Source organism: Centruroides vittatus, unplaced genomic scaffold, assembly GCF_030686945.1.
Source record: "Centruroides vittatus isolate TY-2023 unplaced genomic scaffold, ASM3068694v2 contig_150, whole genome shotgun sequence".
In the NCBI taxonomy this organism is placed as follows: Eukaryota; Metazoa; Arthropoda; class Arachnida; order Scorpiones; family Buthidae; genus Centruroides; species Centruroides vittatus.
Genome location: NW_027120928.1, coordinates 831,108 through 940,720, shown reverse-complemented (window position 1 = coordinate 940,720; position 109,613 = coordinate 831,108). Strand labels below are relative to the sequence as shown.

Sequence of the window (109,613 nt, the reverse complement as noted above, 5' to 3'; positions counted from 1 at the left end):
GTCGTCGTCGTATATCTAGCGTGACGGACTAATAGCCGGAAACGACGGTCGTTTTCTCGCTTTAGACTCTCCGTCTCGCGCCCGCCGAGAGGAACTTTTTTCTACGCCGGTCGGGTGGCGAAGGACGGGCCCGGGCGCGTCCGCGAAAAATTTCCCGGGGTTTTTCGACTTTTTAGTCGGGATTCGATTCCGGTCCCCCGCGGCGGTACGCCGTCCCGGGTCGCTCGGCCCCCCGACCGCTCTACGTTCGTTCGGGTAAAAATATTTCGTGGCGAATTGTAAACGGAAACTATTCGGTTTTAATCGTTTTTCGCGTCGAACGTAGGTTCGTCGACATTTACCACGCGGCCGGACGACCGCGGCTAATTTAATAGAGTAACTACGTGCCGATACAAAACTTTATCGAATTATAATAAAAGAAGTGCGCGAAATCGCCTACGGCGTACGGGAACGCCTCGCTCGGCGCGATATCGTTTAGCGCGGGATTGGCCGTAGCGCATTTTATAATACGCGCCGGAGAACCGCGTAATGCGGAACGATATATTACGGCGCGGTCGTCGCCGGCCTAATACGTACTAGAATTTATTATTCCGTTTTTTGCTAAAACGTAGTATAAAAATGTATAAAAACGGCTAGGGACCCTGGCCGGCGGCATTTTCGAAACTGCGGGCGTCGTCCTTCGCCCCGGTTTCCTATTCTTCGTGGCCGCCACGGGGGGTAGGTAAGGGCTCCGAACGCGGTGTTTAGCGGCATTTTCGATCCCGTCGAACTTCGAGCGTGGCGGTATAAAAACGATAAAAGGTGGTAACGGCGCGTTTAAAACGGACTATTTATCTTATAAATTTTTTAAAATAAAAATTTGGGTATTCTTTCGGAAAAGTCGAGAGAAATTCGCGCGAATACCGAGTCGAGAATTGGCAAAACCGCTAGCATAACTCGCGAGTTAGTCCGATGGCTGGCCCCGTTACCTTTCGTCTCGCGCGATTCGGGCATTTTTTTAAACGTACTTTTAAAACTTCCGCTTCCGTTATATTTTTAAATAACCAACGGTAACGAGCGATTCGATCGATCGGAGCTTCGAGCGGAAAAGGAGGAGCGAGTCCTAACATTTTACTAAAAGAGAAAAATTATCCGAACGTTTAAAACTTTCGCCGCAAAATTAAAGTAATAAACATTTAGATTTAATAGCGCGTTTTTATTTCTTCCTCTCGTCGCTTTCTGCGGATTTTACCACCCGTTATTAAGTCGGATCTGATCGTTTTTTAGTAGGCGAAACCGAGTACCTTTTCGAACAAATAGTCATTTTCCTATTACTACCGTTAGTAGCGATTACTATTAAAAATTACCGTACTACTTACGGTAGTACGGTAATTTTCTGAAATGTATTCGCTGCGTTAACGGGATATTTCTGTAAAATGTAGTCGTTATCGATACTTATAGTAATTATTATACATTGTAATATTTTTGCTTTTGCCGAATGAAAAATTACGGAGTGTACTTTTTTTAGATTCGGTGTTTTTGCGATATTTGAGCTTAATCGAATACGACGATATCGATTATTCGATCTTAGCACCGCCGTACAATTTTGAATTTAGATTAAAACCTAATAACGTTAAATAGACGTAATATCGATGCGCAGGTGACGAGCGGTTAATTAAGTAAACCCACGGCGTAAGCTATTTTACGTAAAACCCACCGCTTCGTTAGTTTAGTTAATATTGCGGAATCGTATAATTAATTGTTACGCGCAAAATTGCTTTATCCGTAACACTTAGACAAATAAGTTTTGTCGGTCGATCGATTCGATAATATTTTTAAGCATTGTAACGTACGTAAACGGAATTTTTGTGACGAAGTTTATAAATTGACGTTTTATTAACTTCGAACTTTATAAAATATGTCATTTCGTGCCTGTTTTTTATTCGGTCGCGTTTGTCGCATTTCTCGTACGATAATAGTTATTTAATTATAGCCGTATCGAAAACAATTTTAAAAATTTGAAACGAATCATTCGTTTATAGTTAATCCCGGCATAGGCCGGACGGCCGAGCGGTCGAGGTGCCGGCCTACCGCTCCGGGGGACCCGGGATCGAATCCGAACGGGTCGAAAAATCCCCGGGAATCTTTCGGGGGGTGGTCCGTTCGGACGCGTCGGGCCCCGTCCCTCGCCACCCGGTCGCCCCGTTGCGGGCCCGGCCGAACCCGTAATGGGCCTACTAAAAGAGGCCCTCTTAGTGCCCGCGGGGCGGAAAGAGTTAAAAAAAAAAAGTTAATCCTGGCAATTTATAGTCTTGAATTTTATTTAAATTTTATTACGCCGCAATCATTTTATCGAAAGGACATAAGATAAAGTATTAAGTATAGTACTTACGGCCCATAAAATATTTCGAGTTATGCGAAACCCGAGAAGTCGATTTTATATCGGGTAAAAGTGTTCTGTTCGATCGAGATTCTTAATCGCGTTATATTTTGGTAAAACGATTAATTCTAAGAATATATTTCGCTAGAATGGCGAGATCGTAAGCTAATGAATTAAAATTTTCATTAAAGTCGACGTGGTAGTTACCGCCCTGATTTAAAGCCAGTGAAAATCTACATTTTATCGCGTAAGGACGTGTGAAATAATTTGACGACGCGCTTCCGAGTACGAACGAGAGTAAAAGGAAGCATTTAAGATTCTTCGATATTTTTGTTCGGTTTATAGGGCTACGAGTACCGGCCTCGTCGTCGTACAATCGCTACTACCCGGAAACGTTTCGTCTATGTGCGGGACCGGATTAACCCACTTTGGGGCCCTAGACATTTTCTTCTTACCGGGCCCCCTCCCTCTCCCACAAGAAATAGAGTGCGCAAAAAATATAAAACAATAAATAATACGGTTATAATATAATAGAAAGATTACGAGTACGAAATAATCTAATAATAATCTTAACCTTTGTTGTCGTTTTTTGCCCGGGCAACGCCGGGCTCGTCGTCTCGTAGTTAATATTATTTTTATCGCTATAAAAAAAAATTCTAAATTATCGGAAGAATTACTTTTAATAATAAGAAACGTAAGAATATATTTTCTTTATATTTTAGAATTCACGATAACCGTATAAAAAGCAATATGTTTTTGTTTATTATATGCGGTCGTCCGACAGAAAAGTAAACTATCTTATTTACAAATCTTTTCAAAATAGAGTTTGACCGGGCCCTTGACATTTGTATCGTTGGTCTGCGCCATGATCCGGCCCCGTCTACGCGCTAAATCGTATCTTTATGCGTTTGACACTCGTGATGGCGATAACGAAAGATTTACATCGGCCAATAATAGTTATTTCGAAGATCGGAGTCTTCGAATAAACTGTACGACAAATAATTCGAGGCTGGAAGCGAAAGACTCTAAAATAGAATACTCTCCATTCGACATCTACTACGTGGCTTTCTTCGGACCGCAATATACCGAAAAAAATAGCGTACGATAGACTCTATTAAAGTTGCTCGTAATTAATAAGTCACATTCGGTGCCGGATTAAGCCTCCGGAGGGGCCCGAACAAAATTTAAATTAGGGCACCATTTAAATACGTTGCTTCCGAAGAAATCTAAAATAACGTCGCTTAAAATTGTTATTAATAATAGAGAATACAAACACCGATACAATAATAATCGTATAATAAAAGAGTTTCTGGTATAAAGAAAATATATACAATCGAGTCTGCGTAAGTCGACATCCCATAGAGAAGCGAAAATGCGTCGAGTTATCCGATACGACGACTAAAGCGAAGTTGAAAATACCGTACTACAATTAGGAAAATACGGGTGCGCGATGTACTGTACCTCTCCGACCATCTATCGCCGGCACTAAAGTTGGTTTCTACTCCGAGTACCCCAGCAATTTCCATCGCCTTTTGTTTCGAATCGGTCCCGAAACGGGAAGATTCGACGAACGAATTTGCTTTAGCCAACGTACGAGAGCGTCTTCGACATCGTCGTACGGCGACTTTCTCCGGAGTTTTCGAGACAGCCGCGACGAAGATCCGAGAAAAGATTTCTTAGTTTCCTCTTTTTCTTCGGGATTCCCACCAAAAACCTTCTCAAAAACTAAGGCATTTTTATTTATATATATATAATATCTTATATATAAAATTCTCGTGTCACAATGTTAGTTACCGTACTCCTCCGAAACGGCTTTACCGATTTTTACCAAATTTTATATGCATATTCAGTAGGTCTGAGAATCGGCTACTATCTATTTTTCATACCCCTACACCATTTCCCCTCCTTTCAAAAATATATTTATATATGAATTAAGGCTTTTATGTCCAACAGATGGCGCTAACTTCCGACGACCTAAGTTTGCTTTTCTGTGAGAATGGACTGAAGCAGATCATTTTCTATCTATCTATATAAATAAAATATAACGTTCGTTTGTTCCACCGATTCCTTTGAAATTTTGACACAACGTTGCATTCGAATACGCACGTGTTTTTATATAATATACATGTCGAAATTCCCCCCAGTGGGGGGAGATGGACGGGATTAAGGCTTACCGTGAAGAACTCGGCTTCTATTATACTATTTTACATGCGGTTTTTTGCGTTTTTAATTGCTTTTTAATACGTTATGTCAACAGAATATACACTAAAAAGGGATTTTTCGATATTCCCCAGCGGGAAAAGTGACGGGATTAAGGCTTACTGTGAAGAACTCGGCTTCTATTTATACTATTTTAGATGCGTTTTTGATTGCGTTTTAATAGGGTACGTCAAGAGAATGCACACTAAGAAGGGATTTTTGAAATTCCCCCCACGGGGGAAGTGTTATACATTTATAATAGATACATTTTGAGCCACAACAACGCGTGGCCGGGTCAGCTAGTAATAATATATATATAAGTCGACTCCCCTCCTGAAAAAAATGAGTTCACACTGCACTCATTTTTTTTCAGGAGGAGAGTCGACTTATCAGACGTCTAAACGAGGGTGGGACGGCAAGAGTGTGTCGATTTATCCAGTGGTGTCGAGTAAACCGGAGTTTTTTAACATTAATGCCTATGTAAGTCTGCCGGGACCACAGAAAACTGACTACTTAACCGACGGTGTCGAGTTATGCCTATGACGACTTATGCGGACTCGACTGTAAATGTAGTCGTTAATCAGCCTTTAAAAAATTAAAATTTTTCGTTTTCGGAGTTTTATTTCAGAAAATTCGACAATAATATTTTCGCAATCTAACCGTTCGAGAGTATCTTTTTTTTATAGCAAGCGTTGCTAAAAACCTTAGTCTTTCCTGCCCTATTGAATTTCTTAAACAATTTTTAAGTTATTTTAAACAGAGAAAGATTCTGTACTGAAGTCGGGCCCCTCCAAATTACGGGCCCTAGACATTTGTCTACTGGTTAATCCGGCACCGGTCACATTAACCGAGGACTATTATTATTTCGATTCATTTTAAGTATCGCTCTTACAAGTACAACAATTAATAAATTAAAATGTTTCGATAGACGATTACTTTTTTTACTCCGCGCCTTAAAGGCACTTATATAATCACGCGTATTATGGGTTCGCCAGGCCCAGAATACGGATGATCGACCCGGTGAAGAATGGAGCCCATATATACCCGGGATAGGTTTTTTGACCCGGATTCGAACTCTGATCTCTCGGAATATTGAGTTGACTTTTTTAGCGCAATGACCTTCTGGCAGTCTGATCAATGATTAAATAATTGAGGATTGAAGTTGGCTGTCGTTTCCTTACTTGTCATTTTGTCCTTGATTATTGCTTAGATGACGAATTTATTGCTTCCGTTTCATTTATTTAAACCTTTAATACTAAATATAAATAATATGTAGTCATTAAATAAACGTTGTATGTATATAATTTTTGCTCTCGGTATTTTAAACATGTTTGTAAATTGGTATACATTTTTCTATTTAATTCGAAGTCGTTTGTTTTTGAGGGAAATTTGTACTTTCGTCCTTTTTGTTTTGGAGAGGCAATCAATTGTCTGCAGACAAAAAAATAATTTTTAATAGTGTTATGATGTCTATAGACAAGTGATACTATTAAATACTATGATATATAATACTGCATACTGTTAAATACTGATATATCCAAATACTATTAAAAATTAATTTTTAATAGTATTTGGAACAGTTGATTTTTTTCTTAATTTTAGTCTTCTTTGTCTGATAAACATAAATAGTTAATTATATCATACGATATAAAAAAGTTAATAGTTATATCTACTCTACTGTGCAGCGTGAGTGTGTGTGGGAAGCGACCACACATCGTATTAATCATTTTCTGTACAAAAAACTTTAAGACATGCTCGGTACTTTCACGTAAGGTTTTTAGTTCAACTTAATTTAGATTAAATTTTTGCTTTTCAATTGTTTTGTAACAAAGAATATAATGTTCTGCTAGTATAAGATGGTTGTAATAAAACAGACCATATTCAGAGCTTTCTGGGATAGGTTCCAGTGGACGTACAGTACGTCCACGATACTTGTTGTACAAGTGCAGCCGAGAACTAGGAAAAAATCTCATTTGTTTGTCTGACTTCCTGAAAATATCAATGGCAATGCACCGGAACAGAATTAAAAATATAGAGCGCTAATTGACGTATTTACTGTACTTTAAAAACTTATTAAAGAAGCCAACTAAGTAAATTATTTATTTAGTTGTACATTGTAATGAATAAATTTTAAATATGTGATCCGAAAATGCCGCCTGAGGAGCCGGCCCCGAATCGATCGCATCGTATTACATTCCAACAAGTAATTGAGGCATATTTAACAGATGGTAACGTTTAAAAACGATGATAAAGTAACGTTTTGCTCTACTGTTTTATGGCAATTCGAGAATAAAACTCATGTTCTGCCTAGTGGCGAAAAATTAAATGTTTGTTTAGCAGAAATTAATCGTACTGTGAATAACACCAAGTATCACGAGCATAATTATAACCATTTAATTTAACATTTATTTTGTATACTAGTACTTTCTATATATTAACAGGACTTATACTGGAAAATAGGAATGCAGATATTTCGTCTTAGTATATTTAGTTCACAGGTGAACTAAATAAAGAACATTATTTTTGATCTGTAAGACTAAATATCTGCATTCCTATTTTCCAGTATAAGTCCTGTTAATATATAGAAAGTACTAGTATACAGAATAAATTTTAAATTAAGTTAAAAAAAGGACACAAAGGCATAATAATTAATAATTATAACCACCCCGCTGATCTGATCTGTAGTTGGAGAGAGATATAGGCCATTAAAAGTTACGTTCATAAATATCCGTTGTTGCTTTACGTTATTTATACGTTAGGCCAGGAACACACATGCGTAAAAATCGGCGTAAAATCTAGCATAAAACAGAAAACGTAAAATTTTTCTGAAATTTTGGCTGAAACAGAACTGAAAAAAGAGTAGAGTGTGTCTCTACTTTTTACGCCGTAAAATTTTTACGTCAAAATTCCTCCAATAAAGAGGTATTTTTTGTGACGTCAAAGTAGCACGTGGTTTTTATTCTAACAACGGCGGCAATGAGGGTCAACTCTATAATTGTGACGGTCTCGAAAAAACGAAAAATAAATGAAATGGAGGGGTTTATCGAATCCGTTCGACCACATCAGTGTCATGTATAAAGAAAGACACTGCATTTAAACAACGTTTATAGATGGCTATAGGTGCAAAATTTCAAACAACAGGTAGGTCTAGTAGAATCGATATATAGGCCTAGTATTTAGATCACACGTTCTTTATTTGAATTCGGAATACAAGTGTATTAATTTAAATTTTCTATATTATAGCAGAGGAAGAGGAGAAAAAATGGAAGGTACAAAGAAATAGATATACGAGAGGAAAAAAATTAATAAAATTAGCACTATTAGTGGCAATGGTGTTTCCTATTCGGCCAGAATTTTTACGTACTGTACGTGTGTTCTGGCATAAAAGCGTAAAACAGAAATTAAACTGAAAGCTGATTTCTGATTCAGTTTTCTGCCAAACAATTTTACGCATGTGTGTTCCTGGCCTTAGGCCGGAAACACACGCGTAAAATTGTATGGCAGAAAACTGAATCAGAAATCAGCTTTCAGTTTAATTTCTGTTTTACGCTTTTATGCCAGAACACACGTACGTAAAAATTCTGGCCGAATAGGAAACGGAAATGTAACATCATCATATGTAGTTTAGTAAAATGGCGCCGTCCGTATCTGATGTTATTTGTTGGTGGTCGTATAACACCCAATCATCGATGATCTTAAGAAATGATTTTAGTAAAAAACGCCAAAAGAGACGCTGGTGGGTTAGGAAGCTATTTCGAGAGCGTGATTTACACGGATTTAATATTAATAATTCGTTGATTCCGGAATTACAATTTAACGATCGAGAATGCCACTATCAATAAGTGCATTTTATTAATTTTTTTTCTCTTACATATCTGTATCCCTTTGTACCTTCTATTTTTTCTCCGCTCCCTCTGCTATAATATAGAAAATTTAAATTAATAGACTTGTATTTCGAACTGAAATAAAGAACGTGTGATCTAAATACTATATTCTACTAGACCTACCTGTTATTCGAAATTTAGCACCTACGGCCGTCCATACACTTTGTCTAAATACGGCGACACTTTTTTGTCATAAAGACACTGATGTGGTCGAACGGATTGGATAAACTCCTCTATTTCATTTATTTTTCGTTTTTTCGAGACCGTCACAATTATACAGTTAACCCTCATTGCCGCCATTATTACAATAAAAACCGCGTATCTACTTTGACGTCACAAAAAAGACCTCTTTATTGGAAGAATTTTGGCGTAAAAAGTAGAGACACGCTCTACTCTTTTACCAGTTACGTTTCAGCCAAAATTTCAGAAAAATTTTTACGCTTTCTGTTTTATGCTAGATTTTACGCCGAATTTTACGCATGTGTGTTCCTGGCCTTATTCATACGGACGCTAACTTTGTTTGAATTTCAGTTAAATCTTAATAAAAATACTTCTTATAAAATATTATATCATTAGAAAATATCCAATTTATCGTTCATTTTTATAACATACAACTAGAGTTACAAATAATTGTGCGATTTATAGAATTCTTGTCCAATATTAATACATGGCAATAAAAAATAAAATAAAAGTCGTGTACTCTTCGTACTAGTCATTTCTATGAGCAAATATAACAGACTAAAGTGAGTTTTGTTCTCTATGCAACACTGCATAAATTTTTACCCTGTATATAATACGTGAACGAAAAGTAAAATACACCCATACCTCGCTTTACGGCCTAGATACGTTCCACGAAACTTGGCCGCAAAGCGAAAAGCCGTATAAGGAATCAATTATTCTAATACAAATTCATACAAATTCAATGGGATCGGTTCCAAATTTGTTAAATATATAACATGGTTTATCATTCAAAATGCATTTTATCTTTTTATTTCATTTAAATCAAAAATACATACATAACAAGTACATACATTTGTACATAAAATAATAACAGACTCCAAAAACCAACAATAATCTATAAACAAAAATGAAACAACTTCATGTTACATAAAATATGTGTATGTTTACATACATATTTTTTTAAAAAATGGCTTTAATCTGAAGACGATGAAGAAATGGTAACCTGCAGATCACTGTCGTCGTCATTTTTCGCTGGTAAGGATGGGCCTGGCTTACAAAAATTGTCCAACGTTGTTTGTCTTGCCTTCTTGTCTATTTCGTTCTTCAGTGATTTATAACAGCTAATGGCTGAATTAATTCCTCGAGAAACTTTAGCGCTACGTTCGACGTCAGGATCGTTTTCAAGGAGGATGTTTATTCCTTGTTCGAAACTGGAAAAAGCTTTCGACAAATTTTTTGATGTTAGCTGTTTGGATACAACAGGCTCTGTCTCTTCATCAAATGCCGGTTCTGCTTGCAACTGAATGAGTTCCTCATATAAAAGGGGTTCCCTATCAGCTTCAAGTAGATCAAGCACATCACGTTCGTTCAAACCTTCAAAGCCGAGATCATGTGCTAGATTAAAAATTTTTAATTTGTACTTACATACATATGTACAGTACTTACGTACCAAAAATGTCCCTAATTGTTTCCAATTTTTCCAGTTAATGTGTAACAATCAGTAATAAATATGTATATAAAACACTCACAGACAAGTCTAAACCAGCCGCTTTATGAGCACACACTGAATAAGGCTCGTAAACAAGAGGAAATAGCAAAGAGTGTGCATCGAGATTGCGCTTGCGCAAGATTGGCAACATGTAGATATATCGACATCGAAAAAAAGTTTTTTTGCCGTTATAGCGAAACATTTTAGGCCGTAAATCGAAAACGTGCCTTAATTGAAGAGGGCCGTTATAGCGAAATGCCGTATAAAGAGCGGCCGTATAGCGAGGTATGGGTGTACTGTGTATTTTTCTTAATGTAATTTATAAATTAAATATGGTATAATACTGGTATATATCGAAATTTTCATTGTACAGTAAAATTAAAATAAAGTTAAAAAATAGTTAACTTGAGCAAAAGCACTTGGCCTCTTGTGTGAGAAAGGCTTGAAAAAATTCTTAGAAATGAACGTCACACTTTACATTTAATGGTTTCCAGATAAGAAGAAACATTGTCCCCTTCTCCCTACCAGTTTTAATGGATGAAAGGGACAGTTCGGTCAGGACCATGACTCCCTGCCGTCTAATGTATACGCTATTTCTTTTGGAATCATTTTAAGGTATTTTTAAAACGAATATAATCTATTGTATACAGGACGAATCCTGATACTGTATACAGCGGGCGAATCCTGACCAAAATTTTTGGGCATGCCGAAAGTTATAATAAGAATAATAGACAGAAACGTTATTTGGTGCGAATAAAAAAGTATGAACTATTATAAAGCCCATTATATTTAAACACGAAATACATGACATATATTATAATGAAGAAGTGTTAAAAATTTATGATGATAATTCAATTTTTGTGGACCCTTGACACTGCGGGCCCAGAGCTTAAGCCTTATTATTCCCTATGTAGACACAATACATGTATGCTGACTGAGTACCGCGAGCTTTCGATACAATCTGGCCGTGTTAAATGCTTCGAATGACGTCACGCGCGCGCACTTGTTTGCCGCGGCAAACCTCCACACGAGCGAGCGATCGAATTTCCGTAAGCATGGCACCGACTTAAAACGGCTAGCCGCTAGCTGCCATGTAAAAGCAAACACAAATGATAATAGAGTTTACACGTTAGAATAAATTACTATTGGAATATTTGTTCTCATATAAAAAGTATATTGTCAGTCAAAACTTTCTCTTAGGCATGGGGCGACGCTAAGCAAGCCAAGAGAATTTACCCGACTGTGTATCGGATGATAATCAATATTATATATTATAAAAGTAAGTGTACAATGTGCGTGCTGCTAAAACTCAAAAATGAGTCCCGGAACGATCGAGGGAGTTATATGATGTGGTAGCCCTCTATCCCCATCCATGAAGAAGGTTCCCGTTTTTATCCGAAGGGTGTGCTGTTGAAGATATAAGGGCTAGAAGTTTCGCCCTCTAGAAATTTCCCACTGACCAGTTTTCCAGTAGTCCTAAGCGTTGGGAAGCATGCCAACGCTTAGAACTACTGGGAATTAACACTACAAGAAGCCTCAATCACAGCCTCGGCTGAACAAATCAGAGACTTATTCGCCATAATTCTAACAACATGTAACCCATCGAATCCAAAACAGCTACGGGACTCCTTCAAAGAGAGTATGAGTGATGACATACCGTACCGAATCCGACGAGCTCATCCAGAACTGGCCATAGAATTCAACGACGACATCTTCAATGAAACACCCATTCGCCTACAACAGGGACGGCCAACACGTAGACCGCCAAAGGTTTTGAAAGTAGCCCGCGAAGCTAAAGTTGAACAATTTGCTTTCACTTAAATTAATGTTTAAAAATCTTAATTCTAATTGATAATTTATTCTTACAATAATAGACTGTCTGTGCAACGTACCCATACTGTTTGTATTTATCCCGATGAACAATGCAAATGAATGTTAACTTTTAAATTAATTGTAGTCGCAACGCATGCGCATATAAATGGCAATCGCATAAAATGGCGCAAAATCATGTGTCAGACAGTAACGTGATAGCCCCTGGCTTCAATCCACTCGTTACTCCTTGTTTGTGCACTTGTATTTACTTTCAATTTGAGTTTTTTTATTTATTCATACAGCGAACAGAAGCAGGTATGTTAGTTTATTAATTATTGTTTTAAATGTTATTAATATTTAACCCTATTATTTTAGAATAAATAAACCAAGTACAGGCCGGAAAAAAATAAAAACTTATCATTATTTATTTATCATTATTAATTATTTATTAAAATATCTATGAAAAATTTGAAAAATCCTAAAATTGTTTGCCCATATTCATAGTCGTCTGCAGACTATATTTTACCGAAAAAGTAGCCCCTAAGGGATAAAAGTTTGGCCACACCTGGCCTAGAAGATAAGTGTTTAGCAATAAAAACCAGACCTTAGTACAACTTGGGATGCCAGCACCACGAAAAGATGCTTTCAGTGCGCTAAACTTCGAAATTACAAAGGAAAAAAGCTACAACATCAACGAACTACTTCAATACATTGCTCACAACAAACCACCCCTCAATGACAATCAAAAAAATTTACAACGTTATCGTGGACCGGATCGACAACAACACTGGCGGAATTATTTACTTGGACGCACCAGGCGGCACCGGAAAAACGTTTCTAATAAATCTATTGCTGGCAGAAATACGTGCTAAACAACACATCGCGCTTGCACCGGCATCATCCGGCATTGCAGCCACACTTACGGAAGGAGGACGAACTGCCCATTCGGCCCTACAACTACCGTTGAATATAGCCGAAGAACAATTCCCGGTATGTAAAATCTCAAGAGGATCTGGACGGGGTAAACCAAAACAAGCTAAAATTATCTTCTGGGACGAATGCGCGATGGCACATAAAAAAATCACTCGAAGCCATGGACAGAACATTACAAGACTCGCGAGGAAACTCCGAAGTGATGGGAGGCGCTCTACTCATACTCTCGGGAGATTTTCGACAAACACTTCCAGTTATCCCCAATTCAACACCAGCGGACGAAATCAGTGCGTGCTTAAAAAAATCACAACTCTGGCCACACATACAAATACCGCGACTAACAAAAAATATGAGAGTTGAACTCTCGAAAGACCAAACAACAGAACATTTTGCTCAAAAACTTTTACAAATAGGCGAAGGCACACATCCCACCGACCGGACGACCGGCCCGATCGAACTCGACGGTGATTTTTGCAACATAGCCACTACCGAAAACGAACTCGTCGACCAAATTTATCCAAACATTGTTCACAACTATACCAATCCGGAGCGGCTATTTCAAAGGGCAATTTGGCAACTAAAACGCGAAAACGTGTACGTCGAACGTTGGGCGCCGCTTTCCCGTAAGCCTGGAGGTTTGATAATGGCGTTTGAAATGTCGAGCGTAATTACAACCGATATTCCAAACGCCATTGTCAAACTTCTAGGCTTACGGGAAAGCGGCGCCCAACGTTCGACGTACACGTTTTCGCGTTTAAAACTTCGGCCTCGACCCGGCTACTGATCACAAATCTTAATTAATTTTATTTTAACAATAAAGCAAAGTTTCTGTATTAATTATTAAATGTTTTAATATTCGAGAAAATTAAACTACGACAATTTATGAAATAATATAACACCAAAATGAGATTATTTTTGAAATTATTTAATCTATAAATGTTAAAAGTAAAAACAGTTTATTTTATTTAAGCTTTTCCAGTTTTTTCATTCACTTCATCTAAAACACGACGCATTTCTGCAAGTAAGCGGAGTATTAAATTTTGGTGATTGTTGAATATTCCCGGTCTATTTTCTGATATTTTAAAACGTAACACCGAGAAAGCCGATTTTGGAAGTCGTCAATAAATTGCTGGTCAAGTATTCGGTAACGAGAAACAAAATTCCAGTTCAGATAGTCTTTTAATACGCGTAAAGTCAGTTTTTAATCGTTGGTATTTTTAAATTTTTCTAATATCAAACTTACGTACGTATCGCCTAATAAAATTATCCGAAAATCCTGATCAAACAATTAATTTCAGACGTCGATTAAATTAAGACTACAAATAACTTCTTGTGTTTAATTTTAAATTAATTTTTCGGATTATAAATTATTTTCAGATCAAAAATTTCTCGGGTAATTTTAATATTTAGAAAACTTCGATTCGTTTTTTTAGTTTTCATAAAACATCTTGTAACAATAAGACAAAGTTGAATACACTCTTTCTAATTATTAAATTAATTCGCAATAATAATTTTTACAATTTGTTCTCATATCCGAGTGAATTAAAACACGATAACTTAAACTATTTCCCTATATTACTTTGTCTTATTTTTATAATAATATTTTAAGTTGTATTTTAATTTAGAACATATTGGATATTAGAACAAATTGTAAAAATTATTATCGCGAATTAATTTAATAATTAGAAAGAATATATTAAACTTTGCCTTATTGTTAAAATAAAATTAATTTAATTAACATTTTAATTAGAAAATTAATTTTGTGATCGAAGCTTCCCAAACCACTACTCGTACGGATCGCTCTTAATAGGTAGAATTGTATAGCCTTTTAACCTTTAATAAGTGAATATTTTGCGTAAGAAAAATTTTAAATATGTACCGAAACATCTCGATTTCAACACTTAGAATATATAAAAAAATTAAACACGCTGTTTTATCAGTGCAAATAATGTAAACGTGGATTTGGTTCAAGGGTGAAAGTTTCGAAATCTGTTTCGTATTTAAAAATAAACAAAAGTTTTAAACTTTAATTTAATTAAAAAGATTTTGTTTTTCGAGGTTTCGAAAATTAACGCGACTGCGTTTAATATTAGAAAACTGAATTTGAAAGTTATTTTATTATCGTAGATTCCAAAATTTATAAAATAATAATTCATTAAGAGAAATTAATAGAATTAAATTAATTTACAAGCGAATTTCGTACGATTTTGATTATACGGATAAAAATAGAGCAATTCTCCTTCGAACGAAAATTTGATCTACGTAACACGAACTAAATTAAGATTTTAAATAGATTAAAATAAAAGTGGATTAAAGCACGAAATGCTTTCGAAAAAAATTAACACTTCTGTCTAATTGATATTCATTTATTATAACTTTTCTTTTGTTTACTCAACTTCGTCGTCTCTCTTGACATTTCAAATACTGAAGACAGAAAACGATTTAGAACCGAGCACCTTCCTTAACTAGTAAATTTCGTGTTACGTTCGAAACGCGTGTAAGACGATAAAAAGTATGCTTTACAACCAGGGGCGGATCTAGGTTTTTCGGAGCCTAGGGCTTCTCCAAGTCCCATTTTTTGTTAATTAATATCTTTACATTGATAATATATAGCATTATTTGTTTTATTGTTGTCATTATTACTATTATATTATTAATATTAATTATATTTTACTATACGATAAGTGCTCGTTGTTAACGAAAGTATTAAAAATTTATGATGATAATTCAATTTTTGAGCGCCTTTGAACACTCGGGGGCCCGGGGCTTAAGCCCCGTTAGTCCCTATGTAGATCCGCCCGTTTACGACGACATTATTTTCCAAAGTAATTTCGTAGGATAAATTTCGCCAAGAAACAATACTTTATATTTATATAATATATATGTTACAGTCAAAACCCGTCTTTAGTTAAAACGCGTTCTAACTAAAAACGGGTTTTGACTGTAACATATATATGAATTTATAATTTACGGTTTCGGTAAATAAAAACAAATAATTATTATGCCTTAAAAACAGAAGATTTTGTTTGTATAATTTTACATTCCACCGTGTGCGGAAACTGTTTTTAATTTGTTAAAATTATTCCCAGTGAAGAACTAGAGATATACTAACTTAAAAATGTCAAAATAGAATAAATAAGACAAATAATAAAGTTGCCTTATATTTACGGGATGGCTAATAAATACGGGGTGTCCCAAAAAGATGTACTCACTCTTTGATAGACGATTAATAATATGTTTTTTAAATTTAGTAATAGGTTTTAAATTAATGTATTTATTTATTTGTTTATTGATTTAACTTCTTAGGACTGTGTGTTTGTCAAGACACGTCTATTTACAAAAAAATATTTATATATTTGACAATCAAAGAGTGAGTACATCTTTTTGGGACACCCCGTATATGTAAACCGATTATAGTCCTTAAAAGACAAATGTAGGCATTTTTTTATTGTCTCCAATTTAACAATATTCTTTTATAAATTATCAAAATGCATTTCGGCTTTATCAAATTTAAGCCATTTTCAATTAACAAGTGTATAGCAATATTGTCATTGACATTAAAACTATAATATTTATCCAATTTCTTAATCTTCTTAAATATTATAGTTTTAATGTCAATGACAATATTGCTATACACTTGTTAATTGAAAATGGCTTAAATTTGATAAAGCCGAAATGCATTTTGATAATTTATAAAAGAAAATATTGTTAAATATAGGCATTTTTCTAGTCTCCAATTTGTTTTATTGTCCTCGGATAGACAGTGGTAATTGATTCGTACGACAGGATAATTTACATATATTTAATATGACAAATGTCAAAAGTCTTACTTGGCCGAAGTATTATAATTTTTTAAAGTTTTTTTAATGATTCATTCCAGACTAACTAAACAGGGAAAATTTAAAAGGGATTTTTTATAAATAGAAGCTAGTCCCTTAAATAAAAATGCAAATACTTATAAATAACTTCAAAAAATTTCATAAAAACAAGATTTACTAATAATTGAAGACACGAGTCGATTAGACAGACGATAAAGGTGTTAGTGTTGTTATAAAATCAGTTTTAAAATTTTGAACATCAATTCACTTACTATTTCGTGGATATGTTTACAGCGAAATAATTAAAGTGTGTCGCAGAGAATATTAAGCTTGCCGCACACTACATCGTTTTGTAACCCATTTTACGAACAAAGACGAATTTTGTCTGCGCGTTAGGGTCGGAGGTATTGATGATTATTATTATTTATGATTTCCATTTAGTTTCATAGATTTCTTACCACGCACTCTCTTTTCTGACAATGTCATAATAATAATAATAATAATAATAATAGTGTGAAAGGTCAAATTTATTGACAGTACCCAGTTATTTATTAACTTCTCCTCGTCAGTCATTTTGAATGAAAACAAAAACAAGCACGTGTTTGCAACGAATGATGCAATAAAAAGGAAGTTATCGGCATTTCCATTTCGGAACAAGTCAAAATATTCTCTAGAAATTGATTCCGATCGGAATTAATGCGAGGATTCCATTTAACGCCTGTTATAAAAAGAATTCTGATTCGACGTAATGCGAGGCAAGCTTTACATTGTTTAATTTCCCAAATCTTTGATGGCGAATTGCATCGTTCGTGCAGGACAATGGGATTTCGAATGGCTAACATAACACCGTCCATTGAAATGATTTAATGTTAGTAGAAGTATCCATATTGGTAAAATTCTTAGATATAAGCACGTTCGGCTACTATTATCACTTTTTTCCGTTAGTTTAAATTATTAAATAGTATTATTTCTATGCAATTTTTTCCGACTATGCAAAAGACTATATTATTTTATACAAAAAACTTTTAAATTGTGTTTATAAATATTTAAGTAATTTAAAAGTTTAGAAAATATTTATGAAAATGGGGCTGTTGTTAAATTATCGGATTAATATAACAATAAATAAACACAAAGTAAAATTAGTCTTCCCAGCACAAGAATAACATTAGGGGAAACTCGCTTAATTCTTACTTGGCTTATATCTCGACTCCGGTAATAGCTATTAGTGCCTTTAGTGACAAAAAAAAGTAAACAACAGTCGGCCGTATTACCGTCCGACAGACAACGCGCCGTTACGCCGCTTCCGACAAAAATATTGAAAAGGTAAGTTTTTTCAACTTTTTCTGTAATATTTTTGCACATTTCGTAAGAACGTTCTTCAAATTGGATCGCGTATAAGTTTTTTAACTATCCGCGACGTATTAATGCGTATTTTTGCGATTTCACCCGACCTAACGATATACGAGTATTTGTTGTCAAATTTCTTGGAGGCGAATGTAAAACTCGTTCGACTCTCGCGCCTATTTCGTACTCCGGGCAAGTTCTTAAAACGTACCGGTACGATTTAGGAAAACCATTTTAGACGAATGTCGCGATAAGCTATTACCGATTCGTAAACTGTTATTTTTTTACTAAGTTACCGATTTCAAAAATAACCGCAAAAGTTCGAAACAAATTAAAACTAAATTGTCTTTAATTTTAGAACAACGTGCCAAAAAGAAATAAATTCTGGAAAAGAAAATGGAAGAAGCGATTAAAAAATATAATGACGGTTTATAAGCTTTCTAAAATTTTGGCTCAAAACACCGGGAAAAGGGAAACACCGGGTTTGAGCCGTCACTAGTAGCGAACGCGCTATCGACACCACACGCATCCGCTGTACGAACGCTGCTGGAGAATTCGTGCCACCCGTGCTCGTACGTAAACGTAAAAGCATGGCAGACGACTTAAAGCGTGGAGGACCACCGAATACGTCGTACGGTTGTTCGGAAATCGGACGGATTCCGAGTACATTATTTGTCGAATGGCTTAAACATTTTATAAAGTGTCCGAGACTGCGAACATCGCGAGACGGTCGAGTTCTTCTCATCTTGGACGGTCATTCGACGCGCACGAAGAACGTCGATGCCATTTATCTCGCGAGGGACTATGGAATAATCACGCTCTCTCCGCCAGCGCATACCACACACAAGTCGCGTTCTTGTTCTTATAGAAAGTCCTTATAAAAAAGAGCTCGAGAATAAAATAGGAGAATTCGAGAACAAAAACGTATCGAAGAATCTCGGTGCGAAGAAAAGTAAAACTAATAAAATATCACAAAAGGAGAATAAAAAAAGAAATAAGAAAAAAATGAAAACAACAGTTGGTACTGTAAATTATGCCGAGAAGACGTAAAAGAAAGTATGATCGAACGCACGCGATGCGAGATACGGGTATACGAACTCTGCGCAGGAACCAATAAAAAGCAACGGATTACAACTGCGACGACTGCCAAGAATTGGCCGAGACCGTCGGCCGAATCTACGCGCGTATTAATACATTATCGATTAAGATTTTGATTCTTAAGACGCAAACCGATGATAGGATCTCAAAGTACGATTTAAGACGAATGGTCCTAAATCGTACTTTTTTAAATTGTTTATTTCTCAGAAGTTTATAAGATCTATGCTAAATTTGATTACGGCAGTAATAAAATATTTCTCAAATAAAAGTTACTTAAAATAAAAAATAATGTGTGTTTATTAATTTCGATAATACGATGGTTTTTCCTTAAGGGGTACGAATTAGGCAAGTTTCCCCTACGTCAGATTATCGTTCTGTTCGCCGCGAAGTACGATCACAAAGGCTTTCTCTGCCGAGAAACTGAACGTATTTCATATAAATATGGCCTGCTAAAGATCTATTCATTAATTACATTATAATCTTTCAATCGTCGTTTGATTTGATGATAACTTATCTCGTGGAGTGCGTAGCTAGGTCAAAAGTCGATAACCCGTTAAAACGACGGTTTATCTTGCGGATTCGCTCGATAGGTTAAGTTGTGAAAACTGATAAACGTCTGATACGAAGGATGTGTTTGTATTACAAAAGTTGATGATAAAAATATACATCGAGCAATAATTCTAAGAAAATAAAGCTATATTAACAAGCTATCCGAAAGTCTTTATTTAGAACGTGGTAAAAAGGAATCGCGCAAAAGACAATCTGAATTTGAATCGGGTGTTACTAGGTCGTCCGAAATCGAATCGGAGATGTTAACGCGATACTCTTTAAATTTGAATCCGATTCGATGTTTACCAAGATTTAACATTATAAATTAGTTAGATCGATAAGGATGGCAAGAATAATGGTAGACAAACAGAAATAACTAGAACGTAATTTCGAAATAGGCCTAGGAAATGGAGCAGAGTTGTAAGAGCTTTATCTGTAGATCTACCGAAAATTAGGATTGTCGCTATTATTATTTTTAAAAATCTAGCAACGAGTCGCTTAACTTTTCCGACTGTATAACATCTTATTTTAAAAAACTGTTTTATTAGGAAGAAAAATAAAATTGCGTGGGGTGCCATCTGTTTGAAATTTTTTTTACAAACTCTCATATTTTTAATTACTATACAATAGCAAAATTCTTAATTTTTAGCGTAGGGATGAATCTTAATAATGAATAAAATTTTCATTAACGTTTATACATTTCTATAAGTCCTATCCGTGGCGAGACGAGGGATGTCTGTCCCCTACCTCTTCACCTTCTCGACCTTTTTACCACCAAAATTTGCTAACGTTAATGCCCCCTCACATATAAACCACCGTGCCAAATTTTGTTCCTTAATCTTTAGCCCATCCCGAGATATTAAGCGAAACGATGCCAATACACGCGCGGAATTTCCTTGGCGTTTTTGGATTCGGGTGGTGTCAAAACGGAGATTTGCAAAATCTCGGAGGGTCAAATTTGACACGATTCAAATACTTTCCCACGTTACGTATACGTAACAGCCGGGAAAGTAAAACGTTTTCATAGTTTTAAACTAAATATCACTTATCGATAGCGAGAACGATCAAATAAAAACATTTAAAATCTACGATGTATATAATGCAATTCTCTCTTAACTGTCAAAACTAATTAGATACAGAAGAAACGGTACAAAAGCTTTCGGTGTTTCCAAAATTACTTTAAAATATATTACCGTACTAATGTGTGAATAAACAATATCCAGTAATATTTGCATAAGTATACAATAATCCGATATCGTTGTAATATTATTGAAAAATATATAGCGTATAAGACGACTTTTTAACCCAGGAAAATCTTCTCAAAAGTCGGGGGTCGTCTTATAGGGCGGGTGCCGCAGTCGGCCGGGACGCCCGGGGTACGGATAGAGATAGAAGCGGCGCTGTGCCCAGAAAAACACGCATCTTTCACTCGTCCGGCCCGCCCTTGTACGTATCCTATTACCGTACCTCTTTCTCCGCCTCTCGGACCTCGCTCGCGAGGACTGCAGTGAAGCGGCGCAGGCGCGCATGCGCGAGATCTGAGAAACAGAGGAGGAGGTGCGGTAATAGGAAACAAGGGCGAACCGGTATGTCGCGACATCTCGCTTCAAAATCGGGCTAGAATCGATCTTTTTCTCGAAATAAAAAAGAAAATTATTGGGAGAAAAGAATTGATAGCGAAAAAGATGATCGCGATCGACGATAGCGATTATCGCGAGTGTGTTTTTCCGCCGAATTTTTCCTGTTTGATGACAAACAGCCTTATGTTTATAAGTGACACGCGGGTACTTATGACAGTTTACCTGCTAAGTATTTGAATTAAAATTACCATATTGAAATCAAATCTGATTTTTTTTACTTTTCGTTGGTGCGCGTTGGAAGAGGGGTAGTCTTATACGGCGAGTATACCCCAAACTCTATACTTTAACTGTAAAAATCGGGGGTCGTCTTATACGCCGGAATATGCGGTACGTTTCCATTTGCATTGAAAAAAATGTGAAATTTAATTGCAGTAGAGCAGTGGTTCCCAACCTTTTCTAGGATGCGGAACACTTTTGCGAGCAATTTTCTTTAGCGGAACACTTACTTAAGTTAATATGAAATACATAAGCTTGTCATCAGTTATTTTATTAGAATTGAGCAGTTATAATTCAAAATCTCTACTCGTATTATTAACGCCAATTCCAAGACAAAAAAAAATATACCTAAATAACTTTAATGGGAAACTTGTGCCCGATGTTTTTTACATATTTCATTCAGTTTTTATCATTGCCTTTATCTTATTCGAAACAGTAGTACACTCCATAAGTACAGTCGTACATAAATATATAAGTTTATGAAAATTTTATCATTTTAATTTTTTAATATTCGGCGGCTCGAATACGATTGTACACTTTCCGATTTGCGACTAAATCTGCGGAACACTCGGGAGATGCTTACGGAACACCGGTTGGGAACCACTGCAGTAGAGCGTCGTTTATCCGAAAGCGTTCCAGTCGGACTGTCTCGTGCCGAATGGAACGTTTTTGATAAAAAAAATTATACTTTAGAAGTTAATCTAGTATCTTTTTCAATATATTTATTTTGTTCATACAAAATAAAGAAATAATTTGTAACGATACAATAGCCACGATTATTATTATAAAAAATTTACGTTAGGCTTAATATCGACAAAAACTGAACGCCTAGCGACACGCGACGGAGAAAAATTTCGGGGATACTATAGAGTGCATCCTATGGAATTTCGAGACTGAGTATATATTTGAACTCGGGGGACCGAGACGAGTTCGGCGGTGCCCTACTTTTGGACCGGAGGCGAAAAATAAGAAAGTCGTCGTACTTTTTTACGGCGATCGCGTCGCTCTCTTCACTAAGCCTATCGCGTGTTTAAAATCGCTCACCTCATTACCACGTCTAAATCAAAACCATCGATAACTGGACCTAGTGAATTACGAGATCGGATACATCGGTGCTTCGAACAGGATTCGCCCGGAGTGTAAGTATAAGTTTAAGCCTATGAGAAACTATAGTCCCGCGGCTGGCCGCTTCGGCTGCGAAAGGCAGCGTCTCCTCGGCGGTCGGCACTCGCGTGCTCGCCCTCCTCGTCGTCGCTGCTTCATCGTTCGGAATACACGAGGAACATCACCTAGGTTACGAACGTAAAGGACGAATCACTAACCTCCGGGAGGTCCGTCGGGAGCACGAACAGTCTTGCCTTCCACAGTGCTATTTTTAATGGTTTGCAGACTTTACCGCAAGATGGCGGTACTAGCAACTACGGTGCCGTCTGCGCCGTAGCATTAGAAAAGTATGATAAGAAAGTCGTAATACTTTTTAAGTTATTTTTCGTCTCCGGTCCAAAAGTAGGGTATCGTTGAACTCGTCTCGGTCCCCCGAGTTCAAATATATACTCAGTCTCGATAATTCCATAGGGTGCAGTCTATAGTACAGCCAAAATGGAATAGGTTAATTTATTTTTTCGTACATACCGTATTTTACGGACTATAAGACGCACTTTAATTTTTAAGCAATTTAAAAAAAAATACCTATAAGACGATACGGACTATAAGACGCACCTGAATTTTGGAGGCAATTTTTCGAAGAAAAAAGTGCGTCTTATAGTCCGTAAAATACGGTAATTGTTATCCGAACAACCCCAGTCCCCGATTGATTCGGATAAACGACGCTCTACTGTAGTTGAAAAGCGCGTGTGTATATTACGTACAGCAGAGGTGGGAAACGCGGGCCACCGAGAAAGGCTGGTATATGTGGCAAGTATTTTGTGGATCAATTCTTAGTAAAATTCAATGACACTATCTACGGCCAATTAGTGCAGCTTTGCGCGTGATAGATGGAATGCATTTTAAAAACTAATACATATTTAACACGAGTTAGCTTAAAATAAATAAGTAAAACGGCAAGGCCGTATTTGGGACAAGACTCACTACTAAGCGGGACGATTTCGACGCTCGAGGCGGGTCTCGTTTTCATTTTTCTTCGGTATCGCTGGTGTTCGGCGCGATCGTTCACACTTCGTCGGCCACGTCCACGATGCATTTTCGGTGAAATTTCTCTCCGTTGTCTGTCGCCCCGGGTGGAGAGTTCCAAAATACTAGAATGACTGCTACAAAAATTGTTCCCGAGTTTTTGTCAATTTTGTGCGGAATAATTTATTTCTTGGTGAAGTATTGAATCCAAAGACGGCCGGATGGCCGAGCGGTCGAGGTGGCAGCCTACCGCTCTGGGGGACCCGGGATCGAATCCGAACGGGTCGAATAATCCCCAGGAATTTTTCGGGGGATGGTCCGTTCGGATATGTCGGGCCCCGTCCCTCGCCACCCGGTTGCCCCATTGTGGGCCTGGCCGAACCCATAATGGGCCTACTAAAAGAGGCCCTCTTAGTGCCCACAGGGCGGAAAGAGTAAAAAAAAAAAGTATTGAATCCGGAAGTGATCCCGAATCGAAGGATACCAGTTTTATAGGGGTGCGTCGCAAATACTCGGAGTAATCCCCGATTTGACGACAGAATTCTTCGGATCTATTTTCCGGAAAGGACGACGGAGTCATCGGCGGTGTGACGGTGGGTACCGACAAAAGCGCCGCTAAGCTGTTTGAGCGCCCGTGTGCAATACCGATTATGCCGCCCGTTTAACTACTACCACCTACGCCGAGCTTGCCAGCAATACCAATTTGCCGCCCCTGGACGTGCCGCCCACGTGCGGTGCACGCCCGCTTACGGCGGGCCTGAGTACCGACCAAAAATGTCGGAGTCCTACGACCGTTAATTTTTAAATTATCGACGACTTCCGGTCATTTTTCGGCGGACCGTAGCGGGCTTCCGATGGGAAAGTCCCCCAAAAAATTTAACACTATCGTCTAGTGCAGCGTTTCTCAAAGTGGGCGATAACGCCCCCTCGTGGGCGGTGAGTAAATCTAGGGGCGCTGGAGGCAAGGTACTGAACGGTGACCAAAGGCAAAAGTTTGGGTCACTGACAGCCGTTCCCTTTCCTCTGTTAAGTGGATAAGAGGAAACATTGCATTTAATGGTTTCCAGATGTTGAGAACAATGTACGGTAAGGGCACAAAGTGTGAGATTCATAGAAAAGTTTTCCTAAGAATATTTCCAATCCTTTCTCACACAAGAGAAAATGGGTTAGGGGCGTTGGGTTAGCTTTATGGAACAAGGGGCATTGAATCGAAAAAGTTTGAGAATCACTGGTCTAGTGGTTTCATATTATCAACATGGAAATTTTGGTGACATTATGTACAACAGTTTTGAATTATGGGAATTCGAATAAAATTTCCAACTGCCCACATTACTGTTCTATGGCATCGCCATGGTTATGGTAATTGACCTTTCGGAAGAGTTTCGAAATATCAACGGAGTGTGTCTTTCCTGCTGCTGTTGTCATAATTACCTGTATAAAACTATATACTTTTGGAATCGTAGTACGAAGAGGAAGAAAGAAATTATTTTCGAGACAATCGAACGATTATATTGAAAGAGAATTAAAGATATTCCTCTGTACTCTATCACTACGAACGATATTATAAGTTATATAGCTATAAGAAATTGCTAGTATTGTATACAATTATAAACAAATTATGTAATACATTTAATTTTATAGGGTATTTTTACTCTTACGCTGTTACTTTAAATTTTATTATTTATATCTTATTATAATTATACACTATAGTATGGCTCGGGATAGAATTACAAGATTTTTGGATGAATCCTTACTTATCATAGATGAGGTAAGGGAATATTTTAATAACAATCCACACAGGCGCTTCGATGGCAAAGACTATATAAAATGTATTACAGGGCAAATTGCTAAAATTATTAGTATGGCTGAATCAACCTTAAGAGAACAGTTTATCACACACACAATTAATAAAGGACTGGCTCTTCTTCCTTCCAAGTATTATATAGAAGCACAAATATCTAATTTAGCAACACAAGAAGATATAAAACGTTGCGGAGGCCACATACAAAATCGGACAGGAAGTTAATAACATCAACGATACAATTAAAACTACAGTACTTCTAGCTGGACAACACGTAAAGTTCTTCAACTAGTTGTTGGGGCAAACAACAGATTAGAACAGGAAATAAGGCTAATGCAAAAACTCCTCTCTATAATACTTCTGAATCGACTGATGGTAAGCTATTATACAGCGAAACTGAAATGCAATGGCATCAATAAAAATACTAAAAAGGCCTCCTGTCATACCCTATTGGTCTACTCTAAAGACAATAATGTCGGATCTGAAGGCTCCAAATGGCGCATTAAAGAAAAGACTGATCCAACACAACAAAAGGTTGTGTTGGGATTAGAGGGATGAGGAAAATCGATAAAGGAGGTATTGCAATAGATGTGTCTACCCTAGACGAATTAAATATAATCAGGACTACAATACAGGAAAGAGCACCAATCTTAACACAAGTGTGCCAACAAACGAAGATCGAAGGTGTTACTAAAACAAGTGCCCAAAGACTTATCGAAGTGATCGTAGTGATTGTATATATCAGACATGGGCAAATGTGGCTCTTTTTTGAGTTACATACGGTTCTTGCTGAAAGTATTTATTTCTGCTTATTATTATTATTTTTACTATTTTATTTCCACAATTTTGTGAAAATACGTTTATTAAAAAAATTCAATATTTGTTTTATATAATATAATAAAATGGCGGTACGGAACTGCGGTACAGAATAAAAAAAATACAGAACTGCGGCTCCCATGCATTTTCAAAAACCTACATTTCCGCTCCCACTGAACTCTTGCTTGCCCACCCCTGGTATATATGATCAGAATGATGCTATACAGACCCACTTCACAAGGATACAATTTGATAACGAATTTCAACTGAGATTTGCTATTCGAGGAAGAGGCAGCAGTTCGATAACATGGATTGCAGATGTGTCGCCTGGCATGTTAAAGATTTTCACAAAATTAAGAAAGATCAACGTTGAATGGGTCCACTGTGGGATCGAAAACCATTTTTCCATCTTGCAATGTTACAAATGTTGCAAGTTTGGACATACTAGTAAAACATGCCAGGAAGAAAAAAACATGTAGCCAGTGTTCTGGCAACCATAGTTTTAAAAATTGCCCAGGCAGAAACAAACATCCGACCTGTACAAACTGCCACACACATAAGGAGGGAAAAGGTAAGCACAATTCGTTTGATAAAGAATATCCAATTTATAAGCACCTCAAAACTCTGATAATCTCACATACAGATTATGGAGAGTAACTCTAAGAATTAATTTTCTGCAAATCAATATGCAAAGGTCCATCAGTGCAATATCCGCCCTCTGCAGCATTACCACAAAATATGACAGTTATGGTACAGGAACCATATTGCTCCGGAGGCAAAGTATCCTGTGTTCCTTTCAGACATCTAGTGATACAGGATACGAGAGACAGTTATTATACCGAATAATACCATCGCCGTATTTCACCACAGGCAATTTACGAAAAATATTGCATGTATTGACCACACAACACAACACACAAAGCTGGTCATTGTTAGGGTCTACACATCAAAGAGGGAAGATATACATCAGGAATTGCAGATCCTGCAGAACATCCAAGATTTCTTCCACAAACACCATATAATTATTGCGGGAGATTTTAATGCCTTTTCACCAACTTGGGGCAGTGAGACTTTGGATCAAAGGGGGCAGGCCATTGAAGAATTTATGGCAGATAACAACCTCATTATTATTAACGATCCGGATTCTCCCCAACTTTTGAAGCCTAATGGGTCTTCTCGAATTGATATCTCCTGTGTTTTGTCGAAAAATTTGCTTGACGAAATTCAAAATTGAAGGGTATTAACAGATGATAGTCTATCCGATCATAACTATATCTCATTCAGGTTATATAATGAACATGGAGTTTGAGGTTCATCAAAAAATTTATAACACTAACAACGCTAATTGGGAACAGTTTTTTAGCTACCTGGGTAGTTACATCATCCCACAGTCTGACTTGAAGGACAGGGATGCAGCAGTTGATTTTATCAACCGGCAAATACCATCGGTAACGCCTGCGACTGCACCTTTTCTATTCGCAAGCCAAATAAAAAGGGAGTTCCTTGGTGAAATGAGTTGGCAGACATGAGATTAAAGAACAACAGAAACAGAAGACGATTTCAACGCTGCAAAACTCCCGAGAGAGCTTTATTAAAAACTCAATACCTTGAGTGTCAAGCAAATTATAAGCCAAGGTTCAATCCTGGCGTGAATTCTGCTCATCTGATCCTTGGGGGTTTGTTTATAAGTACTGTGCTTCGAAACTTAAAACGCCCACCTGTCTTACAGGATTTACAGAAGGCGTTGACGGCAGTATGGAAAACACGGTTGAACATTTGATGGACGTTTTGTGTCCGAAAGATAATCCCCTAAACGATTCTGAATTTTATCAACATATAAGAAATCAAACAGCTACTTGTCCGCTGGTCTCCTCCTCTACTCCTCCTCAGCAAAAACTGACGCACGCTCAATTTTAGCTGGCTCTTTTTTTTTTTTTTTTTAACTTTTTCCACCCTGTGGGCACTAAGAGGGCCTCTTTTAGTAGGCCCATTATGGGTTCGGCCAGGCCCACAATGGGGCGACCGGGTGGTGAGGGACGAGGCTTGACATATCCGAACGGACCACCCCCCGAAAAATTCCTGGGGATTTTTCGACCCGTTCGGATTCGATCCCGGGTCCCCCAGAGCGGTAGGCTGCCACCTCGACCGCTCGGCCATCCGGCCGTCTTAGCTGGCTCTTATAAACTCGGTACTAAAACGGGTATTTTAAAACAATTGAATGCAAAATCCGAATGCGGTGTTTGTAGAGAGATTTTTAACGGAAGATGATGTCCCCGCAGTAGAAATATCTTTACGTCAAACATCAATAAAGCAATACCTCGGTACCGGGCAGGATTTCAGAAAATGTGACTGCAAATCTAAATGTACTGTACCACAAATAGGCGTGCTTGTGGCAAAAAACAATTGCTACGTAACTCGGTGTCACCAATCTTTAGATTGCACTAATGAGTAAGCACAATTTTATCATATGTTTTGCAAATTCATTTCCCTAATTGTGATAATATTTTAAACCGTTTGATTTTTTGCATTACAGTTTTTTAATTGATCGATAATTGATTCTATCGATTAATTTGTTGATTGTATTAACTCGATTCTTTAGATATGGAAAATTAAATAAATAACATTATGTTAATTTAAGCGTACAGAAACGTTGCCGTTGTTCTGGCACAGATCTTATTTTCACTTTACCGAGTGCCCAGTAAGTAATGTGCGAATTACCTAGGTAATTTGAGAAATGGAACAATTTTCGAAACTAACGGATCACCCTAGTTAATCTTCAGATTAGCTAGGTAATGTAGTACACATTAGGGGTGCGACCAGTGGTGATATTCAGCGGGTTCGCACAGGTTCGGCCGAACCCGTTGTTAAAATTTTCAGTTTTCCGAACCTTGTTAAACACACAGAACATTTCTCAGTGGTTTTGTTTTTTTTAAAAAATATATTAAAATATACGTATTATACTCTGTAACACTACTAAACTAGAGCCTTGTACCCCGTTCGTACCGAGCATTTAAATCTAGATTGTGAGCAAGGTCGGGGACTATGTCTTGGCGCGATCTCTCTCTCGACCGTTTCAATCTCGACCGAAACGAGGTTTAATCGCGATCGATTGGAGTTCTCGAAACTAGATCCACTGAGATCCACCATCATCCCATAAGAGAGATCCCACAATCCCACGCGCGCGAGATAATACACGATGGCTATGGAACACGTGTCGGGCTATGGACAGCAAAATAAAAAGGATATTGTATTTCGAGAGATGATAACATTTGTCTATTCGCTTGTGCCAACGATAGATCCGACACCTAGCGGTATTAGCGCGAACTACATAATGGCGGCTGCTATGGGTATAAAGTAGTTTGTTAGAATAGAAAGTGTTCATCCTATCTAATATAGGCCATCGTCAGGTTTAATGTTATAAATGTTCCAAAATGGAACGTACCGTTTTAGAATATTTTACATATTTAAAATTTAAAAAAATAATTTAACTTTAAAATAAATTGAAAGAAGTGTGTATATTAAATAAACAAACAAACAGAAAACAGAAAACAAAGCTAAGTAGAAAGAAATGATTTAAAGGTTTTCAAGTGTCATTCTTTTATCTATTATATATTTCCACGCTGTTGGAAGCGCATTAGCATCCATAGCATTTAGGCAACGGTGTTTCATTTTACTTTTATAAATTTCCACCTTTTCCATCTCCAACGCAATGGACGGAGAGTGCACCGTTTAAATGACTTTAGCCTCTTCCCATTTTACAATCGTTCCTTCAGTCTGTGCTATAATTGATAATATTATGTTGTTGTGTCGTTTGTCAATGTTGTATCAAATGCTCTTTTTCTTATAAAAATCGAGAATGATCTATAAAAGAGCACCTAACATCTGTAGCTTGCTACGGAACGATAAAGACAGCGTAAAAAGGAAGGTAAAGCTGGGGTATATAAAATTCCATTTGAAAATCAACAGTTAGGAATCGAAAAAGATTATGTGGGTGTGACTAGAAGAAACCTGGCGGTACGTCTGCGAGAACACACATACAATTTTGACAAAGGACACGACAGTATTAGCAATTATGGCACAAACTGAAGGAGCGATTGTAAAACGGGAAGAGGCTAAAGTCATTTAAACAGTGCACTCTCCATCCATTGCGTTGGAGATGGAAAAGGTGGAAATTTATAAAAGTAAAATGAAACACCGTTGCCTAAATGCTATGGATGCTAATGCGCTTCCAACAGCGTGGAAATATATAATAGATAAAAGAATGACACTTGAAAACCTTTAAATCATTTCTTTCTACTTAGCTTTGTTTTCTGTTTTCTGTTTGTTTGTTTATTTAATATACACACTTCTTTCAATTTATTTTAAAGTTAAATTATTTTTTTAAATTTTAAATATGTAAAATATTCTAAAACAGTACGTTCCATTTTGGAATATTTATAACATGAAACCTGACGATGGCCTATATTAGATAGAGTGAAAACATTTGTATAAAAGAATTTTAAACTCAGTAAAATTAGTTGTGATGAAACTGAAGTGAATTGTTTGCTGAGAAAGAGCTGGATAGATGTGAAGTCATCAGTTTTAGTATTTCCTCTCCTTCTGTAAGACATCTTTTTCGATCGGCCACATATTCTAAAATGTCACAAAGTGTAATCATCGTGACTTAAACAACTACGAAATCAACTAGGATTAATGTCGGATACAAATGCGAATAAAACGTTTTGACTACAGAGAGAAAAGTTATTAAAAAGACAACACACAAGTAACTCTCGTACGTTGTCAAGCATGCTATACCCTTCGTGGCAGCCATTTTGGTCGACTTATACGCCACCTATATTTAGTGGCACAAGCGAATTATCAGCAGTGCCATATGTTCCAAATACACCACTGATTATTAGATATATCGCAAGAAAAGGTATTGTATTTATTTCTAGCCAAAACTTCCATTTCGTTTGTCGGTGATTGTCAGGGAAAAATTTTCTGCTAGCGAACCCTTTGTTAACTATTTCGAATATCACCACTGGGTGCGACTATGCAGATGCGAGCGAGTGAGAATATGTGGCGAGAAGAGGCGAGACGCGATAAATATCAAAACCTGTTGGATATGTGCCAGAACCAGAAATTCGCTCTCGCCAGAGTTATTTCTTGGTTCTCGCTTGTGCATGGTTTTCTTTTGCGAAAACTAAACCGCTCGCAACCTCTCGCTCGCTCTAAATTCGCTTCTGCATAGTCGCACTCTAACGGCTTCCGAGCTTTAGTGGTAACGGATATACTGATGGCAACTTAGCGCATGCGCAGTTGGTCAATTCTCCGTATCCCTACCGTAAAAGTTTGATCGATCCAAACTTTTCTTACGGAATGCGGTACGGCCATACGGATACGATACGGAGTTTATAACTCGGCCCTTAGATCCACAGATCATCCCCCTCCGGCACTTCCCAATTATCTCCCAGGCCACAAAGGGTTCAACTTAATTACTCTCAAGTATAGTAAAATTACTTCGGGATGAAGGGATTGTTTATTTTAGGGGGAAAATTATCCTCAGTATTCACTAAGTGCAATCTTTCGTCGTGCCAACTATATACAGTACTCACCACTGAACTTAGACCAGGCCGCAGTTAACGTGTTATCCAATAAATAGGTTTTTTTTTTTAAAAAAAGAACCTAAGTAGCTTCGATTCATCGAATGTTTTTTATACTGTAATTTAAAACAAATAAACAGTAATGAATCTTTATTTTTGCTAAATATCAACTTGATATCTTGGAAGTTTTACAAAATTGAGCCAGTCAAAGTTGAGTCACAAGCATCAAAAACCATACACCGCTGCATCACCCCCATCAATGAACATACACCAGCCGATAATTTGCATTTAAATAATGTAACAATTGCACTATTTCTGAAACAACTGATTACTTTAGCCTGCAGTAATCCTTTGAATGACATATAAGGTACAGTACCTTTTTAGTTTTATTTACAAACTTTTCCATTTTGTCTACAATAGCCAGCGGAAAAGCTGTTTAACAATGATAGCATTCCTTAAATCTTCTGAAAGTCGTGGCATGTCAGATCTATTAGAAAAGAGCTGATGCTAAGCGAGACAACAGTCCACCAGATTGTTTATACACTAACCACGACCATGTTATACCTAACAAATCTGCTGGACATCTATCATCAACTTTTGAAGTTTTTCGCTGGAGTTTTAAAAGAATCGTAAAAAACAACCGCCGTGCCACAGCTATTGAATGTAACTATAATATGAAATGATACAACTGGAAAGAACGTATCTAATTCGACAACACGCGGGAGACTGCAAGAAATGCATTTCCAGTGCTATGCAGCGCGTGAAAAACCTTTGCTAACAACACATCGAAAGAAGAAATGGGTACAGTAAGCCAAAGAACATCTTTCCTAGTCTCGACAAAAGTGGCACGAAATTCTGTGGTCTGATAAATCAAACTTTGAATTATCAGCAACGGACAAAAGCAAACGTGTCATTCGATCTGCCAACGAAGCTAATGATCCATCGTTGTTAAACTGCTCAGTGAAGTTTCCTGCCAGCGTCATTGTTTCGAGGGAGTACGAGTGCCAGTAGTATGGGTCAGTTGACATTTGTTGATGGAACACTCACTTCAGAGCAATACATTAACATTCTACAACAGAGTGTACTTCCGTCCATAGCAAATCTATATTCAAATAGAACCTTCATTTTCCAGCAGGATGGGGCCGCATACGATACGAGCGGAAAAACAAAATAGTGGCTGACAGAAAAGAACTTAGTTCTTCCTTGGCCATCCAACAGCCCAGATCTTTCACCAATTGAGAATGTATGAAACATTATGAAGAGACGTCTGCGAAAAACATGCCCTGGGACAGTTGAAGGACTAAAAGCTTCCATCCTATCTGGAATTCCATAACGACAAATGAATGCGAACACCTAGTCAACAGCATGCCGAAACGTATGGAAGGTGTTTTGACCGCAAAGGTGATGCAACAAAATGTAAAACGCGCAGTGGTCTATGTTTATTGCATGGGTGACGCGGCGGTCTGTCTTTTTTTTTTTTTTTATGCCTGTGACTCAAGTTTGACTGGCTCAGTCGTGTTAAAACTGCAAGATATCAAGTTGATATTTAGCAAAAATAAAGATTAATTACCGTAGATTTGTTTTAAATTATGAAAAACATTCGTGCAATGAATCGAAGCTACTTTTTTTTAAAACCTATTTATTGGATGACACGTTAACTGAGGCCTGGTCTAAGTTCAGTGGTGACTACTGTAGTATATTAGTTTGTGAATTGTAATTTAAATTACATAAAGTGAAGTCCTTGAATTCGGTGAATCCAAAAATAACGTATCATCAGAAACTAAATCTATAAGGAGCAAGATCTAGCTTTATTGCTATTCCTCGCATGTATTTTCATTTTTAACAGTCCTGTGGGTACTAGGCTGATTTTTCCATATCCGTAATGGGTTTGGTCAGGCCCACAACTGTGTGACAGTGGTGATGGATGGGACTCAACCTTTCCAGGATAAATCGCCCGTGAAAAACTTCTGGAAAGTCATTTGCCCGGATTCGACCCAAAGTGCCTCAAAAGCAGGATGATGCGTTAACAGTAACGACCACGGAACGTCGAGTAATGATTGCTATATCTACTTAATTTTTTTAAAATAAATTGGTTCACATTAATTTCCAGTATACAAATTCACAATTGTTTTAACTATGCATAGAGGACCCATCGAGATTTCAGTCAAACCTACAATGCGGCCAGACTAATGAAGAGCGAGACATCATCCCACATGAAAATGTGAGTGAACTCCAATTCCAGTTTCTCTTCACGGTCGGATATCCGTGGCGGTAGATTCAAATCGTGTCTCAGAGTGGCAAGTGTGTGAAACCAACAATTTTTCAGAGCATTCTTTTTCAAATGTGTCGGGACCCGACTGCACTCGTGAAAGTCACAAAAAACATTCATCATTCTTCGATATCTGCAGCTTGTGGTGACAACAAATCTTGATAGCATCCAATGTTTCCCCAAAACAAGTTTAGATATTAAAGGTCATGAATTTTTATGGTGAAATCCTCTTTTACGTGTCTGGTGTCAAATCAAATTTGTTTAATATTAATTTTGCATTCAAACAGAAAAACATTTCAACTTTAGAGAACGGTTTTTACGAAAGACGCGTGGTATTTACGCAAAAAAGGAATTTATAATGCACAACGTTTTACGTCATCGTTTTCTATTTTTTAAGTGGCTGAGACGAGTTTTGGAATAAACGCAGTTTGAAATGACACTCGCTTAATTTTCTACATTAAATTTTTATGCTATAAGCCTGTTTTTGAACAATAAAAGCATTTTATGATAGTTCTTTACACTTGGAATCAGATAAAACATTACAAAAATTTTAAAAAGTGGCTAAGAGGAAGCTTGGAACGACTGACCAGCACCTAGTTGTTCGCATCCTCACACGTAAGATTCATTTGGTCTCTGATCTGGAAAAGTTATTGAAATAACGTGGCTCAGTTAGGAAAGCTTTCGCCAATGATTTTTCTTTTAGGTATCAGGCGATTCCTGAAAAGCCATCTGACGTTGAGACAATGGAAATTGTTCAAAACAGCAGCTACATCAGCGATCTCGTGCTGTGGGTGGGAATGACAAAGGGAAAAATGATTGTGAAATCAAAAGGAGAAAGACTGGAAATTGATTCCAGTTTTTTGCCAAGCAAACTATACAACTCCAAATAAGGTATTCTGGCAGACCATACATTTGTAGGTGATGGTGGAATATGAATTGCTCAATAAAGAGTGCAACTGTGGAACTCCTCGCAAGAAAATCATCATTAAAATACTCTTTTCCATCAGTTAATAGTTTCCTAAACCCAGTGGATAACAAGTGACTGGCACAGGCTGTGTACATTTGGAATAGAAAATGGTTTCACCACGGCAAAGTCAGAAAAGCAAACAAATCATTTAAATCTGACAAAACGGAAGATAGTAACGAAATCAACTTAAAATGTTAAAAATCTTAAATGATGGAACACGAGTTATCTGGTTATTCGAGTTAACCGGGATAGCTTGGGTTTCCGAGACGTCAAAACAATGGTAGACGTGGGTTATAATATATATGTTTGAGAGGAAAATCCTCTGTCGGACATTCTCGGCATAGACTTTTCCACGTAAACCGAGCAAAGTGCTTAGAACGGATATGTAAAGTTAAGGCTTCGTTGCGGGACGAACGGTGCGGTTTTTGCCCTAGCAAAACCACAATGGACCAAATCCACGTTCTCCGACTAATCTAAGAAATAATTGTAAAAGCCCTACTGTCCTTTCATTCTAATATTATTGTTAATTGTCTACTTGGACTTTACTTATTAATAGGACTTTATACTGGTGTTTAAGGATTGGCACAATAATGAGAATATTAATTACTACTACAGGTGATATAATAAAGAAATTTTGTTCTTTCCTGAACTAACTCTCATTACTGTGCCAATCCTTAAACACCAGTATAAAGTCCTATTAGTAAGTAAATTCCAAGTAGACAATTAACAATAATCTAAGAAATAATGGGAATATGCAAAAATGGCTAAACTTGTTTCAAAAATTTTGAGAAGACTTTATATATATAGAAAATGTAGGAATTTGAAATTAATGGCTAGGCTTTTAGCAGCCATTAAGTCTCTATGCTCAGAAGTATGTTCATATAAATGGCATGAGGTCAAAATCATTCAGTGTGCTTCTTGGACTGTCACCCCTGCTGTTCCTTTTTGCATGGACTAGCCCGATACTGTTCATTTCGGCTCGTGCATTCTTGGAGACTAAGTCAACTGCTATTTGCCGACGGCCTGCTTCTGCTCGGTCACTTGCAGAGCAATCTTTGGGATGCATCACGGTCTCGTGTTTGAGAATCGTAGAAAATTATAAAACACGGTTTTGGAAAATCGAGAAATAAATAATCGTCGATTCTGGCGAAACCGTGTTGTATACAGTAAGAACAGTACGTCGAAAAAAACTACAAATTTGTTAATATTGTAAAATTTATATACATTTTGTAATTATTATTTCAGAAATAAATTATGTATGTTTTATTAGAATATTTTAGCAAATTTATCATAAACCTGCACTGATCTGTTTAAAAATTTTACTTTTTATAAAGCTATTAATGAAAAGTTTGAAATATAATTATTGTAAAAGCAGACTTGAAAATTTTAAATATGAAAACTCAAACTGATTTGTAAATAAGTTTTCTTAGTAACAAACTTTAAAAATTTTTATTATAAAAATAAAAATCACTACGACAAAGAAAAAAGTTCATAAGCAGAAAATTATTCTAATTTTAACAAATTCTAATAATTATAAAAAAACTTTTATAAGTTTTAATTCATTACCTTTATATATACATTATTTATAATCATGCTTTTTCTTTAAGCTTCTATCAATTTGGAAAGTTATATTCAAATAAATAGTTTCGTAAGACCTAGAAAACTTCAAAAATTTAATTTAAAAATTACATTTATTACTCTTTATATCAATATCAAAATATTTGCAATATATAAATGGTAAATAATAAATATGTTGCAATCTTTGTTACCAATTTTTTGACAAATGTTTTGAAAATTAATATATAAATGACTAATGTGTATTTATATACATCGATTGCTTAAAAACAAAAATTATATTTGGGTAAAAAAAATAGTCTTTATTTTTATTACAACTTGACGACGAATTAAAATATGACAAACTTTCTTGATTTTTTCCCCTACTTTCTGGCATTCTTTCTAAAATGAACACATTTATTCAATTTAAATCTTAAAAAATTACTATAAAACTTTAAAATAAATTAAAGCATTTAAAAAAATAAAATCAAATTTTAGATTTAAAAAATCATTCATTTCACACATTTAATTCAATTCTTTAGGAGAAAATTATTTTAAAATGTATTACTTCAGTTAATAATTACCTTTGAAAGTATTTTTAATTTTGTTACATTATTATTATTAAGAGATTAAATATAAATTTTTTCTCGTTAAAATTAAAACTTTTTACTGTTTAATTTAGAAATATTAAATTACTGCATTTATGTTATAAATAAAAAGCAAGTCGTAGAACTGGGAACAAACTTTATTGCCATGAACAGAATGTTTTAAGTACATTCGTGAAGTAATGCTTTAACAGTATACTGTTTGACATTTTTTGTTCGGAAGCATTTTTCAAAACCTGCCACATTTATGATTTATACAACAAAGATGAGGATGTCTTGAAATTTTAATGTTTTTTTACACATTTGTATTATGGACGGCAATTCGAGTTTTCTTTACGTGAACAAATGATTATACGTACATTGCAACTTTTTTGTGGCAGGCATTAAGTACAAAACATCACAACGGCAAAACTCTAATATGTTAGAGTCTCTGGGCACAACCGATAAGACAAAGAACAACATGGTTCAGAACACATTGCACATGGCATTTTTGCCTTGTCCACGGCTGATAAAATACCATGTCTTCTCTCTACATCTTTAAATCAGATCTATTTGTTGGCAAAAGTAAGTGCCAAACTATCCTAAAAGCCAGCATTTCTAACAATCGTCGATATATATATATATTTATATATAACACAAACAACATGTTCGTGTAACAACATTATTATAGTCACTGTAATAGTTTATGTAGACACACTGAAAAATAGAGTATTCAATTTCATTTTTGACAGAGGTTTAATAATGAAATGAAGCTGGAATGGATATTGACTTACAGTCTAAATATTAATGGAAATTTGGCACTAAAATTTAACCAGGGCACATTGTTAAGTGTGACCAAGCCACTGGTTTTTATCTTAACTAAAAACATGGCACACATCTGCTGTTCAGATAGTGCTAACTTTGTCAGAAAGGCTGGCTTAGAAAAAAAACAGAATTTCCATAACCAAAAGATAGAGTCCAACAAAGAGACTGTCGGAATTTGACATAAAAATAATAATAATAATAATAATAATAATATAATAATAATAATAATAATAATAATATAATATAATAATAATAATAATAATAAGTACAACAAACATTCTAACACTGAGATTCAATAACTGAGAGACATCTAAAAACTGTAATCACTTTGCACCCTGTAGAATGTGAAGGGCATACAACAACAATAATTGGACAAGCAATATTGAGGTTTTACAACTGCAGTTACAAGCCAAATTTTGCATTTTCAAATTTAAGTATTTATTCAATTATGACCACACTTGCACTGCAGCAAAATAAGAATTGTAAATGATTCGTTACTGATTCAAAAGCTACAATCAGTATTATTTGAAATCAATTTAAAATTACATTAAGTACCAAGAGCTGCCCTGACAGAAATACCATCACACCACATTACATGCTTAGTTCTAACCCATAAACACATACAAGATTGCAAAAATCACTCAAGAATTTAAATTACTTTAACTATTGATAGATTTATCAAATACATTTCATTTTGGCATGATGGAATGTTCCAAACAAAAAAAAAACAAATGTAACATTTACTTGTTAAAATGGCAGCTGCCTTATTGCACCAGCATAGATAAATGTTAGTTAAGAATTCTACCCATTTCCAAGTAACAATAATTGGTTAGATTAGAACATCTTTGTTATTTCTATTATCAAGTAGGGAAAAAGTTAAATTATACCCTAAAAAACCACAGAGAAAATGATGACATTACCACAGTTTTTCAGCTGGTAAAGCACACCACTATTCATTTGACCACCTTCTAGTTAGTTGTTTATCTTGGCAACGAAGGGTAGAGAGCACTAACGGCTGCTTTGCGTGGCCAGCTTGGTGTAGCTAAGACACACGAGCATCAGTAGGAATCACAGCGGGTGGGTTAGTAGCCTCAGCTGTCATGTTGGTGTTGGTGGTATGATGAAGGCTGGGGTTAAATATGAACAAGAGAAAAAAGAACTTGTTAGTTTAGTCTGAAACAGAAGCTAGGATTTCAGTTTGTTATTAAAAATGATTAGGTAATATAAGTTAACAAGATTTTAATTATTTCTTTTCTAATAATCCCGAAGAATGCATAAATGCAAAATAAATCACAGCTGTTTTAAAATTAAATACATATATATATATTTATATATTTACCTAAAATTGGTAAATATTTTGGTCAAATTTTTTTCTAGAAAGCATTAGATATCAGCAGCATAGAAAGACACTGACAGAAAAAGCATCCTTTGTAAATTATAGGGCTTTAACCATTATACCTGTTTATGATATTTTTCTTAAAAAGCTTCTGAATTAGTCAACACAACCAACTTTTTTTCCAGCAATTAGCAAATTTTATATTATAAATATCTGGTTGCGTTGCACTTTGCAACTTGAAACTTCTTTGGACTTAACCTGTAGCCTTAAGAGTACAACATTTCAATATTTACAAACTATTATACATTTTCTCAAAAGGCTACTACATATAGATACGTTACATTATTATAATCATTATACATATATATATTATATATGTTTATATAACATATATATATATATGGAGAAAGATGATGATATATTGAGCAACACTTTTTGGCAACTGTTGAGCATGAGAATTTTCTATTTTAAAATTTATAAACCAATGATAGGAAAATTTAGTTTGCAAAACTGAATTATAAGCATTATTATTACTATGAACACTGTTTCAGATGTAAAATGATATTAAATGTATGTGTGAAAAAAGGACATAATATATCAGTAATAATAAAGTTTCTGTATATTTGGCAAGTTTTTAGACCTGTAAATGGCACATAGTATTGTACGGCAGGCTGACCCTTTCCCATTGTATTGCGAAGTATAGAAGATAACTAATATCAAAATAAAAATCAGGCTATTTCATTATTGCAAAATAATTTGAAAATTTGATAAAAACACAATCTATAGTGTAATAGTCAGTCCTTGGCAATTTTTTCCTACATTGTTTTAATAAAAAATATAATAAGACATACACAAAAGATATATATATATATATATCTAATCTTATCTCAAATTAACTCAAGCAAAGACAATTAAGGAAAAAAAAGTGTGTGTAGTGACTACTCAAACAATTATGCAACATGCAACCAACCTTGGTCTACATTATGACAGAGATCCAGCTCTCTGGTAGGGATGTTCTCGTAAATTCAAATGTCTTCTCTGCTTTAGTACAGCACCTAAATATATACAGGAAGGATAGAAAAATTGAATGCAAAACATATCTTTATGCTGATCAAATGACTCGTAAACTAGTCACTTCAATCTTCTTGTTAAAAAAAATTTTTTTTTAATTACTTTTATTCCTACCTATAAAAATAAGAAGTTTACTCATGATCATATTAATTCCTATAATATAGAACTATAAGTATAATCATAAAAGCAATTTTATCAAAATTCTTATTTATTAAATATGGATGCACTGCATGCAATTTATTTTCTTTTGATAGAAGTTTATATTAAGGACTTTTTAAAGCATAATATATTAATTTATTATTAACAAATGGTCCCAAATTAATTGGGATTAGTTATTATTGAAAATTTTGCAAATCATTAATTTTAATATGGCACTCACAAATTACATCATTATTATTCACAGCATAAAGAGAAATAATTCTCCAAGAAATTAATTGCTAAGGACTGACCTGGTCATTCCCACCTGGTCCACTAACAAACACACTATGGAATGAATTCATCAGAAAATAATACAAAGCAATAGTAACTTCAATGACTTAAAACAATGCTAAGAAAATGAAGCCATAGCATTAAGCTGTCTCTCACAGCTCTCTAATGCACCATGAAATATAAGCAAAAATAAAAAAAAATATCAAAACACAACAAAGTTCATGACTGTTCAAATAGGGCCAGCCACCCAAGTCACAAACTGCAGAATATTCTGCAAAATTTCCGGGACACATTTTCACACATTGGCCCCATTTCCCGTTTTTCCATAATGAAATTTCTTAAATATGCACATAATATAATATATATAATCAAAACATTTACACCTCAAATATATTCTATATCGAAATGTCACAATGCTTATGAGGGAATATACCTTGTGACTTACAAATTTAGAAGTCACTCTTAAATAACTTCAAAACTTAATGCTAAAAACAAAACAAAAAACATACCTCTGTAATAGAAATAATGAATGCCCTTTCTCAAAAAGATTATAAATAAATGATGTCCACCCACAATTTTTTTCTTCTAATCTCTGCAGTTTCCAGGAGTGGATTTGACCAGGCAAGTTTTTGTTGCAGAACAGTAAAAAAATAAAATACATAATAAAAATGGCATGAGGTAATCTAATGTCAGAAAAATTATCTGCAACTTTGTACTGCAGAATATAGAACATACATCCCTGAGATAATACAAGACGTGCAAGCAATTACACAGATTTCAGACATGCATTGTATATTGTAACTTTAAAATCAAGACTATTTAACAAAAAGAAAAATAAACTGGTATTCTTTTCAATAAAAAAATTTCAGAGGATATAAATTATTAAATCACATGATTGCCGATTCTAAAGAGATTGGTCGCACCAAGAGATGGCATAAAGCTTTATATTACGGAAAACAATGCATGTTTGTATATTCTTTATGACACACACAAAAATCTAACAGCAACAAATGGACATCCTTGTGGGGAGTCAATTTATGTATCACAGTCCTTTATAAATATATGGGCAATGACATATTGCAACAATGACAATGAATATATAAATTTTTACTGTGATATTTACTAAATGTTTTAATGCAATTTATCAAGCAGATCTGATAATTCTAAACTTGGTCTCAAAGAAAAAAAGTACATATGTATATATATTTATATATAATTCTCATAACTCTACCGTCCAAATAACCCACCAGCTGCAGTATGTTCAGTTGGATATTCAGCCAATAATGGGGATGCTAAGGCAGCATATTGATGATAATCTGCATATGTTGTGTAAAGTAGCCCAGCTTCAGTGGGTGTGATAAGAGGTGGTGGTGCACTTCCATTTAATAAAGCTGCTGTCGTTGGCACTGGTATACGAGGAGATAGTATTAGCGGGGCTCCTAAAGGAGTGGCTTGTGCACGAAGAGGACTCGAAATAGCCATTGGTGGTGCAATAAGACGAGGTGGTTCTGCCTCTAAAAATTAATAAAGCAGTCAATTTGTAATTAAAAATGTTTTTATAATTTTATAATAATAAAAAATAATGTAAAATATTTTAAAGCATAAACATGATAATATTAGGTATGTTTAATTTAAATTTTATTTACATAATTTTATTATATTAATATAAATATTTAAAAATACAATTTTCTAATATTTACAATTTTTAGTATATAAATTCTAAATTGATAAAAAAAATATTAAAAAATCCACACTAAAAATTACAAATTAGAATCTTGGACTATACTCTAATGAAAGTCTAACTAATGAATTTAATAATTCTAATGATATCAAAATTGGATTATTATAAACTTAAATGGATAACTGACAACTTTTAAGTTTGTAAAACTTAATGATTAAAAAAGACTTTACCAATTATTAAGGATCACAAAGATCATTCACAAATCTCATTACTGAAATAACTATCAAAATGAAATATCAAAATTATTTGAAATTTTTTCAGAGGTTAAACAACTATTAGAAGGAAATACAAATATATGAAATGTTAAAAAAAATAAGTAATAATTAATGTGAAATATTTCTCTTATCAAATATCATATTATCTTAGCTATAATTGCAAAATTATTGAAACAATCCAACATCTGATAGATGCTGGTTAATTATTAATCATCGAAATTCCCCGTATAAAAAATTATTTACTTTTTTTATTATAAAAATATTTGTATAATAAAAAAGTTAAATTTACACAAATACTTTTAGTATTCTATATTAAAAAAGGTATAAAATATTTTCTACTAACTTTTATATATTGTTATAATGGATACTGAATCATAAAATTGCAATGTCAAAAAATTTTTTCTAACAGAATACAAATAATACATTACGTTAGAATTTAATTTTACAAAAAAAATTTCATTAAAAAGAAATTAAAATATTCCTGAAGATTTCAGTAAACAAATTACATTTTCTAGATTCAATTTTTCCAATTATGAGCAGCTCAAAAAACAGTTGTCAAATATGTGAATAAAAAATCTTAAAAATTACAGGAGGTCCAGATCATATTAGAACATGAATCATTCAGTCAAGCAGATTGAGTTATTAATTCACAAGATTTATTTTAATTAAAAGAGAATTAAAACCTGAACCATCTTAATATCGTTTAAGTAGCATTTTTTTAAGTCTACAAGAAAAAAGCAGTTATTTAGTATATAAATTTCTTTGTGAACTGCTTAATAAAGTTCCATAATTCAAAAAATATGTTAAACATGCAAATTTTTGCAAAACTTTCAAATACCATCAAGAAATATTTTAATACTTTAATTGGTAATACTTACCAAGAGTCTAAAACTAATAGTTTGAAACTATCAGTGTTTCTTAGAATACAGAAAAATAAAAAGATATCCATCTTACTATTGGTCTGCCTGTGAAACTTTTAAACATTAATTTACATAAAAACAGAAAACAAGAAACCTGTAAGAAAAGACTAATGCCACCAACAAATTTCCACTGATTATTCAATGCTTTTTATTACTGCTTTGTTTTTTCCTATTTTTTTTAAATCTATATTTATATTTTTGTGCCAACTAGAAAACAGTTTTAAAAGTGCAAAATAAAAAATATAGTCAAAAAACTGAAATATGAAAATACAGATATTAAGATTAATCAATCATCACAATTATGCTCTTAGCTTTTACAAATATTTTAATGAGTTATGTAACTGATTAAAATTTTCCTGAAAATTGCAAAACTAATGTTCCATTTTCATTAACTTACTAAATTTTCAAATATAACTAGTAACAGTACTAGAGTAGAGCGTCGTTTATCCGAATCAATTGGGGACTGGGGTTGTTCGGATAACTGATTTTTCGGATAACCGATTATGTACAAAAAATATATTAACCTGTCCGATGTTGAAATTTTTCTCCGTCGCATGTCGCTTCGTGTCGAATTTTCGTCGATTTTAAGCCTAACGAAAATTTTTATAATAATAATCGACGCTATTGTATCGTTAAAAATTATTTCTTTATTTTGTACAGTACAAACAAAATAAATATATTGAAAAATATAAAAACTGTACTTTAGAAGTTAAACTAGTATCAAAAACGTTTGATTCGGCACGACACAGTCTGTCTGGAAAGCTTTCGGTTAACCGGCTTTCGGATAAACGACGCTCTACTGTATATTGTTATAACTTGTTTTCAGCGTGAGCTAGTGTATTTTTATGTACTGTACATACATACATCACAGGCATGACATTCTGTTACTCTTAAACTAACAATAATACTCCTTAATTGTTCTACTAACAACAAGAAACTAAGAGATCTATTTTATAATTTAATTGTATATACATTTAATGAACTATTGAAAATAAATTTGTTAATATAAACAGTGAAGTAAAATGTTTATTAGTAAAAATTTTAATTAATAATTAAATATAAAAATACTTTATTATAATCACTTTCAAATGATAATTTAAGACATTCTAAAACTACTGGCTGTGACTAAAACCAATAGAACTGGCAATTTCATTCGTGTATTTAAAAATTTAGCAGATCTTGATAATAAAAATATAAATTTAACACTGAAAACAATTTGCCTTTTAAACCACCAACATAATGTACAAAATAATTTAGGTTATTAGAAATGATAAATTTAATATTTTAAAATGCAATTTTAAAAACTTCTTTAATATTAAAATCAAAAAATTCTTCTGCATTACTAAAGTAATAGTGAAGCATTTGTTTTTTTTTCCAGATAATACATTAGTCTATTACACAATTGAAATCCAGTTCTTGCTGTTTTATGTAGCACCCCATATATATATATATATATATATATATATTTAGTATTATAGATTTTATATCTATTTAAATGATACATACTGCTGCTATCTCTATAAGTTCCATTTATAATGGCCAATTCCATTAGCTGCCTCTTTTTTAATTCATCTTCCCCTTCAGTCTACAAATTCAGAATTTATATATTAATTTAGCAATTTGTAAGCATGCAATTTCATTTTAATATCCTACCTATCATATATTATATTACGTTAAATTACATATTGATTAAGTAAATGTCTCTTCAATCCGAAAAATTCTTCGGTAGACTACCTCACGGCCAATTCAGGCTATAAAACTCCATCGTTTTTTACAGATGCATTTCGAGCTAGGCTACCTTTCTATCTCCTCTTCAGTGCTATAAATTTCAATTATTAAATTGACAAAAAACAACGCGAGTAGATAATGCTTACAAAACAATAAAAACACATTTCATAATACCCTAAGAATCTCCACAGGTTTCACAATGGCTTATTTTTCACACTTACATGGTACTTCTAGTTCCATTAACAATATTTTCATAATCTTAAAAATTACTTTAAGGACATATATCGTGTTACATCAAAAAAATGTTCACCATGCTACACAAGTAATTATAATTTTTTCGATGTAACACAATATACGCCCTTAAAGTAATTTTAAAATTATGAAAATATTGTAAATGGAACTAGAAGTACCATGTAGGTGTGAAAAATAAGCCATTGTGAAACCTGTGGAGATTCTTAGGGTATTATGAAATGTGTTTTTATTGTTTTGTAAGCATTATCTACTCGCGTTGTTTTTTGTCAATTTAATAATTGAAATTTATAGCACTGAAGAGGAGATAGAAAGGTAGCCTAGCTCGAAATGCATCTGTAAAAAACGATGGAGTTTTATAGCCTGAATTGGCCGTGAGGTAGTCTACCGAAGAATTTTTCGGATTGAAGAGACATTTAATAGATAAAACAGCTACTATTAGAAAAATTCATTTAAATTATATACAGTCAAACCTATTTTTTATGCGGTCTTTTTTTGTGCGATTTTTTATTTGTGCGGTATAGTTGGCAACTAGTCTAGTGCGATTCGTCATGTCTCACGTTGACTTATTATAGCTAAATAAAATTATTATAGCATAAATGCACTTATTATAGTAATATTATTGCATGAATATGCGAAAAATGAAATAATTTACTTTTTAAGTCAACAAAACACCACCTGGACAAAAATATGTAAAACAGACGATAGACCAGACGATGCAGTCAAGTTGACATCTGTTGTCAATAAATTCTATTTCGTACGGTTTTGAGTTATTTTCTATGTGAGACTTTTTTTATGCGGTCCCTGTTGACCGCATAAAAAAATATTTTTTTAATTGTGTTGCGAAAACTATTTTTTACAGCCATTCGTGAAGTTTCGTGCAATTTTTTTATGCGTTTTTTTAATGCGGTCCCTAACCACTGCATAAAAACAGGTTTGACTGTACTTAAAAGTCAAAAATCATAATTTTCAAATATCAAACAAACAGCCAAATTTCTTTACTGGGCTATTAAGGCTAAATAATTACTAAGTAATTTGGTAGGAGATAATAAGAGATGGCATCTTAACTGCCTAAGCTGAGTAATTATAAATAAATTTTCTTCCAGAATATTCTAAAAATTTAAGTAAAAATTGGCTCATAGCAAGACTCAAACCCACAATTCAACTCCTGCTTACAATGTAGATGTGATAAGCAGGAGTTGAGTTGTGGTTTAGAGTCCTAATTGATCTTTTCTTCTAGAATATAAATAAATTTACTTTTAGAATAATAAGCCTAACTGCCTACCTCCTACTAAATTACTTAATTATTTAACCTTAATAACCTGGTAAAGAAATTCGACTGTTCGTTTAATATACGACAACGTCAAAATATGTACATAAATTACATTCTATTTGTTTGAAAAATTTGGTAACAAGAATGCAAATATTTCATACATATACATAATTACTGATATTGAAAGAATTTATTTTATACATAATTTTTGGAGAAAAAATTAATATTTACTTGTTAACTCACTTCTATAAGCTATTAAAAAGAATTACTTTAATGTAAGAGTTTAAAAACAAAATTATTATATATGGTGACTAAATATGTAATTAGCAATTTTCCTATTGAAAACAACAACATTAGATTATTAAAGATTATAACATCTTTAAAATTGAATTTATATCTTTATTGAACTGATTAAATGAAAGTCTGATAATTTAAAATGAAAGAAGGGGAAAAAAATCTAAATTACTACAATTTGCTAAATTACAAAAACAAACAAAAAGTAAATAAACACCATCTTTAACCATCCAGCAAATTATTTAATAAATAAAAATGTTTTCAACCGTTTTAAACGGTCTTCTTCAATGTAGATGCAGCGTTTGGAGAAAAGGATCAAAGAACACAAATACTTAGTTAGTAGAAACACGGACACTACGGTTTTAGCATCATTCGCCGAACAACAAGAAATTAACGTATTGTGGGATCAGGCTTCCATTATCAGAGCTAAGATCAAAAAACATACGATCAGGCACCGAGAGAAACTAGAGATATATAAAGCGCAGATGAGAACAGGATGCATTAATCACAGAAATGCAGATACTTTTGTCAACTGCATGGAAATCTTTTTACAGTAACATGCATTAATAACATGTAGTTATCCAGTGTTATTCCTTTTGCGGCCATGTTTTTATTATTATATATTTTTGTTATTTTACCATATGTTATTTTAGTTTATTTATGGATAGTCTTCACATGCATCTTAATTGTATTTAGGCAAGTGCAATTCCTGTTTTTCATATTTAATTCTTTGCATTCTATTTTTAATGTTATTTTGGTTAACTGAAGAAGACTTAAAAATGGTTGAAAATGTTTTTTTGTTAAATAATTTGCTGGAGGGTTAAAGGTGGTGTTTATTTAGTTATTCTAATTCCAGTAGACTTTAGTAGTATTATTTTTGCACAAACAAAAAGGCAACTTTAGTTCATAAATTCAAATTGCTAATTTTTTGGGAAATCTTTCTGGATTCAAAAATGTAATTTGTTTATTACTATCAGATATATCCATTATCATCTTAATATTATATGCTATAGCAGAGGTGGGCAAGCAAGAGTTCAGTAAGAGCCAAAATGTAGGTTTTGCAAAATGCATGGGAGCCACAGTCCTGCACTGTGGTGGCGGATAGTATGGTAAGGCAGGGAAGGATACGGCGTGTCCCCCATCCGGGTCGAGAACTTGTTTTAAAAGAATAGATTTGAAATGTCAATTTAATTTATTGCACCAACTTGGAAATAAATTCATAAATATTACATATATAATATAATGTAATATTTATGAATTTATTTATATAGTAATTATATATATTAATTAATACATATTTTCACAAAATTGTGGAAATAAAATTGTAAAAATAATAGTAAAAAGCAGAAATGAACACTTTCGGCTCTTGCCGAAAGTGTTCATTTCTGCTTTTTACTATTAGAGAATTATTACTTATCATAGAGAATTATTATAAAGCATAGAGAATTATTAGAAAGCAATAATATACAACTCAAAAAGAGCCGCACTTGCCCACGTCTGTACTATAGAATACAATCAAATTAGTAATACAGAAAGCCGTGCACTTCAATATGTTGCAATGAAATATTTTAAAAGTCATTAAATCACCAATTTCAAATTTTAACAGATTAAAAAAACTCTCCTTCAAAGATTAATAGTTCCAATCTGCTAGCAGAATTTTCTTCTTTACATTTTTGATGACAATGTATACTTCAATAAGTACATTCTTAGTGCAATTATTAGCTTTTATGTGAAGATTTCAATTATATTTGGACATATATCATAGTACTCACAAAATTTTACGTAATTAAAATGAACTTACAACTGGTATAAGAAGTTTTTTAATTTCTTCAACAGCTCTCTGTAATTTCACAGCTGATCGATTTGCTGTATCTTCAACAGTGATCAAAACATGTAATTCATCATTTAAATGTTCCCAGTTAGGTTTTCCTCTGTTTTGTTCTTCCTTTTACATAAAAAAAAAAAAAAGCATTTCTAAACAATTAGTAATTCATAAATAAGTATTTAAAAATTTATTCCTATTATATTATATAAAACTGAAAATACAATTACCATATGATTATATTTTACTATTACTTACAGATTACATTTCCAAATGCTGCATATAAAGCATAGAGAATTATTAGAAAGCAATAATATACATTATCATCTTTACATTATTGTCTTTAAATACATAATTTAAATTTTAAATTTAAAATAAAAAATTATTAATTCCAGAACTCTTCTAGATAAACATTCTTGCTAATTCTTTTTGTAGATTTGGTATCTCGAGCACAGGGCCATCAAGAGGGGGAGTGGGATTTTTTCCCCGGCCCAGAGAGAACTTAGGGCCTGTAATGGTTTAACCTCTATAAATTAATGTTATTTTTAGTAACAAAAATAAAATCTGAGACCACTATTTATTAATAAAAGAAACATGCTATGTATTTCATCTGTTAGAAAATGGTCTGCTCTACCCCAAACCTCATCCATGCTTTAGACAGCCTGCTTAAGCATTAAATATATTCTTTACAGTATGTTCTATGCTAAATGCATTCTAAATTTATTTAATATGCAAATCTAAAATTTATCATCATTAACAGTAGTAATGAATTTGTTCTAAATGTGGCAGATAATGCTTAAATATCTTCAAATTTATTACCATAATACATCAAATATAGAGTAGTTTAAAACAAAACAGAAAAAAATCTGTTCATAGAGAGAGAGAAAGTGTAAAATTAAATTATTTTTGTTTTACAAGCACAACAATTTTTAAAATCACAAGTTTTTAACTTGTCATAATGACAATGTTGGCTCCCCGAAACAAGCAATATATTGAAACAAACATTTTTGAACAAAATCTGGTCATTTTCAGCTTGAAATCTTGCAACAGTTTAGAATAATGCAGTATAGATTACACTCAAACCTGTTTTTGTGTAGTCTTTTTTTGTGCAATTTGTTTTGTGCAATTTTTTTGTGCAGTATACCAATTTGATTGAAATTCATATACCACACAAAACAAATCACACAAATAAAAAATTGCACAAAAAAAGACCACACAAAAACAGGTTTGAGTGTACATACACTAGAACAAAATTAAATATTCAAAATTAACACATAACAGAATTGAATTTTTATATAATATTAAAAAGAAAAACAAAAGAATATATGAAATAAATCAAAATTAAAAAATTAGCTAAAAATATGAAGAAAAAAAAATTTTTTGTACTAGTTTAAGATCAAACAATTATAAATTTGATAGATAGCAAAATTTACCTGTCTTGTGCAGAAAGAAGAAACATCAACAGTTCTCCAACCATATCCACCCATTGCCAAATTCATATACATCCTTATATTAAAAATATAATAAGGCTGATCAAAACAGATGTAAAACTGCTGTAAAATTCTTAAGGTATCAACTATCCTGAATTAACATTGATTTTTTTCCATAATATTTTTGTCCTCTGTCAAGTATGGCCAATATAGTGAAGGAGGTGGCATTGGTTTTTAATCGCCTTAGAAACAATGTAATGTTCTTTAATTCTCCTAGGAGATTTATATTAATAAAAATGAACAACCACATGTTGGAGTTTACTAAAGAAAAACATACCTCAGAAACCTTTAACATACAAGTCAACATCACCTAAATTATCTATTCTAGCTTTATCTGAATGTAAGATCATAAGATCTACATAATCATGGAATTTAATAATAATATCCTCTGGCATGCCTTTAATTATAGATCTTGGTTATTGACAACAATGTTGCCAATATCCTATCAAATCTTTTACTACTAGTTTTTACTACAATGTATTTTAAGTTTTAACTAGATCATGAATAGTATTTCTAGAGAAACCATGCTCATTAGCTATTTATCAGATTCTATTTAGTTCTCTCTCTCTATTGATATGTAAAACAAGAAGACACAAACAAGCAGACAAGCAGCAGCAAATTTGTAATAAATCATATGTTTTCCAGTGTATGTATGATAGTATAAAAAAGTAAGGTCTTTGATATACCTTAGTACCATAAACATTAGCTAATTTGAAAATAATATATATAAATAATTTATAAATACAGTGTTCTAAATTTAACCTAATACTTATTACCTTGTTCTTAATGTCATCTATAAAACCATTGATATACTATGCATCATTTCACATTATACAAATATCAAACAATCATTAAGATGTGTATACAAGTTTTTTTTATTTGTGCCTTAACCCACAACTATTTCAGTTACAACACCTGTTTATGAGAAGCCCATTGTTATCACACAAAGACAAATGTTTGATAAAATTGCCATTCCATCAGAAAGATTGTGTACAATAATATCAAAGTACTCAAGTGCATGAGTAACCCCTAGCATTTTTGACATATTACATTATATGTAGAAGGTAATGTTGCATTAGCTTCTACATATAATGTAATATGTCAATCTTAATATAATTAAATCTTCAATATAAATAGAAGAAACTATGTTAACATAGTTACATATTGTTAATACATTGCTGTTTGTGGGAATTATCCCAGTCAATAGAATTTGTAACATTTATAGAGCTGGTAATAGTATAAGGAGTCCTATGTAAAACCTTTTTCAAATAATTACACGTAGCTTATTTTCATATAAATAATAGGTGTAAATGTTTTTTTTTTATAATCAGTGTAAGTGGTCATCTTACTTTATGAGTTATGACCATTCAAGGAAATCTTGGTACTACTGCTAAATGATACCTTGCATTATAACTCTTCTAGAAAATATTTTGATCTAAAAACCTTGACCATCAACAAATCCATTGAATTAGTGAAAATTTGAGACTTCATAACTGAGATAAAAGAAAAATGAAAGGTTTAAGATGAACTAGTTAAAGATACAGAAACTACACTTATTTGCACATAAACATCTATCTTATGCTCTGACACAATTTCTTCTCTTGTATAAATGCTAGTAAGATGCTATTATCTCCTTTTATTTTCTTTCCACACAAACATTTAAGTCTATTTTTAAAATATAAACAGGATTATACTAAGTGATAATTAGTCAGATTTATGAAACAAATCAATGTTAAGAAATGATATGGTCATGCTCCAATAATAATTTTTAGAGCAATTTTGTATCTATGTTTTGGGTCAGCATTATTGTATTATTAACTAATTAATATGCAGGATGCATATGAATTTGGCAATGGTTGGTAAACTCTAATTTCTTTATACATGAGATGAATGGCAAAGTTTACCTAATTTATAATTGGTTGTTCTTGAATTAGTACAAAAACTTTTCCTATTTTCTTTCATATTTCTTTTAATTTTGTACAAAATTTCATTTATAAATGTTATAAATTTTAATTTTGAATTTGTTCTATGCTTTGTTATTCTACACTGTTAAATGCAAGATTTTAAGCTGAAGAGGTCAGATCTTCAGCTTAAAATCTTTGCAAGAAAAATGAATTAAAAAATTTCCATGTTTTTATATATCATATTATATGATAATTTGTTAATTAGTATAGCTGTGTGCTGTAGGTTCAAATCTTACTTTTGTTTTTTTTTTAATTTCTCTAATGTATATTGAAACAGATTATTAGTACAATGTATTTTTTTCTATTTTTAACAAATAAAAATCAGAATTTTGTAATTACTATATAACACTTATTTGCTATGAAGTGCTACACACATTTTTCATGACATTTATTTCTACTACATTTTAGTACATCAGCAATGGATGCCAAGTATGTAGATAGATAGTTCTTTCATTGACTAGTCTGGAGGATTTGCACTTGAACCATTCATAAGAAGAAACTTCAATTTTTCCATAGTGTAAAAAAATTTATCAATTGAAGAAAGAGAGAATATGTTAAATCAGTTATTTTATTAATGGAAAACTGTAATAAATCTAAAATGACCAATCTAGCAAACAAACATAATCAGTCAACTGTTTCCAGGTGATGCAAGACCATAATGGATATTTTGTAAAATGTTGAGATTTGAAATTATTTAGACAATCCAATACTTCCAAACAAATTGCCAGATGACCTGACCTAAACCCATGTATTAGATAAGAAATTAAATTACTATTATAAATAAAAGCTAAATCTAAAAAAGAATTAGCTGGAAAATAAATATTTTGTGTAAGACTGGAAAAAAAAAATTCATTAATAAAAAATTTGGACAGTTAATATAATAAGTCCAATTGAAAACCAAGAAACAATGGATAAATTATAATCCCTACACAGAATTAAATTTATATCATGAAAGATGGTTTCTTGATTTCATTAAATATTAGAGAGGTGCAGCCAAAGTTTTCAAAGCGAAAACGTGTACATCAGACATTCGGCATCGCCATCCTGTAAGCCTAGAAGTTTGCCAATGACATTTGGAACGTTGAGCACAATTCCACTGATGTTCCAAATGCCATTTTCAAACTTATAGGCTTACGACACGGTGGCGCCGAACATTCGACGCACACGTTTTTGCATCGAAAACGTCGGCTGCAACCTCTAATCTAAAAGATTCCCGGTTTAGGCATAAACTGAAATGACAATCAACTAAAATTTAGTAATTTTAATTATGAGAACTAAACTCAAATATTCAAAAATTTTAACATGAAAAAAAAATAAGTATTCCACTACCACAGTGATTTTCAAATATGAGCAACAAATGGAAAAACCCTGGTTGAGCCAAGAAATTGGTAATATCATATCATATACATATTGACAGAGATTCTTTTCATTATTTTACATAACATACAACAGAAAAAAAATTAAATGAATTTTGCAGTTACTGAATGATATTTTTAAAAAATATCAGTTTTGATTAAAAATTTAATAAGTTTTTAAATTAATTTCAAACTTACTTTCTTTTTATCTCTCATGGAACCTTTACCCCTCACCATTATTTTGCATCCAGTTTCGTGCTCTAGTTGTTTAGCTGTCATACCTCTCGGACCAAGTATTCGACCAACAAAATTGTACTGCAAATGTTCAAAACAGTAATATGAATATTAAACTGTACATATATTAAAAACTTTAAAGTATATTTTTATTATATGTGTATTATATGATCTGTTATGATAGTTAAATCTTACTTCAATTAAATAAAATTAACTTAAGAGCAAAACAAACTGCTGAATTACCAGGCTATAATATGACTGTGTAATTAATTAAATACTAAATTTGTCTAGAGTTAAAGTTGAATTATTGGACTACTGTCTAACTACAATTATTTGGCTTTTACTATCAATTGGATTTGAGCTGACGATATAAAATTCACATTCTACCCAATAATTACCTTTACACATTACGTACATATAGAGAAATACTTCTTGATATGGTCTATCTTCTAATGATATTTAAAGAAGAACAATATACGGAATTGTTAAATCATATTCTGAACATAAGTAACTCCAAACAATATATTTTGCTTCTCAAACACAAAATTCAAAATATAACTTAAGATCTTTCCAATTTATTTATTGAATTACACATTTATTGTTAAAAATTAGAATTAAGATTTTAAATTTTGTAACTGTAGCAGCAGAAATGCAAATGTATTACTTGTTATTAGTAAATACAAATTTATGTTTCATTTGTAAAATATTTTTATAATATTCATTTACATCATTTGTTATTGTTTTTAAATTCTTAATAACACCTTAAGTCAAATTTTTATTATTCTTCTAAACCTTACGTTATTTTCAGACAATTTTAAATGCAAAAATTACTGTTTAATTGAATATAACTCTATTTTTGATGATTTTTGTGTCTTATATTACCTTAGAAAATCATTGAAGAAAATGAATGCTAAAAATAAGATTAGTTATTTTGGTTTAAAACAAATGTAATAATTTTGTTAAAATGCATACATATAAAAAGGTCTATTTTAAGTCATAATTTATCTTAAAATTTTAAAATTATGAAAACAACAAATGTAATTAAAATTAACAACTACCAAAAAAATCCATCTAGCAAACAAAGCGATAATTACAGATACGTAGTACCAACCTTTTATAGCTTTGCAGTTACTACTTGAAAACGTAACACAAACGTTTTCGACCCACTTTTAGGGTCTTCCTCGGGTGTTTTATAAGTTTTTCTGGCGCGACTCCAATTTTCAACCGTTCAAGTCTCAAAATGCTTCACCGGAAAAACTTATAAAACACCCGAGGAAGACCCTAGAAGTGGGTCGAAAACGTTTGCGTTACGTTTTCAAGTAGTAACTGCAAAGCTATAAAAAGGTTGGTACGACATATTAACATCTACATTTAAATTTTTTAGAAATTATGAAAAAATAATAATAATAATAATAATAATACTTTAGTTTTTCATTTCAACTAACCTCTTTAATAATTAAATAAAGATCTCATTTTTAATCAAAAACTAAAATTAATTGAAAACTGAATGAAATTGAATTCTAGAATTAAAGATTCAATTATATTTTATTAGATTTTAAATCTAAGTTATATACCAACCCATATTGCAATTAATAATTTAATACCTGTTTTGTTTTCATTATTAAATAAAATCTAATAAGAATTATATATAAAGTTTAAGTAGAAATGAAAAAAGTGTTTTAATTCTACATAATCATAGTATCAGGTAGTATTAGTATTTGTGCAGTTTTTGCAACAGCTGCCGTTACAAAAACCAAACTTTTTTGGTCACCCGGCATGTCTTGATATTCGTGAAATTGCTTTTTATTGATATATTTTTCAAAATTTCATTTGTTAAACCACAATAACTTTAAAAAGATGGATTCTTTTATTAAATTTATGTCTTAGTAACAGATTTATCCTATTTAAAATCTTTGCAAATACTCCTTAAGAACAAAATTAAATTTTTTTTTTATATTCAAATCCTTTTGTACTTAAAAACATCATTATTTATTTAAAAACTCCTGAAAGTCAAAAATTAAAATTTGTATTTTTCTGGTCTGCCATTTAATTATTTGCACATCATTATTTATTCAGTAGAATAAGTTATTTTTAGTTTGTTAAAATTTTAGTAATAAGCAAAATACTCACATCTGGGTGATCTTTAACAGGTACATAAACCTTTTCTGAAAGAGTGATGATAGGGCCATCTGGATCTGGAAGAATAAGAGGATCCTTTTTTGTTCCATTTATCTGGAATAATGAACTTCTGACCCTCCCTATTTCTGTAATAATAAAGTGCTGTTGTTTACCATTTATTAAAATAATCATGCATTATTAATCAAGCTGGTTAGAGTAATGTTAGTTTATTTATTATGCAAAAATTTTCAGTTAAATATCTTTCTGATCAAAATATATCCTTGTTTTCTAAATACATTAAGAAATTTTGCATTGCAAACTGTTTTAAATTATTGAGTAATTTCTTGAAAATATTTACAACAACAATACATTTAATTACTGTTTTCTTGTCTAAATGAGCTATGTTTGTATAAATATTCAAATGTTTTCAAATTATTGAAATTTCTAAATTATTATTATTGGATATTTTAAACATACACATTCAAGAAATAAAAATAACAGAATTAAAAATATACAATCTTGATAAAAATAAAATTTAAAATAATCTCTTCATTACAATAGGCTTTGTTCTTCACATTTTAGAAAATATTTAAATATATAATATTCATTATTTTATTTCTTGCACAAAAATTACTGTATCTGGCATTTAAGAAAAATATGCATACTGGATTAATAAACTTACATTCCCTCACAAAACATTAGATTCAAAATTATACTGAAAAGACAGACATGTTTATAATGTTACAGATTGCTGAAAGAAAGTTATACATTATAAATAGTTAAAGCTTAAGATAAATTCAAAATACTTAATGATTGAAACAATGAACAAAAAAATACCTTAGGAACAAGAAACAAAACAAATGGAGTCATTAAGCTTTGTTAATAGTATAAAGAGAGAAGTTGAAAAAAGCTTGAATTAAAACAACAAATAAAAGCTAGTCTTTCAGCTGTAAGATGTGATAAAGAAACCTTTGATTCTCTGAATAAAGCAAGAATATATTTCCTATACAATTTAGTTGACAAACCAAAAAGGAGAAAATGAAGTAACACAATATTTAAGGAGTGACAAGATATTTTATTTTTTAAAAAACCCCTACATTTTACTGAAGAATTATATTTGTAGACTATTTGTTGACCGAAAGTTACTGGAAAGTTTGTCAAATTAAAAGTAAACAGAGTCCAAGTCAGAATAATATATTCAAAATTATGTAAAAAGTACCTATTTTATTTATCAATCAAAATTTAAAATATTTACACATCATAATTTAACAGTAATATATTTTAATTGATAAATTCTTCTTACATGTCAAATAATATACTTTAAGAATAAAGAAACTTTGAAATTTCTAGAAATATTTTTGGAAAGTTCATTCTGTATTATGCTATTGATAAGATAAGTTTTACAGAAGAAAAATAATAATATAGAACAGGGGTGGCCAACAAGTCGATCGCGATCGACCGGTCGATCGCCAAGCGAACTTTGGTCGCTCGCTCGCGATGTCTTGACTTAATGTATTATATTTGTAACCGAACACAACAGTATGCATGCAGTTATGACTCGACTCATAAGCAGTGCACCACGTACTGAAACACAGTGTATAAACATAGTATGTATTTCACACCTCCCCCTCCCCACTTACACTATGCCTATGACAACAAGTCGATCGCGACGCAGTTTTAAGATAGAAAGTAAATCTTATGTATACAAAAGTTGGCCACCTCTGATATAGAATACAGAATAAAACAATAAATTTAGTTTATTATATGCTACATTTAATTTATTGTATGCTTTAATTTATGAATTCATTTATTTTAAAACAACAAACTTTACTCATTTAATGTTTAAAATGGCAAAACATTCAGGGAAAAAGTAATAAAATTTTAAAAACAATATGCAATACTTGTGAAATTTCCAACTATAAATAAATCATTGAACTAAGTAACATTTCTTAAGAAATTTAACCTTGAATATATAACAAATATTAAAATATGAACTTGATATGCATATTAAAGTTCTCTGAAAGTCATTTCTTATTTATGTTGTTCCATATTTAGAAAACAGTGACCAAATATTCCTTAAATATAATTTACATTATAGAATAATATATAGTTAAATAGCACTGACTTAGTATCAAAACTTTTTAAACTATTCAAAAGATATTGGCTTAGGGCAAGAAATAACTGACAAAATCATTTCCAATATATTTGCTTCATACACAACTTTATAAATACATGATTAAATATTGCAGCAAAGTTCATGTAAGTAATGCAAATTTCTATTTCAGCATGACTTTGCTTTGATTTATTTAATGTACTATCCTTGTATTTATCACATAAAAATGCTACATAATACTATCTACAGTATTTGTTTTTAAATTTGATTATTGCTACAACTTAAATTTTTCAACTATTGCTATAGAATTTCATTAATGTTAACATTCAAGAATAATTTCTAAAAGAAAATTAGTCACTCAGTATTATATGGCAAACAAAATCATCTTTGAAATTTATCTGTCTCCCCTTAACCAATGGTCGGTGGGCAAACGTGGATGCGTGCAGTATTACGGCTTCTCTCCGTGCACTACAGTGTAATTCGAGGGATAGAGTAAGATTGTAGGTTTCCCTTTCCTTCCGCCTCTTTAAATGGTTAAAAAAGAAAAATATTTTTAATACGAACCTCCTCCGACATCGTTTCGAAAAACCGTCGAAATTTATATTATCTTCATAAACGTCGAAATATATATTGGCTAATTTAATTATACATTACATTCTTATAAAATAAGTAATTATGTACACATACAAATGGAGCACACATGCGAGTATTTAAAAAAAAACTTTGTAAACTTCAACAATAGAAAAAAAGTTTTTAAATATTCTTTTCAATACAAACTTATATAGGAAAAATTTGGATATCAGGTTACCAAAATTAATTTTTTACCCTTTAGCCACCTGATTACATGTCTAAATTATTCCAAAATTTTAAAAATTGTGACAAAAATGATAATCAAAGAACAAAACTTATACCTCATTGAATCATGTTATACCCATGATGTGTCATACTAGGATGATTTATACCAGTCTACTGCATGGTGTATTGATTGAATATACCATGCAACATATATACCAGCAAGTCTCATTTTAATAAAATATAAAAAATTATATTTAAGAATTAGCAAATTTGCTTTTAAGTAAAGAAAAAACAGTTTAAAAGCAAAAATTTTTAATTTAATCTCATTATTCTAGTAAATAATACCAACAAAACCTTAAATTATATTTGCTGGTATATTTTGGATAGTTTTTTCTTTATCATCATCTTTAGTTATGATAAAATCCTAAAAATAAAACAATTTGTATTGTAAATATTTACTATAAAGAATGTTATCCAATGAAAACTTTCTACCATTCCATAAAAAGGGTTTTGCTTTAAAATTGCTTGATTAAAGAACAAATTTTTAAATGTGAATTTTCAGAAAAATTCTGAGTCAATGTCCTTACAGAATATCTTAAAATTTTATTTCTCTTTAAATTAATAAAAATAGAAATCTTTAAAAAACAAACTTATCTAAACTAATAAGTGATGTTATCAACATAAAAAAAGTATAATCCATATTACACTGATATAAAGTCAATTTCATGTACAAAATTCATCACAAATTAAGAATATTAATATTAAAACAATTTGAATTTCAATAAAAAACAAACATTTAAGATTATTATAAAGCTTTTTTTTAATAAAATGGAAATAAAAATGAATAAAATACATGGTTAACAACAGAATTTAGTTAAATCTGATACAATGCAAACTTTTGAAGCACACATGAAATATAATAAATTGGCATTTCACTTTTGAGTTTAAGAAAAGCACAGTCTTTATTAGAACAAAAATGTTTTTGGATTAATAAATACTTTAGTTTTCTTAATTTAGCAGTTTATCAAATAAATAATTCCAAATTGAAAATATTTGTATATCAATCTGATAAACTACTGGAAGTTTTCTTCCAGTAGTTTTATCAGACTATGGTTTTTAGAAGTAAAGACAAAATGTTCTCAAAAGTTTGAAGTTTTGTTATAAATCATTCTACAACATTCAAAATAAATACCAAGTGGAACACAGTAATTATGAAACTGAGGCAGGGCAGTCACTGTTCAAAAACATTTGTCTTTTCTACTAATAAACTATTAATTTTTGAATTTAAACGTAATACCAAATTTTACATAATTCTTTGATATCAATAGACCATTTTAACTCAAAATTTCAATCCCTTACTGAATTAATTTTAACAAGATCAAAATGAGCTACATCAAAACACTTTCAAGAACAAGATAAATTAAAAGCAGCAAAGATTATACATAGGATTTGTAAGAAAAGTTAGCCTAATGTTGATTTTTATCAATACACCCTACTTGGAATTCATAATTTTCATATCTTATAGTAAATTTATATGAAATATTTTCCTTTTTTACATAGACTCTCACATCATGTAAGATAAAATTTTTCTAAATGAAAGTAAGTACTACTGTAGTATTAACAACAAATTTTATTGATAACAACCAATATAACATATCAAATAGTTTAATATTCTTATTCCTTTCAATGCTCATAATAAATGAATAATAGAAATAAAGAGCAAACAATATTCAGGATAAAGTCTTATTAACAGACAGACAACCTATGCTGCATCAGTACAAATTTCAAAGTTACAATACCACTTGGCATTTTAGTGAATGATATGAATGTCAACTCCTAAAATAATTTGATATAAAAACGCTTTATAAAGAAACAATAAAAAAAGCTAAAATAATGCATTAAAAAAACACACACTAAAAGTACAAAACACACAAAAAAAAAATAAATTTCACAAGAATTAAGTATATAAATGGGTATATTTTATTTATATAAAAAAAAAAAGACCAAACTTTATATTAAACTTTTTGATTCAGTTATATATTTGGAATAATAATATATTACTATTACACTGTATAAAATGCATTGTAATCATATTAAATATACTTGTACATTGTTCAAATTTAAAAGTAACAATTTTATTATTCAGCTAATAAATATTTATAAATTTGACTTCCAGTTAATGATTTATCTCATGAATGTGTAATATTTATTTATGAATTTAACTCTCAAATTTCAGAGTAAAATAAATGATTCAGAAAAACAGCTTAAATATTCAAGAGTTGTATTAATAAAAAGATAAAGTAAAATAATAAGTCTTTATCGTCTTCAAGACATTATGAAAATCTAAATGCTTTTTTCGGTAATAAGTTACACAAATATTTACTGAAAACACAAAACTATATGCATGCTCACGTGTGCAGGTGCAAACACAAAATACAATTTATATTGATTAAAAAAAAACAATTTTTCAGTATATCTAGAAAAAAAATGTTCAATTATATTATATTGTCATTTGCCTAACATTTCATATTTACTATTTTTATTAATCATTTCTTTTAAATTAAACTATATTAATTTAAACCAACAGATGGCACTACTAAACTTAAAATTAACATTCATTTAAATTTTAAACACAACTTTTTTGTTAGTGCTACTAATTATAGTCTTGCTACTGCAACAATTTAAGTATTTATTTAAAATTAAAATGAAGGGGGAAAAATACTAAAGTTAAATATTTTCTTAAACAATATAATTTTATTTTATAAAAAAATTTAAGCAAAAAGAAATTCATATGAGTTATGTAAGTTCAGTGAGAGTGAATGGATTTAAATCACCTTATAAATTCTTTACTACCTACAAATGACAGTTATCAATGAGAGCAGCTTGAGCACAATCAATTGTGAGGTCATTCACTGAGTTTGTATGCCCGTGGCTATATTCCAACCCACCCAAGTAAGGATCTCCAAAAACAAGAACCCGCAAGGAAGAATGTCCACATAATGCCTAGCAGGTGTTATGTACTTAAAATGCTTTAGTACTGCCAAAATGCTATACCACTAGCTTTGCTGCATTCCACTTAATCTATGGAACCCACATCATAATTTTTATCTAAGAGAATGCATTCATCTTTCTTGTGATATGCAATTTGTTTTGAAATCTATTATTTAAATTTTAGAAACTGAATGTTAAATTCAGTATTCTAGAAGATCCAGATATTTATTTTTAAAAATAAAGCAATATTTAAACATTAGAAAAACAAAAATTATATATATTAAACAAATATGAGTGTTGCAGAAACTTTTCTATTCATCAATATAAGAAATATCCTTTTAAGATGGACACACTATATGTATTCTAGAATAATAAATGCTTTAACTTATCCTAAATAACTATTTTTGAGTTAACAACAATTACACATTTCATCCTACACTTCAAATACATGCACTTCATATTTTATTTGAAAGAATAAACCAACACTTTAAAATTTATCTTGTATACTAGTACTTTTTTATCAATTAACAGGACTTATTATACTGGAATTATGGATGCAGATATTTAGTCTTACAGATCAGAAATACAGGTGAACTAAATAAAAAAATATTATTTCTGATCTGTAAGACTAAATATCTGCATCTAATAATTCCAGTATAATAAGTCCTGTTAACTGATAAAAAAGTACTAGTATCCAAGATAAATTTTAAATTACGATAGAGGACACAAAGGCATAATACTTAATAAACCAACACATTTACAAATTTTCATCAATATAAAAATATTCATTTCATATAAAATTACAGTAGGCCCCCCTATAACACGGTAGATACATTCCATGTTATACGAATCCGTGTCGTACGAGTCACTTAAATACACGAGCCAATCGCAGCCCGGTACGTGTGCAGTTTAGAGGCTATGGCCATTTGAAAGGTTTTCTTCCATAAAATTAGTCAATTCTAGATTAATTTGACTCTAACATTTCCAAAACACGTATAATTTTTTGGGAATAATCCATATAAACTATGCTATAAACAAAAAATTGTAGGATTACTTACCGAGTGCGCACCGTTCGACCACGCCATTGCTTAAAGCTTGTTTTCGTGGCGGAACGGCTCGTCGAACGGCGGACGCGTGTTTCCTAATTGGCAAATTTTTCGCTAAAAAATAACTTAACTTTGGAGACATCATTAATAAAAATATAATTTTTACGGTCGTTGAATAATAAATGTTTTTTAGTAGGTCCAGTGCTCGTTTAAACTCAATGGTTTGTACAATATCCACTATTGGTCCAGATTCGACCAATCCTGTCACGACACGAGTCGGCGATGACGTTTTACCGTGTTATACGAGTCTCTTAGCGCGTTATATGAATACAATTGCAATTTTTTCACCGTGTTATACAAATCCGTGTTATACAAACCAGTGTTATTATAGGGGGGGTCTACTGTACATAAATGTATGGCTTTCGAGAACAGTTTAACAGAAGATAATTTTAAATCAAGATATTAAAAGATCAGATTTATGTACAGACATTATTAACTGGTTAGAAAATTTCTTTATATTCAATTAAAATTACCAAAAAATAATAATAATAATAATAATAATTTGATTTTTTAAACAAATTATGTTAAATAATTCCTTTTAATTTCATTAAGTCGGAAAAAACAAATTGAATTTTAGAGAATTAAATCATGGCATAGAACTTAAATCATTTAAATGTTATGTAAAATATCAATTAAATGTAAAAAAAAAACATGCCAGAATTGGTCATTTTTGTTTTTATTTTATTCTCTCACAAAGTCCTACCATTACTCATTTTAGTTTATGTTAATATCTTGCTTCATTTCAAACCATCTGAACTCATGCTATATTAGTATATATTAAAAAAGTTAATTGTGGCAATTATCATCTTAACAACATTGGCTGTAAACTAAAAATAAGTTACAAGATCAGAAAAAAATCAGATCAAAAAAGTTATTTCTACCAAAAAAAAAAAATAGAACTGTTAACATGCATCGATTACATCAACTTGTAAATGAGAATTGTGAATAAAAATAAATAACTACAAACTACTTTTTTCTTTAAACTTTGGTTGACCGTTTATCGACGACAGCAGTTCCGTCCCAAGCTAAAACTTAGAAATTTATATAAAATTAGACACCGACTATATTGGTAACAAAAAACAGATAATCATCAATCAGAATATTAAATGCAACTGATAAATTTACAGAAAAAAAAATTCAAACTATTTTTAAAAAACGTGGGAATGTGTGTCTGTAAATATCCATTTTGTTTAAAAAGATTTTGTGCTGGTTCAGATAGTATAAACTAGTAACACATCTGCAATTAAGCAGAAATTGACTTCAAGTGCTGCATTGGGCCAATTTTTTCTTTCAAAGTTTCTAAATTAATTTCTAATTATTAATCTTAGGTGATACGTGGTGCTATCAAGACAAATTTATGAAATTACAGAATTTGAAAAAAAGTAATCAAAGAAAAAAAATTAGCTTTCGGATATTTTTGATTAAGTTAAAAATCAAAATTAAGGCCAGTATGTTTTAGCAGGTCCGTAATCATAATTAAAAAGGAAACAGCAATGTAACTTAAGAATAAATTTACAGTATTATCTGAAAGAGAAAGTAATTTGAAATAGAGAAAAAGAATACTTTCGTAATATAAATAATATATCTATTATAACAACCTAATAAAATATTGATATGAAATAATTTTAATATTCTAAACTTCATCTAAGTAATTTGAAGAAAGTGTATGAATTTATAATCTAAAAATCAGAATAGTTAAAAACATGAAAATGTACCTATAATATGCTATATATTTAAGAATTTTGTTATTAATTTCAAATTGACATTGAATCCTAAAACTGTTCTGTCATATTGTCTAATTTTATAACATTAAAAAAAAAATTCTTTAAAACAGGTTTCATTGTTTTCTTTACTGAATTTTCCAAATGCATATATATAATTCCCATAAATATTCTAGATATTTTAAAATTAAATATAATCTATAAAATTAGTTCTCTTATTATAAATACACATTTATGTTTATATATCAAAAATAAAAATACATTTATTAAATAATCAAAGTTCCAAATATTTACTGCATATTGATTATTCCCATTTCGAAATGACCTGTAAACTATTACACAATTCTTATTTTTTTATATTTTTCGTACTATTTACTTGTATTTTGCTTTGACGTGCTTTATTTGTTGTATTTTTGCATTTTACTGTTGAGGGGGAAGAAATACAATGTCAAGACTTTTCCTATTGTAATTGAAAATAAATAGGTAAATAATAAAATTATAAACAATTATATTTAATAAATATAAAAATATGTATATACAAAAAACTTTGCTTGCTTCCGTTTCTTTTTCGTTCTTTTAACACCAGCGACAGTAATTATATATTTAAGTCAAATTATACCTCAAGCTTATGCAAATAATATAATCCATTTAAAAAGAATAAAATTATTTTAATCTCTCTTATTTATTGCTAATTACAATTTATAAACTATCAATTATATCACTAATCTTGAATATACAGTGGAACCTCGCTTGACGAGCACCTCGCACAACGAGTATTTCGCATAACGAACAAAACAAATTGTAAAAATTTGCTTCGCTTAACGAGCGATATTTTGCATAACGAGTGACGAGGAGAGGGGAAGTCCCGAATTGTACGCACGCGGCATGCTCCGTCGGTCTGTGTTTAGCACTCGTTCCGCTAGCATCTTACTGTCGCTTGTAATCACATATTTTTCCAAACTTGCATTCACACGTATTACTTATAAACATCGACAACCATAGCTCATTATATAATAAACACGCCAAATGATATGCCAAATTCTTGGGTCATTAAATTTGACGACCAATTCCAAATTAAATTTTAGTTAATTTTTAATTCGGACATTTCTATTTATAATTATTAAATTTAATACAAGATGGAAACATAACTCCCTACCTCTAGTCAAATTAATTTCTAATATTTAATTATAGCCTTTACATAACCCAAGAATTTGGCACATCATTTGTTTATCAAACATTAGCTGTGATTTTTTTTTTGTTTCTACAAATCGAATTCTCATTCCAGGATGATTCATTCTGCACTAGAAGAAAAGATGATGATGATGATTCACGCTCCTTAACATTGTATATTGTACAATTTTTTTTGAATAAGCCTTATACATAAAACATTTGAGCATTTTTCGGCGTGGAACGCATTATCGTATTTTACATTAATTTCTATGGGAAAAATTGTTCTGCGTAACGAGTGTTTCGCATTACGACTAAGACTCTGGAACGAATTATGCTCGTTAAGCGAGATTCCACTGTATTTGTTAATTAAGTTCACATTTTTTAAGTAATTAATTGTTCTTAGTCCACAGGCTATTATGAAGTGTGCCTAGTTTGCAGACAAAAATGAATAATTAGTGGGAAAGATTGTATTATTGATATTGCAAATCCACTCTTCCAGTAATTGAAATACAAGATCAAGTCCTTTTTAAAATAATTTAATTATTTGATGAAATACTGAAATAGAATTCCAATTATCAGATTCCACATTATGTAAGGCAGACTTTTAATTGAACACTAACTCTTTTTGAGTTACTGTATAAAAACAAAGTAAAACACTAACACATTACAAAATAATTTGTCACTTTTTATTATTCAACTTTAATATGAATGATTTATCTCATATTGAAGTGATACATAATAATACATTTTTAAAACTATTTTATGTTATTAGATGCATAATAAAGAAGGATTAAAAAAACTTCATATATGATTTAACCCACTAAAGTGTAAAAAAAGACAATGATTTTATATGCTATATTACTTTTATATTTGTAAATCTCACTCCAGAATGGACTTGGCCATTCACTTTATCCCCATTTTGGTTTAGTTGAGGCAGCATGAATTCATGTTACCTTGATAATCAAGGTTCTACTGTAATTTAAGTTACATATCATTAAAACAATCAAATAGTATCAGTTGTAAAATCAATTTACTTTTGTTATACTCATTAACAATTTTCAATGAAAATCTCAAAACAGAATAATTAAAATACTGAAGTGTAATATACAAATCATATATGCAATTATGCAAAATATAGCACTTTAATGCCCAGTTCTAAGCTTGCAAAATAAAACACTTCAAATATAAATTGGATGAATTCCAAAATTATCATTTGATACTTCCTCTCAAACAACAAATTTCAATTTTTGCTAAGAAAAGCACAGTGAAGGTGCATAATAAATCTTCACTATGTAATAATTATTATATTATGATGATTATTATAAAAAATTGTCCTTATCGTCTTATCTAACCAAACAGTGCACACACTTTCTAAAACTATCCATATGAATAAAATATAGACCAAATATGTTTTGCAACTAAATTTCAAAGATGAAAAAATTAAATGCTGTTAATTTATTTTAATTGAGAGAAATAGTATACAAAATGCAATTTTTTTTATTTCTAATTTTCAAAAATTTATCAATCACTAAAACTAGAAACTTTAAAATATCTCCATATATTACACATTACAATTTCTCTAAATTTTCAAAATGTGTAAATTTACACCACAGTTGTTATTAAAGATTTATTGTAATGATTTTTTTGACATCTGTAAGCAACTGTCAGTTCTTGTCTGTAGTTGTGCTTATTATCTCGCAAGCCAAAATTTATCTTAGACTTGGCTTGAATTTGATCTGTCAAAAGAAATCTCAGTTTGAAATGAGGTTCACTTTAAAATAAACTTGAGTTAAATTAGGAAAATTAGGCATTTCTTTGTTGGAGATTTTACAAACAACAGAATAAGAATTCATTTAATATCAGTTTTAAATGCAATTACTAAAAAAATGGTTTTGAAATACTGTGATGTAAACAGGTTAACTGGCTTGCTGATATAAAATGTATCAATATTTTAATCCTTATTTTGTACACAATGAAAGTTATTTTTATATTTTACTTATGAAAAAATTTATCTTAATTTAACAACCATATTCCTTTTTTTAAAGCCTTTTCTATTCCTAATTTTTTTTAATATTTAAAAATTTTCCAGGTTAAATTTAATCCTCAAATTTTTTTATTCCTAATAAAAATAGTTTATTATAGGATTTTGTTTAAAGTTATTACAACAAAATGTACACATTACTATCTTCTGATGAAAAATTCAGATTAAATTTTCAATATAAAAATCTTTAAATTTATACTTCACACTTAAAAATAACGTATTTACATTTTGCTTCAATTAAAGAATTTGATTGTTATATGTTCTTGTACAATCATTAATGAAAAAGATTGAAATGTATAATCTTTAAAAATTTTATGAACATAACAGCTTTTAACAAATTGAAATTTTAAAACCTAGATTCTGTTGATATAAACATTTATAATAATTATAAATGTAGATTATTAATGTACAAATTAATCATTATGTCATACTGCAATAGACTATTAATAAATCTATTATACAGGGTGTTTTGCTCTAAAGTATCCAATTTTAATTTCACCATAAAAAATGAATGGTTTAAGTTATATAAAAGCAACAAGTAGTACCTGATAGGAAAATTCAAGTTTTATAGAATTTTTTTGTACTACAAGATGGCCAAAAGTCAAATTGTGAGCATTACTGTCCAATTGCAGCTTTGTCATAGGAGAAAGCACAGGTTGTAGTCTAGTATGTCTGATATTGTGGCTGCCAAGATTGACCTGACCCCCTTAGTGAACATTCTTCTCAGTAACCAAGAAACTAGCAAAAGAACCACCACTCACATTTAATGGTTTCTTGGTTACAGTATAGGATGTTCATTAGTATTATCCAGTAATTGTGTCATCTTTTGACCCCCTTAAATTTCTTTGTGGGATTATGTGAGAGTTACAGTTCGTGCAGCTTCAGTCAGAGACCTTCAGATCTTTGGGAGCATATCGTCACGACCGTCACCACTGTGCGGCAGGATACGCTGCAGTGTACGTAGCAAGAAATTTGCCTACTGCCTTGATGTTGTCACCGACTGCTGGAGTGCACAGAAGTGATTTTTTTAACAAAATGGTGGGTTTTTCTTTTATGTAAGATCTTTGGTGATCTTTTAGCTTTAACCATTAATTTTTTAATAGTCAAATCATATTAAGTACTTTCGAGCAGAACACCCTGTATACCAATAATTTACATTTTTAGCTTGTATAAGAAGATTAAAATGTTATATTTATTAGTCTTATTATACAGAGATTTTTTGTTTCTATCAACAAGGATAAAAATGAAAGTTTTAATTGTTATAAAAATGTTCCAATAGATTCAAGTAATATTGTCATTGATTTAAAAAAAGTTCAATAAATATAGAAATTTTTACATATATATATTTAACACACATGCATAAACTATTTTTCAAAAAATGTACATTGGCAAAACATTTTAACATAGTATGAATTGTCTAAGCCTATTTTATAAAGCTGTCATCTAGTGCAAAAATGACAAGACAATCTTACTAATAAAAATTCATTTTATAGGTTTCATTCTACTTATAAGTATAGAATAAAACTGTGTATGTCAACAAAAAATTTATAAACTACTTTAAAGCATGATAAAATTTTAAGAGAAAATATGTGCAGAAAAACTATGTACAGTACATATCTATCAATTACTGAAATAATTTATGTGCATGCATGTGTGTATGTATGACTAGAAATTAGTTTATGATTTAGATTACAGAAGGGCAAATATCACTCTTTAAATTTGAATTCAAATATAACTTATTTAGTTAATAAGTTCAATTTAATTTAATATTTAATTTATCTTAGTGATTGTTTTATTTATTTCTATATATAATAAATCAATAAAGTAAAACAAAGTAAAAAGAAAAATTTATTAAATTCTAAGAAATAGAATTTACACTTTTTAGCACCATTATCTTAACTACAGTATATTAATAATGGTTCTCATTTCACCAACTGCAGATTTTTATTTAGGGAAAAAAGCATTCAAACAAGTTTAAGATCATCTATTTGCTTCTTTTCTTGTGGAAAATTAAACAAGTGCTGAAGACAATTGCCAAATTGAGGATTTTTACCCAAAAGGGGAACTTTCAAGTCAACTGGGAAAAATTCTATTGCCAAACATAAAATTTAGAATGTTTTTTAAAAAGCAAAGTTGTGCAATCTCAGTTTGCTCTTTTATACATGTATAAAAAAGTAGGAATAAAGAAAAGTAAAATAAAGGCTTTAGTATAGGAAGCAGAAAAAGGAGGCAACGAACATAAAGGGATGAGAAAAGAAGAAGAGTTCAACGTAATGGAGTATAGGGTGCAATTAAGCAACGTATACAGGAAAATAGGAATAGAGAATAAGAAAATAGCATATAAGAGGAACCCAACTATATTTCAGTTGCTAAGAAATGACAAAGTGCCTATAGACAGAAGGACGGTTCCAGGCATTTACAGAATACCAGTGCAGGACAAAAGGTGGAAGAAGGAACTATATTATACAGGGGCCACAAAACGGTTGCTAGCGATAAGATTAGAAGAGCATAAAAGGAATATAAGGTACGAGCAACCCGTTACGGCATTAGCGAATTACGCGATTGCAGATCCGTCGGAGGTGTCGATCAATTGGGACGATGCAGAAATTATACAAAAAGTGGCAAATAGAAGACGGATTAAGTATACGGAGGCTTGGCATATTTGTAAATACAGTGGAAAAGAGCAACGTATTAATTTTAGAGAATCCTATAGGGTCCCATCGGCACGGAAAGCGGTCGTATACATGTGTAAAAGAGCAAACTGAGATTGCATGACTGTTTTTTAAAAAACGTTCTAAATTTTATGTTTGGCAATAGAATTTTTCGAAATAACGGTTCTTGTTCGATCCCGAGGATGTTCAATAAAGTTGACCGAAAACGTTAGATTGTTTGCGATAGTTTTAGCTGCATATTAAAGGTTTTCAAAGTATTTTTTGTGTTTTATGTCAACTGGGAAAAAATGGGGAAGAGATTAATGGAGAAATTTTGATAAGAATTTTATAATTTTCTAAGGAGAAATTGGGGAATATATAATTTTTTTATTTAAAAATAATTTTATTATTAAAAATTTGTTTTAAAGTTACTTTTATTGCATTCCATGTATTATTCCATGCCTAAATGAAGAAAATTCCAATTAAATGTGTTAAATTATCTATATTGTCCTGATAGAACAATTATATGATTTTATATCATCATCTTGATATACAAAGTAAGAATGATCAATTTGACTGCCTATATCAGATAATAAATGAGCAGAAGTAAAATATATATGTCATCTTTATCTGTTTGCTTTGTTATAAAGTAATAAATTTTTAAAAATGAAAGAGTTATTAAAGTGTTCAATTGTTTTTCAAATAATAACCATATCTAATAAAAATTTGCCGGGATCAATTTAGCTTTACAGAAAAAATATTTCTAATATTTCTTAATCAGCTAGACTCATCTATGTATGTATAGTCGTTTAGAAATATTTTTTCTGTAAAGCTAAATTGATCCCGGCAAATTTTTATTAAATGTACATTTTAATGTGATATGCTGTGCCACTGCTAGAGGACTTTTTAACTGTTTTATATTTTTGCGGCGAATGGTAGCTTCTAAAGAAAAGTCGACTTCGCCGGTGGAATTGTTATTGCCTCGTACAGCGTGTGAAGGGACAAATCAGCTAGACTCATCTATGTATGTATAGTCGTTTAGAAATATTTTTTCTGTAAAAATAATAACCATATCTGTTCTGTTAAATTTCCTGTTTTCAGTATTAGTGATTATTACACATTTTTAAAATCAAAAATTATAAATAAAAATGCTCTTCTTAAAATAAAATCAATTTGAATTGTTTCATTACTTATTTAATATGGATATGATAAACTTTTATAAAGAAAGTATAAAATTGCTGGAGAGAAATCATACAGGAATCCCACCAAGATAAAAATACAGGATTTTATTGGTTTCCAAGGGTATGCATTTTGAACAATATGTCCCTAATCAGTCCTCTCTTAAATTTTACAACAGTCTGGTTACAATTTTAATTTGGTTAAAACATTATAAAATTTAAGTTTAAAAAATCTTAAAGCTACAATGAACATAAAATTACATGATTTTGACAACTGGTTCCAATAAATAAACTACCTTAGTGAAAAGTAAATTAAATAAACATTTAAAAAAAGATATGCGACTGCCAACCAAATTATTATGATGTTGGGGAAACAGGCAGAGCATTAAAAAAAATCAGCATTAAGTAACATGTAAGAGCAGTTAAACAATTATTCAAACTCCATGGTTTCTAACCATTCTAATTATGCAGGTTGCAAGGTCTCACTGGACAGAGTCAAAATTCTTAAAAAGGAAAAACACATTATTAAAAAGACTTAATTTTTATAATTTCTAATGTTCTAAAGATAACAGAATGAATTTAAACACTGGCACTATCATTAGTGAAATCTGGCAACCATTTCTACAGCTCTGAGAACAGTGCATTTAAGATACTCCTCCCGACACCCTTCTAGCCTCTCTATATTATACTGTTATATTCATCTAATGTTTATATGTTAGATAAAAAGGAGTATAACTATCACTGTGTAACATGTTTTATTCCTTTTTCTTGTACCAATCTCTTAATTTTACAGTTTTAACTACATTTTATTATACTCCTTTCTTTATAATTTACAAGTATTTCTTTGTTTCTTTATATATTTTTCTTGATATATTTTGTTTACTTGATTTACAATTTTAACAATTTTTTAGTATTTCCCCCTTTTTTAGAATATACTAGTCTTTTTATATCAACTTTTAATTTTTATTGTTTTAATAGAATTTTATCACAACCCTTTATATAAAATAAAATTAATAATAAAAATGGATACTTATATTTAAACTTTTTAAATTGTTTTATTTAATTTACATTTCACTTAGGTATTTTATTATATATTGGATCCAGTTGTCACAATCATATATAACATTAATTTCTATTATCAAGGTAATTTTATGTATGTACATTGTAGCTTTATAAAATTTAAGTAAAAAAAATTTTAATGTTTTAACCAGATTTAAATTTTAACCACTACCATAAAATTTAAGAGGACATATTGTCCAAAATGCTCAGAAACCAATAAAATCCTGTATTTCCATCTTAGCGGGATTCCTGTAGGATTCACTCTCTCGTGCAATTTTATACTTACTCGTAGCCACTACAATAAAAAACAAAAGGCAATCCAACACAAATTTTATAAAAAAGTTAATATAATTTTTCAAGTTAAATAAATATTACTTAGTGCAAATATGTTACTGTATTTGTTACTTAAAGTGTAACTTGTTTATAAAGTTTTATATAATAATAACAATAATAATACTCCTACAGTAAGACCCTGCTTAATGCAGGGATACGTTCCTAGACAAAGTGCTAAATGAAACAGCATTAAACAGGTTATTTTAACACAGTAAATAGGGAAAGAGGAACACCCAACCAAAAATAAACAGATTTTACTTCAAACTTGTGTCATCTACTAGTACTTTATCAATTAACAGGACTTAATTTCTGCATCCATAAATCCAGTATAATAAGTCCTGTTAATTGATAAAGTACCAGTAGATGACATAAGTGTAAATTAAGATAATTATTATGCTTTTGTGTCCTTTAATTAGATTTTACTTTAAGTTGTTTTTATATTAATTTGCATAATAATAAATGTTAAATAACACAAACATATGCACACAGAAATGTAAAATTCATTTTTTGTAATGAAGGTTCTGGCTCTTCTGAAATTCTTGCTTTTTGCCATAAAGTTGTGTAGTTTCACTTGTCACTTTCTTTTTCTTTCCTTAAACAAATGTCAGTAGCAAGAGATTGCATCCAAAACACCTTGTCTTGCTTTTGCACTTCTTTCAAAATCTGAATCATTCACTACAATTTGATAAATGATTTTGGTTATCATTGCCAAACTTTTACTACAGAAATCTGTACACAAATTCTTCGGGTTCTTCATTTTCAGAATCACTATTTTCCAGTTCTACATGAAATCCTTGTTCTGCCAGTTGTTGAGGGTTGTCATAGGTAAGGCTCTCACCAGAAACCAGCGGTAAGTCCTCAATATCCTGCTCGTCTACATCTCCTAGTCCTGCTGTATTGATTAGGTTGACAACTCAAAGATGAGCCTATCGCTGTATCAGCAATAGGCTCATCTTCAAGTTGTCAGTGATAGGCTCTTCTCATTGAGAATTCTTGGATACCTCCAGCAATAACTTCTTCCACACTCTCTCTTCATGCATTTATCAGTTAATTTTTGCCAAGCAAAGTCAATATTGCCTATGGCATCCATGATATATTTTTTCCAAAATTGCTCCAAACAAACAGATTTAAGGAAAGTACAATGCTATGACAAATTGCCACCTTTTGCCGATTGGTTCGTGTTTCGGAATAATTGCCACTCGCCAAATTGATTAACTCCATAAAACAAAAAGTGGAGAAAAGTGACAAAGTTAGATTGGCTTCTGAAATAAAACTTTTTTTCATGGCCAATAAAATTTTGTCATTAATGGTGTTGATCCTTATTATTAGGGAAACTTATTATGAATATAAAAAGTTACAAGTATATTAAGTGTTTTCACACTAAAATTTTAAAAAATTCAAAATGCAGAGTTAATTGATTTGGCTTGCAAATGGCTCATAATGAATCAATGAAATGATGCAATAATTTGAATCAATGTAAATTTTGAGCCTTTTTTTTAGGTTTCAAGCAGACCACTTTATATTGAATCAGTGTTAATCAAGGAAGCAATAAATGAAGTCTTACTGTGTATATAATTATAAACAGTCAAATATCTAATTGTTATATACTACTATCGATTGAAAATAATTAGAAGTGTTTGCATTTATAAGTCAAAGACTGAAGATATATAAAAATTCTTAAATTTCACCTGCTTTATTTCTTGCTGCATATTTCAAGCATGCAAACATCAAAAACACTATTTGGTTTATCATCATAATATGTATAGTACATGAAAAGAGAGCATAACTTTATTAGGATTTCAAAATAAAAAAAACAGATAGAATAGTATTTTCAGTTTGTTTTTCCTTCTTCCAATAGTTTACACAATATTAGGTATATTGTGTACTTTCAAATTATGAAATAAAATAAATCATTATGTGAAAATTCAATAAATAACTCTTCGAGAAACATTTCAGTAAAAAGTTACAAATTTTATGCAAATTCCATTAAATTATAATTGTAAGTAATAATGATTTTTATATAATGGACATATCATACATCATATATGAAAATTATAATTGTAATAACAATAGTTTAACAAAACTGAATAAAATTAGTAATAATTAAATGAACTGAAAGCGATGTTAAATATAAAAAGTTACAATATAAATAGTTTTAATATTTTCAGAACTTTTATCTGTAATAATGATATGGTGGGGAATTCTTCAATAAAACTGCATAATTTGGGAAAGTTTTGCAGATACTTTGGGGATAGTTGACACTATCTTCTGGCAATCCTGTCTGAAGAGGTGCTGTCTGTACAATGGCACGATATTAAAGGTATACATATTCAAATTCTTAACAGAATATCCATGGATATTGAATCCTAAAATGCTTTCTAGTATTTGCAGATTGTATTCAACCATCTCTAATTTAGATAATTGTGTTAATTTGAAGTTATTCTAGGATTTAAAGAAGTTTGTCATTAAATACTTCCATGAAGTTTCTATGTTAGAATTAAAAATTGCCAATGCCCCTAGTATTGTTAATACAAAATTTTTTGTACAGTTGTCAACAAAAGTAAATCACCACCATATGTCAATGAGTGTAAAGATATCAATCAAATTTAACATAATGCATAACTCAGACTATAGCAATCAAATATCAACTTTAACTTAGAAATATGATTTGAAAAACTTTAGGTCCAAATCCATACTACCAAGCCACTCTTAATTGGTAAATATTTGTCCAGACTATGTCCAATGTATGTATTTATACCATGAGTAATACTTGAGTAATGATTAATAATGAATAATGAGGATTTATACTATGAGTATGAGTAAGTCTCAGTCTGATACACTGGTCACAATAAATATTTGGCAGGACTAATTGATTTTGTAATGTGGATCAGTCCTTAATGGAAAAAAAATCAATAGTGAGATAGTTGACCATTTGCAGAACAAACAACAAAACAACTTCAGATAATCAACAGAAACAGATAAACTGACATAAGTCCATAATGTTAATTTCTATTTAATCAATTAAATTTACATAGTGTGCGTGTGCTCATCTACAACAGCATCTGTCATCAAATATACATGGTTTGTAACTCCCATATGCTAGGAATTTTTTTTTTTTAATGAATGTTCACTGAGCTGCTGGACTCAGTCTAATAATCCATATTTAATATCCATTTTCAAATGCATCCTTTTATTCAGATGCCTTGAAAGATTCCTACAAATTACACAAGAATGATACAATAATTAGGGTAGATGTACCAGTTTTGGCCAGCGTAGTACCAGTTCTGGCCAGAGAACAAATTTAACTTAAAAATATAATCACAAATGAAACAAACTTTTATTGTTAACTGTGTGAACAGTTAACAATAAAAGTTTGTTTCATTGGACAGATTTGAATATGTGGTGATTATATTTTTAAGTTAAATTTGTTTTCTGGCCAGAACTGGTACACTGGCCAAAACTGGTACATCTACCCTATGGAAAATTTCAATTAAGAAGTAATTGAAATTTTCCATAATCATTCTTTTATCAAAAATAAGAAGTATTTTTGATAAAAGGATTAAGATTAATACAAGGCAGCAATTTCCATGAAAATTTCACATTTTCTAAATTTTCCATGATTGCTCCAAACCTTGTTCTCTGTAATTTTGATCATTGCATTTTATCAAATGATATTGAGTAAAGTATAAAGGATAAACACCGGAGAGAAATTAAAATAAACAACTAAAGTGCCTTTGACTGGTGTGCTTCTTCTCTCAGTAAATCGCAAATATTTTCGAACCAGACGAGGTTCGAAAACATTTGCGATTTACCGAGAGAAGCACACCGGTCAAAGGCATTTTAGTTGTTTATTTTGATATTGAGTAATAAAATTCACATTTTGATTACTCTTACATCAGTAAATAATTGACTTTGAGGTTTCTATTGATATAACACATTTTGATATAACTGATTATTCAATTATTTAATTATTTGTCTTAATACATTAATCATTTTGAATAATTAAATATCTTCATTTTCCTTCTGAATGGAATATACATGAATGCATTAAAAATTGTTTTATAAAAAAATTTTAACAAACTGATTTTTAAAATGGTCTCAAACAGTATTTACACACATTTTAGTAGAGCATTGATTATCCAAAAAACTGATTAACCAAAATAAACTTCATAGAGTACTAACTCCAGAAAGTATGACGTTCTTGTTTAATAACAATTGTTAATGATTTTCCATGGACCTGCTATTGGACTCTTTATAAACACTAATGTTAAGTTTTATTTATTAAAATACAAATAGAAAAACTTTAGAAAAAGTGTTGACATGTTATAAATGCAACCTGAAGTAGATTTTGCAACTCATGATCATCACGCAAGCGAGGGATTTAGCAGAATTAAAACAAAAATATACTGTAAAACAAAGCAAAATAAGTGACACTTTTAAAGAACAATCTAATAAATAATTTTTATGTAATTAATGTACTTTGTTTATTATTAATTTAATTTTACTATTATGTATTGTTTACTTTAAATTCAGAGTACATTGTAAATTGCAATAAAAGACTAATGTTTCTTTTTAATAAATTAAATTTTTTTTCTTTATCATCATTCATATGCCTTAACTTTCTATTATTGTACTAGAGTTAAAATTAATAGTTTTATTTAAGATGTTTATCTTTTCATCCTTTCCCTATAATTGTGATCAGCTATCCAAAAAAATTGGTTTTCTAAAATTGTCCCATTCAGATAATCAGCACACTACTGAATATCTAAAAACTGTCTTTTCAGTACAGCTAGCACATTATACCTAGTCCTTCTAAAATATAGGAAAGAAAAGTTGATTTGAATACAAATTCCATGCAAATAATTTCAATAAAAATTTTAAAAATTGTAATAGATAATATATATATATGTTCTGAAAATAACTCATTATATTGTTTTAAATATATTATTAAAAAACATTTCACTGTTCTGAATGAAATATATTTTCTCAACTGTGAATTTAAGCTTAAATTTAATGACAGTTACAAATATAATAACTGGAAACAAAGGAATAAAACATTTTCCCTAATACAGTCTATCTCAAAAGTTAGTTTTTTTTAAAATGTGCACTAAAAAACTTTCATTAAAAAGAAATTTCATACTAAATATATATTCAAAAATATTTCATATAATGAGATTAAATGACAAATTCCTAAGCACAGTAATTACTAAACAAAAATAATCAATTAAAATGATTAAGTATTTATTAAAATATTGATTACTTATTATTATATCATTCTTTTTCAATAGTTATCATTAATACAACAACACAATATTTGCAATTTAAATTTTGTTTTTCAATTACACTTTGAATTAATCATTTTTAAAATAATATATTACTAAATGTTTATTGTTGTGTTATTGATGATTTTGAGGAAAATGTTTATTTTCGATTGTTAGACAACTGTCATGTTTCTTGTAAAAAACCCCCCGTAACAAAGTCTTGCCTTTTTTGCAAATAAAAAGATTGCTTTAAAAATGATTAATTTCATCATAATGAAATAGACTAAAAACAAACCATTGAAAATTTCATAATTGTTAAAATATTTCTCAAACATGTGCTATTAAATTACACACAAGATCAACACACCCTTTCCAAGATTAAATTGTTATAAACATCAATATGTTTATATAAAAACTGAATAGTTTATTCCATGAATAAACAAATATCCAAAGCATAAGATATATAACCTATAGGTTACACATCTAAAAAAGAAATCTAGATCAAGAAAAACTTGAATGGTCTCAAATATTGACTTCCTTTGAGTTATACAATCCTCAAAGAATGATTTGTACAAATCATTACGAAGATTTTTAAGAGGTCAATATTTAACATCCATCTCAAGTTTTTCCATAACAAAAATAGTTCATACAAAAATTACATTGATGATATTTAAAAACAAAGTGATAGAAACACATTGAAAGATCATCACATACAGAATAATCAGTATATTCAGCACATTAATCAGTTTTGAAAATAATAATAATTGAAATATATCATCAAAACAAAAACATTACAAAGTAACATTTCATAATGAGCAAAATGTTAGAAGGGTTTTATATATATTGTTGTTTATATATAACAATATATATATATATATATATTGTTATGTTATAACAAATATACGTTACATATATAACATATATTTGTTGTTTAAATATTTTCATAACAGATTAAAGAATTTTTTTCTTTAGGAAAAAGTGTTTTAAAACAATTTATACTCAAAAAGACACAAAACAGCTAGCCGCAACGATCGTTTACTGTTTATAGCAGTGTTCTGCAACCTTTTTCTACTTGCAGCACACCCACGACTCAACATGGCACACCAAAATATTATTCCCCTCAAAAACATATGATATGATACTAGTAATAGAATTACATAATGTCACTAACCTATTATTATTATTATGATCGTCATTCTTATTATCATTATTATTAAACAGACATCAACACCTGTTAGCAAAGTTATTTTACATTTAATTTCTTAGAATACGTAAAAAATGCGTGGCTTGTAACAAGATGATGATTGTTTATTCTTTATTTCATCAGTGCTGTGGTAGAGAATGAAATACAAGCATAAGAAACACAGCAACTGTGATAAAAATATATAAATAAAACATGACAATTAATAGATGTAAAAGTTCACATCACACCTTTCACATTGTGATGGCATACCGGTTGCAGAACACTGGTTTATAGTGTGACTTTGAAATGTCTCTGAAAATTAAAGATCTCGCCAGTGTGAGGTTTGTAATGTAATATGCTTTTTGAATGCAAAAAAAGTCCGCCCTTCCAAAATTTACAGACAGATAACCAAGGTTTATGGTAATGTGATGAATGAAGCTTCAGTTTGAAAATGGTGCATCGTGTTTAATGGCAGGCGAACAAATATTCATGATGAAGAACGCTCAGACCAACCTTCAGTTGTGACTGAAACTCAAATCAAGGATTGAGGAAAAAATTCAACAAGATAGATGTTTCACTATAGATGACTCAGTTCGTTCTTTCCTGAAATTTCAAGAACAGTTCTTTATGGCATTATTAGTGGTGATTTGGGCTACAGAAAAGTGTGCGCCAGGTGGGTTCCTCGACTTTTGACAGATGAACACAAATAAAATCAGATGGGAGCTGCACTGACTTTACTCAGTCAGTACAACAAGGATGGCAAGGAGTTTTTGAATCACATTGTTACTGGTCATGAGACCTGGATTTTGCATAAAACTCCAGAAACAAAGCACCAGTCAATGGAATGGCATCATTCCAAATCCCCAACAAGACCAAAGAAAGTCAAACAAATTCTGAGCAAAAAGGTTATGGCTACAGTGTTTTGGGATCAAAATAGCATCCTACTAATTGACTACATGCCTAGAGGGGAGACCATAAATGCAGCGGCCTATTGTCAGACCACCTATGCTGTGCCATTCAAAACAAACTGCGGGAATCTTTGTCCCGAGGCATTGTGCTTCTTCAGGATAATGCATGTCTGCATGATGCTGCGTTGACGAAGAACTTGCTTCAGCAGTTTAAGTGGGAAGTTTTTGAACATCTTCCTTATAGCCCGGACTTGGCTCCGAGCGATTACCATCTTTTCCCAAAATTGAAGGACGTTTTGGCCAGGAATCACTATGGAAGTGACAATGAACTGAAAGAAACCGTTAATGGCTGGTTCAAGAACTTGGCAGTAACTGAGTGTGCAGAAGGCGTAGAAAAGCTGGTGATATGCTATGACAAATGTGACTTACGTCCACAACAAACCAAAAACGGTGCATAACTGAACTATACAGCTTTCACTAACATTTTCAAACCAACAGTTCTTCTTCGGGTGAAAAAAACGGACAAAAGAAATAAAATTCAATGGAACGGTTCTTTTTGAAAGAGTTTCGAAATGGAATTCGGAGGAAACCCATGCAAGCGTCGTCATTGTTTGGGCATGCACCTTCGTCGAAGTAAAAAATTCTGTCTTGTCATCCATCATATATAAGAGTTTGCCACGCTACTGATAAGGATAACTCATCTTTACTGTTAATACACTTATTACCCTGGGCTGTTTTGTGTATATAAATCACTTCCATCCAGCACAAACGATGTGGCTGGTGTGTGGTGTGGATGATCTTTGCCTTCTTAAATAATGGAATGAGGCTTAAAGAACAAAGCAGACATCCTTCACAAGAGATTTATAACTGCTTTGGCACGTTACGCCACAAATCCGGGTATACAGCTATTATTTAAGGAGGCCAAGATCATCCACACCATTTGTGCTGGATGGACGCAATTTATATATACAAAACAGCCCAGGATAATAAGTGTATTAACAGTAAAGATGAGTTATCCTTATCAGTAGCGTGGCAAACTCTTATATATGATGGATGACAAGACAGAAATTCAATTGTGAAGTGTATTGAGGCTGACAATTCAATTTTTGCAGATTTGTTGTGAACAAACAATAATGAGTGATACACATTATGTGAGCAACTTTCAAACAGCTTTATCTCCAGAACTACTGAGAATAATACTTATATTCATATGAAATTCTTTGCTTACTATCTATATTATCATCTCCCAACTTATTTTTTATAATTTCTTTTATATACAAGTTGAATCAGGAAGCGAGGGAAATGTTCTATTATGAACAAAACCAAAATATAGCATTTAGTGGCTGCAAAAATTATAAATCAGATTTTCTATTTAAAAAGAAAAAAAACATTTTTATTGAATTTTATTTAAATAAATTGCTTATGATTCTTTTGCATCTGTAATTTTAAACCCAACAATTAATGATATTTTATTTAGAAAATAATTAAACATGATAACTATTAATATCGAACATTTGGTGGCAGGATACTTGAAGGAGTTAAGTTGTCAGCCTATTGGCTCTGGAAACCTAGGATTGAATCTGAGTGGTCAAAAAACACCTGAAGATTTTTCAAGGGGTGGTCTGTCCAGAATATGTCCAGCCCTGCCCATCACTCAGTAGTCTGATTCATTATTGACTTGACAATAACTGCTATTACATACCGATCAGAATTACTAAATATTCAGATTGACAAATTAATACAATTGATTAACTGATAATATAGGCCTAACTGAATGTTCAGCACTAATTACCTATTTCAATAAAATCCTACTACAAATCAATTTTTCTTCTAGTTTTCTAAATGAATAGTTTAGATTGATTCAATTACATGTAATCATTTGTGTCGATATGTTTATTGTTGTTCATATATATATATATAATCGAGACGAGTTGATGATGATAATAATCAGCACAGAGCCCAAACGGTTAGAAGTTGAAAGTTGAAATTTGGTACACAGTTAGGGTACGTCACAAGTACGCACACTAAGAAGGGATTTTTCGAAATTCCTCCCCACGAGGGAGAGGGACAGTGGAACAACAATGGAAGTGTTAAGTAACAATGGAAATGTCAAGAGAAAGCGACGTGCAAGACGCAGATGCAGTTTTTTTCATTTTTGCGAAAATTGAAATATTTTTAGACCCACTTAAAAATTCTCTAATTAGTCTGGAAACAGAGGGACCCAATTCTTGCATTCTGTGAAAACGGTAAGGTTGACTATAACGTAACAATCTTAATCTTCGCTATCGTTGCTTTTGCTCGAGCAACGATAGCGAATAAGCCTATCTGCTAGTATATATATACACACACACACAAAAAAAATAATTAAACAATTATTTTAAAAAATTATATATATAAATAAATATATTTATTTATTTATTTATATATATAATTTAATAATTATATATATATATATATATATAATTATTTATATATATAATAATATATTAATATACAAAGGAATCCAAAAAAACATAAATAAATAAATAAATATATTTATATTTATTTATGTTTTTTTGGATTCCTTTGTATATTATTAATTATCCCTTTTTATTTGTCAGTTGACCTATGTACGTGATGTAAATTATTATTTGTATTTTTACCCATGATGTATACATTTTTCTTTTGTTCTATTTTGCAAGATTTTGGGCGGATTCTGTATGGCAGTTCTGTGCCAATGGTGCTGTATAAGAGGGGTGTTTGGACCGGAATTTGGTATTCTGACTGGAGACTGGAAGGGAAGTGTGTCTTGCTTTAGTGTATGGTTCAGCAGTCAGCATTTCTATTCTTCCTTTGTGTTAGAAAAAATGTGTAAATCTAACTGTTTGTGTAATTTGTTAACATTGAAGGAATTGTTGGTAAGATACAACATTAATCATCGTGGTAAAGGTTTGTCTCTGGTTCGCATTCCCGAGAAGTGAATATTTTTTTCATATTCAGTGGTCTTTTTCATATACCTATTTTGTGAGCTGCTATGTGCTTAATACCTGTAAAGTCTATGAATATACTGTACATAAGAATTGTGTACATAAAATCAGCATTTTAGTGTCTCTTGGTGTGATTGTTACTCATGGTAATCAATTCTCTATCACTCTCCCGCAAGTTTCTGCATTACAAATACATGCAGATCCCACACATTATAGATGGCAACACTACACACAAAAATATTCTGATTTGAAACAGAATAAGATTAAATCTAGATATTCTACATTACAGAAGAAAAACAATTTATATACTGTGTTATATATTACGACATTTCAATATACAGTATATTATATTTGCATTTCCAATGAATGTGCAATGTTAAGCCCTGAAATTAGAAGGATGCATCTCCAGAAAGCCATCTATAAAAAGCATTTATTTATTGTGACATCGTCACAATGCCAGACTAATTTTTAATTTATTTCATTTAAAATATATGCTCTCCACCTCAAATTAGTAGTGGCTTGTCCCTGTAAATCATACTTTTCCTTTACCAATAAGGTTATGCTGGTCTATCTATTAACTGCTGTCAGGGGAAGTTTTGAATTGAAACAGTGCCTTCCAGTTTGCATCAGTAGTTCATATATCATTAATTGGAGCCTCCTGCTCCTAAGGTTTCCATATCTGGTCTCAGATTTCATCTAACTATATTCTCAAGATTAAGGAAAGACAGACAGACAACAGTGGGAATTTATAGGCCTACAATGTTTTCAAATTTCAGCCCAACAAATAGGACAGTTTATACTAAACTTAGCAGCTAATAGCTAGGTTGAGGCCGAAGTTTTAAATGTGAAAACGCATACATCGGACGTTTGGCACCGCTTTTCTGTAAGCCTAGAAGTTTGACAATGGCATTTGGAATGTCGAGCATGATTCCACTGACTATCCAAACACCATTGTCAAACTTCTAGGCTTACAGGAAAGTGGTGCCGAACGTCCGACGTACACATTTTCGCGTTTAAAACTTCGGCCTCAACCTCGCTAATAAATTTCTAGAAATCATTAACATTTAACAGTATTTTGTAAACAATAAAATGAATTTCAGTTATGGTTATAAAATGAAGTAATATTTCATCAAAGCAACTATTAGCATGTAGTAACAAAGAATAGACAATCCATAAAATTTAATTTACAGCAGTAATAAACAAGCTTTCTTGAATGTGGGCTGCAAGTGAACATAGGATTCTGGCATGCCACAATTTTTTCTTAGAGTTGCACTAGGCACTAAAAAATATATGCTAATGATATGCAAACTATTTATATATTTTATTGTCATCGTATAACTGGTCAAAGTTAATTTGAATATTTCCATGTGAGGATTTCAACATCAAAAGGTTCAGATACTTGATCTGTTCATCTTTGTAGCTTCCAAATCTATCATGTTTTAATACATGATTATGTTTCAGTACTTTATGTAAATGTGATTAATAAACAGTGAAAAAAACAATTTATTTTGTAAACAGTGAGATAAATTGTTCTTTTCATAAACAACTTTAGTTAGATCTATCCAGCAATATTAACTCAACCTGTTCTGATATGCAAGTTGGTTGGTCCTATTTCTACTGGATCCTAATTAGACGATTTGATCCCAGGATCCCAACCCCTTTAGTCCCAAAATTTTCGGGATTAAGTTTTTCTGATCCCGAGATTTTCGGGATTGACATCATTTTAAAAAAGTTGCAAAATAGACTGCATGAAGCAAAACATTCAGTGCCAGTGCTCTTAAAAGATAATATCATTGCTTTATTTTGCTTGCCTATCATTTATATTTAAATGATAGGCAAGCAAAACATTCATTGCTTGCCTATCATTTTAATATAAAACTTCTTGTATTTTGATCTAAAATGATAGACAAGTAGTTCTCACTGGGTTACCTGGTAATATACTTCATTTTTGTGTTTTTGAATTTTCACAGATGCCAATCGATTTTCTGCTGCAGTCAAGAGCACTTTTGGTTGGCTGTAGAGTTCTAACATGACCCTTCAAAAATTCTAATAAGCCATTTAATGGAGGAATATCATCACCCTTAAGTGAGCACTCCCACCAGCCTCTGGTTGTTGCATCCAATTTAAATTGAATAAATGAACATTAATATGCTCAAGAACTCATCTGTATTAAAATTTAGAGCTTCTAAAGATCAAATACACTCTGTAGTCAATTAAACAAAATTGTAACACGTGTCAGGTGTGTTTATGTTATCTAGCATTGATATACAGATGCTCATCAATGCTAGATAACAAACATATCTGTCCACACCTGATAACAAACACACCAGTCCACAGCTCTGTCACACGTGTGTATATATGTGTGACAGCATATACCAGCATATATATACATGCAACAAATTAAGAAGCAGACTTGGTGATGAAACACTGGATGCATTGTTATTTCTCAGATCATATTTTTGCAATTCAAATTAGAATGTTCCTATTAGTTTTCTTTATATTTAAGAAAAATGTGACTGATTAATATTATTTTTAAATACTTTTTGCTAAGAAACTTACTTTACTACACTCAAACCTGTTTTTGTGTGGTCTATTTTTGTGTGATTTTTTATTTGTGTGATTTGTTTTGTGTGATTTTTTGTGTGCAGTATATGAATTTCAATCAAATTGGTATACTGCACAAAAATAATTGCACAAAACACATTGCACATGTAAAAAAAATCGCACAAAAAAAGACCGCACAAAAACAGGTTTGAGTGTACCTACTTACTAGGTTGTTACATGAAAGTCATCTATTTAGTCAATGTTAAGAGAGATTTTTGTTAATTTTCAATGTTTATTTGCATAGTTTGTTACATAAAAGTTTTTCAATTTATGTAAGTTTAGAGATCTCACTGATGCTTGAAAAAGAATACCTTTAACACGAAGACAGTGATTTTAATTCTGGTTAGTCTTACTCCGAGTCTGATTAGTTAGAGTGATTAGATTAGCTAGGTGTATACCATAAAATACATTGATTTTTGTCTAAATTTTGATTTGTTGATTAAAGAGTTGATTTCTGTAAGATTTTCTTATTTTTTATTAAACCTCAATACCGAAATAATCCCGGGGTTGACTAAGTATAATCCCAAAATCCCGGGATTAGAAATAAGGGCCAGGATTGAATTCCCTAATCCTGATTGACAAGAATGTTGCCAATCAATTCTTCATATGAGATTAGAATATAAAAGAAATTTCCAAACCTACAACAAATGGTGTAAGAAAAACATATAATGTTTGAAGTTTAAGAAAACATACTCTTCTATATGTATATAGGGGGGGATCAGTTAACGAACATAATCCATTCCAAGACTTTGTTTGCTATCCAAATTGTTCATTAACCAATTATCGATTTACCATAGGTTTTTATGGAAATTTGATTAATTCATTCTGGAGACTCCAAAAAATGAATAATATATACTTCCTACTACATTTATTTATATGTAATAATAAAAATACATATATACACAGTCTTGCATTTTTATTAGTCATGTTTTTTTCCATTTGTGGGGATAAAGAATCTGTCTAATGTCAATTGTTTTTCTCTTCAGGATTTTCCAGAAGTAATTAATAGCATTGTAATTGTAGAGATCCCTAAGCCTATTAACCTCAACCTGGTTTGGATGCCATTTGGATGATCATTGTTCTGACATCCTCCCAATTCTTCAAAAGATCTTTAATCTGTTTGAGTCTTCCTGATAGTACAGTATCTTTCTTAGATACGATTGAACTGTGGCCTACTGTAGAACTGTTCAAGCCATACTGTCCAGCAACATTAGACATCTTCTGCCCACTCTCTACCTTTGCTATTATACTCTCACCTTTTGAAAATAAAAACCGATGCAAAATTTAACGAGTGCCTGCCCGACAGTCTCGCAAATACTATAAAAAAATTGTTTGTCAGAAAAATAAAAGGCTGGAATTACGAGGGAGAGTTTCAAAGTTCGGAGGAATACTATCCGATCGGTATATACCGGGTTGAGTGTCGACGTCTCCCGTGCTCCAAAAAGTTTCGAACTGTTGCCCGAAGACGAGGGAAGACCAATCGGTATTCATTATTTTATGTCGCTTCTTCTTGTGTTTGTTCTGTGAGGTGTTCATTGTCCGAACATAAAAATCCTTCGTGAAAGTGTTTGTTATCCGATTTGTTCGTTAACCGATGTCATTTGTTTTCCCACTATAGTTTTTCAACAAACACACATGAAATACAAAAAACAAAAGATTTTTTAAGTCCCATCTTTTATAACATTTAATGTGAACATAGGCCTCAGATGTTTTAATTTTCTTCAAAAATCTCATGTACAGTACTGTACATTTAATCTGGTAATGGCATACATACTTTACAATTATATTTGAAATTTTAATCAAAGTGTATTAATATTAAAAAGATAGTAAGAGTCCAATTGTGTTAATAAGCATTAATATTGAAAGATTTTCTTACTGTGAAGAATTGCTGAGCCTTAAAAATCATTTTAATAGATCTGAGAGAATAAAGAAAAAAAATTTACTGTAGTTACTTTCCCCAGATAGTCAAAGACTGTTGAGTTTGCTAATAAAATAGCTTTAAGAGGATATTGTCTTCAATTAGCCTTTGTATCATTTCATAAACTGGAGAATGAAAATATGTATTTATTTATTTAACAAAAAAAATCAGTACTTAGTGAAAGTTTTAAATAAATGCATCCAACACAAATATAAGATACTTGATAAATTTGACTTTATATTCCTTTCAAATCTTTTTAAAAATATGCAAATTATTTCTTTCATCAAGATATTAAACTTCCTAAAGAAATCATAGCCAACCATGAAAAAAGACACTTAGAAATAAAACTGACAGTAAAATGAAAAACAACATTAAATGAGGTACACATTTATACAATAGCATTTTGACAATCATTTAAATATGATGAAATTAATTGTAAAACAAAATGTAGCAATTTGATTCTAAGTTCAAGAAAAAATTGGAAATGACATCGATGCCAATAAAAACTATTCAACAGTAAAACAACATTTTATTGGCATTCAGTAAAAAAAATACTGAAATACTGTAAAATGCTGAATATGAATCGGTTGCTATAACCTCAAGATAAATTCATACATCACACATTTCTTTTTGCACATTTTTGCTTACATCTTACAACTATAGTATCATTAATGCATGAATTAAAGTATAAATTCTGGAATAAGTAAAACTGTTTCTTGTATTAACGAATTTGTTACCAATAAGAAGTTTTATTGCCTAACAAAGATGCATAGTCTCTTCCTGTTCAAAGAACACTAAGATTAAAATGCTATCAATGTACTCTTTCAGATGTAATGTTTTGTTATTTCTCAATCGAATTTATTCAAGTAATTTACAATACACGAATCTGATTATAAGAATTACTTTCAAATATATTTATTGCTTCAGTTTTAATATAGAACAATGTTGTAAACTAAATATTAGTTGATAAAATTTTGTGCAAGAAGTTGTTTTACTTTGTTGATAAAATTTTATAACTATGATGAATGATAATTGCAGGTATTACAAAAATATTTCCTAAAAATTATTTTGATCATTTTAAGTTTAAATATTTATCAAAATCTACAATATGTAATATATGCTCATAATTATACCACAGATTTTAAAAAATGCCTTACTGTAGGGTAAGGTTGCCCAAGTCGTACCCCTTAAAAAATGTTCTCAGAAATCACAATATATTAGTAAACACATACTTATGAGTATCATTGGAAACCTTAATAAACCCTGCTTTTATTTACTGAAAAAAAATTAAATAGTCTGTGCACATTTTCTTTAAACTCATAAAATTATAAAAATTGAAATTGGTACGACTAAATAAACCAGTACCTTAAGTCATACTAACTGCTACCTAAGTCGTACCTCAAACTAAAATTAAATAAATATATATGGTTTAAACTTATTTACACAACTATATCTTCATTTACAGTCAATACAAACATATTATTTTGTTCGTTTTGTAGCTCCATTGCATACATCATAAATCCAAGACTTGCGTTTTAAAACATTGAATCATGTTTTCTTCACGGATATCACTGCATATTTTACAAAACCAATATTTGTTTTTACTATTCTTCACCTTTTTCGTTTTACATTCTTCTTTTTGTAATTTATGTTTAACAGAATTTTGCTCCGTATCTTCTTTAAAGGGGGTTCGACATAAGACACAGTGTGCGTGTCAGTTCATAAAGCCCCAAAACTATTTTGAAAAAATCTTTCACAACACTGCAAGAGGCAAACAAATCACTAATAGATAACTTATATAAATACATTTTGCTTTTTTAGTATAACTAGTGTTTCCTTACCTTAGGAGCTTCCACACACCAGATGAAAATTACTCAAATGACTATAAATGAATTTGTTTACCAAAAACAGCCTTAATTCCTTGAAACGCAGATGCAATTGCCTATGGACGTAAGTACAACAGAGCCATATAACTATACACTGTTGCCATTTGTATGGCAGATAAAGTTCTTTTGAAATCATTGAGGTACGATTTAAGCACCGGTACGACTTAGGCAACTTTCCCTATTTCCACATATAAGAGCATACCCTTCTAGATGGGGCAAAAATCAGTACTAAATTTCACAAAATATACCTAAGGCTATTTTTAAAGAACTTTTATAGTATTAGAAGCATTTTTGTTATTTTAGGTTTTTATTTTGTAATAATAGTTACTACAGATGATACAGAAGCTATTCAGTGACATTTACATTTAATTTATATTGACATAGCAGTGCAGTGCTCTTAAAGACCAAAACAAGCTGCCACATACAAGAGCACGTTCTTATAACCGAAACAGATATGCTTTAAAGAAAATGAAAAAGTTCAAGCAGTTTCAACCATATTTCTGCACAATTAAGAGCATGCTTTATGCAAAAACTGCTTGTTTTCTCATAGAGCACACTCGTATTTGTGCAAAACCAACATAAAACTTTTACAATTCTTAAGAATTAAATGACATTTAATATATGAAATTCATTGCATGGGCTGCTTGAAGTCATGTCAAAAAATGCAAAATGTTTAGTATGAAGTTTATCATATTGATCTCATGCCAAGCACTTTGCAATGAGTAATGGCCAACTTTGAAATTGCTATATACTGTACATGCAATTCAAGATATTCAGAATTGAAGTCTTAACAATTAAAAAACCTAAAATTTAATAAAAAGATCTATAAAAAGAATTAGAGATTTGTAAAATAGAGAAATAAAAAAATGGATTCTCAACTAATTTCAGTTGAAAAGTTGCTTATTCAAGAATTACGGTCACCTAAGCATGTGTTGATATTTTATGCCAAAAACATTCAGATCTTCCTTCAAACAACTGAAATATTAGTCATTACTAACATGATTCAGTGATCATTACACATGACAAAAGAGGTTACCATAATATAAACAGGAAATAAATCATATATTAAAGCTTCACGAGTTATGAAAAAAATTATTTCTTTACAATGATTTAATTTTTATAAAGCTTTCTAAACTTTTTTATAGTTATTAAAAAGATGTAATGTCATTTAATAGACAGTACGTCTATCAAGATTAATAGTATCCTATGAATTTTTCTTGAAGATAAAGATCAACTTACATAATTTAAATTTTTCAATATATCAAGTCATTATTTGCTTAAAATAATTTTTCAAATTTTTAAAATTTCTATTGATATCTAGATATGATTGTAAAATTAATATACAATAAAAAAAAATCAAGGGAAATTGTTCTCAAAATATGATTATTTTGATGTTCTTTTTTGCACAATTATTTATATAATTTCTTTACCAAATACAAAAGCATGCAATCTTAATTCTCAGATATGTATTTTTTTATACATTCATAAAATTACTGTCTTTTCAAAATTGAGAAATAAGTATTTTCATATACAATTACAAAATTTCAGATTTTTTAATAAATAGGAATATTCATCCTGTGAATATCAGCATTTATCCTTCCAATTTATTCCAAATAAGGCTTTAAATAAATCAATCAATCATAACTAACTTCATGGAAAAAGGCAATCCTTAAGCCATTTGAATCAAATGGTAATCATTTATTTAAAAAAAAACAACAAATTTATGCAATATAAATTCTTTATGGACAGTTGTTTCAAACTTCTTTTCAAATACAACCATCTATTTTCAACTTTCACTTCTATCTTATTAACACACACATCTTCAAACACAGTAACTATGTTAGAACTAACATAGTTACTGTGTTAAGAAAAAGAATTATAGCTCTCAGTCAAGAATTAAGAATAAAAGTAACAGATTGGATGCACAGTTTAAGATCATGGAGAAGTGAAGAAAAGAGAAAACAGCAAGCTGAGACAATGATACAGATAAAAAAGAATATCAGAAATCAAGTTATTAGTAGCAGTGATTTGGGAAAGTCTAGCACATGCAAATGAGTTCTAAATGGCAGTTAATTCCTGAAAGCAATCATGGATGTTCAAAGATAACTGGAAATAAATAAGCAATAAAATTATAAAATATTTCCACTTGGTAGGAGGTATTATAAGATTACAACAAAAATTTTATCTGCTTCCAAGCATTTAAAAAAAAAAATTGTCAAAATATATCTAGAAAAACAGCATAAAAAGCCATTCCAAACATTGATCTAATGCAGGGGTCACCAAACTTTTTCACAGCAGGCCACATAACTGAGAATGATGAGCATGACCAACAACCATTTTGTTCAATACAGTATATTGAATAGACAAAAAACAAATACAACCAACATATTTATTTACCAATACACAAACATGACTGCTACAGCAAGCTCGCAACTGCTTTTCTTAAGCTGTGGTCACACCGTGCAATTTCCAGTCGCACGGGCAACTGCGACTGCAACGGCTGTTCCCGTTAACTAGTAAACCTCCTTCGAAAACCAGCGCAACTGCAACCGTGACTAGAAACAAAAAGTTTGTTCTACTTGCTCCGATTGCAAACGCGCATCCAATCGGCAAACGCCTTTGTGCCACGTCGTACGGCGACCCTCGTGACGAATAGTTAGAAGATTTATACTTTTACAGTATCGAGATTGATTGAGCTTATTCGGGCTCACGAATACCCGTGGGATTTTAATTCTTTGTTTTATCAAAGATTTTATCTTTTTGTGTATTCTCGCCAGCTCTATCAAAATAATTGCCTTTTTTTTCTTTTATTCATTTCAGAAAAGGAACTGTTTGCCATTTTAATAAGAAAAGTGGCTAAAATTCTGTAAATACTCTTAAGTAGAACATAAACTGTTGGTAAACTCGCGAAAGTAGTCAAAAACGAGCTACTGTAATTTTATTGGTTTATTATTGGGTCACGTGTTTCCAAGTTGCAATGCCAGCGACCACGAGAAGACGGGCGCAACTCGCACTCGTTGCAGTTGCCTGCGTGGCTAGAAATCGCACGGTGTGACCACGACTTTAGAAACTTCACTGCAGGTATTTACACAAAAAGCACTCCGATATCCAAAGTTGCAAAAAGTCTCAGAAATTTTTAATTTCACCGATTTTTCTAAAAATTATATTACTGTCAGATACAAATATCAAATTAAACCACTTTTGTCATTTTTACTTAGTTATTTTAATTTTTTCTACATAAAAAGTTTATCTACAATTATGATGTTTCCATACAAATAATTATATTTTAGCTCATTTGTGGCACGGTGCAGCGACAGGCCGGACGAACCAACCTCGTGGGCCGTAGTTCGGCGACTCCCGATCTAATGGATAAATATCCCACGAAGATAGGCTGGCACGGCCCGAAAGTATTTGGAATTTCAGAATGCTGCGACTTGGTGCATTATTTAACTCTAGAAAAATTAACTTTTTTTCATAAAAATCAGAGCTTGAGTTATTTTTAAAGTTAAAAACTCATTGTTGTTATTGTATTTAATTTCAAAGATAAGGCATATTTATTCAATTAATTCTAAACAAGAAAATTATTTTATTTAGTACATGCTATAATTACTTTAACTAGATTTATCCGACGTAAAATAAGACCTTATTTTACATCGGATTGATATATGTAGATTTGATTTTTAGATAATGAAAAGATTGGTTAACCATTGGATGCACAGGTGTAATTCTGACTACTAACACACATTATTTTTATTATAAAATTCAGTATATGTAATAAAGACAAGTGAAAATTTTTCTACTAATTTGTAAATAATTGAATAATTGCTTAGTCAATCATCTGAGACTACTTGGAATGAAGCACAAATTTATACAAAAGTTTGTTTTCTGCAGTAGCTGCTGACTTACAATGTGGGACTGCAATTGCCTCTAATATCATTTAAAATATCTTAGAAATTTATTTACAAATACAGATAGATCTATTTACAAACACTTCAAAATAATCTATCATCCGAATGATTATCCTTTTATAATAATGCTGATTTTTTATTTTTTTTTACTGATTATTGGCTATAGAAAAATAATTAATATAATCATATTAAAAATGGTAATCATCAATATTTATATTATATGTAAATCAAATTAAAAACAATTATTAATAATAAATTACATTAAATGGAGATAATTATACATTATATAATACAGAATAATTCCTTCAAAAGGAAATATACCTTTCAATTACTCAAATCATTACTTGATCATATTATAGAAAAAAATATTTTTTCGAAACTAGCAGAATTACTTAAATAATTTGCTAAAAACAAATCTTTCGTATTTCAAAAAATCATACATTGAATATATTTTATAACACAATTTCTATATATTTATTACTGTATATTATCTAATTTTCCAACTATATAAATTAAGAAATTACAAAAGTCACATTACAAAATAATCTTGTTACAAATTACTTAAATTATTTTTGCAACTTAATTGATTTTTTCATAAACAGAAAATGTTAACACAAATGTTTTCTCAGAAGTAAATACAAGCATACGCAGGTTTATTTTTAAAATATGATTCGTAACAATTCAATTCGAGAATATTAAAAATTTTAAGTTGTTTATTCTCCCGAAGAACCAATGAAATATTAGAATGTTATAAATAATAATTCAAAATGAAAACTGTTTAAACCTTAAATATTTTTTAAAATAATCATACATAAATGTATTATTTAGGGGAAAGAATGCTATACACCAAAATTTCAACAGATTAAAAAGAAAAAAAACTTAATAGTTAGGTAATAGATAAGGACGTAAAATTAATAAATTGCAACCAATTTTATCTGATAAATTTATTTTATTGAAACATACCAAGATTAAGCACAAACATTTCAAAACAGGCCTATTTGTGACAGTCTCTTGTTTTGCCTGCTATATTTTCAGTACTTATAGTAACAAATTGTTTTTCTAGCAATATTTATTCAATTGTAGTTAATAATTTTAGAAGAGTCAAAATTTGGTTCTCTCACATAACACAATTTATTACCAAAATATACATTAAGAAATATAAAGGAACAAAAATGCGTAACTTAACTTTATTATTTCGAATAAAGAAAAAGTTTTTGGTTCGGCGTAACTCGATTACCGAATCGCCGTGCAGAAACTACGTCGTTAGGAAGAAACGCACGCTACTTTAAAAATAAAGTTTGACTAGTTCATTTTTTTAGACATTTACCTTAGCTCCTTTCTAAGAAGTTAAGATAACATCTAAAAAATTGTCAAATTAATTTAAAGATTCCATTTGTATAATACAATATATAAACAATTACTATACGCGCCGTTCTTTCTCGTCGCGTTAACCGACGCCGTACCGATCCGTCGCCCGGGATTTCTCTTTACGTCGCACGTAACGCGCTAATTCGAGATTTCTCGTCGAGAGTCCGCAAACGAGCACCAACACTTCTCTACGCTAGCAAACCGTGCGTACGTCAATACTCGAAATACTCTAATTTACCAATTTAACGCTTCGACTAACCGTTACGGGATACAAAAATAAAATAATTCTAATCGTTCGGGGTCGCGAGCGAGACGTCGAAACACAAATTTACGAGCCGTCCCCGACGTAAGCGCGGGCGGAGAACGCGGCGGGTATCCAATAAGTATTTCGTAAAATCCTCGTCGTCGACGGTATAATTACCGGTAAATTAGCAAGTTACTAACGGCACAACAAGTAAATTAGAAATACGGAATCTAATTTTCGATCGTCCGAGACTACTTAGAACGAAGCACAAATTTACACAAAAGTTTGTTTTCTGCAGTAGCTGCCGACTTACAACGCGGGACTGCAATTGCCTCTAATATCATTTTAAATATCTTAGAAATTTATTTACAAATACAGATAGATCTATTTACAAACACTTCAAAATAATCTATCATCCGAATGATTATCTTTTTATAATAATGCTGATTTTTTATTTTTTTACAGTACGGAATCTAATTTTCGATATTTAACTCGCATAAATTATTATATTTAATCTGAGGTTAAACGACCGTATCTCTTTTAATTTTGCTTCCATTATTTCAAATGTAGTAAAAGAACTATCAAAATGCTGTCAGTAAAAGAAAAAAGTTACGCATTACACAATTAGATTCATAACAGTAAAACAAATGACGAATAGTAGTTTTAATACAGCATTTATGTGTAGTTAATTGTCTCGTAAACAATATCCAATGTTTATTTTCGATTTAAATAAAACAAGGGACAAAAACCACATTAAATTCTAATTTAACTTTCAAGAGTTAAATTAAGTAAACTACAAGAAACACTTTCGGACTGTAAATTAACATTTAAACATTTATAAAAATTCGCATTATCAACAGGTGCCAACGTTCAAAGACAGACGAACACGTCGCACTTTTTGCCTCCGTAATAGCACATTTGGTTTTAAATCGAATGACAAGCGACGAAACAGAGAACACCTGTCTCGTTTACCAGTGTTTGCCCGATTATTACAAACTATCCAATTACACTAACACACCATTTACGTTCGATGACGTATCGTGCATCATCGGAAATGGAATAATTATGACGAAAATTCCGATACGAGGAGAGAAACGTCACAGATTGAAGTTCAAGATGGCGACTCGCTGCGAATGGATGTAAAGGAATGCGGAGACTCGAGTCGGATCACGCCGAAACCGACTTTTTTTCCTTTCCATTATTTTTATAAAGATCGGACGACGAGTAAAGGGTTTAATCGAGTTTTTAACGAAGAAATAACATATTAATGGGTTAAAACGAACTTACCTTCGTCGAGAAGCCTTTCTAAATGAATGAAAACGTTAGGAAATGCGGCGAGCTGTTTTTTGTCTTTCAACAACTGAGCGAGATAATCAGCGATGCTCTGCATGCTGTTCGTCGTATTTTCCCCCATTACTGCCTCCGTTAAGTAGCCAAAATCGCCTCGTTCGTCCAACCGACAACCTCTTCGCGCAATGACGAAAACTTCTGCTTCTACCAGATCGCTGCCACTCCTAGGCATGCGCAGACCTGGCCGGAACAGTCGACTGGTTTTCGAGGGGTGCCGGTCGGGTGGGACAGTTCCTAGAAAGACTCGTTCTTCGTCTCTTCTTAAGGAAACTCTACTTCATTCAGGAAAAGATTGCGTACTGGTTATTAAATTCATTCATTCATTCCCTTTTTACTAGCTTTTTTTTATTAGTTGCCAACATTCGATGTGCGAAATTTTGCCATTTAATTCAATTAAATGCTTTTTCTACTGCGAAAAATCTATATAAATCAAAATAAGAATAAACGCGACGGTTTTGTCTTATTTACATTTTGTTGGTAATGTAAACGTATTAACGTAAGGCTGTTTCTTGGTCTACATTTGGGTTAATTAGAACTTAAAGTTAAATACAGTACGAGCTGTTTATTTACCTAGAGAATAAAGGCTTTACATATCTTCTATTTATAATCATTCTGAATTTTATAAAATAAATGAAAAATGATCTAGTATATTATATACAAACCCTCTTTACTCTAATTATAAAGCCCAAGCTAGCCTATATGACGACGTGTACGTAGAATTAATATAATATTTATATTATATATTTAATTAATATAATATATTTAATATTCTTATCAAATCTATTAACTTTATCAGATATAATACAGGATCCATTTATAAAAATAGATACGTAGTCGACAGAATCGAATTGCTTTTTTGCCCTAGTTAAGAGTACTTTATATAATTTTTCGCATTTTCTCGTTGCCAACAATTAAATTTACAAATTATGAAATCAAATGACATTCTCTCTTAATGCTTAATTTACGAAAAAGAATTAACTCGTAGATATTGTAATAGGAAAAATTTCGAGTATTTTTATTTAGGAACAAGGAAGAAAAAACACATACTTCACCGGAATGAATAATATTTAAATGAATATTTAAAAGTCGGGAGTTTAGATATAAATTTATACATTATATATCACTTTAGTTTAGAGCTGCCTTAAACAAGATGGTGGAAGTAGTTTCGAAAAGCTTCCTATAAAGTATATCTTGTACGAAACCTGTTCCGAGATGTCAGAAACAGTGATATATTGTGAGTTTTATGTCATCACTTAATCGTCCCTATCTTAGATAACAGTGATTCGTTGACTTCTAGATAAATTGTTACTTTATAATGCTCTAGAATTCAGTTAACCACCAGTCAGTCAGTCACCGCGATAATGAAAAAGACGAAACTCGATTGATTTATTTTTTCGTTCCCGACATTTAATTAAATGCCACCGACTTTAATTTCGTTAATTTTATTGTTTCGTCCAAAAGAGTGACTGCCAGAGAAATTATTCAACTCGGAAATTTTAACATTGAAAAGGATGTTGTCGTTGAAAATCGGATATAAAGAGGAGAGAAATGCTTCGCCTCCAAGGATCATTACTTACGTTTTCCTATTGTTAAATAGTCATAGTTGGTTGACGTTTAAAAATAATAATAATAAATTTCTAGTTTACTATTATCCCACGAGAATAAAATACAGAATTACAACTATATTCTTTTCAATGCATCGTACTTATTAACAAAGAAAAATATTTATATCCAGATCCGAGAGGTGAAACGGAGCCAGGGGCGGTCTACCCTCTTTCCATATATAAATATCACCAATAAAACAATTAAAAGCACATTTTTATCACTTAATCGACAGAAAGGTGACTTTATAACATTTTTTGAAGTAAGAGACTAAAATTTTGGGTCCCGTGTCCTAGTTAAATGGCCTTTCTAGTTTACTTCTATCTCAGACTTTATGTTTATTGATTAGTTTATATAATATAATTCATTTTAACAATTTATTATAAATTGGTTAATTTTTGGCTTTATAATTACATCTTCGGATAACTTTATCGAAAGAAATTTCATTCACTCGCAACTGAATTTTCTTTCGGTAAACTTACTTAAGGACGTATTCGTCAACTTTTCTACACGAATATACTGTATTTAACACGCAGCTTCCTTCGTAAAGTATTAAATTGTGGTCGAAATGAATAAATAATAGATCGTGTTAATTGGAATTTTCGGAATCTTCCTTTCTCGTGGACAATTAGGTTATTATATCGACGATTACTTCAAATACTTTCTAATGATTTTTTCCTTTTTATTACTTACAGATGATTTTTATTTTGTGAAAAAATTCCTTTTTAGGATTCTGACAAACTGCTGCTCGCGTCTGTGGCTAATTCTTGTGTCCGCCGTTACTAAAACACGTCTATAGAGAAACGAGTTTGGAATAGATTGAGCGTATTTGGTTGCGTGCGGTAACGTTCTGGAAACGATTTTAAAATGAAAAGTTGAAAAAATTTAATCTAGTATTCTATATTTTACAAAGTTACGTACAAACGCATATGGCTTTGTATTATGCTACACCTGTGAGCGATCGAGCGGCCTGTAAAGATGTAGAAAGCGTGAAATTATAGCAAATAAAATTCTTAACAAAATAAAAAGGTTTATAATTTAATTACAATTTAAAAATCAAACTATATAATTATTCATTTATTTAATAAAATGTAGCATTTATCTGCAAGCAACAATACGTATAACGAAATACGGAACAAATCGTGTTTTTATCGTATTAAAATGTTTTACATCAAACCTATCTTTAACTATTAAGATAAAAATTTTAAATTGATTTTATTTTAATATTTGATAACAAATTGAGAAAAATGGTGTATTTATATACTGTATATTCAACAGACCGAGTGCATTTTGTGTCGTATATTGTTATCGTGTCAAAGCACTTTTTAAAAAATCCAATAATACCATTAAAAAGCGGTAAAACATTTGCATCTTTGTTTACTAATTTTCCCACAGTTGTCTATCCTGCTGTCGTAGCAAAGTGACATCACATCGTCCAGTGAGAGAGATGCTAAAAATGCTTTAGTTAATTGCAGCTTGCATAATTGTTTTTGGACATATGTCGGGAGAACCAATAAGATAAAATAATGATAAATAATGGTATTTATTGGTAAATAAAAATACAATTGTTTTGCTAAACAGCCAGTCAAATTTGGAATTTTTTTAAATGATGAATTACTAATCAATTTTGATAAATAATTAAGGAAAAAATATTTCAATAAATCATTTTTAAGATTAGAAATTTGTTTCGTTATTAAATTGCTATCAAAATAACCATTTTTCTATCATAGCCTATAAATTTATTACGTGTAGACTTATAAATATTCTAATAATTTTTAATTTAATTTCAAATATAAGAAAATATTTAAAAAATAAATCTGGAAATCGTTTGTATTAATTACTGATGACAAAATGTAAGAGAAAAAAGTGTCGATGATAATTTACGGTACCGGCATTAGTTTAACTTTAAGTGACTTTAGATATATACAAATTATATCTAAAAATATTCCGTGTCACGAAAATCGTTCAATGTTTCGACCTATTGCTTTAAATTGTTGAATTTGGAATAACTCCAACACACGTGTTAGCTTTCAGAAGACCATTCTTTACACGAATATAGACAGAATAGAAACGTGCCATAAACATGGGTGACATATCGAACACGTAATTCGAAGAATATGTCTAATTCTTCTGCAATAGTGGATATTATTAGGACAGGGATATCATCCTAATAATAAATATAAGTTACAATCACCTTTTCAAAGCTTCCAAGTCTTCTACAATAGATATCAATGTGGTTGTCGTTCTTTCGAGTTTTAAACAGATGAAATCAATGTAAATAAACTAAAAATTAAAATTATTATGGATTATTCAATAGTTTTGGGAATAAATATCTAAGAATTTCATTTCATTTTAGCTTCGACGTAGCTATTATAAATGGCACAGAAGACCAAAATTGGAAACCACCGGTGACAATATTAATAAACCACGATTAAATACATGTAAGATAATCGTATTTTAATCCTCGAAAATATCCTTTTTATTCTAAAAATTTTTATAAACTTAATCGAACAAGCCACACCGAGTTATCTATTTCTGTACACTCCGTCTCCTCAATACATCTTATGTCATAACACGTAAGACAAGGGGCAAAATGTTGAGTGAAAATACTCTTAGACTGACGTCACAGACATATTTTTCAACTCTATTTTTCTTTTTTCCCCTTCTTTTATTCTTAATTTGTATATCTTCGGCACGCTCTCTAAATAAAGGATAAAAATATCAAATAGCATTCTCTCCCCATCACGTAGATATTTGCAGTCGAGATAAGAACGACGTGTATAAGCTATAGTTTGGGCGAGTTCGAATTACACGTTGGCGACACCCTGTGATTTAGCCGAAAATGGATTTTTTCTCCGCGGTTTTATTATCTCACAAATATTTCTAAATATTTTTCTCGTACGGTAACAGAACATTTCGACAATTCAGTTGCGTCCGTGTTTTTTTTAGTCACGTTGGGCGTAATTTTAACTTTCGGTTGTATGCCGAATGTTTTACTCGCGCCTTAACGCCCCGGGAAGTATTTTTTGGGAGTTCCCAAAAATTCGTGTTTTTTCATTGACAATATTTTAAAAAATTTTAAACAAAACTTTATTTTTGAATCCATTCCATTTTATGGGCTTAGTAGAGACCGGCATTAAAGATTTCGATGGAGAAAGATGACACTTTAAACGTCAAAGTATTAAAACTTGATGAAATGAACAGTTTAAAAAATGAAAATTGATTATCCGAAAACAAATGGTTGCAGAAATTAAATAAACTATTATTTATTAATATTATTCTTTCACCAGTCAAGTGTTTAAACCAGTTTTCTCAACCGGTAGGTCGCGACCCCTCCGAAGATTGCAAATTGTATTTCTGAGTTATGTCACGGTTTTTCGATATCAGAAAAGTTGAAAAGTCCTGTTTTTAAATTATTTGTAAATAAATGTAAGTTGGTTTACATAAAAGTTATTTATTAAAATTTGATTTTTTCTCATTATTCTCTGCACTTTTTCTCGCAAGTTCCCGAGTAGAATGATCAAAATATGGCATTTAATATATTATATAGTATATTAAGAGTACGATTATATTTTAAATTAAAATAAATGTGTATAATATGCAACTTTTAAATTAGTTTTTTTAAATTGATTTGAAACTTTTTCGGATTTAATTAACATTAAATTCAAATTAGTTTGTTTAGGAAGAAATCTCGAGGAAAATTAAATTTTTTTTAAAATTTAGTGTATCGATTCGAATCGATATCTTATATCCTAAAGAACAAAACCTTAATTTATGAGTCATATCATCAATCTGGTGTAAGGAGGAGAAAAAGTTCAATTTATCCCATATTTTCTTATTTTAAATTATATTTTATAAAAGGAAAATATTGTTTTATTCGTTTAGAAATATCATTTTTTAGACTTTATAAATATTCATTTTTTAATGAAGGAAGCTAGGAAAAGACAGTCAGATTTTTAAGTTAATAAAATAGGAAAAATTCCGATTCTTATATTTATTTTTCTCGTTTATTATACAAGTGAAATTTATTTTATAAATAAGGAATTATCTTAAGAGAAAAAAAAAATATGGGGAAAAAGATGAGCTTCTTTTAACCCTGGAGGAACACGACAGAGAATGAAAGGGGAAGTTGGTTCCCTGTCATTTGACCTTTCTACTCGTGACTAAAATCGCGATATCATTTTTTAGTGCATTTCTTTGCAGAATTATCGGCTAGAGTGTGTACTTTGCATATTTCGTTGACTTTATTCAATTTTAATATTAAAAAATTTCATCTTCACCAATTTAACTCAATCATTCGTCCTATTTTAAATTAAACTCGTTAAACATTCCCTATTGTTTTTTCTGGAAATCGTTTGTGTCGTATATTGTTATCGTGTCAAAGTACTTTTTAAAAAATCCAATAATACCATTAAAAAGCGGTAAAACATTTGCATCTTTGTTTACTAATTTTCCCACAGTTGTCTATCCTGCTGTCGTAGCAAAGTGACGACAATTATTCCTGATAAGAATAATATTTATAGAAATTAATTGTTTAAAAATATCTTAACTTTATTTATAATTAACATTTTAATTATTATAAATCAATAAAATATTTAATTCACTTTTATTGCGGCAATAAGTGAAAATTAAACTAGTTGACGGTTACCGACATAATTTAAGAGTTAGAATATAAAATGAATTTCTTTTTCTCGAATGTTCTCGTATCAGTTTTCTTTAACTGATAAACCTTATCGCGGTTTGTAGAAATATTTCTTCTAAGTTTAAAATAGAAAATGGAAGCAGTTTACGTTTTGTTCTATCGCTTACACTTGTGAAAATCTGTGTATAAATATCTTAGAAAAGGAAAGTAAGTGGATTATAAATATAGAAAGAGGGGATAGTTAAACAAATTGACAAATTCTGGGTGAATATTTTTAAAATTTCCTTTTTATCAATATCCCCCTGCAAGTCCCTAAATAGAATTATCATCGGATGGCATTTAATATGCCACGTTTTAAATTACCTTTTTTAAATTGAAAATATGAGAAATTTCTACTTCCGACTATTTTCAGATTTAATTGACACTAAATTATTATTTTTTAAATTAATATTAGTTTGTTTATGAAGAAATATTGATAACAATTAAAAATTTTTAAATATTCGGTGCATCGACTCGATCGATATCTCGTGTATTTAATGCATTATAATGGATTATTATCCCCAATGCTAAATTATTCATCGATATAAAAATATTTTATTTTTTACACGAAATTCTTCGTTTTTTTCGGGAAAGATGCCACGTAAATCTATCTGGCCCTATCAAAGACATTTGTTATTTATATATTTATGCATCTGTCTGTTTGTTTATCTGTTACATACCGGTATATCTATTGTAATTTTTGAATTATGTTACATATAAATAACACAAACACGCAGACATCTTGTCTTAATTATGCGAATATTACAAATAATTAATCTAAAAAGGTGGGCGAATATGAACAATTTTTGGAGTTTATAAAAACATCTGGATAAATTCATAAAATATTATACGATCTTCGATAAACAACTATTTTCTAACAAGACATTGCTGAATTTCATTTATTTTATGCGCTCGTTTATCACAAAATTTACAATTTTATTCAAAGTTTGTTTACTTATAAACAATTTTATGCTTTTTTAATGTAAATCTTAGAATTTTATCTATTTATTTTTAAAAATGCAAACTACTCGTAGAAAGGTCATAGATCTGACTTACAAGTTACTTTCTATGTCTTCCTTCTGTTTTCAGATGGATGCTGATAAAGACGGGTGACTTATAGTCACGGGGGATGGAGTCGTGACTGTCACCTTCCGATCGTATTTTACATCCATTGGCACACCACCCGAGGGATCCGACAACTTACTTAGGGCCCCAAATGATGAAGTTGCTTCCGTGCTCTCGTTTATTCAATAACATTCTTGAAGAAGTTGCATTTAATCCCCCGACTCACAATAATTTATTGCTAAGTTCTAACAATAAAGTGACTAGAATAGAATCTTCTTATTCTTAAAAGTACGAAATGAAATTAAAATATGAAAAATTGGACATTTTATTTCACGTTTTACGTGGCTTACATTATAATTTCTTTGCAATATTTCGTATTTTAAATTTTCAAATTTCCTTACGTCTTAATTGATACTTATGTTTAAAAAAAATTACATAAAAATTCTAAATAGATTTATATAAATATTTATTTTAAACAAATTATATTAATTACATATAATCGAACTTTAAAATAAATCAATAATTACTTTGTGACGATAAACGAATACATTATAATCATTAGATGAAATCTCCACCTCTTTTTAGTACCCGTTTAGATGTACAGTACGAAACAAATGGCTGCGGCGAGGCCTTCGAGGATTTAAGAGTATTAGCGAGGAAATCGGGTTATCAGACATGTATTGTTCTGTACGACAATCTAAAAATTTAAATATTTAATCCCTTACGACATTCCTCTTTTAACACTGTTCGGGTGATTCGTAAGTTTGTTTATCTATCAAGTAACGAAAGTAACCAGATTAGTTTTATCAAAAACGTCCTTAAATCTCTATTCTTCTTTAAAGTTCGTCATATTTAATTACATTTTATGAATTCGTATCAAGAATTTTAATTAGAATATCGTATTAAATTTTAAATACAATTTAGTAAATATATGATATTTCTATGGCTGTAGCCGTATTTGCGTGTCCGTACGTTTGTCTGTCTGCGTTACATATAATTATCTTAATTCAAAATTTGCGGTATAATTGTACAAATTTTCAAATCTTTAGATAGAATTTTCATTTTATTTTCGTGAAATAAATCAAAATTAAAGATAGAAATAATAAAATATTTAATAATAATATCTACAATTTACACGCTCCTTAGCCTTAAGATGCCGCTTTACAATTATATTCGTGTTTGTTTTCGGCACTCGTCTTTCTCTTAAGGGACTTTTTGAAGATGTTTATTTGCTATTTATCTATTTATTTCTGTATTTTTAAAGGTCTGTCTTTATTACACGCTTAATAAATGATAGCGTGAGCGTGTTTTTTAGGCATTATATGCGCTAGCCAGTGAAATGTTTATCGTGTTTCTTCACACCAAAAAAAATCTTAGGGTTCTCTGTGGCTAGGCCCTAGGCTAAATAACCCTTCTGAACTCCCTCTATCTCGATTTGATCTTTAATATACGATAAATTGAGTTATAATATTTTGAAAATAATTCGAGACAACTTTAAGAATAGGTTTGCAACGTGCGGAAGAGAAGTTTGTATAGAAAACAGATTACAAGGAAGTAGATGAATGGATGTTGTAATCACGCGTTTAATATTCTAGATCAATGGATACGATTTTTCAGTCGGAACATCTTAATTTTAATATAATTTTGAAAAACAATAAGTAATATCGCCGAATATCAAATCTGAGAAGTTTATTCTGTAAATATGTATAGTATAAAAGGTTAATATTAACACAATTATTACGAAATTTAAATAGATTTCGATTAAAAAGAGAAGAACTTTTATTTCTTACTTTATTCGTCTTTTCACGAGGAAAAATCATTAAATAATATATCGAAATTATAAAAATTAAAATATTTTTATTTTTCGTCCAATTATCAATAGCAATTTTTAAAATTTTATTAGAATTATCAAGAAAATCCAATATAAAGTTATTTTTGAAGCTTCTTTCTAAATAGTTAAAAAGAAAAATAATATTATAACAAAAAATAATAGAATATTATTTACTTATTATTAAAATTATTATTATAAAATCATTAAAAAGTTTTATTAAATAAATTAAACTATATTATTCTATTTCTTAATAAATTCGTTTATGTATTTTTACTTTAAAAGATTGCATTATTTTAATAATAATAAAAAATTAAAGCAATATATTTTATATAATCGTCTGTAATTTAACTCGACAATACATTATATTCAATGTAATTTTTCACGAGTTAAATATAACTTGTATATTTTTATAATGGAAGAATAATTTGGCAAAACATTAAAAGTATATAAGACAATATAGCTCTTAACTGCAGCCAATAATTTTTTTTAAAGCGAAAGAATTCTTAGCAGCAAACATATTTCTCATCAAAGAGGTCCGCATTAATGCCAGAAAGATTTTTTTCCTCCTCCATTAATACTCGAAAGAAAATAGAAAAGGAAATTATATCTAATTTCTAACACTTGACAACTATACAATAGAACGAAATAAAAAAGACATAAGCAGTCAGTCATACTGCAAATACAAGTAATTTGCTCGTCTTTAAAAGATGTTCCTCGGACAATAAAATGGAAGATTACCGAATGTCTCCTCTTGTAATGAATTACTTAAGAAATTGATGAAAGGCAAGCAAATGAATCCATCCAGGTACTTCGTGTATCCAGCAATATCTTCATATTTTTCCTGTATTTTTAAAATTTGTCCATTCTAGATAGTGTATCACATTCTTAACACATACTTATGAAAATAGATAAATCTTGTGGAGAGTTTTCTTATCAAAATCAAATAATATATATATACAGTATTTTATGATAAATCTGAAGTGTTTCTTAAAATAACGTGATAGAAATGAGTGTAAAATATAATTTAAAGAGCGCGTAATGTTTATCTATATGATACTTCTATTTACTTTATTTGATAAAATGGAAAAGTATAGATAAGGTTTTAAAAATTTCCACTCGATATCGGGCTCGGGTGGAGGAGTTTCATTTGGTCCAGCACCGAACACAGGAGATATCGAAATTTAATTTATTTTCTGAAAAGCGTTTTAAACTGAATAGTCTATCGATAATAGATGAAAAAATCTATTGTTATTTGTTTTATTGATTATATTCGCACATATTTATGGTTTATGGAGAGGTGTGCGTCGTATTTATAATTGGCCCCTCATCTATCTTAGTCCCGGTTTGATATATTCAATTTTAAATAAATTCGTATACTTTAGGTTACAAATTAAACTTGATTATAGAAAACTGTACACAGATGTAATATATACACACATACATTTGGCACATTTATGTACACTCACTGTAGTTCTAAGTTACAATGTATAAGAGACCCTTTTTTCCTTCCATCAAATAATAAGTTTAAACGCACGAGGTCCTAAACTGTAGTTATATATATATACATGTATATGTTGATATATTCAATCTTTAAGTAAATTCTAACCTACAGTACATGAATTTATTTAAAATTGAATATATCGAGCTGAGACTGATATAGATGAGGGGCCAATTATTCAATTCAATTCAATTCAATTCAAAATTATTCGTAATAAGGCAGTATCCAGTTACAAAGGATGTTTTTGACAACAATCACTTGTTATTAATATTAAAAATACGCTGGCAACACAAGTTGAACCAAGCATTATATTCCACATTTAATTACCAATTATAAGTATTTTAATAACATCAATTTAAAGTTATTTCAACCTGTACTGCAACTTGTAACTTTCTTCATACACATGATTCTATAACATACGCTACCATTAATTTACAATACTTATGTATTCACTGAATTTGTTACATTAAAAATTTGTGGGCGTATTTATATAATCTATAAATTATGTTTATCTTGGCTGTATGGAATACTTCATACATTGCTCTTTCATCAGTGCACCTTGTTAACATATGCAAGTCAAGATTGTGTGCTAGTTCCTTTGCATCTTTACAGCCACAAAACATGTGAAATTTTGAAATTATTTTTTGGCATCTTGGGCAGATACTCTTAGAAAATTCAATGAAATTGTTATTAATTAATATTAATTCTTTGTTTATTCTAAGTTGTATGAAAAATCTTTTAACATTAAACGCCAGGTTAGTTAACATGTAGTTATTAATAAATGGATATTCAAGAATGATGCCATACCAATCAGTTTTCTTTCTTGTGAATATGTCTTCTATGTCTTGTGATAAAGAAATTTCGAGCACATTTTGTATCAACATTTGAAAATGTTGTTCACTTATTTCAGGTAAATCTAAGAATATTTTAATAGAATATCCATAGCGCTTTAAAATTTGTGCAATTTGTGATACCCAGTTTTTGCTTTGTACTTTAATCGAAGATTTTCGATACAATTGGTATAATAAGCACAGTTGAAAGATTTCGAGCGTCTCTTATTTTGAAATAAAAATTTCATGTATCTTCTTATTAAAGTAGCACTTAATTTAAACCTGCTTAATTCCAGTGAGGGCCAATTATAAATACGACGCACACCTCTCCATAAACCATAAATATGTGCGAATATAATCAATAAAACAAATAACAATAGATTTTTTCATCTATTATCGATAGACTATTCAGTTTAAAACGCTTTTCAGAAAATAAATTAAATTTCGATATCTCCTGTGTTTATATATAAATATAAAGCTACAGTTTAGGACCTCGTGCGTTTAAACTTATTATTTGATGGAAGGAAAAAAGGGTCTCTTATACATTGTAACTTAGAACTACAGTGAGTGTACATAAATGTGCCAAATGTATGTGTGTATATATTACATCTGTGTACAGTTTTCTATAATCAAGTTTAATTTGTAACCTAAAGTATATAAATTTATTTAAAATTGAACATTTATATATAATTGGTTTTTAATTAAATATTTTATAAATTGGTAACGTTTAAACATATTTTGAAAGGGATAAACGAAAAGTAAACAGTGATTTTTAAAATTTTGACGCTTACGTCATTTGTGAAACGTCCATCCAAACATATAAACAAATCTCAAAAAATCTGAATATTTATCTAGCAATTTCTCTAGAAAATAAACACGATTAGAATAAATTTAACTAAAAGTAAACGAGTGAAAAACTCTCATTGAGTTTTTAAAATTTTAGGTATGTTTATAATTGAAAAGAACAGTTTAAGAAAAATAATTGAATTTAATATTTTAATTATTCATTTATCCTAAGCCGCATCATTAGTTTTGACGATGATAAAAAGATCGTATCTCGTTAA

The 109,613-nt window shown here is 31.0% G+C and overlaps 1 protein-coding gene and 1 long non-coding RNA gene across 4 annotated transcripts; both read right to left on the bottom strand.

Moving 5' to 3' along the window:
* Positions 1 to 9,416: 9,416 nt before the first annotated feature.
* Positions 9,417 to 10,413, bottom strand: LOC136968659 (uncharacterized). The gene is made up of 2 exons (XR_010879689.1): positions 10,119 to 10,413; positions 9,417 to 9,724 (listed from the first exon to the last, which is right to left on the bottom strand). It is a non-coding gene; the product is annotated as an uncharacterized lncRNA (long non-coding RNA).
* A 26,553-nt stretch (positions 10,414 to 36,966) lies between these two features.
* how (protein held out wings) lies at positions 36,967 to 97,196 on the bottom strand. 3 transcript variants are annotated; one of them, XR_010879682.1, is made up of 8 exons: positions 96,980 to 97,196; positions 56,301 to 56,434; positions 54,135 to 54,251; positions 49,107 to 49,250; positions 45,268 to 45,346; positions 42,133 to 42,399; positions 38,970 to 40,440; positions 36,967 to 37,042 (listed from the first exon to the last, which is right to left on the bottom strand). XR_010879682.1 is itself a non-coding variant. In XM_067262627.1 (8 exons), the coding sequence occupies exons 1-7, from the start codon at positions 97,104 to 97,106 to the stop codon at positions 40,367 to 40,369; spliced, it is 942 nt and encodes a 313-aa protein (XP_067118728.1). In that variant the 5' UTR covers positions 97,107 to 97,196; the 3' UTR covers positions 37,368 to 39,176; positions 40,356 to 40,366. The 3 variants fall into 3 exon arrangements, 2 of the variants coding, with proteins under 2 accessions (XP_067118728.1, XP_067118727.1); XM_067262627.1 differs by lacking the exon at positions 36,967 to 37,042 and having other exon boundaries at positions 37,368 to 39,176; positions 40,356 to 40,440; XM_067262626.1 differs by lacking the exon at positions 36,967 to 37,042 and having other exon boundaries at positions 37,368 to 40,440.
* Between the last annotated feature and the right edge of the window lie 12,417 nt (positions 97,197 to 109,613).

Excerpts from the sequence above, each read along its gene's own strand:
- how (XM_067262626.1), bottom strand. The coding sequence starts at position 97,106 with ATGGGGGAAAATACGACGAACAGCATGCAGAGCATCGCTGATTATCTC. Across the intron at positions 54,252-56,300 it reads CTGTTAAAGATCACCCAGAT|TACAATTTTGTTGGTCGAAT; the intron begins GTGAGTATTTTG and ends GAACATTTGCAG. Across the intron at positions 49,251-54,134 it reads CCATGAGAGATAAAAAGAAA|GAAGAACAAAACAGAGGAAA; the intron begins GTAAGTTTGAAA and ends TTTATGTAAAAG.